Below are 144,179 nucleotides of genomic sequence, written 5' to 3'. Positions count from 1 at the left end.
CTGAACAGCAGTTGTATAGGCAGTCTAAGTTTTGACAATACCTGGGTTTGAGGGAGTTTGATATTTTCTGTCTTCATTGTGTGGGTGGGCCCTGCACAATTGCTTGTGTGTCATTAACATTGCAGAAATGAATAACCATTCAAAAGGCCGTTCCTACGCATGTTGTGTTCTTTGGTCCATGAGGATTAACTCCTTTCTAGGCAAAGCTTCAAAAGGGAAATTATACACTATTAAAATAACTCATTTTAGAGCTTCATATTTTCACTTAATCAAGCTATTATTGTTATTAAAATATTCTGAAGTGAATTCAGATTTCATAAATATGGAATTTTTTCTTTGAGCTCCTTTTGCATGCAGCAAGTTAGAAATGGGCACACAGCCTCTAAGGGGACTTAGTGGTTCCCATAGTATTTGCTCGTAGTTTTTTCAGTGACTCAGCTGGAGACCCCAGTGATCTCTGGCGTCTTCTCCACATTTATTTCTCTGACATCTCATAAAGTCCCAGTTGCAAAAAGTCTCTTGCTAACTATTCTACATACAATTTTCTCAAGATTTTCAGAAAGGTACATTAAAAATCTGAATTAAATTGGCAAAGCAAAATGAAATAGCTTGTGATAAAGCTCCTATTGCATGCTTAAGTTCCCTCTTTCTGTGGCTAAATATTACAACACTCTCTCAAGAGGGATGGATTGCGCCTTTTAGCATCTTGTTTTGTTTTGATTTGTTTTGTTAGTGTTAAACCATCTTTTAGTGTTTAGCTAGTATATCTAGAATTTTTTCATGGAGCTTTATGATAACCCTATGCCCATAAACCCGGAAATCCTGCACTTGAAAAGCTGTGCATACACAGAGACATAGCACCCTTTTAATTTAAGCCAAAATAGAAATAACCATCTCCCTGCTTCCACACTTACACCATCCCTTCTCTTCAGCATTCATTTTGCCCTTGACCCTTGGTTCTATTAAAGCACATTTGTGGTGAATGAGCCTGTAATACCTAATGTATTCAAGGCATTATATATCAGGCGATAAACCACAGGAGGAAGCTGCAATCACTAGGTTTCTCTCCTTGGGATGTTCCAGTTGCCTTCAGCCATCCAACAGCCTTCCACTGCTGCACACCATAGCTAAATATTCTCTCATGTTATTGTTTGGTCTTTGCTTGTCTGCCCCAATTGCCTTTTCTCTGTTTTCCCTTGAGTGCCTCCTAATTTTCTTTGCTTTTTTTTCTTTAAGCAATACTACTTCTAGTCATCATAACAAGTAACAGAATTACAGGATGGGTCAGATTGGAAGGGATCATCCTAAACCCAGTTTCAGTTTCTGCTTACACCCTTTGAACCTGAGATAACTGACTCCTGGTTTATAGGGATGCAATGGAGAATGGAAATGAGCCAGTAGCTGAGAATTCCTCTGGCTGGAGCTGTGACGTGTGACGCCAGTCAGCTATGGGGTTTCTTTTGGCAGAAACTTTTACAACTGCAGAGTTGCTGGATATATCCAATTCACTGAAAGAAATCATTAAAAAAATTACACAACTAGCTCATTGGAATTGCAGTTTAAACAAAATAAAAATGCTGGAATAACTATAAAGTCCTGGTTTTGCTGACTGAATGTAAAATGACATTAGGAGATGGTTGAGGAAGATAAGCACTATGGTCATAAAAAGAACCAATACACTGGGTTGGGCTGGGATGGAGTTAATCTTCCTTGTGGTAGCTTGCATGGTGCTCTCTTTTGGATTTGTGACCAAAACAGTGTTGATGACACCCCCATGTTTTAGCTGTTGCTGAGCAGAGCTTGCACAGTGTTGAGGGTTTCTGTTTTTCATGCTGCCCCACCAGTGGCTGTAGGGCACTGGGAGGAGACACAGCTTGGACACGTGATGTGCTCAACAATAAAACCTGGGAGGAAGAAGGAGCAAGGGAGAACTTTGGGGATAAGGTGTTTGTCTTCCCAAGTCACCATTATGTGTGATGGAGCCCTGCTTTCCCGGGGTGGCTGCACACCTGCCTGTCCACGGGAAGTGGTAAAGGAATTCCTTATTTTTGTCTACTTAACACACACAGCTTTTGTTTTACCTGTTCATTTGTCTTTATCACAAAACACATGTTTTCTCCCTTTTGCCCTTCCCATTCCCCACCCTGTCCCACCTGGCGAGAGGTGAGCAAGGGGCTGTGTGGAGCTGGTATCTTCAAGGATGGAGAGACCACATCCTCCCTGTTCCATCTATAACTTTGTTTGGAAATAGTTCATAAAAAATAAACAATACTAAATATAGCATACTCAAACATACTGTTTCCCCAGAAATTTAGGTAGCATTGCTTTCTATTTTTCTAAACAAAATTCCAATCTTAAACTTTCTTCCAGTAGGTTAAACCTTTGAAACTAATTATAGCTGACCTTGAAAGGGTATATTACATGTAAAATGTTGTTATTCACTTGTTCCAATGAAGCTACTCTAGAATAATTTTTTCTTCATTTTCTCTATTTGCTGTCTTTAGTGACCTTGAAAGTATAATGGTTCAGACTCTGTTTTGTCATACATGGGATTGGTGCCACTAAAAATAGGTGTTTTTTCAGTGATCTTGGCAGGGGCTTTGGTCCAGTTTCCCAGCAGTGCTGCAGAAGTCATGAACCTGCTCCCATCTCTGGTGCATCACAAACTCAGGTATAAATGTTCAATGGAGAGCAAAAATACAACTATTATTACTTTTTAAATTAAAGCAAAAAATGCATTTCCTCTCTTTGACGGAAAAGTGCCTACCAGACTAAAATGTGGTTGAAAAGACTTTGCTTGTAAAACCAGTAATATGATTATGGAATATTTTGCCTATGAGTAATGGGTTGGAACACATACTTATTAGCCAGAAAGTTGATTTTGCTAAATTACACCACTGTAGCACTCCCAACACCCCCTTTATTTTGGGGGTCCTGTTATGCCATCACCAGAGGAAGATGCCTACCCTGCCCCTCCTAAATAATTCCTTGTGCTCTATAAATGAAACAAGCACGGGAAGGCCCCTGGGGATGTAAAATAAATATTTTTAATAGGAAATATAGCTTGCCATATCCCAATACATTTGGATCCAGATTTTCCAAAATTCAGAATTGTTTCAGAGCTGAGTGCTTACCCCACAGCTACTTCTGATTTCAAAATTATTGTCCTCTATGTTTTTTTCTCCCAAGGTTGTCTTAAATACCTTCAGTAATTTTAAACTATGCATTGCCAGCTCTACCAGCAGCTTTGGCTTTACCGATATTCCATTAATAACTTCTACTTAAAGGAATAAAGTAAAAAAGTAATAAATTCAAGCTTTCTTTCTCCCACTGTGCAGTCCACTCCCTTGCACAGAGTTCAGCTCTCAGTCCAGACCACCCACATCCTGAATGAATGCTCTGATCTTGCCCTCCAACCACCTGGAACTGGATAGCTGCCTTTTAAAATAGACTACACCCTCTTTTACTTCCTAATGTCTCAGGTATATTTTTCAGTACTTGAAGCCTTTGCAGACAAGACTAATATCCACTCTGCTGCTATAATTATTACTGCAATGTTTACCATTGGGGGGAAAAGGAAAAATACCGGATAAAAGCTATCAGCACACAAAATTTTCACTAAACTCAAATTACACCTCATTATACATTTCTGCACAACAAGAAAGTCAAGCTTTTGATAGGGAACATGAGGAATTGGGCTTGTGCACCTCTAACTCCTGCTGTTCTAGAGCCTGAAGAAATTTGGGGGTAAATAACCTCTTGGCTCAGAGCACTTGGGTGTTGTACTGGTTGGTGCTTGAGAAGAAACTGGTTCCTTGAATCTGCACAAAACATCTTGATTTTTGGTGATTTAGGCCTCAGAAATCTGTTCTGGAGAACTGACATCTCTCAGGGGCTGTTATCACTTACACCTCTCTTAGATGCTGGACAGGAACCAGCCTTGTCATTCTCAGGGCTTCTACTCAGAGAGGTAATGCTGAAGGGAATATCCAAGTTTGACAAGGCTGGGATGAGAGACATGAGGAGCAGTGCCATGAATGGGAGGATCTGTGAAATGTCTCTCTGTCTCACAGGTCTGTAGTCTAACTTCCCCACTCCTTGGCATACCCACCAGAGAGCAAGAAGCAGGCTAGAATGATACAACTATAATACAACTATCAAAAGATACCTAAAAGGTCCATTCCCATCTGCCTAACATCTTCAGAGATGAGCGCTAGGAAGAGAATGACCATCTGTGCTCTGGGAAACAATGAACTTTAATTTCCCATCTGCTGGGAGTGGGCCTGGCTGCAGACAGCAAAAACGGCCCTGCTCAGACAACCACAAACTCATGAAAAATGGCAATGATCCACGGACATACCATTACAAGTTTCTAACTAAGAGCCTCCATTCCTAGACACTGTGACAGCATCAGTGACCAGGATCATCCACCATTTCTCTGCTTTCAACTTATGTGGCACTCAGAGAAAACAGCAAGTTTTTTTAGAAAATAGTTTCTTCTGGTGATATACAGTGCAGAAGGGAGAGGATTAAGGAAAACAAGAAACTGCTGATAAAGACATCAGATGTGAAATGCTGATCAACAGCTCACTACATAAATAAAAGATCATTTACTGTAAATGATGGACTTTGATCTTGGAGTAAAATTCAACCACCGTGTAACCTCAATCATTGACCCAAAGGATTTGTTTGGCTTTTATTTTTTAAATGTTCTCATCTTGTTTCTGGAAAAAAGATGTGATAACAGATTTGCAATACGCCTGACCTACATTCTTCAAGTTTATAATGGCCTAGCCTAGTCCACATTCACATTCCAGTGTCTCCTCCTGGACAAACCTTCCAGATGTGTTTGATGCACTGATTATACTTCTGCACTGCAAATGCCGAGGTTCCTTAATCACAAGTGTTAGTTTTTATTTAATTTGGGATTTTGCCTTCCAGTAAATTCATCTTTTGACAGTGACAAAGCCAGTTCTACAAGGTGCAAACTGGAAGAAGCCCTTTGATGTTGATTGCCTGCCAGGATGGGAGGAGTCAATCCCCACTGCATTTGCATCAGCAGGAGATACGGGTTCAGAGGATTGCAGACCACCATCAGCCAAAGGAAGGGAGGAGGGAGAAACACAAATAAACCTGGAATTTTCCAGATTATTCCTTCATTGTATCCTGGCTTATCTCTTTTGTCTTTCAGATTAAAAACTCCATAGTTTTATAACATGTACTAATCAGTTGCAAAGGAAAGTTCAGCTCCCCCTACAGTCAAGCATTTAGAAAATATGTTATCTATTCATAAGCCTAATATTTTAAATTTGTTCCTGTCATTATTCATGCAGGAGGCTAAACAGTATTTTAAAATGGGTTAATTAATACACTTTTTGCTAATAAGTCTAAAAACATAACCTGTTTTCCCAGACTAGATAGATGCTTATTGCAACACTGCATTTTAAGCTGCATTCCACTGCTTGCAAGAGACATACTTAGTCCTTTGGAAAAGATCTCTTAAAAAGTGAGAAATTAAAAAATGCTGGCCTCATCCATTTTTACAGCCAGAACACTTCCCTTTGCTTCAAGGTTGCCAAGAGCTTTTATCCACTAAGAATATAGACACTTACCTAGGTTCAGTTTGCTTACATAGATCTGTACATTTCGAGATTCCCCACAATTACCTGACTGCAGAATGACTCTCCTACAAGACCATCCATGTAAATGGAAGCTAACATATTGTCAGGCAAGCTTTATTAGATTAAGTGGCTACTGAAGGGGGAAAAAAAAAATATTTCTAAAATCATAAAAATTAATTTAGGCTACTGGATGTAAATTTGACAGCCCTTACTCCCTTGCTTCTCTTTATGGCATGACCCTTGCTTAGATGTCTACCTGAGATGAGTCTGGAGATAAAATACTGTGATAACATAGTACCTTCCTTTCTAATAACTGCCAACTCCTTGTATTCTCTACATTCACATTCAGATATATTTTCCATAAGTGTTTGTTTTTCCTTTTGTTTCCCTCAATTCCCCTTATGCCCTTTCTGTAGTACTCTGCTATGTTAGCTGCACAAAGATTTCTCATTATAATCATTATCAAATAAGCTGCTTTCACTTCTCCACTGGTTGTCCCCTCCCACGTTGCTATGACAAACTATTTATAGTTAGGGTTAGGGGTTAGCATTAAGGTTAGGATTAGGGTTAGGTTAGGGTAAAGGTTTAGGGTTAGGGTCCTAACCTTTGATTTAGACTCCTTGTTTCAGACGCCTCAATAGTGTTCCCTGCCCTTTTTGGTAATACATGTGTTGTCGTATAGCAGTCACTTGCTCATACTCAGGGATGGCAGTTGGTGTTCTGTTCTTCACTGCACTTCACCTCACCTCACCTCATCCTGGGTACAGGTCACTCTGCTTAACAGAAATTATTTGCACACAGTCTCAAAAATTCATGCAGTTGTTACAATTCCTCTGCTCATATCTCCTCAGGGAGAGCAGCTCCTCTCATCTAGCGGGTTCACCAGACCCCAGACATCTACACAGCTGCACAGGACCAGGAGAGATCAATTTTTTGTTTACTGTTCACAGAAAACTTTCTGGTATGTTCTCTCTGCCTGATGCTTTTCCAGGCTCCCTTCTCAGAAGAGAAGATCCTGTTTGGAGGCTCTTGAGGCTGGGTCCAGCTGTGTTCCTGTTGGGGACTGAGCAGCCACAAGCTGTCTCTGTGATCCAGTGTGCAGTTTCCATCAGGAAATGGCAGGCTCAAACCCCTCACCACTTCCTTCCTCCTTCAAGAAACAGGTGTCTGCTGTCCATATCCAGACTTTTTCTTCTGACCTCCTATACTATGAATGTTTCTGCTGAGGCCATCAAAGTGACATCTCTGCAGTATCTTCAACTCTCCAATAGGATTTTAACAACAGCTGGATTCTCAGAAAAATATATTGTGTTTTGCAGATGGGTGTGATAAAAACAAGCTCTCATCCCTGCCCTGTTGTTCTTGTGGTAGTCCTCTGCAAATCAGCTAATTGAGAAGGAGAAACTCCCACTATTCCATACAACTCTTCTGTTCTACATCTGTACCTCTATACATAGAACATCTATAAATATAAGCTTCCTTCACACAGAAACTTCTTATTGAATACTATGGCATTAATTATTTGCTTGCAGAAGTTCAGAACAGTCCATATTTTGTTGTAGATGCCCCCAAAATTTCTTTCCCCATGTGTTTGGTTCAGCGCTGTCATAGCACAGCCTGGAGCCTGGCTGTCTGCCTTCCCTAGTACAATTTGTCATGCATTTGTCTTGCAGGGGGAAAGTCTCATCACCCAGTGACACATGTAGATTATTCTGTTCTGAGGAATTTGCTTTGGTTTGTTTTGTCTCAGGCGGGAGAAAAAGCAGTTTGTGGATCCCACTGTGTAAGACCCCTTTCCGTCAGTGGTGCATACTCCCACAATGGAGAGAAGGGGCAATTCCTTTAGGTTCTCTTCTGCTGAATGCTGCTTGAGGAAGTGTCATCCCCTCAGTGTGATAGCCAGTTGATTTGACCACTTGGGAAACTTTGACACTACAAACCCACATTTCACTGTTCATTTTCTCTCTGGAAAACTGACTTAAAAATAGTGTGTTGCCAGATACCTGTGCAAAACACAGATGTCATTTTTTAACAGCTTTTTTGCATGTGCATTATGCTGAGGTTTGCTGTTTAAACACAGACCTTATCTGGAGTATTGTATCCTTTGAATCATATATGTTTGAAATGCTGACTATTACTCAGTCATCAAAAGTCTTCCTCTGGCTATTTTCATGGGTTTTAACCCATGGAGTTTTTCATGGGTTTCTAGCAGAAGGTGCTGAGTGACCCCAGTTTAAGGCATGCCAAGAAACATTCTTTTGTCTCTGTGGGCTCTGTGTGTTTCTGCTTTCTTCAGTGCAGAAGCAGAGATGTGAACCTCCCTTGCCATTCCCTTGTGGCTCAGTCTGGGTGTGTTTGCTTTGATGCAATGGCAGAGGTGCTGAATTGCCCATCTCCATCCCATGTAGCGAGGGGCTGAGCCTCTTCCTCTGCCCCCGAACCATCATGGCTGAGAAATGCTCATGTTCTGCAAGGAACAGCCAGTGCAGGAGGTGGCAGAGGAGTAAGAAGAGGGTGGGACTGCGGTGTGGCCCTTCTTGTGGTGGTAGAGCCAGCAGATTCACTCCACAGCTGCCCTTGCATCCCCTCTTCCCAGAACAGAGCAGGTTTCAGAGCACAGCATCATTAACCAGAATAAACAGAGTAATCCACTTAGTTTGGCTTTCATCTGAGCATTTCCAACCTAATTTGGCATGTTGGTTTTCTTTCTGGGGTAATAAAACACAGCAAAAATAACTTTTCTTGGGAATATACCATGCTTTCACACGGCAAACCCTTTAAAAAATAGGATATTATCTTTCCGTATGACACAAACCTCAGATGAAAGAAACAAGTATTTTCCACCTCCTTGTGTGAGCCTGAAAGGAAATATTTAAGTGTCACCTGCCAGTCAACAAAAGGAAGAAATCAGATCTTGATCTGATTAGATCGTGACTGTACATTTATTAGCCCAGTCCTTCTGGGCACAGCTACTAAGTGAGGGGTTAATAAGCAGTTAGGAAAACAAAACTGGTGACAGAAAAGAGGAAGACAAAGGGAAGGCTAAAAAAAAGACTGCAGCAGAAGAAAATTTACTGTACAGAGAATAAAAAGTGAAAGTTGGACCCCAGGACTTCTTCTCATAGTCCTAGGAAAATGAGGAGAGGCAATATGAGCATAGGAGCAGTGAACTGAAAACTGAACAAGGGAAGATAATGATAGTACTGTAGTTATTTTAAGGAATCTTCTGGAGTCTTTGAAACGCTGACAATGACCAAGGATGCATTAAGTGACAGCTACTCTGCACACAGAGTCAGAAATCTTTCTTTTAGGTAACCATCCTGCTCATCCCTTGAAAAATCCCAGAAAGCAGAAAGGCTTTCTAGACAGTTCTTGTATCTCATATATAAGTATTAATCTAAGAGAAAATCTAATATTTTGTAAAAAAAAGTCAAGCTTTACTTTCTGAAGGGTCAGTTAAAGAGGTTGGGGGAGCCAGAGTTCAACCTGAGTACCATACACTTACTCTCCAGCCCCAAAGAGAGGAAAAATATGGGGTTTTGCTCTTTTTTTTGTTTGCCTTTTCTGTAAGAGGTTCAGGTAACACTCCATAATATCCCTTGGTGAAATCTTGTCCCTGCCTTTTCACTAAGGGACAAGACTACACAGCTGATCTTTCTGCACTAGGGAAGGAGGTAATTTTGAGGTTAAGGGAGATAGCTACTGGAAAAGAATCCTATTTAATAAAGAAACTGGCAATTCATTTGGCAGAGCAGACAAGGAAGGCCTGACAAAGGAACAATAATAGCATTAACCTCAGGCTGTGTGTGGTCCACAGATGAAGTGTTTTGAAAGCCATGGTTTGTCTGTCCTCGCTGAGCGGGGAGAGAGAGAAAAACAACAAACTTTGTGCCTTTGCTGCCTGTGAATTTTTTGCCTTGTTACAGGAAAGGCAAAGAAAATGGTGAGGCCAAACTTATTCTCTGCTTGAGATTGAACATCACATTGTTGTGGTCATGGCAAAAACTAAGCGGTGCTTTGGGCTCAATGGACCCCACCCTAAGTTCTAAATTTCACCAAGAATACCCCAAGTTTAAGGAATAGTTTGTTCCTTTAATCATTGTTTTCCAAGTGAAATTTAATTTAAAATATGTATTTATAACTGAGTGAAATCCCAAGCTATGCAAACAAAATGATTATTGTTTGAAATAATTCCCATCTTGTTGGGACGAGGTCCAGAAGTCATATTTTGTCAGAGCCAAGCTGCAACGGAGCAACCAGAATTCTCTTCCAAACCAAGTAATCCACAGCTTCAAGGGCCAAATTCTGCCTTCAGCTCCACCACTGTATGTTTAAAGCTACTCCACTGACTTCACATTTGGCCCTATATGTGGAAAACAAGATTTCACCTCCATGTCATGTTTTGCTGAATTTCTTCTTGGATTTCTCTTTGTTCATTTTGCTCCCAGATTTAAACACAAGGCTTTAATCCAGCCAGTAGATTAACTCAAGCAATAAAGAGACTGTGTACCATGGGCCAAAAAGCCAGTAGAATCTGGAATGTGCTGGTGCCTGGAACTGAGGTCCAAAGATATAAAGCATCTTTTGCTCTGGCTGATGGGAAGCTGCCTCCTATTATTTTTGTATTTTTGAGGGAGGGAGAAAAATCTAGTGCATGCTATTGCATGAAATAAAATATATTTTAATTAATTTCAAGCACCAGGGACTGTCAGATTTAAGGATCTAATTTCATCATGTTTTTCAGTAAATTGTTACCATGATTGATTCTGCTTTAGGTGCCAAAGCCTGGCCTTCATGTGTGTGAAGGCAATGAGGAGGAAGGAGTCTCCATCACCAGCCTTTCCCCTTGCATGGCTCTCACACAGAAGTGAAATGAAATTTCACTCTCTGCCTTCCTCCCTTTCTTCCCTCCCACCCTAATTATGAAAGAGGAGGCAAAGAAATGTGTGGGAAAATAACTTTGCTAACTTAAAATATTTCGAAACCGAAAGGCCAATTGAATAAAAAATTAATAATAATTATAGATCCATATGGGACATAGGAGTCATCTTTCCAAACTTTTCTCCACAACCAAGGAATCTCAGACCTTTTTGGAGAAGAGTGGAAGTTGGGACAATCAAATACCCACATGCTGACATGCCTCTGGAAGAACACAGAAGTACAGGATTAGGCAACAAACACTGTTTTTCAGCTCCACACTCATTACTGGAACTGGACAGACTTGCACATGCAGGGAAAGAAATAGAAAATAATCCTGTCCCAGAAAAGTCATTCCTTTCCTATGCATATCAGTTCAGAAACCTATTACATTATTTACTGTTTCCTTAATGGAAAATAAAACTCAGATATGTTATTACAAATATTTCTTTCAGGCAATCATGTTAGAGGTGCAGAAGAAACTGCAGAGAATGATCAGTGGACGGCACTGATCATTCAAGGTAAATAACCCTTGGGAACTACCTAAGCAAAATACGTTTTCTTATGACACATTGCCTCACAATTCACACCCTAACTCTGGTTTCTATTGAAAGTGCAGATATTTTTGATCAAAGGCAAGGCTGCCTTTCCATATCAGAAATATATTCCTCTCCATTAACTGCATTTCCATCTGCTTTTTGTTCTGGCCCCATTTTTTTCTGTCCTCTAAAGCTTTGGCTTGCTTTCTATAATTTCACAGGGTTGTGTGTGAAGGAGTTGCTATTTATTGTTGGTTTTGTCATTACTATTGTGGTTCGGTACACTTTCACAGGGATTGGGGATGCTGAGCAGAAGGAAGAGGGTGGGAAGCAAATTGCAAAGTAGTTGGTTGCTTTGCAACTCTTTTTACAGCAGAATCTGTCCTGCATCTTCCCACTTCTAGTCAAGAAATAGGAGTCAAAAAGTTTATCATGCCCCAAAGAAAATGTCTTGTGAGAGTTGCGCATGACTGGGCTGGGTTTCATCTAATGTACAAGTCACTGGAGGTTACCTTCCTCCCTTGGCTTCTTGTAGCAAAGCATTCCTCTACAAACAGCTGATGGGAGAAATGGAAAAACTTTGGGAGAAGAAAACTGTAGCTGACACAGTTTTGTGATCACTCTGCAGAATCTCAGGTTGTTTGACAGTAAAAATCTATTATTATTGTTATTATTATAGTATTTTCTGCTGAGATTTTCTTTGCAACAACATTGCTTCATTGCTTATGACTGCAATCACTTGCTCTTGGGCACAGAAGAGTCAAGGGCCCATTTCTCTGTGCTCTCCTACACCCTTTTTTCTTGGGGACACTCAGGAGTACAGAGATGCTCAGGCAGGCCCAGGGCTGCTTGGCATAAATGCAGCCAGGTAGTGATAGGTTGATCTGCTCCTGTTCCCCCGGTTAAAAGGGGACATGAGTTGTTGCGTTTCAGTGAATTTACATGGAGAGAACTTACCTAAAAAGCTCATACAAAGCTTATGCAATCTATGAAGCACAATTTTTAAAGTGAGAAAAGGGTACTGTTACTAGCAGAGAAATGTCAGGTAGGGCTTTAAAATGGTTCACTGCTTCTTCAATTGTGTGTTTTAAATACACATAATTAATGAGATTCCTAGATGTGTTGCTGCTAATGAGGTCTGCAGTACAGATGGTGTGAGATAGTCTCAAATGATCTCCCATCAGGAATACTTGCTAATTACTTTGCATGGTTGTACTAAACAGAAATTTCTGTGTTAAAAGGGCCTGAAAATTACTCTCCCCCTCGCAGTAAATAAACTTCCAAAATTTTCTCCAGGTGGTACGAGGAGAAGAAAGACACTGGGAAGCCCTGAGATCCTAGCTAGTACATTTTAGGAAGAAAGAAGACAGCATTAATTTTTTCAATTCCAGTAGTGATCTAAAATAAAAATTCAGGATAGAAAATTATACTCCAAGCATTCAGCGACAAGATATTCCAGCTAGGTTTTCATTTGGTTCAAGGACCATGCCAGAAATTGTTATAGTGCTTGTCAAAAGAAACAGTCATGATCATTTAGGCAAAATAATTGCCTTTCCTTTCCCAGTGAATAGTCTTCCTTCTGAAGAAAACAGACTTCCTAATGGTGGCAGTTCTCCAAAATGGTATAGAAGTGCTTATTCATTAATGATGTGATTATCATTGGAAAATCCATATTATGTTGGATTTTTGCTATTTATGAGTCAGTTCCAAAAAGCCCAGTGTTGATCTCTTTCACCTAAAAGAACTGATGACTTGAATGAGAAAAAAAAGAGCAAATCCATCTTGCCAGGGAGAAATGCATCCATTTTGTGGATACATCACTTAGTGCTTTATCCCTGTTCAAATCAGGTGCAATCTGGGCCCCAGGATATTCACATTTCTGGTATATTTTACCCACTTCAAAGCTCAAAGAGATTTGCTGCTTCCTGGAGCTGTCTGCTTCTTCGAAAAGATGTTTCTCCTCTGGCATTGTCCCCAGATTTTAGCTTTCACTTGTGAAACCCTCCACTGCCAGGGGTTTGCAGTGTGTGTGAATGCACTGCCGGTGTGCACCCCAAAGCCCATACAACTGCTAGGAATACGGGTATTAATTTTGAAGCCTTCTGTGGGTGAAACTGTGTTTGACACAGTGTTAATTTTCTTCTATGGAGACAATTGTAAAATCACAGAATGGTATGAATTGGAACGGACCTTAAATGTCATCTGGCTCCAATTCCCCCACCACACCTCCCACTAGACCTGGATGCTCAGAGCCCCACTCAATCAGGCCTAGAATACTTCCAAGGACGGGGCATCCACAACTTCCCTGGGTGACCTGTGCCAGTGTCTGATACTAAACCAAAAGCTATTATGGCATTGTAAAGGCTCATGGTACCACTAGGATGACATGGCCTCACTGAGATTCAAAGATCATATGAGGGACCGTCTGCCTTTTCTTCCTGTTCTCTTTGGGTTTGGTCAATCCATCCTGGACAGACATTTCACCTTCCAGTGAAAGCTGTGGCACAAAGCTGCCCTGGAGCTCCTCCAGCTCTGCACAGCCTCTTCAGAAGTCACCTACATATCTTCTTACATCAATTTGCCTCCTAGGCCCTATATGCCACAGTAGACCTCAGGGTACAGGGAATTCAGTGGGACAGAAGGAGGAGTCCTGAAAACCTGGATGCAAAGGCAGCACAGCCTCTATTCCCCCTGTATGAGGAGAAAGGCTATGTGGTTACCACTGCCTTACTCCTGTGTGGAAAGATCTATAAATGATAAAAAGCAATGCACATCACATAAATCTACTACTCTTAGTACTGGCATGCCGCAATAGCCCTTAATTGTTTGAGTATCATTTGGCATCATGCACAGCTACAATTTTAATTATCCCATAGTATATTCCCTACCACCAAGGAAATGTGGATTATGGATACATACCTCCCCTCCCATGAGCTGCACTGCTGCATCAGCACTAGCAGGTCTCCATGTCCATAACAATATGACCACAAAGGTTTTGCAAACCTTCATTAATTGTTTCAGTGTAGGAAAAAAACATAAATAAATAGTATTGACTATTTCAGTCTTCTAAGATCATTATGCCTGCAGATACTGAAAAGGCTTTTAAGCCCAGGAGATTATACAGGGCAAAGTTCCTTCTGTAATGCTCCAGAAGATTACAGGAATACAGTTATAGATATACTCACACATGTATCTTGGTGGTGTTCTACCCAATTGCAATGATTTGTAAATCAAAGTGAAACTCACTCTACTGGATCTCTTAGAAAGTTGCTGATGTTCTACACCGTGTTGTTTTGCCAAAGCTGTGCTGCTGATTCCCATGATATATGGGCTTTCCTGATGTCAGAGGGCTGCCTTGGTTGATGGTGGTTTATGAGTGATGGTGTTAGAGGTTGCACTGTAATTGTATCACATGTATGCAGAGCCCTGCACTCTGCAGGAAGGCATCCAAACTACTTGGTGTTTATCGGTTCCCTCTCTACAGGCAAGCTAGGGGAGCTGCTCTTCTTACCTTACCAAGGCCATGTTTCTGGAGCTGAAGGTCACAAATTCCAAAAAAGCCTGATCACAACTTGGTGCAAGCTTGTGTTTGTGTCTGCAAACAGACCCAGGTACACCATGCAGCAACTGGGAGTCTAAATGGAAGACTGTGATCTGAGGCATTTCAACCACATTCTGTAATATTTTTAATGTGTGATCCATTTATCCCAAGCAATTTCACTTCCCCGTCTCTGGCGCTGTCTAGGCACTTTGACCAGGAAACAGCAAACACAGCATCTTTCTTTCTTGTTTTGCTGTTTTCCCTCAGAGAAACGTAGGAAATGGCAATCATTAAAAGCTGAGTTACAGCTTGTTTAGACCAAAAGACCAAACTTTGCACCACGATATGGTCTCTTATTTAAATCTACACTTTCTTTTCATGCAGCTTTGAGAAAAATGTCACGCACTTTTCTCCCTTGGTTTAGTATAGTGCAAAATAACTTCAGTTCCCACTAGCTTCAACAACTTGCAGGGCATTTCTTCCTATATGCTGAGATTCTGGCTGGGGCTTTGTGGAAACAGCAGTACAGAGATATGGTCATGTAAGACCAGATTCATAGTTGTGCATGAACCTTTTAGTGGTTTAAGTTTACAGTCCCCTTGCATTTGGGCTTTTCGCATACAGTGTGTTAAGTAGAATAAATATGTATATTTGCAAGTGCATCTCTTCTGGTTGCTTATGTGAACGCAGGGCACGGCAGACATTCCCCACCTCAAAAAATTCATGACCTAAGACAAAAAATCCCATGGGCAATATGAGTACTGCTCTCCCCTTCAGCTTACAGCTCTGTTTACTTTCTCCCATCCTTACTTTTAAGTTTTGATTTTTGCCTTGTCTTTCTCTTTGCTTGACTAATAACAGCATTCAGTTGTCCTAAAAAAATACATGTTCCTTACTTGCCTGCAATGTGGTTTGGGAATGCTACATCTAGATTGGTACAGAATAAAATTAAAGCAAAATCACTGCTGACCCTTAATATCAGTAGACTCTTAAATCATTTTCTTTCATGCTTTCATGCTCTGTTTTTATTAGATATTTAAGGCATTGTGTTCTTATTAAGATTACAGGATGTTGCAACTAATGAAAATAAGCCATTGGAACAACTTTGACATTACTAGTCAGAAACAGCTCACATTTCATAAACCTGTGTTATGGGAACCTCTAATTACACATTCGTAAAAAAATATGAACTTTATACAGTTTGTATGATCTTCAATTTTCAGCCAGAAAATCTTAGCATAGAATCTGGATCATTTTCAAAGGGAAGCATGTGCTGTATTGGACCAGAGTATGAAAGAGTTTAATTGTTTACCCAGAACAGAACAACTTCTTGCAAACAAAACCATTATTGAACAAAATGTGGGGGTGCAAATTTCGGTATTTTGCAGTAAAGAGCCTGATTCCTCCATGGAGATGGAGATGTATAATCATGGGCAGACATAAAAGTAATCAAGGTCCTAAGATGCAGGTGAGGTTATAATAATTTTCACCTTATCACATGAAGTGATTTCAAGTTACTGTTAACCTTTGCTTACATCGTAAATAGCTCTTTATCAAGGTTGCATATGCGCGTAACAAATTAGACTTTAGCTTATTGTCACCATTACTCTAGCTGCCTTTGCTCAGTTAGGTATGTTGGGTGCTTCTCAAATGGGATTAATTAATTAGTTAATTTTGAGATCTCCTTTTTTCCCACTGTAAATGCACCAACAGCTGGGCCAGGAAGAGAGAAATGGTACCACTGCATGTGACAAGGCACCTCCCTCCCACAGCACACAGGCGAGGGATGCTGCAGGAGCTAGGAAAGGCACACCAAAGCTGCTCCTTTCCTAGAAGAGCCTTGGTGGAACTAAAGTTGTGTGCTCACTGCCAACAATGAAGAAAATAAAAAGGATTTTTTGTCTCTTGAAGTCTGTTTCTGTCCAAAGGTTTGAAAGCTGAAGTGGAGGTATTTTGTGTTACCTGCTCTCTCTCACTCCCCAAACTGTTTCCCAGATGCCTGAAATTTCCAGCTGAGTCTTCCTCCTTCTGGACATGCAGTCTACTTCTCCTGCTAAACTAGAGGATGCTGCTCCTGAGGATGAAAACTAAGTCATTCTTGTCCTTATCTGTGGGAAGGCAAAACTTGAGTTATGTCACTGAAAAGCCTTGTGCTGCTGCCTCTATGTAGAAAATTCACATATTAGAAATATTAAGAAAGAAATTAAGAAATTAACACATTAGAAATATTAAGAAGCAATAAAGTATAAATGAGTTTCCCCATTCTCTGAGGAGGTGAGTTTACCACAGCTCACCTTCCATTTGCAGCCTTCTCTCTGTTTTCCATGAGGATTTTGTTTGCATCACTGATTTCTAAAGGAAACACTGGCAACACATCCAGCTTCTAGAGGAACAGGAATACCCAGAGGAAACTTTCAAGAAATCTAAAAACACCAGGAAGAAGGAGCATTAAAAAAATTTACAATAACATTTATAGAGAATTCTAGTAGGTGCTACCCTTGAAATAACACCGTTAATCACTACTTAGCAAAATTGTTATTTGAATTGTTTTTTTCACATACTAACTTTAAATGTTTTGTTTTCTCCTCAGGAAAAATAAAAAACAACCCACCAGAGGAACATTTTGTGAAGTATTCAGTGCATGTGATGAAAAATCTTAATGATACCTGAGTCCTATACCCATGGCCCTAGGATGAACGTGAGAACTGAGTGCCTTTTTCCTATAGCACTTGTGTAATAGATGCTGCATGGCAGGAATGCCTGTGCCTGTCTGCCTGCAAAAACTACTGTTCTGGAACTGATTCCAGCTCACAGCAAGTGGAGCAACTGATTCAAGCTACAGCTATGCTTTAAGAGTCCGTAAGAATAAATGTTTCATCCCTAAAATACCAAATCCTTTGCTAAAATCTTACATTTCAAAAACCACAAAGAGCTGTCTGTCTGTGAAAGTCCACAGCAAACATGGATAGCTTACAGATAGGCACAAGATTTATATTCTAGACAAAATGGTGACACTAAATCCTTTAAAACATGATGTAATTATTTCTAGTAGAGGTAGGTGAATCAATAAGTAGAAAACATTTGGGGGTCAAATGTAGCTCTTACACTTGGTCAAAAGTTTCCTGTGAACAGTTAAATTCATTTTTTTGCTAATTGTGGCAATTTTGCTATGAATTGTTCATGTTGACTGTTCATCTATCAATACGCAAATTGTGTGGCCGATCAAGTAAGAAGTATTTTTATTTCTTACCACCTTGGATGACCTTGTGGACAAGGTGATGGCCTGATCAGTGAACTGGGATATTGTTAGTCTTCAGAAGACACTGGTAAGTGGAGGGATAGAAATGGGAGGTGATTTTTAAGAAACCTAAATTTTTGCTTTTAAATACAAGTAGAACATTCTACTTATTCACCTGTAATTTAGAGGCATTTCTCCCCATCCCTTATTTTAAAATTAAAATATTTGCTTGTGCCTGGAAAGAAGCAAGGGGAGTGTGTGGCACTCTGTTTCATGACTGAGGAGCTGCAGAAGGGACAAAGCCTCCTAACACCTCAGCTTCAGTCAGAATTGTCAAAGAGGCATTATTTTGTGGCAAGAAGAAAGAAGAGTTATTATCATAGTGACTTTTACTGAACTCTTCAGGCTTCATCTGAATTTTGCAGTGTTGGAAAGAATGAGTTCATACCTGTCTCAAATTTTTCTTCCCACTGTTCCTCGGATTCCTCTCATCACATATTACTGACAACTCTGACTGTCATCCAGAAGTACTGGAAATAATGCAAGAGAAAATGAACCACATCCCTAAATTTTGAACCTGACCATTGATGTCACTTGTAAAGTTCCTTGTAATTGTCCCTTCCTCCCCCTTTTTGCCCTGAGGCATCCTGAGGAAGCTGCTGTGACTCCACTGTCCTCCTGCCATCCCATTTTCCTTACTTGTGTTTGTGTTGTCCCAGACACTGTGTGACCCCGAGGCCAGGAGTTTCTTCTTCCCTGAGAGTGGTACCACACAGCTCCAGTCTGATTTTTCCTTTGTGGTTTGAGGAGTACAGAAATGTTTGGAAGATGTAATTAAAACTCACTTAGCTGAGACAGTCTGCTTTGCTCCACTATGGTGCCTTCCTGATGAGACAATAATTCCTGCCAGAAAAGCTCAGATTTAGCCTGAAAGATTCAGGTCTACAAAAAAGGATTTTTCTGATGGGACCAGAGTCCAGTGTGAAAACTCTTAAAAGAAAACAAAATTAAATAATCAACATTTTGCAAAGAAAAAAAAAATCTGTTTCTCCCTATTTGGAAAGGCAGAAAAGAAGTACACCTTCCTGTTTTGTATTTTGGGTATTTAAAATTCTATAGTGATATTACATATCAGAGAATGATGAAATAATAATAATGGTAGAAACACATTTAAATCTCATTAGCTTCAGGCTCTGGAAATCTCAGGCCAAAGCACTAAAGATTTTATAAACACCAACACAAAAACTACATCTCACCTCTGTGCTCTGCCCTGGCTGTCCTGTCTTCAGGCAAAGTGTTTGGCTCTGCTTCTCAGGTCTTTTAATCCAATCTGTAAATTTATTACACCTCCCATCCCTGCTATTGATGAAAATTCTCAAAAGCACTGAGCTGAGATAGATAGATAGATAGATAGACAGATAGATAAATAGACAGACAGATAAATCCACATTCAGGACTGAGAATATGGCTGCTTTTCTCACTCACATGCTATGATTCGCATCTTCCCTAACTTTACATGTCACAAGCATGACTGCCTTCCTCTGAGCGAGGTGTCTAGACTGTTTTATTGATAATGGAGACAAACAAGAGCTTCAAGAACACAATTCACCTGATCGGTTTAGCCATCTGCCTTTGGAAGAGATGAGATGTGTCCCAGTTGCCAGTTCCCTGTATCTCTCACTGACTACAAAGGAGGTGTAGGTGAGTGGTGCATATGCAAACCCCACACTGTAGGTGATACAGGGAGAGGAATCCTAGCCTAGCTGAGTGGCACTGCTAGTTGGAATACTGTAGTAGGGATCCCTGTGGCTGAAGCTGCAGGCAAGTGTCAGCACTACCCCTGAAACTGCCCTCACTCCAGCAGGAAGTGTTATTGCCTTGCCTTTCTTATTCTTTCAGTAAGATAAAAGATAAGGAAATTTGTCTTTCTGAAAAGCAGCAGCAGCACAGAATGAGGGCGAAGCATTTCTGGACGCATCCTCAAATCGGCAGGGAAGGTAATTTGTAGTGGTGCTAATTTCTCTGCAAAACACCAGATGCCAAAATGTGAGTTTTGGCCCTAATATGTCACTCCGTATCCTGAAAGCATGTTAGAAAGGCACCTCCTTGCCACTGTCTCCATCTTGTGATGGTAGGTCCTTCGCTTTTTTGCAATGTTCAGAGCTATTTGTGTGTTCATTAGATGGGCCTCTCAGCAAAATAATTTTTTTTTTACTGCCTAATTCCCTTGGATTGGAATATCTGTTCCCATTGGGTATCAAAGTATTCCAATACATCTGACTGATTTTTGGTTTAAAATATTTTAGTAGTTGAAATTGGGAGCGCTGTGCATTGTTCTTGGATGAATCTGTTCGGGCAAGAGAGGAGCTTCAGCTAAATACTTCTTGTACCTGGCATTCAGACAATATTCCTTCTTTCTTCAGATACTTCTAGGTAATCTTTTGATTCCCCTACTTTGCTTCCAAAAAGCCAGTTGTAATGAACTGTTTAAGCATGGAGGTTCAGACAAAGAAAGGTAAGAAAAAGCATATCTAGTTGACATAACTTACTATTACACTTGCATTGTAAGCAGAGTTATTGACATTTTTGTATAAAAAGGCTCTCTAACCAAAATATTCTCTGATATGAGCCTACTTTTTTAAGCAGTAACAGAAACCACCAGCCTGCAGTGTTACCATATTTGCTGTCTCTTAGACTTAACTTGTTCCCCAGGATTCTACATTGCTACAAATTTTTCTTTTTGGAGGTGTTCCAAACCTTGTGCTTTTGGAGGACAAGCCATGTTCAACTAAAGAGCCTGGCTGATGCTTCCTTTGACTATGCACAGCTTTAGAGTATGGGTCTCATTTGACCATGCATTACTTTTTTTTCCTGGAAACATGATCATCTCTATGGTAATTTTTATTTCTGTTACAAGACCAAAACTAAGGTGGCTGAACGATTAAATGCTTAATCATTGTGCTGAACTTGTAAAATGCTTCCTATGATAGAAGAAGTCCACACATTTTCAGTACATATGTGCAAAGGTATTGTCCTTATGGAGGGAAAAGCTTACGATTAATTTTTTAACAGCATAGACCTGACAAAGTTTCTGCGTGGCTGGCCAACCAGCCAGCCTGCTCCTTCTTCCTTGACTAGCCTAGGAAAAAAAGGGAAATTCCCTTGCATGAAGTAAGGTAGTCAACTGATCCCCTGGTGAAAAAAAAACAGAGGACAAATATTTGCCAGTGAATTTCCACTCCAGAATCGGGAATGAGAGTTTTCCACAGAATATACGAAGGAAATCTCGATGTGCTACACCTATGCAGAACTGAAAACTGGTCCTTTTTTTGTAGGAGTTCTGCAGTATACTCTTGCCTTTATTTGCCTACATCAATAATAAAAGTAATCACAGAGAACAGATGAGGTAGCTTAACAACCAGTAAACAGCTCTAAAGTGTGTGGACATACAGTCGTCTCCTTTAATTATGTGTGTTTTGTATTACTTTCCTCAATCTCTTTGCCAAATAGTCTAAATAAATACAGCCTGAAAGAAACAGTAGATAATGTCATCCACAAACTGACCAAAATAACTATGTAGATTAAATTTAGCTGGGAATAATTTTGAAATCAAAATGGAAGTATTTGAGATGAAAAGAAATATATAAATGCAGATTTTTGCAAACGTAAAAGAATCTCTCTTTTTTCACTGATTCATTGTTACATAAACACCTAAAGATACTTTGGGATACAGACTGACATGCAAAATTTTTTGTTACATTAATTTTTTTTTTTAATTAGAGCATTTGGTTCTTTTTTTGTCAAAGTACAAATTTTGTTTTCAAATGTAAGCAAGGGGCATAGAGGAGTTTAGGGATCATTATCAGGAGCCACAGCTGTCTGTGACTGCAAGGTGAAACTACAGAAGAATGCCTAGGTTTTCATACTAGAAGTGTGACACAAAGCTGGGAGCTGTAGTGAGCACTATCTTATTATGCAAGTCCAGAATTCCCAAGCTATTTCCATGAGAAATTAGTGTCATTTATATTTTTGAAAACAAACCCATGTGTATTTAATCTCCTATCAGCTCCTGTTCCCTTTGTCAAGGCGACTTGGCAAGCAAACCAGAGGCAAATGGATTTCCACATGACCTACTTTATCTGGCAAGATATATAAATAGTCTACTCCAAAATTTTGGAGAACCCATTTAAACACTTTGGAATGCACTTGTGGAAGAACACAAGGTCAGTGGAGGAATCAAGACATCTTGCACGTGCTTCCTCAGCTGGGAGGCAGGAGCAGCACGGTGCCCATGTGTGTAGTTGCCACATTCCATGTGACCATGTGTGTTGGGTTGACCCTGAGTTGATGGACAGTCTTTAAGACCAATTACGCTTCTCACAATTTACATATTTAAACCGCACAGAAAGGCGGGACTTCCCCTTTTGGTCGGAGCTCGCCTGCTGGAAGGTGGGGGGGGGCTCCGAGCCTCCCGGCCCCGCTGGGCCGGGCCGGGGCCACTGCCCCTTTCCCCCTTTCTCAGCACCACGGCACGGACCCTGGGTCGCTGGGGGGGACTGTCCCAGAGCCGCAGGCAGCTCAAACCAGCCATGGACTGCTCACAGCTAAACCCATCCAGCGCAGCTTCTGGGGACAGGCGGGTCCCTCTCCTCTCCATGCAGAGCCGGCGGAGTCAGCGGGAGCCGGCAGAGCCTCCTGTCTGCAGCCAGCACACTTCGTGCTGAACTGAAGAGGACACCGTGCAGCCAGCAGCACAGAGGGAGGGAGGCTTTCCCCACCGTCAAGCCCGAACAAGAACACCCTTCAACATGGCGGCTTCAGAGTCAGAGAAAGAAAAGTGAGTCACGTGGGACGGAGCTGGAAATGGCGACGGGAGAGAAGAGGGCGGTGCCGCAATTCTGGCGCGCAGCTTAAAAGAAACCTTCTTGCATGCCGTGGTAAGAAACCGTAATACCACAAACTGTTTGTCTCTTTAATCCAATGAAAGAACATGGGGGGATGGAGTATCCTCGTGTGCCTGTGAAGATTGTGAAGAGTGCCTATGCCAGGCTATATAGAAGTAGTGAGAGGCTGTTAGAGACTTGTGGCGAAGAAAAGCCTCTGTGTGCAGGCCAAAATAACTTATCCTTAAAAAGACGAATAACCCCATGTGATGGCCCATGTTTTGTAGTATGAAAGAACTGTGAAATTCTTCATGGGAGAGATGTTCTACACACAGCAGACTGTTTGTTTCCGGGCGGGTGTGCTGTTGGTGGCAGTTTGGGAACCACGTGCAACTGAAGGAAAACCTTTTCTTCCTTAAGCATAAGAGAAAGACTTTTCAAGAACTGCAACACTGACTAACATCCCATGTTCTGTTATCCCTTGTGTGAGCTGGATAAAAGGAGAGAAGTGCTGGAAAGGGGGGGGGGGGGGGGGGGTGGGGATTTACTTTAATTTTGTTTTGTTGTTTTCTCTTTACTTTTAATTCTGTTAGTAATAAAGCTCTTTCATTGTACTGCAACTGTTTAAGGTTTGTGCCTGCTTTGCTTTTCTCCTAATTCTTATCTCACAGAAGGAAAATAAGTAAATAATGGATATTTTGAATCAAAACCACTACATTTAATTGGTGTTTCCGCCCGGTTTCGAACTCAACCCGCTACACCATGGCATCACCTCGCCGGTCGAAGTGCACTTTATTCAGCATTGTGTATACTGCAAGTTGGTCACGGTATCCAGTCACAGCACAGGGACTGTTTTGGATGGAAAGGGCTATGTGGGATCCAGGAATGGCAACATTCCCAACAGTGCGGTAGCAGGATTCAGCACTGTAGGCAGAGAGGATGAATCCCTTCTGAGCTCCCTTCTCGAGCTGTTCTGCTGGCCACATCTTCTTCTTCAACACCAACAGCTGTCAGCTGCAACGTCCTTGTTAAAAACAGACAAAATAACCTTTCCTCCAAGAAAAAAGATCCTTTTTCCTTCTCTCTTCTTCCTCAAAGCCCTTTTACACAAATACCAAAGACCTCTGTAGTGCAAATGATTGAGCTCAAAACACCTTTATCTTCCAGGCTGCCCAAGGAACAGCACAGAAATAACCTGAAGGAACAAAGCAAGGGGAGAGGGTGGTCACGTTCTGACACAAGGTTATAGTCGTTCAAGCCCTGAAGGGTGTTTGGTTCTTCCAAGTACCAGCCATATTGCAGGAGAATTTCAATTTTGGGCATGCTTAATGTTGTTTAAACTTTCAGGACAAAAGTATAGCTTAAATAGTTATTCTTGACAGAGGTCTTTGTGACTTTTATCCTTAATTTCAGGAAATTATGCCCTAGCCTAGGCTGGCTAAGTGTAAAAATTTTTCCACGTGAAGGAACTGACTAGTGTAATTATTTCACTACTCTCTTCATATACAGTTTTACAGTTGTAAATATGCAGGTGTTAAGAGTCAGCCCTAAATATTGTGCTCTTTATGCATTTCATTAGCCTTCAGTTTACCCTAATAGAGTATCTAAACTATGAACTGCGGAGCACTGCTGGATATGCACAGAAATCCACAGGATTAATATTCTTGGATTTGGTAGCTGTTCGCTAACTTGGAAAGAAAGGTACAGCTCTGTGCAGCCCTCTCCTGAGATGGTAAGTGAAGGCACCAGTAGAACCTTGGATGGGTAACTCAAATGGCTGAGAGCAGAAAAGGAAATCCACTGCCATGGCTAGGAGAGGAGCAGTCCATGAGACAACATCTTAACATTTGGAAATTTTGCTTTGCTGTGTTATGTTTTCTTCAATTCCACAATGCAATAAAAACATTTTATGTCCAGTCTTGGGGCTTGTGACTAGGCTCAACAACTAAGTATGGTCTAACAGGCAAGTTTTATTGTTTATTATTCATCACTATGACATTAACTCATTTTCCCTACTGTATGTTTTATCATTACATGGCAGGGATGAAACCCCCACACAAAATTGACAAACAAATATGTGAAAACTCATCCTGGAGTCCAGGCTGATACTGATTTCAGCGTGTTTTAGAACACAAATGTAATGTTTTGAAATTTGACCTCAGGGACAATCTTGTGTCTCTGGACCAGATAACTTGTTTGGTTGCTGCCACCATGGAGACTGCTTAAGCCAAAACAGGCTTTCTTTGATTGGCCCTCAAGGCACGGGTTAATTAATGGGATTCAAATGAACCATTGGATTACGTCACAAGCCCTAGTGCCAATGGCATTTTTAGTTAGTTCGCACTGATTCTACATGTTCTAAATACTAAATCATCTCCAGTGTTCTAAAGGAAACTGGAAAATTTTGTGGTCTTATCTGGCACTTGGATAATCTCAAATGTTAAGATTCTTAAATAATGGCATTAGTGGTTTAAACAAAAGAGTTGTACTGAAACCCAGCTTGAAATCTAAACCTAAGAGTACAATTTGAGTTCATGTTTACCAACCAAATCACTTTTTGCTCTCTCCACCAGCTCCACTGAGGCAGCTGAAATGATGGTGTGCAGAAATTCACGTGAGGATGGTTTGGATGTTTGGATTTGCATGCTTTGAATATTGCTAAAGACCGACATTCACCACTTTTCTTATTTCATATGGTTTTGGCAAAATATCTTCTTTGATGATCTTTCTTTTAATGCTTAATAATGCTTCACCTGCCATAATTACTGTGAAAAGATTTATGTTTAAATTGATGCATAGATTTTAACACCTCTGGGCTTCCTCCTTTATTTTTTCCGGTTATTTCTTCAAATGCCCCTATATGCTACAACCACAGCTTTGTAACTTTTTAATGCACTTACACCTGGACGAATGGCAGCATCGTCAGGCTCTCTTCAGCCAAGGCACACTAGGGGGACTATTTCTCTTCAGTGGAAGAGCACTGGGGCTAAACAACACAGCAGCGGTCCCATTCCAGAAGCCTGCAGTTTATTAATCTAAAAAAAAATTCTTTAAAAAAATTATTATGATTATGTTTGTTAAAAGGGTACTATTATTATTATTTATTTAATAGTGTATTGTTTGTTGATTATATTAATTTATTTGTTACTATTACTTATTTAGAGATCTTTTCTGACGGAGTGGAAGAGACAGACAGCACCCACAGTGGAGATGGTGAACGACTTGGATCTTTCCACTAATTTTTTTTTACTTTTTTTCCCCCTTTTTTTGCTAAGACAGTTTCAGACTTGCTAAGAGGAGTTTACTTTGGCCGCGCTGTTTTTAATGCAGTTTTAATAGGGATCTTTAGGTTGGCGTTTGTTTGTTTGCTTGCTTGCTTGCTTGGGCTTTTGTTTATTTGCTCTCCCCGTCGGGACCGAGCCCGTCCCTCGCCCCCGTCCTCTCCGCTCCCGGCCGCGCCGCCGCAGTCCCCGCCGGCCGCCGACTACAGCTCCCAGGATCCCTCTGGAAGCGCCGGCCGTCGCTCCCTACCCGCCTCCCTGCCTCCAAGCCCTTGTTGTTTGAAAAGGCTCCGGCGGAATTTCGGGGGGAGCCGCGGCGCTCGGGGCGGCGCTCGGCGGGGGCAGGCGGGGTCGGCCGGGGCGGCACCGCCGCTCGGCGCCGGGGGGAAGGGGGCTCGGGGGGGACACGGCGCCGTGAATTCCAGGGCAAACCCCTCCCTCGCTGGCCGGCAGGGAGCGGATCCAGCCCCCGGCCACGGCCCCAGCCCCGGGGCCAGACCCCCGCCCCGCCACTCTCCGCGAAGGGGAAGGCGAGGAAGGGAAGGCAGGAGTGCTGCCGATCCCCTCCTCCCAGCGCAGGGAAAGGAGGAAGAAGGGGAAGGAGCGACCCGGGGAGCCGCGGCGGCCGGCGCTGAGCTCGGCGGGCGGGTGGGAGGGAGCGAAGCCCCCCGCGGCCCTGCCCGGCGGGAGGGTCCCGGAGGTGCGGGGGCGGCGCCACCGGCGCGGGGCGGTGGCTGGATCCTGGATCCTGCCCCGGGACGCCGAAGTTGCGGTGGGGCGGTGGCTGCCCCTGTCGTCTCTCCCGATGTCCGTGTGACTTGGGGAGGAGGAGGCGGCAGGGGGGACCCTCCCGGCTCAGCCCCGCTCGCCGCTCCGCTCCGGCGGGCTGTTGTGCGAGAGAGACAGACAGACAGACAGACACACACACCCCGCTCCGCGTCCCGCCCCTCGCCTCGCAGCCCCGGGAGGCTGGGCCGGGCGCGGTGCTGCCGCCGCCGATCGCGGCTCCCTCGGCCGGGCCGGCCCGGGCGCCGCTGCCGTAGCCGCTGCCTGAGGAAAAGAAGGAGCAGAAGGCGGAGGGGGCGCCCCGGTGGACAGCGGCGCAGCCATGAGCGGCGGGGAGGTGGTCTGCTCGGGCTGGCTCCGAAAGTCCCCGCCGGAGAAGAAGTTGAAACGCTACGTGAGTGCCCTCTCCCACTCGCGAGCCGCTCTCCCCCTTACTCCCTTCCTTCCTCCCCGCTTCTCTCCCGCGGGAGCTCTGCGCTCGCCTCCCGCTCCCGCCGGCCCGGCCCGGCCTCCCCGCGCAGTCCCTCCCGGCCGGGCCCGGACGAGCCGCCCTCCCGGCCGCCTCCCCGTTCCAGCCGGGACTTCTGCACGGCACGTCCCGTGCCGCATCCCCAGCCTTTATTTTGCCTTTTCTTTTATTCGTACTTCCTTTATTTTCTCTTTTTCTTTTTAATTTTTTTTTCTCCTTAAAAAAGGGGTGCCGAGCGGTCAGATGTTTCAGCCTAGCTTTTATCGCCTTTCCAAGGGAGTCGGGTGAGGGAGGGGGCGGAGTTTTCCCCTCTTCCCTCTGAGTCCGGGCTCGGTATATATGTATTTTTAAACGTAAACACTTGCCGTCCTGGCGCTGGTGCCCGATCCCTGGGAGGGCGAGGGGTGCCCCGGTTCCGCGCCGCTCCCGGGGGGATCGCACCTGGGGTTGGTGGCCCGGAGACCGCGGGAGCCGGGGATGCCCCGGGAGCGCTCCCGCTGGGGCGGGGGGAGCTCTGCCCTTGCTCTCCGCACCGGGAAAAAGGAGGAGGGAGTTGTGAGAGAAGTGCCTGTGTCTTTCCCGAAGTTGTTCCCTCTGTTACTCGGCAGTGGCTGCGCTCGCAGGGGCTGCGGCGGAGCGGACACCGCGCTGCTGGCAGGAAAATGGAGCGTGTTTGCTGAGCGGGCAGATTCCGTGACAGGGCACAGCGGAGCTGCGGGGCCGCCGGGGAGGCTGTCAGGTCACGTAGGAGGGATGGGTGATGCCAGGAGTCATCGCTGCTGGCTGAGCCCTTTCCCATTGGCACCCGGCTTGTTTCGCGGCATCTGTGTAATTGGGACAAAATGTTGCGCTTTTTTTTTTTTTTTTTTGTCCTTTCTTTCTTCTTCTTCTTCTTTTTTTTTTTCCCCCCAGTGTTTTTGATTTGGTGGGGTTCTTTGGGTTTGTTTTTTTAAGAAGCTAAGCCTTCAGATTTATTTGAGAATCTGTGAATACAGATCCTAACGTGATCATGTTATTTTTGTCTATTAGCGATTAGCAGCCACTTCTCAAAGAACTGTTCTGGGTGGTTTTTTAAATGCCAGGAAATTTGTGAAATGAGACTCTATTTAAATAAAAAACCCAGTATTGGGGGTAGTCCATTCTCTGGTTCCCAGTGGCAAAAATCCTGTTTGTGCAAAGGACACAGGATCAGACGTGCGAAGGACACAGGATCAGACTTGCAAAGAGAACATCCTGATGGGCCATAGCAGGGTTCTGCTTCCCTGCTGAATTGGACATGGACTGTATTTTTGGCTGATTCTCCATGTCTATGTGTATATTCACAGGATGCCTCTTTACCAATGTGTAGAAATTAAGAGCACTATTGATGTTTTTTAAAACTTGAATAAATTTTTCTGCTCAAACTCTAAATCCCATGAAGGTTGGTGTCTGTAAGCAGACAGAGTTTGCCCTCCTAAATTGATCTCAAAATTCAGTCTCTAAATATGCCAGCTTTTTTTCCTTGTAACTGCCCCTTCAGTGTATTTATAACTCCACTTCCATACTGGAATTACACCAGAACCTTTGAGGGGAAAACCATGACTACAGCACTGGCCAAGTGGTTCTCTGTCCTAAAGAGGTAATTCCTTAATTTTCACTTGCTTTTTGAGTAGGCAGAGTATCAGGGTGATAATACAGCTAACATAAGGTAAGACAAGCTTATGTTAGCATGATTTGGTTTAACATCTCCATGCATTGTAGGCCGTAAGGTCGTGAGTTTAAATCTTGCATGTAATTTTTGACTCTTTTTTTGCATGTGTAAAAGACAGGTACAGCTTAGAGAAGGACTTAAAGTAAAATTCCGCCTGGTTGTCTGTAGTGCTTGATCAGTTGTAGGCTGAAGGCTGACGCTCCCTTCAAAGACCTAAAAGTGACCTTGACATTACAGTTGCGGTCTTCAAGCAAACAAAAAGTTGACGTACTTAAGACGATGAACTTTAGCTGAGTGCACTGGCTGGAGAGTTGGCTGGTGCTCCCTGTAATTCTATGCTTAAGCGAAGGCACAGCAGAGAGCTGCCTTTTCCAAAGCCATATTTTATGGTGGTGGTATTTCAAGGGGCTGCACCAGATGAAAAGATGGGAAAGTGATTTCAATAGGAAACTGCTTTTCTGCAATGCATACTTTTCACATGTATATATGGAAAATTGTAACTTCGCACTCTATTAGGTCTTGCATGCAAGTGTTGGGGCAAACCCAGGTTACCACCTGGGAATGGAGATTAAAAGTCTGAAATTGCAGTCAAATATGGTTTCAGTTCCTAGGAAGGGTGAAAAGGAGCACTTTGAAGCTAGTAGATAGACATTTGTTTCACAGGGACTTCAATTTTTAGTTTGAAACAGTTGGACATGGTATTGCAGCTAGCTTATACTCATTTTGAGGCTAAAAAAAGTAAAAACCCTCCAACCAACCCTGTCCTGCAGGTGGAATAATCAGATTTCCTTGTGTATGCCTTAATGCCATGAATGCCTGTTTCCCCTCTTAGGAGTTCTGTTCCCAAGCCCTGTTCATGTGTTTTTGGTTAATATTCTGACAGCCATTGGCACCTGCTGTCAGTTCCCTGGAGCTGGTGTTCAGAACAGTTTGTTTGAGGGAATAGACTGGTCATTTCCAGCAGCAGATGTCTGAGGAAAGCACAGGTAACTTTTGGTGCTGGTTGGGGGTCCAAGTTGTGGATTTAGCAGAGGAGAAGGAAAAGGGAGCTGGGGCTAAATCCTGCACAGCTCTCCACAGCCTATGCTGTGGTTTCACGAGTACATGAAAGAACTTGTTTGTGCAGAGAGATAGAGGACTGCTGAATTTCACAGCTTCTGCTATCTTCTTGTGTGTTTTTCTTTTTTCCCTTGTTCTGTTGCCTTCAACTTTGCAAACATTTACGTGCTCACTTTAACTTGCTGTCATTTTTCTGTCCCCTTATTTTTAAAAATGTAATTGGAAAGCCCCTTTCTCTGCATCTGTCCTTTAAAACATGATAGTAAACCTTGGCTTCGTGGTTTTCTGCTGTGTTGCAGCTCTGCTGTGCACGTGCCAGTTAAAATAGCTGATGTTTTGTGGTGGCAGCACAGAGGGTTTTTTACTGCTGTTTTGCTATGAAACCACCAGATATTTAATCACAGCTGTCCTTGGTAAAGCAAGAAAGAAAAGATTGAGGGAATGGGAATAAGTCTTAAATTCTTTCCTAGAATGACTACACTTTTGTCTGGGGTAGGCTAGGGCTCAATAGGGCAACTGGATGCACTTTAAATCACAATCTTAGCGTTGATGGTTGGTATATGGAACCAGTTTGTAGAAAGTCTACTGATGTAGTATAATAATTCCCAGTATTCTGAGGGAATCTCATCAATGCATATAAATATCTCAAAGGTTGGTGCCAAGAGGATGGTGCCAGACTCTTTTCAGTGGTGCTCAGTGACAGGATGAGGAGCAATGGCCATAAGCTAAAACCGCAAGAAGTTTCACCTCAACATGAGGAAGAACTTCACACTGAGGGTGGCAGAGCCCTGGAACAGCTGCCCAGGGAGGTCATGGAGTCTCCCTCTCTGGAGACATTCCAACCCCACCTGGACATGTTCCTGTGTGACCTGCTCCAGGTGACCCTGCCTTGGCAGGGGGCTGGACTGGATGATCTCCAGAGGTCTCTTCCAACCCTAACTGTTCTGTGATTCTAATATGTCCTACTTATAGGGGAATACATTTTATAGGATAAAAGGTAAAACTCCATCAAAAATACCTTGTGTAGACGTAACACTTTTTGGGATAAATTGGTTCAGATTTTTCTGTATCTAATAGACTTCCCTGTTCTTCTTAGAGTTCGTAAGATGATTTTTTGAAAGTAAATTAGGAAACCTTAATTTTGATGCAAGTATGACTAAAAATCCTGTGGTTATTTGACTATTCCTATTCATAGTGCATTTTGTTATTTAAAAGCAAGGAGTTTAAAAATGAGAAATGGACTTGATCTCCCTAGGATGTAAGGGGCACTGATAGGATTCAGACAAGGCTACACATATCATTCTCTTACTTTCTAATCTTTTCAGTTGTAGAGAGTGACTAAAAAGGTGCCAGATTATTAAGCTAGTTATTGATGTTGAAACTAAAGGCTCAGATAGCATAGGTAAGAAGTGGAATATTTTGCTGTGGTTTTGTTTGGCAGTTGCCCTTTGGCACTAGTCACATAGGTGCATCTTCTGTCTTGAGTAATATTTAAATGTGCTAAGATATGTAACGGTGTTAAGAAATGTTATATTCAGCAGAATAGTTGTAATTTGGTAAAAGCTGCAGTGCCTGACCAAGGCCCTTTTTCTGGAAGACACCTGTTTGCATTAAAGCTTTTTTTGTGACCTTTCATCAGCATAGTGAGGAAATTTAAGGAGCTGGTTGGTTTACAGGAAAAAAAAAACCAAAAACCAAGATGATCTTGTCTGACATCATTCAGTGCTGTCCCCATGGAGCTGGGTCAAGTTAAGTTAACTAAAGACAGATGAATATAATCAAGTAACATTATGTGACATCTTTTGTATTCTGAACTTGATTGTGCTTGTGCTACTCAAGAAGTTGCTGAAGACCTCACAGGAGTTAGTGTTCAGGCAGAAAACTTTCCTTCTGGAAGGAGTTCTGACCTTCCCGTTCTGCTGTGCGCTGGTCAGAAAACAACAGTCTGACTTTTGATCCTTTCAAAGATGGGTTAGTAAACCCTAAACCATGAAGTTGAAAGCATGACTAAACACAGTGTTTTTGTTGATTACAGAAGGAAGTTGCGTTGTTTTGTGTGCCAGCTGAAGATGCTGATATGATCTTGGGTATGACTGTAGGGCTGTAGCTACGTCCTGAGCTTGCTGTTGGTGTGTAAGGCTCACTTGAAGAGCATGGAACTCATCATACAAGTGTTTGTCATCTTTGACAGGATGTCAGCAGCTGGTGTTGACTTTGCTGCCAAAGCTGCAGCACTCTTAGTGTTTGACCTGCGGTGCATGCTCTGAATTAACTACCAGAGGATGGTTGCAGAGGGTAAGAGCAGGCACCAGCATATAAAACAGATTAAGAAGTCTAATATATGCATAGTAAGATTATCTTCCACCAGTTATTTTAGTTTTTATGTAGTTTACCATACTATTAATTTAAACATTTCTGAGCTTGGGTGGCCAGATGGTACCTGAACCACTTGAATGCTTTTTTTCCTCGGTGTAAATAGGAAAATTGGAGACCTGATTAACAGAAATTGTCCTGTTCCTCTTGAAACGCAGGTGAACTACTGGACATATGAAATAAGACAGATATTCTAAATATGTTAAATGGTGTGAAAAATATTTCCTAACAGCTGTTAAATAATAATTTGAGAACACAGTAGCTGAGAAATGAAGGAACAATCACATTCTGACTTTTTGTGGATAGTTCTCAATTGGATGTATAGCAGCTTATAGATACCCTTTCACTCTGCTTCTGTGTTTTGATAAGTCTGTTAATGAAATTGAGTGCAGCTAATCACAGGGGATTACAGTTCAATGAGAACTAACCAGGGAGCAGGGAGAGGAAGTAGGAATAGAAATCAGTGTCTCCCACTTTCTTAGTGCTGTATAGTGGCCACTCCTCCATGTGTGCAGAGTCTTGCAGCATTGAATATGAAGTATAAGTAACATATGTACTAAAGAAGAGAAAATAATGAATTACCATGAATTTTATTTCCAGTTATACTCAGATGAGCTTGTTTTGCATGCCTTTTAGTCAGTCAGTCATCAGCCCAAAGCAGCTGTGTGAAATGTCAGTTGGATAAATTGAGAAAAGAATGTTTTATTGGACAGTTTAGCTTTAAAATTATGTTTTATTGGACGTTTAGCTTGACTGCCAAAATGAGCATCAATTCTGGAAACCTTTGGTAGAGCGGGTAACTCTTTCAGCTGAGAGGTAATTATTGGTATTCAACAGTCCCTTATTTGGAGAGAGAAGAAAGTGACAAACAGAACTCTTTCTAGTGTCCTTTTCTCTCCCTCTTTAAGTCTTAAAATCTTGGAATGATGGTTTGGTCACTTCTGAGGCATGTCTTATTTTTGTCTTTTTTGACCTAACTTTTGGATCACATTAATCAAATCAAATGCAGTCTTCTACAGACATTTAGAAAACATTTACTCCCCATTAAATTTGATATGGCTTTGATAGAAGTCTTTGCAAAAAAGTGAAAGGAACATCAGTGATTCAAAATTTAATTATTTTAAGGAAGAGGATAAACTTGTGGATTATAGATTACTCTGGGTTGAGTGTCTTATACTTCTTTAGTCCTGCTCTCACTTTTTTCTAGTCTAAAAGTAGATGCCACTGACCTATATTGGGTGAAATACTTTCCTAAATCAAGAAGGGGATTGCAACTGATGAGGTGCAAATTTTGTTTTGATGTAGAGCTAAGATTCACCTCCTTATTTTTTTCATCCCCACTTTTGCAGTGTTGCAGTGACAGACTTCTTGAGACCTTTTCAAAATTATCTTAATGTTTTCTGTGCTTCAGTGAGTAATCATTTTATTGGCAATAGAAGCAAGTTCAACTGTTGCAATTTCATTGCAGTATTTCATTAGGAGGGACAAACCTTATGTCTTGCAAATTACTTGAGCAAGGCAGGCAGAAAGATCACACAGAAAGGGATAATCTTGTCAAGGTGGGTAAGTGTTGTGTGCAGGTGAATATTGTAGTACAGTGTAATTTGCTGCTGTTTTAGAGATTCTAATGTGAATTCATCTCCTTATATGTGCAAACAACTAATTCCAAAGGAGTACTATGTTTTTCTATGTTTTTTCTTTCCCTTTTCCTTTTTTTTTTTTTTTTTTTTTTTTGGAAGGGTGAGGAGGATTCTGCCATCTCCCAGCTGCAATAAAGTATTGTTTATTTTCAATTCCCCCTTTATCATTTCTGATTAGGTTTCTACATTGGTTCTTTTATGAATTCTCTGCTTGTTTGCTTTAGGAAAAGTGTTCATAGTTGCACAAATATTGTTTAGCTTTGTAAGTATTGTTCAGTGCAATATGCTAGTTGTATTTTTTGAGCTTTTTTAAAAAAAAAAGAAAAGTACCCTGGCTTCCAATAAAAGGGTTACGTAGCATGTTTTTGTACTTGTGTTTGCTTTCCAGCTGTTGACAAAGGTTTTGTTTCTCAGATGAACCTTTTTGAAGCTCTGCGAAACGTGCCACAGTGCTTTTAGTTGTGAAAAGTACTCTTATGTTACGTAGTATCTGACTGTCTCCCTAAGCAGTATCCAGCGTGAAATATTTACACGGTAACTTTCTGTGAGAGGAAAGAGACTGTCTTAACTGTTGAACTCTCTAACCATCTTTTTCTTGGTGTGTTTTTGTTTTTTAACTGAGGAGAAGGAATGTATCTAATTGCTTTTTATGCCCCAAAATTACAACTTTATGATTAAACTCCCTGAGGTTATGGTGACGCATGTTTCTTCCCTTTTTTTTCCCTGGTAAATGGCAGTTATTTGGGGTAAATGGCAGCATGAGTGTTGTCTCTCTTGGAACTGGTGGCACAGCAACATGTAATTAAAAAGGTCAGGCAGTTATGTCCCTGTGGCTTGCGTATTACTATATATAATATCTGTGCATAATACAAATAATTCTGTTTAAAAACATACCTGGAGAAAGAGGTGATACTGCAGCTAGGAAACTGTGCGAAGATCCAGCTTCTCACTTCAGGACAGACGAGTTTAGGCTCCACATCAAGAAGTGAAATAAAGGAAAAGCTTTTGCTTCTTTTTATTTTGTACAGCAATTTCTTGGCAGAGTGTTTTAGGAATAACTACGCTTTTTCAGGAGCTGTGCTTGTTCTTTTGTCTGAGGATTTCTAGGAAAGCTTTTCCCTCTCTTGTGTTTTTAAAAATGAGGTAATTTTTGTCTTCTGCCACAGGCTGGCTAGCTCAGATGAAAAACCTTGCTGTGGGGTGCTGTGCAGGCCTGTGGCTGTACCTGGTGGCTGGGGGTGGTGGCCAGGCATTGGGATAACCTTGCCTAGCAGGAGAAAAGCAACCTTGTCCCTTTGCCTGTTCCCCACACAAGAGTTTTCCAGCCAGCTCGCTGGTGACATGTGGGTTGTTCTGCTGCTTTAGAAGTGAAAACAACACCAGATAAGCGCTTCATGGCAGTGGAGATAGTGGCTGTCACAAAGTAAATCTGCTTCCCCACCCACTTCCCAGCACAGCCAGCCTTGGGGCAGGGTGATGGCAGATGTGCTCCCTCCTTCCTCCCGGGTAAGCCTGTCTCCACCCCAGGAGGAATGCCATGGGTTTCAGTGGAGCAGGCCAGCAGGCTCTTCTCTCTGGGGCTACAGCCACCGCCAGGCTCTTCAGTATTTCTGCCTCAAAGGAAAAGGGGGAAAAAGAAAAACAACACAAAATTAGACTTTGGTTTATTTTGCTATGTTGTCTGGGGCTTGGGATTTAAAAAGCAAAATAAATCCTCTGTAGGTGTTTATTGCTGACAGTAGGAGTTCCAGGATTAGATTTGGGGTACAGAATAAGGATACAGGAAGCTCTTCAAAGACAGTTAATACCCCTGTCTTCAAACAGACCTTTGATGCAATCAACACATACTAATTACAGTCCATTTGGGAGGGTTATTAAAAGGGTAAATACACAAATGATATCAGATGAAAAATGGATTTTGAGTTTCAAAATGGAATGATACCCATTTATAAAAAAAAAGGCAATTCTGAAAATTATGTGTCAGTTTGTCATTTTGCCTTTGTATGAAGAATAACTGCACTGAGTCACGTAATGTGTTAGACAAATGTTCCCAATCACACTTAATGCATGTTTCTGTTACAGTTTTCTGACGTTTGTGTTTCCATGTAGATTCTTAAGCAGGATCAGATGTAGTGGAGAAGCTGCACCTGGTTTTGGGATAGTGCAGGGAGAATTGCTGTTTTATAAGGAATCCATTTTGAAACCAGTCGTAAGTCCCTATACAGAACCTAACAAACATTTATGATTTTTAAAAATGTGCATGCATATCCTTAAAAATAGGGTAAAATACTGACAGCAAGTGTGTCCCTTTCAGCAAAGACTGAAAAGTAAGGAGCTTATTAGGAGAGAGATGGTGAGTATAATTTATTTGATCCTCCTAATGGTTATTATAAGGATTGGTATGTTTGTTTCATCAATAAACAACCAAGAAAGAGGATGTCAGAGTAATGTATGATCTTGATGTGCATTGACAATTTGTCTTTGCATTGCTTAATTAAACAAAAAGAGAGGGCAGGGGGAATGAGGAGAGTGATTGGAGTGTAGTTTGAAACAGAAGAGACTGGTGTTTTCCAGGACAAATGAGCCATGTGGTATCCACACTGGGAATGCAGAAGATTCCAGGGAGGCTTGGAGAGAATCCCCCAGCTGTAAACATGAATGCTTGGAGGTCTGGGGTGTGATAAGAGGAGACTTCTAAAATGTCATGTTGTAACTGGTTCCTTTGGTTCACTTGTGCCATCCAGTCTTTTCCTAGTTCTGCTGATGTGCAGGAAGTGTCAGAGGTAGGCTATGAGTGTGATGCCATCTGGCAATTCTGCTTTCCTAGAAAGTAGTGATCTGTATGAACTTAATTTGAGATTTAAGCCGCAAACTGACAAAAACTTATCCCTTTTGAATCTATTACTTGTTACATAATTCTATTACTTCTTTTGGTGCTCTCCATGACAGACATGTTTTTTCTTTCAATTACATGTTACACTGGGTGATGTTCTCATGGTGGCATTAGATAAACTTGTTGTTTACAAAATCCTTCCCCGTTGCTAAGGGAGATAACTTCAGTAAGTTCAAGAGTAGGGATGTCAATAAGTGTATCTTCCTGAATCTTGCATGTCCTTGCATTTCCATTCACTGTTTGTATGCAATTGTTGCTGAAATTATTTGCATCATGCTGTGTGACTAAGTTTTGCAGTCTAATGGCTTGTTACTCAGTGTGAAATAATGCCCTTGAAGCTCAAAGCTGAGGTCATGTCATGCTCTTAGTTATGTCTGTGTGCACAAATGAAGTTAAATTGCATAAGCTTCTCAGGACTATGAGAAATAACTAAAATGACTCTTCACTACCAAAGATCTGTCAGCAGAGAGGACACACTTGTATTCACTCAGGAGTCAGCCATTACTGAAACAAAACCTGTCTTTTCTGGAGTTTTGGAGCAGGGAAGGGAGAAATGGGGCAGGGGGAAGATCTAAACTGAAGAGTATCATACAAGTGATTCATTAGTGTAAATTGGGAAACTTAACCCTGGTTTCATCCCAAGGTAATTTTGTCCCAGGACAAGTAACTACAGAGTTTTCTGCTATGGTATGTACTTCAGTGCTAAGTTAATTCACAGTCCTTTGAATTTTTCCTTGATCTGATGGCTCTGTTTGTCTATGAATCTCTGCAGCTCCAGGAAAAAAAAAGCACAGGAGTTTATTGTCTGATCTATAAAGAGAGTGACAGGAAGATCTTTACTGATAATATAAGGGAGGCACCACTATCGTTACATAAATTTGAGAGTGTTCTTTGGTGGAGTTTTCTTACAGTACAGCCATAACTCACTGTGATTCAAATCTGCTTGTTTGCTGTTTTAGCCTTGGCATGGGCGTGTTAATAATGCAGATTGTTACTGCTGTTTAAGAAACTTTAAAATTCTGCTGGGATCTAACAAACTGTGGATAGGAGGTGCAGAGTTGTAAGCAGCACTGCTGAGATTGCTTCCAACCACTGCTGGGAAGGCAGTGCTATTCCCATTGGGGTGCTTCTCTTGCCTTCTGCTTACGGGAAGAGGTTTTCCTATCAGTCTCTGCAACCAGCATCGGACAGAGCTTGTTCCCACCTCCCTTAGCTGGCTGGAAAATGAGCTCTTTGATCCTTTGCTTTGGGTAGTTGTTGTTTAAAGGGAGGGCAGGTGGAATGCTCTTCTCTGAAATCTCAGTCTGCTTACGTAAAATAGGGAATATGGAAGACTGTGGTCTGTCCTTTCCAACTGGGAGACTGAGCTGGACAGATGTTTCTTACTCAGTGCTGAGGAGGAAAGTCCCTGGCTAGGGGCTCTAGAATGAGGGTTAAAAGGTGAAGGAATCCCTTGGGGGCCTCCTGCTGCAATGATGGCTTCAGCCCTGCAGAAGTGAGAGCAAAGACGCAAAACTTGTGTCTCTTCATCCTTTCCTCCTCCTCCTCCTTCCTCTCATTGCAACTACTTTGTGTTTATTTTCCTACTTTTAAATTGCATAATTTAGTTCTTCCTGTCACTTCCTAATGTCTGAATCATAGGTAGCTCTTCCTACCTGCAGTAAACAAACATTTTACTCCTGGCACCTTTCCAAACATTGAGATTGTGTTTATGAAGGTGGAGGGGGTCCCTCTGGCAGTGTGTTTGGGAAGCTAATTCACTTGGGTACAGGTTGGATAAGCTGCTTACTGCATGCTTCTGTGGCCAGCTGACTTCCTTGTCTTTCCAATCTTCCAAACTGATGGAGCTGCTAGGCTGATCAGGCTGAGCAGGTGAATGGTAGCAGATAATAAAAGCAGCATATAAACAGTGGGCTGTGAGCTTCTGCAGTTAATAACAGTAGCAGGCAGATTGCCTCAAGTCTTGCTGCTGTTGGTCGTGCCCCTTGGCTCTCTCACACCTGGCATGTAGGTGCAGTGCTGAGGTACATGGTGTGTGTCACCTAACCAGTCACTTGGGAGAAATGCTGCCTGGTCTATCACTCGGGCTTTCCTCATTTTTTGGATTCTTTCACTGCAAGGCAAGAAGATAACACAGGATACTTTAGAGCACATGCCAGCCTCCATCAGCCTGCTGTACATCTTAGACCGCATTTGTAAAAGCTGCAAAATAAGAGTGTGTCATCCTCATTTTTCATGTTATTACTTCTCTTTCTTAGCTTTGAAAATATTTTATTTTATTTTATTTTATTTTATTTTATTTTATTTTATTTTATTTTTCAACCAACTGTGACTCCAGAATGATGGAGAGAAGACACAGCTGACACCCATGGAGGCTCCCCACCTCTCCTGTTGCATTTGCACTCTCTTTACTGATTTCTGTCCTTTATGAAGAAAATTCATCTTGAATCATCATAGACCAGCCTCACAATGTGCTGAACAATACAGCTCCTGCGCTGTTTGTGGAACTGTTAAATGGACTTCACTTGGTAAATGGAGACAGCAGAGGAAAGATCCAGTCCTTGTTTTGGCAACTTTGCATTTGTACCTTCCTACCCATCTGTGCCTCCTCATTTCCCTCTCTGGTTCTTCCTACTAAGATGGCAAGAAGGTGAGAATAAGTCAAATATGTTTAGGACAGATTAGATGAGGTAAGAACACCCTGAATATTATGCTGACTTAATTGTGCTTTCTTGTAAAAGAGAGAGACAGAGAACACCTTTTTCTTAAGTTACAACTTACCCTGACTTTTCTGACAGTGTTGTGCATAGCATGGGAAGCATATTCTCCATGCAGAAGATCTAAAAAACCTACCGAAACCATTTTGCAGGTTGTGCCAATAAGACAAAGCCATAGAATATTACTCTAGCCTAGTTAAGTACCAGTTTCAGAAGAGACAATTGAAGCAAAACAGCCCTGCTATTACATGTCATAGGAATGCCTCATGTTCCAGTTTGCTCTGGCGGAGGCTGCATATGCACAGGGAGATGGGGCTTCCCCTTGTGCCATTTTTTCTCATCCAGTCAGTAAATGAATGGATGAAGTTCCTCAGAAAGATAAATTTGAGATATTTTGGACCTGAGAGCTCATCTTAGTCGTGGTTGAGTTGGATATCCTTTCTGCCATCATTGCCTACTTGCACTGGTTGCCTATGTGTGATGAAAGAATTCCCTTTTTTTCTCACAATAGTGGGAGGAGTTACTTTTTCCTATGGTTGGGGTTGAAATGAGTTTTCTGTATGTGGAGTATGAAAATAATTTTCTTGGGGGTGCAATTTGGATAATGTACTGTTGTACATTCTAGGGAATTGGTAAGAAAATAGTGTGATAGAAGACAGCATCCTGTTAATAATATATTCCAGTCTAAAATCATGGCAACCTCTTTCATAATAATACTGTGCCATGTGGAAACAATTACATGAAAATATTTTTATCTTTTTGCTACATGTGTTTTGGAATTCTTGAAACTTAATAGTACGTATTCAAATAAATGCCATGTTGAGTAATGTAGAAAATACTTATGTGTCCTTTCTACACCGTGTGGTGAAAGTTTTGCTGAATCAGAAGCCAAAAAGTAAGGGCTGTGTCCTGTAATTATGGTATTACAGGACCTGTCTACTATTGTCTTTTAAGCTTGTAATATAAAGTGTTTTGATTAGAATGAAGATAACACTGACCAAAGTATAATAAAACCCAATTTTGCAGTCATTTGCATTACTTTGTCTTATAATGTTCCACAGTACTATTTTATCAGTTCTAGTCAATAAACATCACAGTGGTGTGTAAATCTTTCAATTTGAATTTGAGGTTATTGAATTATACTCTTGCATTGAATTTCAGTGATTGCGTTATTGCCATTCATCTGAGGCAATGACAATCTTGCTTTCTCAAAGGATGTTGGGCTTTTTATTTCTTTAAGACGACATAAGTAGTATTAAGGTGAAATCTGATGGAGTGTTGTACGATTTTTAGTAAATTGTTAAGCAGCGCTTCTGAATTGCTTGTGAAATTTCAGTAAGTCTCATTGTAAAGTGCAAATATTTCTCTAGGCAATTGAACTATGCAGCCTTAAGTTGCTATTAAAAGCCTTTATAGTATTATGAAAAAAAACATGCGAAGCTTTATACCAAAGCATGTCACTCTGTGGACAGGTGTAAGCCAAGAAAATGATTGAGACTACAATAGAAGCATGCTTTCCCATGAAATAAAATCCAGGGATGTAGCCACTGTAATTGTGCAATAAATTATCATAAATGTGATGTCATAGTCTCTGCAACTTTCTGAAGGGGTAGTCTGATTTTGAAATCAACCGAGTAGTGAATAACAAGCCTCTGAATTGGCTGAGACAACAGCAGACAAGTCTGCATCATTTGGGGAAAGCAGTCATCTCCTTAGTGAATTAAACTATTTCAAAATAGAACTTGTTGACTCAATGTGTTAATCTTGGCTTTTCATGAAGAACTGCAGCATCCAACACTGATTAATTTTTTTTTTTAAGAGATCCCTAAACTGCAGGCTACATAGTTAAAAAGAGACTGATTGGAAAAGAGTTCATTGAGGCTATTAAATGTAACTCTTCTGAACTGCATTTTTTCTCTGGTAGTATTCAACATTCAGCTGTAGAAAAAGGTCCCCAGATGCAGAAGTGATTGCAGGACTGGGCTTTTGATTTACAAGGATAATTTCACACAGGTGAAATTGCCCAAGGGTGTGTTGTGAAGATTAGACAAAACCAAGCAAATCTTTAAGATTTTAATGGCATAATTCAGAAAGTTTGTTTGGGATAATTATTGTATGTGATAGCAAGGACATATTGCTTGGGGGTCCCTGAACCTCCTTTTCTCCAGGCTACAGAGCTCCAGCTCTTTCAGCTGCCACTCACAGGACTTGTGCTCCCTCAGACCCTTCCCAGCTCCATTGCCCTTCTCTGGACACGCTCCAGCACCTCAATGTCTTTCTTGTCGTGAGGGGCCCAGAACTGGACACAGCACTCGAGGTGTGGCCTCACCAGTGCTGAGTACAGAGGGACAATCACGGCCCTGGTCCTGCTGGCCACGCTATTGCTGATCCAGGCCAGGATGCCATTGGCCTTCTTGGCCACCTGGGCACAGCTGGCTCATGTTCAGCTGCTGTTGACCAGCACCCCCAGGTCCTTTTCCACTGGGCAGTTTTCCAGCCACTCTGCCCCAGCCTGTGTTTCTGCCTGGGGTTTTTGCAGCCCAAGAGCAGGACCTGGCACTTGGCCTTGTTGAACCTCACACGATTGGCCTCGGCCCATTGATCCAGCCTGTCCAGATCCCTTTGCAGAGCCTTCCTATCCTCCAGCAGATCAACATTTCCACTCAGTTTGGTGTCACCTGTGAACTTACTGAGGTTGCACTTGATACCCTCATCCAGATAATTGATAAGGATACTAATCAGGACTGGCCTTAATATCTCTAAATTCTGCAACTATTTTTCTTCATAGATTCATAAAATCCAGTCTCCTGGAAGGTTGTATTTAAAGCCATTTGTAACTGCACTGTACCTCTAGAGACTTATTATTTTTCCTGCCTGCTCTAGTAGATCTATCTCTGTTTTTAAACTCTGAACTAAGTTTGGAATTAAGTGATAAAACTATTTTCTGAACTGTTAGAACTAGAGGGTATTTTTTTCTTTCTGTTCTCAATCAAGACTGATTTCTTCTGTTACAAAGGATTTGTGAGGTTATTCTATTCACTTGTGTATTTTTGTGAAATGCTCTTATGTCTATACTGAGGGAAGGAACTACATACATATTTTTCAGGAGACTTCATGGTGGAAAACATCTCTTTCTCTGTTTGGAAAGCATGTAGCAGGCTTTACGTGTAATTGCTTTTTTTTTAGTCTAATCTGGGCAGATTAAGAGATTCCTTTGTAGTTTGCTCATATGGAGATCCATGAAGGCCAAAATGGCTTGAATTTGTGCATAGGAACAATTGTCAGAATACAGACTGGTGAGCACGGGAAATTATCTCTGCTCTTTTGGGAGTGCTGCCAAGATAAGCTGCTGTCCTCTGTATCAGCTGTAAAGTTTCTTTGTGGTCATCCTTCAGTAAAGCCCCAAATAGGCATGCGTGGTTCGAATTCCACTGAGATATAAAAGCAAACACAAATATGAAAGCTGACCCCTGAAGGAATGCAATTTTAACTGTAAAGCCAAGATTTCTTTCATTTGATGATCTCACTACCCTAATAATAAAATAATTAGGTTTTTTTAATTTTATTTTTAATATAAGAAAACCTGAAGGCAATGGAATTCGCAACATGTGTTCCTTCATCTGAATGGGGTAGAAAGCTTTGGTGTCTTCGGGTGCTTTCTACAGCATCAGTCTTGTCTTCCCTGGACTGTGTCTCTATCAGGTACTTTTCTCCCAAACTGTGTCAGGCAAGTGTGAAGTGTTTTGGAGCTGGAAGATACATTTACAGTGGTGATATGGCCACTGGGCCTACTGATTTCTATTTTCACAAGTCTGTCAAAAATTCTCTAAGAATGATGTATGACAAAGCAGAATTAATTACTCTGCACAGGAGGTAATCCCTGTATTGTATGTGCCATCCCTTCCAACTCAGAATATTCTGTGATTTGATGATAATGTAATCCAAGCCTGTTGCTGTCCAAGAGGAAATAGTTGCATGAGCCTCCTCACCAGGATGTGACACAGATCAAGACACCAAGGGCTGCTGCTGGTTGAGCTAAAACTGACCGGGCTGCATGTTTTGAGTTTTGCTATGACCCTGATTGGGGGAAAAAGATAGAGCTGTCTGCATATCGATAGAAAAGCAAGTTGGAAGTGGTCCAGACAAGTTTGTGCACTCTCCAATTGTTCTGCTGCATCAATCTGTGCAAAGTATTCCTGGAAGGGGAGTCCGGGAGGGGGGTGGAGAAGGTGATGACTTGTTATTTTCTGATCTTGCTAACCGGCAGTGTTCTTAATGGGAATAACTGGAAATGAAGAGGCTACTCAGGTGTAATGAGGTTTAACTAATGTAACCAATGTTTCAACTTGTTCTACTGCATGTTTGCTCTAAGGCTTGTTTACGTATTGTATAAGCCAAACTCGCCTGTCTTGTTGGGTGAGTGTGGTTAAAGTCTGCAGAGCTACGTGAATGTACTGTGATATCTTACATAGCATTAGCAAAATATGGCCCTGTGCTATGACACACTAATGGCACCTGAAATCTCTGTGCTTTTCAGACACACCTCAGAATGATGATATCAATTTTTTGCAGATTGTGGGAAATTAGGCACACTCAAAGAATATCATGATACCAGTCTTTTGTATTTAAAAAATCAACCAAGGGACCTGAGTTCCTGACGGAGGCAAATGGGAGTTGCAGATTTTCTTATTGATGGTCTTCTGGGTTGTTCTGAAATGTAGTGAAAATGTTTGTGTTGATGGACAGTTTGTATCAAGTGAGGTGACTTATTTTTCTTTTTTTTAAACCCCTTTCCCAAGATCACTGCCTTCTTGGTCTTCTGGTGACCTTTTGGAGTTCATCACAGGAGTGTTTTTGGTATTTCATCTACTATAGCTACTATGAACAGCTTCTTTCACTGAAAAGATCTAGTGTAAAAAGAATGTAATAGTCATTCAGCATAACACTTCCATTGCTAAGGATAACTTTCTTTTCCTCTTAGACTAAGCTTCATGAGTTAATACTAAGCAAAATCTAGTAAAGAATTTTTCAAGTGAGCCAGTTAATCAGAGCTACTGTAAGTTGGTCGCTGTTGTGCTGAACAGAGAAACATGAAATTAGTCTGGTTTTGAACCAAGTTCTGCAGCTAATATATTTTTTGCCAGTTTTGTTCATGAGAACTGCTTCAGCTATCGAATCAGGTCTGTTGTAAAAGTTTGGGGGTTTGATGCTTAGAATTGCTTTTTGTTGTCCCTTTTGAACATTAGTATCTAATATTTACTTATCTCTAAGAATCTGAAGTTTCTCAAAAGACTTGAAGTTTCCCTCTGGAGTTATATCAGAATTGCTATCTAGATGAATTGAAGTAATTATAATCCATTGATTTAATGACCTTTGTAGAAAAATGTTTTGATAAAATAGAAATATTTGTTATTTCTGTCATAGTAAAAAATGAAACATTTTAATTTTAACATGAAAGCAATAATAAAATTTAATCAGAATACTAAAAATACAACTCCACTGACATTTTCAGATTATTTTTTTCTTTTGCTCTCCCCACTCTCTCAAAAGGTTGGAAGGAAGTGTAGCTTCATAATCTTTGAGTTTCCTGACTTTTCCTATTTTGATAGCCTTCCTGATGTGCTTATCGTAGTTTGCTTGGGATGGATTATTCAGAGTTTTTTAGGGTAACTTAAAGTGGAGATAGTGAGCATATATTTATGTATAGCTTACCACATGTCTTGTGTCTCAACATTTCTGAGCAGTTATCTGACCTCTATAATCTGTGTTACAGGAAGAAGATTCGTGCAAAATGCTGGTTTTATAGCAGTAGAGGCCATGACCCACAGTGATTTTTATCTGGAAATAATAGCTAGAAGGGAAAATGTTCCCTTGTTTGAAACTTCTCAGTAGTTTGGGTTTTTGGTGGTTTGGGCTTTTTTTTTCATTATTTGAATTTTCAGTCCAATTATTTTGTGTGCCATATAAGAAACTGCTGTCTTCATACTATAGTGACGTTAGCCCAGTGTGTGGGTACCACAGGGATGAAAATCTGACTTTCCCTGGGATCCAGAGGTACTGGTGGAGCCAGTGAGGGGCATGGAGCACTGTGAAGGTGCTGGACTTCACAGTTCTTTATTGCACTGTCTGACATTCCTGTGTGTCAAGAAACCTACAGGCAGAAGATCAGCCTTGAAGTAAAGGAAATTGTGACTGGTAAATTTTAAACTTACTCTGGAGCAGAATAGGTTTATCTAGCAAACTGGAGATAGTAGAGGAATTGCTTGCTGCTCTTACTGCCTTAAACCTCTCAGAGTTTGCAGAGAAGAACTGAGTAATGTGGTCTGCATGCACTGTGGGTGATTGGATGGCCTTGTATATTTACATTTGACTTATTGTAATATAGTAATTCTTCGTCTTCTAAAATTAGCAAAGCACAGCACAATTATAATACTTTCATGCTTCGGGATAAGCTTTGCATTTCATTAGTTCATTGGTTCTTATTTATGCTATGTCAGTTCAGGAAAAAAAAATGTTAAACTGGAATAACTTGTTTTGAAAGTTCAGTACAAGTGTGTGCTTTCTTTATCTCTAGTTTTGAATCTCCCACCTCTTCCCTTAATGTGAGAGTCTGCCTGGCTGTCCTCTCTGTTGAGTTGTAGACATCACCACAGAGCAGCATCAAAGCAGTTTATTTGCTTTCAAATACATGCATATATTTGATGAGAAGTTTTTTAGTTGACACCCCACTAAATCCTCCTGGTTTTTTTTCTTCCCTCCCCACGCAAATATTTTTAGGACAAGATTTACTGGTAAAAATAGTAACTCATTAGAGGCACCTTGCTTTAGCTGAGTTACGCTTCTCATTAGAAACTGGTGTTTGTGCCTGTCCGTGTGGTGGCCTTTGTCACCTCAAGGGCACCATGCTCTGAGTGGCCACTTCTTTCTCCTAAGTCATGGCCTTCAGCAACAGTGGTTTGTAACTGTTTGGGGAGGAAGTTTGGTCAGTAATGTGAGGGCAGCTTTTCTTCTCCCCCCTCACCTTACCCCCTGTTGGGTGTAGGGCTGGAGGCTGCTCCCTGCACCTCCCTCTCCTGCTCTGGGGCTCTTAGTCCGTGCACAGCTTTCCAAGGAGACCACCAAGTATGTCTGACTGTCCCCAGGGAATCCCCAGAAGTTCCTGCCCCTCTGCCTTGGGCTGGCACTGCTGCTTTGCTTGTGCACCTTGCGGGGTCTCTCCCACCTGGGCTGGATGCTGGTGGGAACGGAGATGCCTGTGTTCCTACGGGAAGCCAGGCTCTTGTGTTTATCTTCCTCAAGCGCTGCTTTAAAGTTATCTGGCAAGGAGTGCATGCTCTTTAAAGATCATAGTCTTGCAGTATTTTTATGGATACTTTGAAAGGCAAAAGAGCACTCTTGGGTTAGCAGGCAGATGAATGGATGTGGCCCTGGGGCCTCCCGCGCTGCTGGAGCGCTGCGCTAACGAACCCTTCAGACAAAACCAGAAGGATGAGCCAGTCAGCAGTCACATTTCTCTTCCTCCTATGGCTTGGTGCAGAGGCTGGAGTGAAAGATGAAACACTCGCCCTTAGACCACTCTTCAGAGTGCAGCCACCTACTTCATCTCGGGGTTTTTCCTCACAGTTGATGTTAATGGAAATGGCCTTTTTTGCCGCACATTTTTCTTGCTCAGAGGCTTCTCTGTGACTTTGTAGTGAAGTCATAAAAGCTCAAATCTTTGCTATCGCAGCCCTTGCCATAGCAACATGCGTCATAGCCGAATAATTATTTATTTAATGGGTTTAATTATGAAAACTGGGAAAGGCACTTACGAAAACTGGATCAGGTAGGGAGAAAAAAAACCACTAGTTTTAAAGTAAAACCAAAAACCAGCAACACTTTCATGATAGCCTGAGACAGGAATAAGTTAAGTACTGCAACCTTGGTTTTAACTACTTTACTTTCTTCTCTGTCTGCCTTTTCCTCCTTTTAAAATCGCTTTTTCTTGTCCACTGTGCAAAAACTGTGCAGCTGCTTCAGTGATTCCCTCCCTCCACCCCATTTTCAAACCTATAAATACATTTCCTTTGTCATGTTGTTCCCTAAAATCTTTGCTTCCAGATAGCTTTGCTATTTAAAATCTTTCATCTTTGAATTTCATACTATCATGTAAAAAATAATTAGAAAGCCTGAAATCAAATGCTCTTTTTCGGTCTTTAAATTTTAGATTGTCTACATCTTTCTCTCCATATGTTCAGAAATCAGTGTTTCTATTGACAAGCCTTCTCAGAAAGAACCCTCTACAGGAATAAAATTTAAAGTATTTAAGAACATACAGACACTAGCGCATTCTTAGAGTAGAGAAACTATGTATTTTTTATAACAATCACTTCTATGCTCTGGAGGATTTCCTCATTTATTATTATCAGTGTATACACCAAAAGTTACACGATCTGCAGCAACTGGTGGACTGATCGCTGATTAGCAGTGGTTCTTTTTCCTTCGTTCATGAGGAAAGAACGAAATGAGACAAATAACTTTATTGATTCCCTTTGAGACTTACTGACGTGTTTTGAATCTTTCAATTTGAATTGATAGAGAACTTGGTAGCCATAGCAGAAAAATAACTGGACTCTTGGCAGAGATGTGCTTTCCTGGTCTCTGCTCTCAGGCTGCACTGGAGTCCTGAATTAGAGTGAGAGAAAGTGGAGTGGGAATATCAGAGCAGGTTTTGCAGTTCAGGATTTTATAGATGGTTCTTGCCACAGATACACTGAAGGCGGGTTGCGAAATATGATTGGTGACAGAGCAATGAATTGTTAATCCAGGATGAGGCTAGAATTTCAGATTTGTGAACTTTTGGCATGGAGAGAAGGGTGGGGTTTTGGAAGGAAATTAATTTGCTGGATCATGATATAAAATGCAAAGACTTTTGACTGAATAGCTCAAAAAGTAACTTGGAGCAACTTTTCTGTAGAAGTTATTACTGGAGTCAGAAGCCATTATTAGTAAATATTCCTGCTCAGTCCTGATGCACGGAAGCAGAATTTCCCTTTTTTTGTTGTTGTGTGTGTTTGTTCTTCTGGGGTTTTTCTTGGGTTTTTTTAGTGCTGAAAAGTGAAACTTTACATGTTGGCATGCTGACTGAAGTGCTTTTTCAGTAGTATCTTTCTTGCTCTGTAGGAAAAGGAGACATCCACTCCTCTGCTACCTGCAGAGAGCTTTGTGGGACATAATCTTTCTTTTCTTCCTTGGAAAATTACTTATTTGAATTTTATTCCACAGATGTGACACAAGACTGTGTACAAGACTCACAGACTGATAATAGTATGTTGGGAGAAAAGTCTCGCATTAATGGTTACACTCTTTTATCTTCTTGGCTGCCCACGAAAGTCTGCCTTTTGGAATTGCAATGAGGGAGTGCCTTAGACTTGGGAGCTACTTTGTGGCATTGCTCTTCACAAGAGGAATCAGCAAAACCTTTTGGCATTAAAAACAGAAAAGATGAAAGGAAAAAAGGCAGTTCTAAAAGCAGACTGTGGGGTGTTGAGTTCTTGCTGGTCCAAATGCTGTGTGAGTGACATGTATTTTTTTAACCTGTGGATGCAAACCACCTGAGGGCAAATGAATGCATGTGCCCCCTGGGCTACCACAGCAGAGCCTCAGAAGTATGGTTCTGTAGCTTTGCGAAGTTCACGGATAGACTTGGTGGTGGTCCAACAAAGCATACTTTTATACTGCTATTTAATCTTTACTCTGCATTGAATCCAAGCATAAGTTTAATATTCACAATATTGCTTTGTAAGTTTCTCTAGGCCTTCAAAGAAAAAGCCATAGCATGTTAAAAGTACTAATGCAAAGGTATCCAGAAATGTGCACAAACTCATAATGTATCTCTCTTTACAGCTGTTTTGACTTAAACTGTCTCTTTTAGTCAAGCTTCCAAAATTTAGAGGAAACTTGCATTGGAAAGTTTTCAATTAAAAATAGAAGGAGAGCTCCCATTTAAAATCACAACACTATACTGTCAATTTGGATAACCAAGAGCTATCTGAGGTCATCCGCAGCATGTTGTGATCCTTGTCTTGGTTTTGAAAGACAGGTGTCTGCTAAGGAAGGCAGGAGCCTCCCTTGGATAGAAAATGTAACCCCCTTCCCTCCAAATTATTAAAATTTTGAAATTAAGGGATTTTCAGGCAAAGATATGAGAATAACAGTTCTTTACTAATATATACAACAGGGCAATAATACAGAAATACTGGCTTAACCTGACAGAGTCAGAGTACAACCTGACACCCTGTTGGTCAGGGTGGTGGTAGCAGTCAGATTAAATGGTGGCTGCAGTCCTCTTGAAGTGATAGACGTGGTTCTGTTGAAGCGGTGATCTTGTAGAAGGGTCTGGTCTTCCTCTGAGGGTCCAGTGGTGGTTACGTAGCTCTTGTCCTCTGGGAATCCAGTAGATAAGAGCTGCCTGTGGTGTTCCAAACCTTAGATTATATCCAAGTAGGAATGTTTGGTTCCTCCCCCTGGGCGGAGCATCTCACAATGGGATGATGTAATTTTATGGGTCAGGCAGTGAGGCTTGATAGCTCAGTAACAGAAAATATCTCTCCTGAGGGAGTTATCAGAGATATGTCATGGAAAAAACAAAGAGCACTGCCCCACCCGGTTTTAACAGACAGTGATAGAATACATGCTTTTGGTTACATCTTACATTGTAACCTAAGACAATACTGTTGGCTGAGGAACTTGGGGTATCTTGTTGGTGTCTGACTTGGTGTGTCCAGCAGATGCTTCTCTATTAGAGTGAATTTACCAGGGATCAAAAGTTTGTTGTTTGGGTGTAGTGCAGCCTTTGCATTTGGAAAGGCAGGTGAAGTTCTGACAGTGTCCTTTCCTCCTAAGCTACTCCCCCCTTTTCTGCATCAAAGTGGGTCTTCTACATGTGGGTCAGCACCCAGAGTTTGTAGTTGCTGGGCAGGAATGTGTGTGTATATTGTTTCTTTCTGCAGCAGAAACGTAGCACATCCACAGTGAAGCTCTGCAGTCTCCTTGAATGACTGTCCTGATTTAACCCCAGCTGGCAACTGTGTAACAGTTACTTGGGAAGACCGAACATCCCTCCTTCCGTCTTCTTCCCTCCCCTTTCTATGCTGAGCATGGTGTTACATGGCCTGAAACATCCCTTTGGCCAGTCAGGGTCAGCTGTCCTGGCTGTGTCCCCTCCTATCTCCTTGTGCATCCCCACCCCCCCTCACGAGTGGGATGAGAGGCAGAAAAGGCCTTGGCTCTGTGTAAGCCCTGCTCAGCGGTGACAAAAAGCATCCTCATTATCAAAGCTGCTTCCAGCACAAATCCAAATTATAACCCCATACCAGCTACTATGAAAAAAATGAACTCTAGCCCAGCCAAAAGCAGCACATTGACACTTTAAGGAAAATGGTGTAGAAGAAGATGTGCAGGTGGACTTCTTTCTCTGCTGTTGCTTATCTTTGCTGGATTCCTCTTCTATTGATGTGATGAATGCTCCTACTTCATACAGAAACTTTCGTTCTTATCTTGGGCTCTGAGTATAGCAATCTGGAGTAGCTGGCCTGCAGCAGGCAGACTGTGCTTCAGAGGAGAGGTGCTTTACTGGGAGCTTTAGAAGTGAGCCTACACCTGCTGAGAAGGGAGTGGTGGGAATAACTTGCACCTAAGAATACAAACAAGAAAAGCCAAAAGGAATAGGAGAACTTCGTAATGTTACAGTCTCTTCCATTTTCTTAAAGTAAGGTCATTAAATTTACCCTTTGTTTCCTTAAAGCTTTCTCTGGGTGTGGGAAGCCTTAGCCTTATAATCCAGAAACTGTTGATAAAATCCTGTTTCTTCCACTGCAGTTTTTTTATCTTTTTTTCTTGCCAGTATCTTGACAGCGAAACTGTATTTCTTCAGAGGAAGATCAGATGTTCTTTTAACATTGCACCAAAACTGTACCACTTAACCATGTTTTGATGCATAATGTAATCAGCTTGATTGCTTTTTAATATGTCATTCAGACCTACAGTTGCTGTCAGCTGGGCTGAATCTGTTCTCTTGGGGAATTTCAGTATTGCTTTTTGGTGGATCACAGCACCTGGTGGTAACAGGGTTTTTTTCCTTAGGTCTGAATCTGTGTCCCAGGGAAAATGGTGACTTTACAGGGGAAAGCTTGCTACAGCGGGGATACTGTAACACGCCTATATCAAACCAGGAGTCCCGTGGAAAGGAAATATATATGTGGACAGATTCTTGGTAGATGTTTCAGAGATGTTTATTTCTCCAGCCGCATGGCCGGGGCTCTGCCGAGGAACTGCTACAGTCACGGGACCCAAGGGTCCTTCTGCCCGCGCAGGGAACACAAACCAACCAATGGGAACGAGGCTGAGCAGGGGCAGGGAAACCCCGTGTCTGTGCCCTCAGGGCCCCTCTCCCAGGGCTCCATGGCAGGGGGGAGGGACCCCAACAAAAGCTGAAGCAAGGTGTGAAGAATGTGCTGGGTTCTTGGTCTTCCTTCTGGGGAGGAGAAGGGCTGAACAGAGCTCAGCCTTTCTGCACGAGTACCAGGTGGCACAGCTGCACTGGTGTATGACAGGCATAAGTGATGCTGGGTACATACCTTGCAGGTTTTCTCAGGAGGAGAATCTGAGGAAGATGAAGTGGCAGCCTGGAAACTGTGCTTCTGAGAAGTCTTCTTCTTGGATATTAGTTGTGCATGGCTTATTATTGTTTGATCACTGCAAAACTAGTACTAAATTGTAACAGCTTTAAATGTGTTCTGTTTACTTTGCAAATCACAGTGCCAGGTTCCATTAAGAGACAGGGTTTTTCTTTAGAGTGTTTTGAAAGGCTTTATTGACAGTATGAGGTGTGAAAATAAGACATACATGTGGCTGTACTTTTTTTATTCTTCCCCATCTGAGTGTTGTAGCATCTTTAATATGAATGTGATCTCACTAAAATACCAGATGGTTGAATGTGGAACCTTTTCATGTTGTGCATTCTTCATTAATTATGAACTAGACAGGCTTGACTAATTAAGATTTTCAGTTTTCTTATTGGGGGTGTGCTGGTCCTAGAAAATACAGGTGCTTCCATTTCTCCTTCATTTAAAGGAAATATAAAAAACAACCTAAGCAAATCAAACCCATGTGGGCTCATTAGAAATCTGCAAGTGACATAGGTAAGAAATTACGTTTGGCATTTTCATGTGTTTGCTTGCTTAAGCATACTATTATAGCTCTAAGTATTCAGAGACCTTTCTCTTAACAGCAGTGTGCCTAATTTTCTGTGGCAAGATGCTTGGCTGCAGCTTGAATGAGTTAAAAATGGCAAGTAGCTGTTTTATATATAGTGGGCACAAAAAAAAAAATGGAACATAATGAAGTACTTGTGAAGTGTCCTTAAGGAAGAAAAAGGTCTCTGTGTGGGAGTGTGAGGAAGGATTAAAAGAGACAGTTGTTAATCCCTCTCCCCTCTTTTTAAAGAAAGAAGGATAACACTGGAGAAAAACTATCGCTAATTAGAAAGACTTAGAGATAAGAGCATATTGGTTAAAACCAGGCTAATAACTCACCCTTTCAGGCTGATTTTGCACTGCAAATGACTTTATTTTGCATAAAATACAGATACTGGTTTCTTATTTTCATGTCTGCTTCTTTAGCCTTTCCTCCTTCTTTCCTTTCTCTGTAGAAAACTTTTTGGCGAGGCTATTGATGCAAATTTGACCTTTAAGTTTTTGACTGAACAGCTCGTGTATCAGGAAATAGCTTAGAATGTGCAAGATAATTTATTGCAGGAATTTGGTGCATTTTATCACTCTTTGAAACTTCCAAGGCCTTTTGAAACTCCATCTCTTTAATCTTACCCTTTACCAAGGGGAGGTTCTGCTTGTCAAGTGTCCGCGCAGGGTGCTCAATGGTGAGGCTGAGGAGGTGGTTGCCTTGTAAGTGCCTTGCTGCGTGAACAGTGACAGCTATCCAGCAGGGAGGGGGATGTCTCTCTGTCTTTTTCTGTTTTGCACCAAGCTGTGTTCCGTGTTAGGTGGCACAGCAGGTGCCAGCATGAGTAGCGCTCCAGTGCTGGTGCTGTGTGAGCAAGCAGCTCTCTTGCCCATCTCTCTGCCCACTGGCTGCCAAAGGGAGCTTGCTGAGCAGAGAGTGCAACCCCCTGCATTTCCTCTGGCTGTCCCTTGCCTATTCCTTCTGTGGCCATATAAATATGGAGCAGTTGAAGTCACTCAGTTGGCTATGGGCCAGCCTGTGCTGGATGTGCAGCTGGATGTGAAGACCACTCTAACACACAGGCAGGGATGTGAGCCATGGAGAGGGGCAGCACCAAGGGCAAAGGTATGTCTGGTCTTTCTGTACTGCTCTCTTCAGCATATCCAAATCGTGCACTTGACATTTCCTGGATTCTCCTTACTAGACTCCCTTTCTCTCCCACTGGGATAATTCTACTTTCTCTCTGGTTAGGCAGAGCAGTGCTGATTTGTAAGCTAATGGTCTGCCTCCATTAAGTCATTAAGCAACCGTGCTTCATCTTGTTCAACAGGCTTGGCTTTTAAGGTCAGTAGATCTCTGTGTAACAAAAGGGCAGGTGTACATCTATAAGCATATAATAAAAATCAGACTTTTTAAAATTGTAGCAGGAGTTCTTTGCACGTGATTACTACTGGTACAATAAATAGAAGTAGCAACTCAGATTATTATCATCATTATTATCTTGAAAGTTTCTGTTTCCCTTTTCTTTTTTGGAAAAAATCAAGCATTTTGCCTAAAATAATACAGAGGTTACTAAATTAGGGTGAAAAAAAATATGTGAAATCTGAAGTCATCTTGACTGGGATTTCATGTCCTAAATTGATAAACCCATTTCACAGGCATAGAACTGGTATTTCTCTTTGCTTGTACTCTCAGTGACTCTTTACTTGGATATAAAGAAACTGTGTGGTAGAACACTAACTGGATTTACTACAGTAGGTAATATGCTTTTTCTTGAAACAATGTTGATCAACTGTAATAAACATTGAAATACAGTCTTTGCTATTGCAGTAGCTTTTTCAAACTGCTGTGCTACTGAAATGATCTGTGTTTATGTTCAAAACTGTGATTTCTAGTGTACCAAGGCTGTTGCAAAACATTTCATTTCTTCTTAGTGCATTAGGTCTGGCAAGTGCCTCACTCCATGCTTTTAAGAAAAACTGTGAAAGACAAAGAGAAATGAGGAAGGAAAGTGTGTTTTGCAGACATCCTGCACACTTTGTCTCCCTCCATGTGAAGAACAGACTTTTTCCCTGCCTCGTGCAGCACCTGTGTTAAAGAAACTTTGGTGAGATAATGTATTGTCCAGAGATAAATGGTGTTCACTCCTCAAGTGAGAAAATATAGAACTAACCTTGGCTGCTGTCATGTTCTGGGTAGTGGTGTTCTCATACTGAAAATAAACTTAACTCTTCCACTATTTCTGCTTTTAGGAGTTGTTGTACTGACTTTGCTTTAAAGGAGAAACTTAGCTCTGACTATGCTTTCAAGCTCACCCAACAGTAGTAAACACTCATGTGAAGGTTTTTGTTCTGTGTTTTTTTTTGGTTTTCTGTTTGTTTTGTTTTTTAACTGTAGACTTTGGGATAGGTGCTTGTAAGACTGGGATGTGAGATATTTCTTGATTTGTATAAATTCTTGTGTCTTATACATGCAGTTTTAACTGTAACTGGCTTTTGTCTTGTAAGGCTTGATCGAACACTTTCCTCTGGCTGCATTTAACTACCCACTTAAAAGCATTGGAGAATAATTTGCAAAGTGTGTTCTGAGTGGCAAATCTATAACAGCCCATATGAAATACAACTAGGATTTCTTATTTAGGTGTCCGGATCTGATGGTAATACAGAATGAGAATATTTGTAGAGAGAAGTGAAATAGTTCCCAGTCACTTATTTCAGTACGACTTAGTCTTTCTGTGTGCTTAGTAAAAAAAAAAAATACAGAATATTAAATGTCCCAGAGACAACTGGGGAGATGGCAAGGTTTTCTACCTTTCCTGTCTGTCAAACTAGATGGCATAAAAGTGACTTTGAGCTGTCTTGTGGTTTTAAATTTTTTCCTCTGTGTGTGCTTCTCCTGGTGTATGTATTTTTTGGTAATAGTTCTTAGGAGTACCAGGAGTATCACTTGTGCTTTATTACAAGTAGTTTGTGTACTCATGGCATAAATACCAACCTCTTTGCTTCACCTCAATATGAACAAAAATGTTTTGTTTATGCTCTGCTCTTATCCATAACTATTGAATTAATTATTTGTAGGTCTCAGATTAAAATTTCCTGTTAAAATACTTGCATAATTCCTGTTGAAGTATTTCTTAGCCTTTCATAATCTAAGACAAAAGAAACATGATGTCTGACAGGAGTTGCTGCTTTCTCTTCAGGAGCCAGTGCTTTCTCTTCCTATTGTCTCCTTTCAGTTGTTTACTCTACAAACTTGGTTTTATTTCACATTGACAGGATTACAACAACAACATGGCTTATGTCTTTCCTAACACATCCCTAGTAAATAAGATAAACGTGTATTTCCTAGTGATTGATGTGAGTCAATTGGCTAAATACCATGACAGCTGAGAGGTGTCAAATGCAAGAGTTGTTAGTTTGGACTCCGTGCAATGCCTTTTGTTGTCACTGTTGATATTTTGCACATGTAAACCCAAAGTCAGTGTGGCAACTGGAGTTTTGCCTGGTGTTTTGTTTTTTTTTTCTTTTCTTCTTTTTGACTTCTGAAAAGCTGAGACTTGGTTTGCTCTTGGAACTACTGCTGTTTGTGCTGGGCTGCTGGATGTCTAAACATGGACTGAAGTTGTGAAAACAGTAGCCTATAACCAAAATTTTGGAATTTGCACCTGTGGGCAAGGTCTCTTCGAGATTCTTGTGCTACTTTTGGACCTGCAGGTGATAGCAAGAATAGTCTTGCATTCACATAGTATTTCAGAAAAATTCCTTGCATGTGACATGAAAGAGAAGGAACAGTTGCATAAAACAGATGCTTGAATGCTTTTGCATGTGTGTTGCCCAGTGAAGGACCCTCTACAGTTTACCCAATGTATGAAATTTGTTCAAATTAATAAAGCTTCTTTTTTGATAATCCATTTGTGAAGCTGCTGGTTTTGCTGCATAGAAGCGGAGAGGAGAAAGAGGCAAAAGAGCTTTTTTTTTCTTCTTGCTTACACAGTTAATCCAACCCATTTTTATCATAATAAGAAATGTTTTCTATGCTTACTAAAAGGGATCCTTAGCTTTGTATGTGGCTTAATTTTTAACTCCTTGAACTATTCTTGGTTTTATCAAGATGAAGATTATAACTGGAAAAAAGGAATACAATGCTCTACTGTCCCATGTACATGTTGTTGTAAGCCTCAGCAGCCTTGAATCATTCAGTGTAACTCTGATTGGTTTGCTCAGTTCTTCACCATTTTTAGAGGATTCCCCCCTCCCCAAGACTATTTCCTTCATTTAAATTCTTTGTCTGATATCATTTAGACTGAGGAAAACAGTCATTCTTATTAACATGAAACTGAGGTCATTTTGATGTCATTCTTCAGAAAGAATTTAAATTTCTTTGCAACAGGACACTACTGTGAAAACTGACTCTTTAAAATGAACTACTTTTTTTGCATTGTAATTTCAGCTGGGCCTTTAATTGAAGGCAATTCAGTTAAGTCTCTACATCAGCTTTAGTCTGTGAAACATATTATAATTTTTGTCTGAATAGTTGGTAGTGTGATTAATATTTCTGTGACTTAGTATTCTGATAGTAATGGCAGTAATGGGGAGATAATGAATTGAGGAAGTCGCCAAAAGTAGCAGTCAGTTTCTTCTGTAAGTGACAGTCACAGTGCTAAAGTACACCAAGAGCAGTCACAGTCCAAAAGAAACGCATCAGTAACAGTTTAAAATCATAGCACCACGTCTTGATGGCATCTTTTGTTTTCTTAATGGAAGAAGTGTCATCAACGTGTTGTTAGGCCAGTCCTAGTCACCCATTCTTACAAATGGTAGCAGAAGACTTCTAAGATTCCTTTGTTGGCTCTGAGATGTAGGACACAGCTAATTAGCAAGCTCCTTCATTTGAAGCGTCTTCATAAGAGATAATGCTTAATCATGGTTAATGACAGTATTTATTATAATAGTGGATAGTCTGGAGCTGCGTCAAATAGTGATTTGTTAGTCAATGCTGCTGAATAATTAGGTTGTTCCAGTAATCACCCTGTCCATTTTATTTTCTTGCAAGAACATCTTGTATTGAAATATTCTGACTGGCTTGCCATATTTGAACTGATATATCTTGATTATTTCTTGGACACATAGGTTTCCAAGATGATACCAACTGTCACCCTCTCCTAACTCCTCCTCAAAATGATTCAACTGTTTATTATTTTCTGCCCTACACCAGGAAGCAGGACAGTTCTTAGAGATCAGTTTTTCTATCCTGCAGGATGTGTAAAGTTGAGGCAACATTTTCTTCTTTGTTTTCCGTCACAGACGATGTAGGTTATCTCCAGGCAAGACTAACCTTAGGCTTGTGAGACTCTGTAGTGGCAAAACTTTACTGTGCAGAATTTAGCCATCTATTTTTGCTACACACGCCCAGTCATTACTAGTGTTTTTTTTAGTTTACACAATTATCTTCTGTAGATAAAATGAGTTACTTTTTATAATTTAATTAGCATTTACACAATATGGCGTAGCTTAGATGACCCTTAATCACTTGTGATTCAACTTGTTGGATGAGCAAATTTGCCAGTACTTATTTTATGGAAAACACAGAAATGAAACTTTAAACTGTATGTTAGCACAACTGCATCCCTCAGACAACTGTGTCATATTGAGCAATGCCGGGAGGACAGTTGATTGCAGGAAGTCTAAAAATACTTTGTATAAGTTCATTGCCTCAGACACACTTGAAGTGACTGGAAACTCAAATGTATGCTTGTTAATATCCTACAGCTTGCCGTTCCAGGGTTTGGAACAGAGAGCCTCTATAGAAAAAGTAATGAAACTTTGAATTTGCATTTAGAATAATGTGCTTAGGCAGTCAACTGTCTCATCCTGTGCAGAGTTGCTGTAGTTTCTCTTTCCCCCTGTAAACATCTGGGATTGTGATAATTCTCTGGATCACCTTGGAAAAACAACAGGATGTTACACTTGCAGGAAATCAATTGTTGTTCTCCCTGTCCTCTCAAGATACATGTCTGCAAGTGTGTGTGCACCCGTGCACAGCTGTGGGGAGATTCTTGGAGGATGAGCAAGAGTTGTTTTCTTTATGATCTTAAGAGGCACCTCTGATCAAGTACAAATAAATACAACCAGCTTTCCATTTTAAGTTGGAATCTGGAAGCCAAAGTATCAAAGATGCAGCCACGTGCAGTGTGTACAGACATCCTTCCTGCAAATGGCCTCGGAAAAACTGTGGCCCTAGAAGGAGGTTCAGTGGATGGCAAGGTGTGTGCCACCCCACAAATCCCTCCAGAGCAGGACAGGGCACAGAGCTGGCCCTGTGTGGGCAGGGCTTTGCACAAGTACACACTGTGTATTACTGCTAGCTAATGCTGCTTTAACTCATCAGGTCTTGGAGCTGATTAATCAGTTTTCCCTCTTCTTGCAGGTCTCTTTCTTCCATGGTATTTTGCACCTGGAACAGCTTACCCTATACATATGTCTTGTCTCTGATTTCATGTGTGTACTTCAGTGCTTCCCCCTCTTCCATAAAACTTGCTGTACTTTGTGAAATATTTCAAGTGTGCTTTTAGTAAGTAAAATTAATGAGACTGTTCTGTTTTTCTTTTTGACTGTAAATTTATACCATGAAATCTCATGTAGTTTCAATTCATATGTTAACAAATGACTACTTGGTAGTCTTGGAACAATGGTTGAAATCACTGTCTTACCAAATGTTGGTAATTTATAATTGTAAAATCATGTTTTTTCTGGTGTATGCATACCATATCTCTGTATGTAATAATGTAGAACAGAAATTAGGGGCAGGAGGCAGATTCCAAAAAAAGATGTTATCCTTTATTTTCAGCCCTGAATCTGCACTACAGAGATTAGAAGATATCTCAGGCTGGTTATTAGCAACATCTTGGGTCTAGAGCTCACTCTGCTAGAGCTCTGCTGCCTCTGAAGACTTGTCTAGGCCAGCTTTTTATTTTGACTATTAGTAAGACAACGCCCTGGAGCTCCTTACTCTTCAGCTGGTCTGTCCCCTGGTAATGGTTGTTCCCTGCCCGCCTGTCTGAGAGGACTGACGGGGGCTAAGCTCAGTAGAAGCAGTCAAGTTTCCTCGCTCGGAGCAGTTGGGATGCAGTGTGTTTATCAGCCTGTATATAAATGTGTGTGTGTGTCTCATGCTGTTCAGGGAGCGTGTTCAGAGTGCTGGGCAGGAGCTGCGAGGGCAGGCTGAGATATGCCTTTCTACAGACGTGGTCTTGGCAGTGCCGGGGAGCGAATATGTTGAGGTTTGTGGTTCTGAACTGCATCCATTACAAATCCTGTAGGTGAGGTTTGAAAGCATGCTGGCCTGAGGAGCACCTGCACTTTCCCAGGACAGACTCTTTTAAATATGCAAAATTACAAAAACACCCAGACAACCCCAATCCCATACATAATGTGGTCAAATGTCCACCTCCAGAAGCATTTTCTCATCTTTAAAGTTTTCTGTGGGTGTAAGTTCCAGTGCAGCTTCACACTCTGCTTCATCATAATGGAGTCAGAAAGAAATTACTGTCAGGTGGGAAGATATTTCTTAAAGCCTTCTTTCAACATTTGCACCCATTGCAATGCCCTGGTTAGAAGTGTGGAGCAATCTGTAGGTTCTGACCAACGAGAAATGTGCCAGAAATAGCATGTTTTTATGACCCAAAAGGAGTTACCAGGCATCAAGCATGATTATAGCCTTGCATACCAAGCTTGAGATAATAATTTCCTGATATGTGGCAGTACTTGGAAAATTTTTTAAAATTATTTTTATAATTGCAGTTCACAAATCCCTATTTCCTACTTGTCCTGCACTGAAAATCAGTTTCTTCCTGTCTTTCACACTTTTCCATTCACTGGTTGCTTCATGTTCATGCAATTTTAAGATGCCTATCTTGCACTAGGAGAAGTGTTTTAGGACCTTGGAGATCAACAACAATAAGCAAATCCAGGAGTTGCATGAATCTATCACTTGGTTTCTATCAAAAGGAAGGCAATTTCTTAATTTAGTCTACTCTGAATGATTGGTCACCTGCATGCATGAATTCTTACCTACTGCTCTCTCCTATCCCTCCTCCCCATTCCACATCCTCCAGAAAAACGAGCAGAAAGGTGAATAGTGACTTGATATGCTTGATTTTTTTTTTTTTCAGGGCAACTTTTTTTCCCCCTTTTTTGTCCTCTGAGCACTCTTGGTGATTCACTGGTCTTTCATGATAATGAGCAATTTCCTGGGTATCTCTGTGATGCTGGGTCTAGTCAGCAGTACAATGTGCTTATTTCTGGCCATGATGTGCCTTTCTGCTGTGAATAACGAAAATGATTGTGGGAGGAAAATGGTCCCACTGCTAAATGAGTGACAGAAAGTGTTGCAGTGGGGTCTCCTGCAACATGCATTAGACAGCAAGGCCCGTGGAAAGAAATAGGGACTGATTCTTGATAGAAGTTTCAGAGATCTTTATTCTCCAGCCGCATGGCCAGGGGACTGCTGAAGAACCGCGCAATAATGGGACAACCAGGGTCCTTCCTGGGCAGGGGAACACAAAATAACCAGTGGGGAACAGGATTAGGGTACATGTGACCAGGGAGCAGGGAGACCCCATGCCTAGGCCATGCCTCTACCCCAGGGTCCCCTTTCCCAGGACCCTGTGGCAGGGGAGAGGAACCCCAACAAGAAAGCCAGTAAAGTCTGTGCTCTGCTATTAGAAATGAGTTCTCTCATCCTAATGCAGCTTCCCTGGGCTTTATGTGACTCTCCTACCTGAGCTTAGAGTTATTTTAATCCAAATGACTATTTTATAGAATATCACACAGAGGCATTAAGCAAACTTGGGATGCATGGTAAAACAAACTTCATATAAAGTTGATCTCTTGTTGTTTATTTTCCACACTGAGAGTGCAACTCACACTTTTTTTGACTTTTCATTCAATTAGCATTTTGGATCCTATGAAAACTAACATTGTAACAGCAGGAATCTTGTTACAGATAGACCATCCAATGAATTTCAAAGTTTTAGGTTGCCTAACATCTCCCATTATAGTATTGTCTTAGCTAAATCATGTTTTAACTGGTTGTGCTAATGACTTTTGGTCCTGGATCTCTGTCGTAAGCTGTGTGTGAGAAAAGGAGTAAGAATTAGATAATTACTGGTTTGTTTAAGCAAGATGTCCTTCTTTGTCCTCTATCCCTGTTAAATTGTTTCAGTAGGAAGGCTGAGAGACCCTGGAAAGCCTTTCAATGTTTTTCAACAGGAGCTTTTTGTGGGGGGTGGGAAGGAAAATCTTGGTCTCAGACTTTTGGAATATTGTTCGCATTTGAAAACAATAGAAAGTTCCTGGATGGGGCAGATTTAAATATTTAAGTCTATTAACAGCTCAGCAGTGTAAAGACAGGCACTTTTGCACTGTGAGTGTTCCATGCTCACTGAGACTAGCAGTTGCCCTTTCTAGGTAGATTTCAGTGTTATACTAGTGGCAGAATAATAATGCTGCTTTTAATACCAATATTTGATACTTTAGATGAAGTAAAACAGTATTAGAGATTTATATTTTTCTTGCACACTTCTCTTTGTAGCCAAGGCACGTGCATTTTCCCTCCCCCCCCTCTGTCTGGTCTCCTTTGTATCAGCTCAGTTATTTTGTTGTAACAGTGGAAGAAGCATTGATAATTTGTATCTATGGTTTTGATTTTGTGTGGTTTTTAAACTATATTAACAATTTTATATTCTGTTCTGAAGGGCTGGTATATATTTGGGTAGCAAGGGTAAATTATTTGTAAGTCTTTACTTAGTTATTTGAACTAGAGCTGTTTGCCTTCACTTTGGGATGTGCAAAAATGATATCCTATTAAAAAATAGAACTGCTTGAATTGAGTATGCTTGTGGAAAAGTAGGGCAGAAAATGTAGATATTTTCAAAGATATGTGTTTTGTCTCGAATGTCAAATTCCGCAAAGTTACTTTTTGGTATCTTAATCTCTAAAAAAAAAGACTGCTCAGCAAAACAAGAGTCCCAAGTCTGATCCTGGCTTCTGTTGGGCCAACTGAGTCAGTGGCCTACGAGGCAGTTAATTTGGGATAACAAGGTCCGAAGCCTTATTGCCCTGACATTGCCATGCTGGTCTTTCCCATTTTTCATTTCCATTTTAAGTAAGTATTCTGGCAGTGGACTGCTTTCAGAGGAGTTTGGGATGCTTGGCCCAGCAAAATGGGCTGATAATCAGGGTTGTAAGTGTGTAAAGCTGCTTCGTATTAGTTGTGTGTGTATTTTTCCTTTTTTTTTTGTCTTTTTGATATTTTTTTTTTAATTTGACATCCTTACGTCTTACAGGTTGTATCAAGTTTTAAGTGGTTCTATATTTTTCAAGCTCAATGTGATGAGATCATAGTTTTATGGGACTCGTCTGGTCTCCTTTATCTAATTTCCCTTCCCTTTCCATCACGTTATTGAAAGCACCTAATGGTAAAAGGAGACACTGGAGAAGGTGTTAGGGTGACCTGTTCTATACTCCCCAGTCAAGTCTAGATTCATGTAGCTATTAAAAAAAAGTGGTATTGTTAACTATGTGTTAATTTCCTTCATTGAATGAAGATGTGTTGAAATTCAGGTGGCACTATTTCCAGGTGCTTTGGGAAAAGTGTAACAGGTAAAGCCAGTATGATAAGGTAGTGCTAATTAACGGGGATGTCTTAGATTTTTGCCCATGACTTCTTTGGGCAAGCTGCTTAATCTTTCTTGTATAAAACCTGATGCTGGAGGGGCTTATTCTCTTTGTCTTTTGAGCTGTGTAGTGTCCCTGGTTATTTTAACTATTTATATACAACAGCTGTATCCCTGTCTTACCTTGGAAAACATCAAAACTCAGGGTTATTTTTCTACTTGCAACCAAAGCACGAAATACAGACTACACTTAGCAGTAATATTTAGGTTTTCTCATTACCCTCATCTGTCAAATAGAACAAGTTTTATTTGTACATGCCTTATGTTACTTTGAGGTTGGATGCTTCTGGCATTGGTGAATGAAGAGCATTAATTACTGTAGCATTTTTATGTTGGTAACAGTAAAACGGGCAGGGGCCTGTGCTTTGAGAGCTCCACTTGATGGTACCTGGGGAAGATGCTTGTGTTTCAGAAAAGGCAGCTACTGATGTTCTGTGAAGCTTTAAGATTTTTCCAACTTGATATTTATTAACTGTAAACATGTAAATTGTTACATGTAAACTTCATGTTCTCCATGAGAGTGCTGTCGTATAGAATACATAGCACATGTATGTAAAATTTAATAGTGGAACATGGCTCATAACTTGCTGGATAGAAGTGACATTTATTTTAGGCTTGGAGCTAGCAGTGTTTTTTCTCCACAATCCCTTTTAACCTGTGGGGTAGAAACTGTGCCGGCTTTTGGTTTCTGTACGTGGCAGTGTGTCTCCGTAGGAGTGATAGCAGAGTAAGCTGATTAGCATGATTGATACTGCGTGTCAGGGGACTGGCATAATGGGCTACCGTTGAGACTGCATTGTGAAACCACACACGGATGAGGTAATCTCATTAGATGATTAAACTTCATGGAGTCTACCAGATTGCGGAGCTTTCAGTTGTATTGCTGTTGGGAGCTGATGCTTAATAAGTATAGTGCTCTCCTTGGAGTGAGACAGAAATGGATATCTTGCCGGGTTTTTCTCCTGGATAATCGTTGCAGCAGCTGGAGGCTGATGAAGGATGTTCCATCTTTCTGTGTTTAAAAGTAAGGTTCTGTATGATTTTAAGTTTTCTCTTAAAATCACTGTCAGCCTTGTGTTAGTTTTATCATGCTTTGCTGTTCTTTGTGAAATTCTGTACTGTTAATGTTGGAAGGATATGCTTTGTGTAACTTCCTATGGAACATTGCAATGTATATATTGCTGTTCTGGTTTTATAGGGTGTCTGTGTTTTTCCTGCAGGTTGGCTTTGCCATTGTGATAAGGTGTAGTGTGAGTGTCACTCCTTATCCTCTTGCCTGTCCTGTGTACAAGCAGTGTGGCAGGCAGCACATGTTCATACCAGAGCTGGTGGTGCACAGAAACCCTACCTGACTTCTTCACATGCTACTTGTTTTAAGGAGCTCATTGAAAACACTGAATTTCAAATTAAAAGTATTATGCTTGACTAGTCCTATATTTGAGCTTTGCTTTTGCTAGCAAGCTACAAAATTTCTAATCTGGATCTACAGTGTTACAATATTTATAATGCAAGGGTTGCTAGACCAGAAGTTTGAAAGGTCAGGACTGCTATTCTGACTGGTAGTGACCGCTCTTGCTGTATAGTCAGATTTTTCTGTATTAAAAAACAGTCCAATTAATCTGTTGGGAGTTTGGGAACAAACAGAAGAAAGATTTGTAATTTCCATTGAGTCCTGAGCAGTTCTTCTACTACTTCTGCCTAGAGAAAGTACTGCATGACACTAATAAGCACATCCAGTGAGACAAAAGCACAGAGAGTCTATTTTTTGGCAAGGGAACCCCAGCAATGTGTTATCTTCTGAATTCTGTTGTCAAGTGTGGTTTATTTATTTGGCAGTTCTGCAGGAAAGTGACCTTTGTCTAGGAGCTTTTTTGGATCTGGTGTCAAAAAAAAAAAAAATAAAAAAAGCCAGTGCAAAACCAAAAATCTACGACAACAGCCTGTTCCAGTGTGTGAAGAAGTGGGGCAATATACACCTGTGAAGAGAATGTTCTTTCATGTGTATTTGACAATAAACAAAATCACAAACTTGTACTGTTTACAGACACCAGTATTGTGTGGATTGTGAACTGCAGAGCAAATGCACATCAAGTTTTCAGGTTTCATTTTCTGGCTTACTAAAAATGGCATAGCTTGATGATGGGAGACATGATCTTGTGATTGGTTTTAAAATCCAGGGTTATACTGGCTATCAGTGATAGGCAAATTAGAGGCAGGCCAATAATTTATATGCAAAATCAAGTAAAGTTTCCTCAAATGTGTTGGTTTAGCACAGCCTGGTTTTTGTCAAACCATGACAAATACCAAATACTTTAGAAAATAAATGAATTGACAAGTGTTTTAATTTTTTGCATTTAAAAAAAACTTCTGAATTGTTCACAAAGTGTTATTTTTCTGTAGTTATCTTTCTGTATTGTAGACTGAAGTGAATTGATTTTTACAATATCTGGTGTGTGTACTTACGAAAATATTTTCCATTTCAACTTTAGCTTGCTCTCAAGTATGAATTATTGCAAGAGCTCCTTTTTGGAGACCTTGGTCAAGTCCTGATGCTTCTTGAAATGTTTGGGGCTACTCTGTTAATGGCACTACTTTGCAGTTGCTTTTTACTTTAAGGGCGAAGTCAGGCCTTGTTATGCAGCCGTATTTTGCCAGTGAAGGACCTGTTCCTCTGAACAGAATATAAAATTATGGAGTGTTTCCATGAAACAAGGCAAGTGCTTTGAGTATGAGAATAGGAACTTCCTTTGTTAGTATGAGTGCAACCCAGCTTACTCTTTCCAGAGTGTCTCCCGTGAATGAAGGAGAGCAAATCAGGAATGAGAAACCTCACAAGACCCTTTCCAAAGGGCATGAGTTACTGGCTTTACTTCTTCATGCAGCTTTCTTCTTTCTGCATGTTGGGTGTGCTTAGAACATGAACTCCAGGGTTGATACCTCATCCCTGTTGGCTGTTGGAACAGGTAAGTGACTTCAGGATCACCAAGACAGAAGGTAAGCTAGGGAGATTAATCTGTGACTGTATTGGTTAGTCTGCCTTTCTTATTTAAAAGTTACAACTCTTTTTCTGCTTATATAGGCTGGGTGTAATGGCTGAAAAATCCATAATCTCTCTTGGTTCAGATATACTTGTTTCAACTCTGTATCTGTAAACTGAGTCCCCTGGAAAACAGCTGTAAATGACCTGTCTCCAAACTTCTCTCCTGACTGGAATGAGGAAAAAAAGTATTTTTAATGTCATTTTTTTAGGTAAATATTGGGTAGAGTGGAGAATTGGAGTCAAGTGCCTGAGCTGTTGCAGAAGAGAGGGGGGTAAGACTGAGCCCTCCTCCTTAGAAAATGCATTGGAAGATCTGGGTTACCCAGAATGTGTTTTTTGTCCTTATTCTTTGTTCTTAAAGAAAACAAATAGTTTTTTTTCTACTGGCTAAAATTTTTGCTGATGGTAATTTGTGCTTTGCCCACCAATTTTCCTTTCACTGTAAGAAATCTGTATCTGCTGTTTCTTTGTTTCTTTTGCCTCGGGTTAAGCCAGGTGATTGAAAATACTTGATTGTCTGTCTGTATCAAATGTTCAGGAGTTATTTTGCTAAGCATGAACCAACTCTTGAGCTTTTTTTTTTCCAAGAAACTTGCCACATTTCTTAAAATAGTGTGTTCACAACATATTTTGCTCCACTGTTTTGTGCTGTTTTCTTCCTTCCCACCTCCCATAACAGCCTGGTGGGTGAACCCGAGCAGCAGCTCGTGCTCTACCTCTTTGCTGTTTCTTTTGTAATGTGTTTGCTGAGCTGGCTGGCCTGCCTCCAAAGGTGCATAAGTATGTTTATACATGCAGCTTAACAATAGTATCATAACACCAATTTGTTTTACCTGGTCTGGAAATAACAATCTAAATATTGTGAATCAAAGAGAAAGCAGTCATTTGTATATGCCTCTACCCTGCCAGCTCATTTCTGTTGTGTGTGATAAAATCACTGAAACTTTTCTTACATTCTGTGGGAATTTTTACAATTCTGTCAGTATGATGTCATATCTCTTTTAAATGCTAAGAGAAGTTCACCTATAGCTTCTCCCCCAAGCTGCATCCCATGCTGTCAGGCAGAAGGTGTTTAATTTGTACGTCTATTTCAGGCACAAGGTATTGCAGAAAATCATCTATCCCTGCCACTGTGGGGAGGAATTCATAGTATGGCAAACCATTAAACTGTGAACCATTAAACTATGCTTTTATTATAGTGTTTGAGCAGAGTTGTAAGAGGTAGAAAGCATACAGTAAATACTGGTTATGCTTATTTATTAGTCATGAAATGACTAACAAATTGATTGATCAGCATATTTTGGTTAAGGTGCCAAGACATTAATATAAGTGCTTTTTATTATTACTTGGATTCAGAGACTTTGATCACCAAAATAATTTTTCTCTGGATTGAAACAATTTGGATTGTGTCCATCAGTAGCTGATGTGAGCAGTTCTAGCAGTATTTATGTTTTAAAGTTTGTTTTTGAATCTAAACACTCTGGCTATATCATGCCATCATCCCATCCTCAGAATCTTCTGATCTTCACTGGCCCGTGGTGTAATTTTGCTTTAGTAAAATCTGAGTTGACTTGCCCAATCTGCTGGAATATGTCTTACTTTCTATAAAAAATTTTTAAATGGGAGTGTAAGAATGGACGTTCTGGCCACTCTGGCACATCAGCCTGTTACCAAAAGTGAGAATGCCTTTGTTTCCATGTCACTCAGCCTTTGGCCTCTCTGCCTGTCGAACATAACAAGTGCTCTCAAGTCATGTATTAGCTCCAGTGAAGTGGCACCTGCCTGGCTGGGGGCTGGAGCTGAGGGCAGCAATACAAATAAAGTGCCATTAGTAGTGTCTTGCCTGTGCAGTCAGTGACAGTGAAGATACAGTCACTCTGCTTCACTGATTTCCAAAAATCTGGTTTGACATTGTTATTACTAGTCTTAGTTCTTCTCTCATGATTCAAGTTGTGAATAAGCAGCTTCAGCTCTGCAGGTTTCTGGGAGGAAGAGGCTTGCAGCAGAGGCAAAACAACCTGTTCAAATTTAAATCATCAAAGTGTGCCTTACTGGATTCACATAAATAAAGTTGTGATATATAAGTTTAAGAAGTGGAAAATTTTGTACAAGGTACTGTACAAAATTAAATCTTGTTTCGGATTTCATGCCTCTTGCTGTTGTCTCAAAGCTCTTTCCATTTTAAGGACTAAAAAACATCATTGTTAGAAATAGAATATACTTTTTCAATGTCATGATACAGATATTGAAAAATAACCAGTGCCATAGCAAATCATTATTACTTATTACATTACATCATTATGAGTTATTATTACTCATAAGTGGCTCCAGAATGAGAAGGGTTAAATTCGGAGTTGAGATAAGGTACCTGCTGAATTGTTTTGTCCATTTGAGGTTATCGACTATTAAAAATATTTTGAAACTTCTGCATCTGTACCTTATAATTCTGTTAGATGACAAACAAAATGTAGAAAAACATGTTTTTCCCTTTCCACAGTCACACTGTTCCTGAAGTGCTGGCAGTGGTAAGAGCTTCCAGTCAGTAAACAAAGTAGATGCCGTTTAGGTGTATAAGAAAGACAACAAATAAAGTAACAAGGAGTCCTGCTTTAGAGTTTCTTTCCTGCCCGTAAGTTAAAAATTAAACATTTTTATAGTGAAATGAAACCCGTTATGAAACTCTCACGAAAAAAGATGAAAAAAGCAGAAGAATAATGCAGTGCTTGCTTTTCATGTCAAAGAGCAAAACATAAAAATGCGAAGTACTTTGCAAACCAGATAAGGTAAAGGGGCTGTAACACTTGAATATGCTCAAAACTACAAAAGAAATAATAAAAATCAGATGGGGTTTAAATTCTCAGAGCTGTGTTGGTAGTTTAATGGTAGATATTTTTCTTTAAAGTATTTTTAATGTTTTTCTCTATTCCGTGATGTGATCTGATACAAATGAAGAAATGAACAATCTCACTGTACTGAGCAAACAGCAGGCTAATTGTTCACTTTTTATCGAGTTCACAGAGGAGGAGGGGAATAGTTTGTGGTGAGATCAGAAATTTTTGTTTTCCATGAGTCTCTTAGTTAGTCATCACAAGGATGCTGTTATTAATAAGAACAAGAACAACAACCTCCACAAGGATGAATGCTTAAAATAAGAAATCCTTCTTAGCAGTAAAATGTGGAGATGAATGGTGATATTTAAAATGTCTTCAGTTTGTGGGCATTTCCTAGATTACAAGGATGATCTTACAGGGTCTTTTGCCTCATCTTGTTCTTTATCCAGAGAAATGCCTGATATAAGATGTATTTTTAGTGAATTTAATGTTGAAATGATGCCAGTTAAATTATTTATCCTTAGATTATACCAAAGATGTTTGTATTCATCATCTGTCCAGATGTACAAAGCGTGACTTTTTTTACACTTAGATGAAGTCTTAGATGTGGGATGCTTTTAACTGAGCTAAATGTGTAACACTGCCCATTTGGTAAACTAAATGCCCTTTGTCTGGTAGGTGGTGAAACGTAGGGAGCTGTTCAGCTGGAGCTGCAGCACAGCTGTGGTATCTGGCCTTGGAAATGAGGGCTAGGAAACAAGTTCCTCCTTTGATAATACAGCTACATAAAGATAATTTTATTTTTCTCTGTTGACTTACTTTTTGTCAAATGATACTTTCAGCAAAAGAGTATTAGTCAAAATGACAAGAGCTGTTGAAGAAAGATTTCTCCCAGCAGTTGTTGAAGGAAATGCTTAGTTTTTAGAGAAAATGACATAAAGCTTCCTATTTTTTAATTTACTTAAATTTAGCATCCAAACTGAATTGAAGGTGAGTCTGGGAAGAATCATAATTATATCTGTCACCTTCTAGTTCTTTTGTTTTTGCTTTTCTCCTCTCAAACATCCTAACTCCCTATTTTTAATTTTCATTTTATTTTTAATGAAGGTTTCATGGACCCTGGGGGTTGGCCATTAATTTTAGGCCATTGTGTGAATGCTAACTACTTAAAAATAGTCATGGAGCCAACCTTGCTTCCTCTCAGGGTTTATCAGTTGGAAGCATCTTCTTTTTATCCCATGTGTAAGCAAAGACCTCTCTGGATTGATGATTTGATCTGTATAATGGAAAATCTAGGCAGGATATCCTTTCTCTGTTATTCCTTGGTGTGATGGCATCAGGTTGTGTCTTAAAATGGGGGAAGGGAAGAGGAGGGTCCTATTAGCAGACAGAGTGGTTTCAAGGGACTCTTAAACTGCAGGCTGGCTGAGGACCTCATATTTCCTTTCCTTGTTGAACTATTTGTGCTTCAAGCTACTCTTGTAACATGTCAGTGGTGGCTTGTGCTACTGTGCCCAGAAGCTTGCTCATGCCCTGCTTGGATGTTTTGTATTTGGAAGTTGTTGGATACTGAGGGGTATGAGGGGCTTCTCTGTAGTTATTTTGGGCTCTAGCAGACCTTAATGAAATACTGCATTGACAAGGTAGATCCAGTCTTATCCTGCAGAGGTGCAGTGCCTGAGCTTCCCCTGCCAAGAAAAGAATGTTTCTGTTGTAATTCCGTTATTAAAACGTGTATGAAATGGAGCAGTGCCTAATGTGCAATAGAGGTGCAGTGAATGCTTGATAAAGTGTGTACGTGGGGTAGCAAATGTACTCAGAATTATGTTGGAACATTAATAATGCTGGGAAATTATTATGACCTTGCATTTCAGCATGCTTGTGACAATTCCATGTAATACTTGCAGCTTGAAATTTTGCTTGGTGTTTGCAAGGCAGAGGACATTACCAACCTCTCTGATTGTGGGAGAACCTTGGGTTTGGTCGTCTTGTGCTCAGGACCAGGAGTCTGTGTAAAAATGATACTGACTCTTTATCCCACCCCCTGCCCCTTCCTTTATACAGAAAACACAGTATAGCTCTCGTACAAGAGGTGGGTCTCTCTCTGAGTTGGTGCTTCTGTTCTTCTGACTGTGACCTCTCCATGTTATGGTGTAACCGCAGAGGAGGAACCTGGGACGTGACTGTGACTTTGCAATATAATAATCAGCAGGTACTTGGGGTGCAAGGCAAAAAACATTAAAACTAATAAAAAGAAACGCTGTAATTGCCTGTTTGGACTTTGGAATCTGTAGCCCTCCGGTGTTTGTGCCAAGCTGCTGGTACAATCTAAAGCACATGAATTTTTTACTGTTAATGAGGAGATATATGGGATCATTGCTTGGGCTTTTATGTGTGGAGTAAAGATCTTTCCTTCCACACCACAAAGTGCATCTCAGCTACTCAGAGTTAGCAAAAGTCCTTTTTGTATTAGCAAACTGACCTGTGCCTTTCCATCACCATGGTTTAACTGCAGTGTTAAAATGGACGATTGCATTTCTTACATGAATGTCTTCTTATTCTATGGGACATATACCTATTTCTGATCTAAAAGCTCCAATAAATAAAAGTATTTTTAAATAAAGACATAATGTTCTAAGAAATTTCTACTGCTCTTGCTTACACTGCTGGAAAACTAAGTTAGTTGTATATAACAGCCTAATGACTAGGACTTAAAATCTCAGTGCATGTAAGAATTTGTACCTCTGTGCTCTTAGTAGTGCCCAATAAAAGTTTCACAGTTTTTAGCTCCATTCAACCTAGGATTTTGAACTAACATTTTAAGTCTATGTAGATAACATGTTTTAAGCGACTGTTGAAAAACCAAAGCAAGGGAAATTTTTCAAATCTTAAGCCCACCCCTCATGTATTAAATCATTTGAAATCTTACAATTGCTGTTATTTTCAGTCCATTGTGTCTGCTTCCTGTTGGTCAAAGGTTACTAGGATAGGGTGGTGTAGAGTGAGGTGGGAAGCCGGCAGGAAGAAGAAAGCTTTGCTTATTTTGGGGTAGACACAACTACAGAAATGGCTACATTGCTTAAATTTTCTGAAGACTTGAAGAGGTAAACTAGTCAAAGAATGTGTTCTTGATGTTGCTTACTTTTCTGCTTTGTAACTTAGGTATGTGGAGAATGAATTGGCGTGAGTAAACAGGGGCTTCCTTAAAGAATGTTATCTTTGTGCTAGAATTTTTTTTTGTTCAAAAAGAGCTTTCATTTTGATTTACAACTTGACTCAGTAAATTCTGTTCCTGAAGCAAGAACCTAAACCTCTCTACCCATTTGTTCACTTGTATCACTAGCTCAAAAAGAAAAAAAAAGAAAGAAAAAAGGAAAAAAAAACAAAAGAAAGGTTATGTGCCATGAAGTGCAGGCAGAAGCTCTGTGATGTCTGTGATGTATTGCTTCAGTACTTTGTGGGCATGTGCTAGGTATATTAATACAGCCCTCTAAAAGATGCAGTTTATCTTAGTATTTGTGCTGTTATTGAAGAGCTGTCTGTAATTCCTTGGCTGTTCACACGGCTGTGAATTGGTTGTGGTGGTTACGTTTTACAAAGCTGTTCATCCCAATAATATACGGCACAAGGGTACTGTTACAGTCCAGTAAGGAATAGAAAACTTTTTTATGTGAGCTGATGAGAGCTGGAGGAGTGTTTTGTAAGCTAATCCAAGTAATTATATTGAAGCATCTTAATTTTCAAGTATCCTGGTATGTAGTTGAAATTGCTATTGATATGTGATATTGCTGGTTTCTGAATTTCTTATTCATTTTGTTACTGCCAGTGAGTTATTTGAATCTAAAAGTATTGTTTGCATTGTTGGAAAAACAATGTTTTTGCTACAATAGAAACTCAGGGTTAATGAGCATACTGAAAGGAATTGATGTATCATAGTGTCTTGCAAAGAATTTGGACTTTGTGCTTGTTTATTTTGAAATTAATTTTTCTCTGGAGTTCTTCAGGTCAGTTCTGCTCAGAAAAAACTGCTGGAGCCTAATTGGTAAATATTTTCAGCCCTGTAAAGTGAAAATGTATTTATCAGACACAATGTTGATTTTTATTTTATCTTAGCTTTTACTTTTCTTAGCAACTCTCCCTGCCATCTCTGCACTTGCACATTTCAGATATGGTGATTTGTAATGGGAAAGTTAATAGTTTTAGTGTTAAAATGCAGATTGCCATTCCTAATTCTTCCCCTTTTTTATATGAAGAGGAAGAATTCCATGTTCCTTATATGTGAATAAGGAATTCCTTGCAATGCCTCACAGTATATAAAAATGACTGTGCTGATTATCCCTGTAAAGCTTTGGCAGGACAATAGGTTTCCTTTAGCTTTCCCTTTACTGTGCCTGAGGAAAATGGCTTGAGTAAGTATCAGTCCTTTCATTGCTGGAGCAGTGGCTGACTCATTTGCAAGAGAGGCTCCTGCTTTGGTCTGCATATACTTGATTTGCAAAGATGTCAGCAACTGTACATCCTTGCTCTCATGAGGAATGGATAAGGATGGAGTGTCAACATGTCCTAAGTTTAATTTGTAGGGATTATTTAAAACATAGTCAGAATTTCCATTGGAGACTGAATTTCCATTGGAGACTGTGTGTTAATGGATGGGTAGGAGCTTCTTTAATACAACTGGTAGGTTAAACCAGGTTAGTCACTTGGGAGGCAAATTGTAGAAATTATCTTTGTGGTATCTTTGTACCATCATCCTTAATTCATTGCTAAATCCCTTGTAATTCATCATTCCCTATTGAAGCTGGAGAAACTGATGCTTCTGTAGCTCAAATCCCCTTTCTTTTATAGGGAGTACAAAGCACCGGACTTAAGCCTATGAATATTTTGTTGAAGAGATTATGTGCTTGGCCTCCTGTCATCTGTAGAAATCTCTTATATTGTTTGCAAAATGAGCATGCTTGAGTGATCCAAACATGAAGCAGTGAAGCAAGCATGTGTTGTATCGTCATACTGCAGTGTCCTTTAGAGGATCCAAACTCCTGTTAGGAATTGCAGGTTTTTACAAGATTCTAGTGTCTTGTCTTGCTTTTCCTTGTGTATAAGTCTTTCACAGATGATGAAGATAGATATCTACATGGGTGAATAAGAAGGGAAAAAAACAAAACCCAGTTTGTACAAAATATTACAAGAAGCACTGGGCTTGTGATCTGGAAAAATGGCAATTTTTTCCCCAACTTGTTACAAACTGCTTCAAAATTACTGTACTCCTTGGAAATGAGGAATGAAGAGATTAAAATATATGGTGAAATAGTTAATCCCCAGCCTATGTGGGCAAGCTGCTGTTGGTATCAGTGGAGTGTCGGCTTGACTTTTCAGCTTTGAATTTTTCACATATTTAAAATACTAAATTTTTTATTTTTCTGGGTGTTGCTTTCATGCAACCTACACCCATGAGCTCAGTGGAATTCAAGTCAAACTGCATGGCTGGTGTCTTCTCTGCCTTGTCTTGTTAAGGGGGTCCTGTCAGCATGGTAGTAATCCTTGTGATAAGAAATGTACAGAGACTTCTAAAAACAGGGCAGAGCCTACTCTGAATGGTTTGCTTTCTTAGATTAAGACTTGTGCGGAGAAGTGACTTCTAATTAAAAGCTGATGAAAAGTCTGAAGCAACTTAAAAAAAAAAAAAAACAACAAACAAACCTTTGTCTGGTGAATACGCAAAAACATTATTTCTTAAATAAATCCATGTGATGCAAAGCCAGGTTGTAATTTGGTTGGGTGATCACAAGCACTGTCAAAGAGGCTGATTTTTAGGAGGAATCTGAAGGAAGGAGATGTCTTGCCCTTGCTTATTGGTTCAGGAAGCCTTCAGAAGAAAGATGAGAGATGTAGGGGAGAAGGAAAAATGAGCCGAACCTGGTATGAAAAGTGCAATAAAGCAAGTCAGTAAATGGAGAACTTTAAATAGAAGATGATGTAATCAGAATGAGAGAAGGGAGATTCTCCTGGCAGCATTATTTCAAATAGGATGAATATGGGAAAGGCTTGAGAGGGGGATGATCAGAGCATGCTCATGATTAGAGAGGAAATGACCAAATTTTAGTAAAAGGGAAACATTATTCTGGAAAACAAGGCAGCAAACCAAAGACCATGTAGATGTGTGAGTAAGGGACCTGCAAGCAGCTATACTTCTTGTGCCGAGGCAAACCTCATGCCATGTCATTGTTGTGTCTTCATTGCTGACAAAGGAGTGAGAAGGAGCAATGAGAGGAGATGGCAAAGCTCATATCAGTGATGGGGAACATGTTCCTGGCAAGTTCCTAGGAGTTATGTCTTGACCATACAGGATGGGTGGTGAAGGAGAACAACCAAAAGTGAAAAGGTGGGTTTGCAAGAGGTCAGAACCAATGGAACTTTTCTAGGCATTTTAATTGGATTAGAGGATGTAGGAATATAGAGAGATGATCTGGTCACTGGTCCTGGTTTGGAGACAGTGAAATGAGGGCTCAGGTCCTGTTGCTGCTGCAGGGCTTCTGCTTTATTGCTCTGTATAGGTCTGAATAAGTTGTCCTTTGGTGAAGAGATGGTGATAATTCCCTGGTGCGCAGGAGTAAGTTTGTGATTGCCATTAGAAAATTTCTGGCATATTGCAGAAAAGTATTTACTGAAACCAATTGTAATAAGGATCGGTTTAATGTGAATTAGATGATACAGACCTGGCTGCACAACTGCACATTGGGAGTAGGGATAAGGATGTGGAAAAAAAAGATGCAAAAGGCAAGAAAAAATTAAGAATTCCCATGCAAAATGGAGAGATATTGGATAACTGGAAGATATTCAGTTAGTTTCAGATTCACAAAATAAAGCAGCAGTTTGTGCTACATTGTCTGCATTTTATTTTGCACCTTTTTTGGAGCTTTAATTAATGCAGGGAGACTACTTCACATGCTGAAACATCAGTTATGAAACAGAGCTCACAGTAAATGTGTGTGGAAGTATTGTTCTGCTGTATTTTCAGTGTTTTGTTTATTTAACAAGCTAAAGTTAGAATCGACAGCACAAGACTAGAAAATGGTGACAATAGTTTGAAAACAGGAAATTTTGGCCTTGTGTGTATTCGGAACAGATGATCAGGATGATGGCCAGGAGAGTGGAAACTTCCACTGAGACTGTTTTTTCCTTATTTTGCTCAGTGAGAAAGGATGGTGCTTCCTGGAAAACAAGTCTTAAGTATTTAAAGAAAGTCATAACACATTCAGTATTTTCCTCATATCACATTTGTTTGTTTTCCAGCAATGTGCTTGCATTTCTTAGTATCAAGCACTACTAAAAGTAGAATGTTTGGACTATTGTCAAATCATGGAATTGCAGTTTCTGCTGTATAGAATTAAGACACTAAACATCCTTTGGGTTTTTTTGTGCTCAGTTTAGTTGTTCTGTCTTACGTTTCAAAAAATAAAGGGCATAATTTTTAGGGAAGAGGACAAGAGGATGTCTACTGGCAGTTGGTGTCATGACAAGGGTTTCAGAAATAACTAGTAATTACATATTCTTCAGTTCCTGGTGCTCATGATATGGCCTGTAAAAAAGAAACCAATTGAAAAAACCCATAAAACCAACCAACCAAAAAGGTTTTAAAAGATTTACAGAAAATGCTTTCTTTAAAACACCCCAAAATAAGAAATCTGTATAGAAATACATAGGGAAATTACAAGCGTTAATTTCTTAGCAAAAACATTTGAAATTTTGCAATTTCACCATGTTGGAGTTAGTCCTGCAAGCCAGAAGAGCAGCAAGTGGAAAAAGTAAAGTCCTGCACTTGAAGTATCGTTACCTAATGTGACCTCTTTTTGATACTTCCCGGCAGTCCTCCCAAGTACGTGCCTTGTGGGATGAAGCTTCTCCGTGATAGTTGTTGCTGGTCTATGCTGACCACAAACAGGGTTTAAAAAGAACCACAGTGTGAAGGAACACTTTTAGTTTTGTTTCATTTGAGCTTCTACTGGGATGCAGAGCACGGGTCTAACACACGAGTCAGTGAATCTGTGCCAGAGGTGTGTTTGTCTTCTGCGATGACTGGAACACCTGGACACTGGAAATGTGGAGGCAAAAAGGAGCAGAAATACTCCACTTCTGTTTGGGGTCCTTCTTCTGGTTGTTTGTCAAAGACGTGTACCAATTCCACTGTTTAAAATTTGCACTGAAAAATAAGTAGAAAGAGAGGAATAGATGAAATAGATGGGAGCAAAAAGCATAAAGAAAATTAAATCTTGATCCCAGCAGACAATTGAAAAATGCTCAATAGTAGCTACAGGACTTAAATGTCCGCAAGAGCATAATGAAGTCACCTCAGGCTGTGTCTTTTGCTGTTCCTACTTCTCTCTGGTTCATGTTCTGCCTTCTGTTTACTTCATAAGTTATTTTGGAGCAATGAAATGTCTTGTTGCGCATTTATGAAACACCAGGTATTTTTTTGGCATCTTCCTTGTGCCCCTGGGTAAGTCACTTCTTTCTGCCAGGTCTTAGTTGACGTCTCTGAGAAAAGAGGATGCCAAGGATGCCAAATAGTGCCCTTTTAAAGTACTCTGTGAGTACAGAGATGCAAACCTAAGCACAAATGTCTGCTCACTTGAGAGATGAGAAGGAAGGCCTGAGATTTGTAATTTTATTCTTGGGTTTATTAGCAGTGTTACTGGAGTGGGGTATAAGTGATATCCTCTTCAGCTTAGCCAGTGTGGAGCAGTTTTGAAAGATTTTTTTTACTTAATGCTACCCAGAAGAAAAATGGTGGCAAATGTGCTAGAAGAGGAAAATCAGCTTTAAGCAACCTTAGAATGGTGAGTAATAACAGTAGGAAGCTACAGAAGGATAACCGATCAGTATATCAGTAAGCAGTTACTCGGCCATGCGAGAGCAAAATCTGTAAAAAATGGACCAGAAAAAGCTGTCTTTGATTTAACATCTCTAAGCTTTTATTTAAACGTGTCATGTAATCATTTGGGCCTCTTGAGCAACAGCTTAAGGGGATCTAAATGGAAGGTTAAATCCTTTTAAAAATACAAATTATCTGCTCTTTCCTGCCCCTTCCTCCTTCCTTTCCCTTTCCATTTACACATACATCCCCTATTTCCTACATCTTTGAACTACAGCCAACAGCTGAATGAGGTACATCTCGAGTGAATATGAGGAGAGGGGAGGGGAAAATAATCGCTAAATGTAAAGATTAAGGGAAGTATAGCTGCAACTTCTTCAACAGATATGCCTCTTGTAAATAGAATATATTGTAAATTCTGTGTACTGCATACAACTTTAGCTAGAGTAGTTAAAAAAACCACAACTAAGCCCTAACACTGCTGCATGATGCTTTCTGTCAATTTCTTAGCTCATTCATTCACATTGAAACCAGTAGTTTGCATATACCTTAGGGAAATAAAACCCTAATCGTAGGAATACCTTGGTTTTACTTCGTAAACTAAAATGCTGTGTGAAAAATACAGAATTCCACTGTTCCTTTGATCATTTGATGCTCTGTGGGTGAGCAGCTTGTCACATTTCAGCCTCCCTCAAAAGCAAGCAAACAAGCTCGTTTCTATAGTTATGATGGTCTCATGATACGATGGTCTCATGACAGAAGCAGGACAATGTTTGGCAGGCATGGTGGTGTCCTGTGTTAGGCCAGCTGATCTGCTGTGCAGCCCAGAGGAGAAAACAAGCTGAGAGGCACACAAGGCCTTTCTTAGACTCAGAGAAAAGCAGCAAACCTTGTTAAACTGTATTTTGTAATAATTTACAAAGCCTACACAGGCTTCTGGTGAACTTGATTGCCATGATGTTTGCCTTACAGCACTTACAAAAGGAGCCATTTTTCTTCTGAATTAGGTATTTGCTCTGCAAGCAGTGTTTAGTGACTAAGTGCTAGTATAATTATAAAATGTATTTTTAAACCCTCTTTATATTAATAACACATTTTATACATTTGAGTAAATCTTTCTTTTAAAAAAAATTTGCTCAATTTTCTTCCCAAAATTAAAAAACTGTACAAAATGTTTAAATTGTATACTGGCTGTTTTTTTGACTTCTCAAACTTAAAGTAGTTGACTTCTAGCACAGAAAACCAGTGTTGGATAATGTATGGCTTATAATACCATCAGTTATGTGACAGATAAATAATTGGTATCTTTAATTGTCCTGTGTCATAAATTGGTTGCATCTTTTTGGGCGATTATGAGAAATAGTTTGTAGCATGCTCTTCTGTAAGAGGAAACACAAAATTTTCAAACAAAAATGACCAAATGGGTTAAAAAAAAAAAAGATTATAAAACTTGCGTAAGTACGTATTTGCACATGTGCACTCTCTCTTTTAGAGATTTCCCTTTGGAAAGCTGTTGCTGAAGAAGCTCTTCCTTGCACATATAACACAAATAACACACTATTCTATACTTCAGTGGGGCAGTGCACAGCTTTCATTGCAGCGACAAATACTCAAAATGTTAAAAATAGATCAAGCTTTAAGAATCCCAGATATTTTCAAATAACAAAGAGTGATTTATGTGAGCTCATTTTGCACTTTGACAAAGTATAGAGGACTTTTGTACTATGATTAGCAAGGGTGCTGATGTCAGTTCGCTTGTCTAGCTTTAAGCTTTATTCTGCTGCTAAATTGTGCTTTGTACTGTAATCCAGAGAACCTTTGTATCTGCCTTATTAGTGTGTAGTTTATGGAATTGCTTTTGGTTTTGAATATAATCTGTGCCAGTTTCAGAGAGTGTGACTCACTATAGGACTGAAATAAATGTCCGCATATACACTATGTGAAAACTCTTCAAAAATAGTAGCAGGTGCTAGCAGGCTAAATTCAATGTTTTAAATACTTTATAGTTGCTGGTTTGTAGCCTGAAGGGCTGCAAAGAAATTCTTTTTAGCTGGTTGGTTTTTCTCAGTTTTAGAGTCCTATTTACTCATTAATACTCAACAGAAATTGTCAGGATTGCTAAGAACCTTTCACTCCCTGACACAGTACAAGAAATAAACTTTTAGAAGAGGCACGCCTGGTTGATACAGAGTTGATGGAGTTTTTTTGCATGGGGTTTTGTTGTTGCACAAATTGTGAGACAAAACGCATCATGCTTCTCAACTGCTCTTGCTCCTCTCATATCTCGAATCTCTTTCCTCCTGATTTCTGCTTTGAAAATTTCATCTGAGTGACTGAAGGCTGAGGTTAAAGCTTGTTTCTGAAGCAGTTTGTAGCAGTTTTCTGTGATCGGCCTTGCCCAGAGAGAGAGCCTCCGCTACTGAAGTTTCCTGTTATCCCAACATCTAAGTTGTCACTTGATTTGGAAACGGGAAACAAAACAAACTCTGCCAATGTTTTTGGGTCACTGTTAAATGGTGCTTATCCAGCTGTGCTACTAGAATATACTCACTTCTGAAATCTAAATTGAAGGGGTTTAATCTCTTATATCTTCTACATTTTAACTGTTCATCCAGTTAAACTTACTGCTACCATGGAAATAGTTGCTTGAGACTTTGACTTGATTCACACAGTTCAGCATTTAAGGACAGATGCTGTTATTCAGAACTAAAATAAATACAGTTGTTTTGTAAAGTATAGACATTATTTAAAAAAAACCCAACTTTTAGAGCTTTGGTAGTTGGAGAATGGAACACAAGCCTTAATTAAGCTGTCTGTCATTTTTCCCTTTCTCCTGTTCTCTGTATTATCTTTTCATAATAGCTTTCTAAGCTTGATACCCTGAAAAGGCATGCCTACTTCACAATGAGGGTTTTGTGAGTCTCTGGGGCAAAGCTGACGGCACTCGTTCAGAGCTCGGAGATGGCAGTGGAGTTCTTGCTCTTTCTCCCTTATGTCCTCCTTCCACAAGTTTGTTTGAAGGTAGCAGCCACAAAAAATTAAATGGATGCACTCTTGTGCCTCACAAAAATGGCTCTGAATCTTTCCCTAATACATAGTAAGAAACTCTTGTTTTCAAAGCTGCTGTCCCAGTGTTTAAAGGACATCACACATCTTGACCCCTTCTGGGACCATCCTTGCTGATTCCATTTCTTTCCTTCGTTAGGACACAGCCATGGCTGGTCAAAAGGAAAATGCACTCGCCTGTCTTATTCATGCATTTCTTCTGCTGGTTTTTTTTAATCTTCCAAAGGACTAGCTGACCATCTTGTTTGGCTTTCCTAAAGAAATTTCAGGTGGAGTGCCTTGGGGCGTGGTGTGGTTCTGTGGGGTAATGCACAGTGGCTTGGCTACTGCACTGATTTACCTTGGTCTCCAACTTTGCTGAAAAGTATAAGAGCAAATGGATGACACAGTGATGGCTCCCCACTGTGTCTGGGCTCTGCTTTCAGACTTCTCAGTGTGAAAGCAGTGCAGCTCTCGTAGTGGGCCATGACAGTACGTCTGTTTTCTTCCACTGTGCCCATTATCCTGGCACTATATAAAGAAGCTGCTAGCACAGTATTGCTGAGGAACAAAAGTGCAGCCAAGTGGGGCAGTAAAGATGCAGTTGGAAGCAGCAGGACAGCTGTATGCTGAGCTTGGTAGCATGGTTTGAGTTAAGGTCTTTGATGAGAATTATGGCAGGTGATGGAGGCCCACAGGATGAAAGGCAGCTGAGGATTAGTTAGAGAATGAGACATTTTGCTTTTGCTTTTCTCTCAGACCAGGGTCTTTCTGCAGCATCAGGAGGGCTGGTATAATAAGCACAGTGTCAGACTATCAAATTCATTTCTTCTGTATCTTCCCCAAAGACCAGGTCTACATGGTAAAACTATAACATTTGGTCATTCTCTCCACCCCCATCTCTCTAACAGTTTCAAAAAATAATAATGTTGCTCTTTTGCTGTAAGAAGTACTACTGTAGGAATATGATGAGGTTCTGAGTGCAGACGTGCCCTGGCACTGAGGAGAGTGTACAATGTGAGCATTGTCTGTTCTTTAAATGCAGGTCGCTATCGTTGAGTATCAGTGAAAAATTCAGTTAAAATGCATCAGCCTGAAACAACAGATATTGGAAACAAAACACCATGGAGCACTTAAAGATGTATTCTATTTTGTTTTTCCCATGCCTCTGAGAGCTTTCTTCAGAAGCCCTTTGTGTGCGCTTTTTTCCCCCCCTCTCCTGGTCCCCACCCCACTTTTTCTTTAGTGTATTCATGCTTTCTCATTTTGTAAACAGTGATTTAATTTATATATCCACTTGTTATAAACAAAGCCAAGATATAAAATTTAAAATACAAATTCACTAATCCTCAAGTCCACTGCTGTAACAATACCTAAATAACGTCAAATGTGGGTATCTGATGTGTAACCTCTTAGAATAAAAATTGAACTACTTATTAGTACAGGGTTCAACCCAGGTTGAAACCATACACAACAGGTCTTAAAGTCTGATTTCTTCCTTCTAATTTTTCTCCCTTTTTTCTCTCCCCAATTTCCAGGCATGGAAGAGAAGATGGTTTGTGCTTCGGAGTGGCCGCTTAACAGGGGATCCAGATGTATTGGAATACTACAAAAATGACCATGCCAAGAAGCCTATCCGTATTATTGACTTAAATTTGTGTCAACAAGTGGATGCTGGATTAACATTCAACAAAAAGGAGTTTGAAAACAGCTATATTTTTGATATCAACACTATAGACCGAGTTTTCTATTTGGTAGCAGACAGCGAGGAGGAGATGAATAAGTGGGTTCGATGTATCTGTGATATCTGTGGGTTCAACCCTACAGATGAGGGTAAGTTCTGTTGCTTTTTCTAAGAAAGTGCAGTGCCTACATGTGAAGAACGTTTCAAAGACCAGATGACTATCTTTAGCTGGCATATGTTTTAAAACTTGTGTGTATTGGCATTAAAACTTCCTTGTTACCCTGAATAAAAGCAAGCAGAACAGAGGGAGATATTCAGAATTTGTTACAAATTAAGTGTGCCGTAGAACTTGGATGACGCTTTTCTGTTCTGTGTCATGTTAGGTCTTGGGAGTATAGGAAAAATCTCTAAGTAAAATCATGCACAGCAGTAGATCTTCATAATCATCAAAGGAATTCCATTTGGTATAAAAACATATGGTTATGCAAGCAGGAATGAGTGCAAAATGTCAGGTTTCTAATATTACCATTTCTCCGTCTGCTTTGAAACTTGGGGGAAATAATCCACCCCCCCATCATCTGAAATAAACAAAAAATAACTTGCACTATCCAGCTCTAATCCTACCAAAATAGATATTGTGTGAAGGCAGCTTGTATGAAACATGACGGTGTGTTTAATTCCTTGCAAATACCTTGTGGCCATTGTTTGTCCTGAATCCATTCTTATTCATTTACTTATTATTCCTGCATTCCTTGTGGAGATTAGTGGGTTACATGACTTGCTGTAGTTCTGTGCACAGTTCCAAGAAAAGATTTAATAGAAGTGGTAATAGGGTTATAAGGCATGCCTGACTGAAGGGGCTAGAATTAAATCCCTGCTTTTTGTAGGATTGTGGGTTGAGGGAGGTGAGGCAAAAAAGGCGGCTTGCATCACTTTGCTCCAGCCAAATCTTCAAAAGTGACTGGAAAATACTGTTGTGTGTTCTGAAGAAGGGGCCCTTTTCTTTCTCCTTATTGCAGTTTTGAACTACAACTTTGTCATGAAAACCTCATCTATGAATTGCCACTCTAATAGCAAATTTGGGGAAGGGTGCTTGTTTTGACAGTTCCAGCGTGTTTTCGTGGCATCCTGAGCACATCCCGGAGCACCTGCAGCACGTCTCAGAGAGCGACTGCCGTATGATTTCAGTGCTCAGCCTGCCAGGTGTCCCTGTGTTCCAGAGAGGGGTGGGCAGGGGGGTAATACACCAGTGCAGCTGTGGGCAGAAGTCCTTGGTTCCAGGGATAACCTAGGAATCTGGTATCTAAGGAGGAAACATGTTCACCTGGCAGCTCTTCGTCAGAGCACAAAGGAGCATGTGTCCATTGCGTGGAACAGAGAGGTGGGGTCACCTCAAAACCATCAGACCTTTCCTCTGAGAGCTGGTGTAATGTTAGCCCTTAGTTTTCTGTCATTGAACTGAGGATGAAACATGCTATGGATGTGGAGAGATGTAACTGTGCCCTCACAAACTGATTTTTGCTTCAGTGAATTGTATCGATAACTTCTCCCCATTGTACTCTCATTGCATGTTTCATCTTTGGCGTTTTAGCTTTGGCTGAACTGTTCCAACACCTTCACACAACTGAGAGTTGACAGTACTGTCTGTTTTGTGGGTTTAGCGATGCCTTGCAGTGCACTGAGGAAGAATTAAAAAAAGGAAAATGGGAAAATCAGTTGCTGAGTCTTTATTGCCAAGTTCTTATTTTTCCAAGATGAATCTTCCTGCCAATGGAAGAGCAAGTCATAAATGTACTTTATAAAATCTGTGTTCTCCTGCAGTTTATTTTGGGAAGTTAAAGAACAGGTGAAGTTCAGACAGTAAAAAAGTATTATTTTAGTCTGGAACTAAACAAAAAGAGTATGGGACATAACCAATCTTCCTTTTAGCCTGTGGAAGAAGAAGATATAGTTTTCTTTGAAGCTGGACAAAATGTCTCTTGCCAGACTGATTAAGGGTTGTGTTGTGAGAGTCCTGTCATTGGCATCCTTAGCTCAATCAAGAACCAGGGACACCACTGCACTATTGCTTCTGCTGGGGTTCATTTTGAAGCCCAGGCCCATTTCCTCCTTGGGTTTTTAAAGTAAAAAATGTTACAAGATGGTGGTAGCTACTGCTATTAGAAAACAAATGTGGAGTTTCTGTTTTGGTGTTGGGATAAATGAGGAAGAAAGAGTCGTAACTGTAGAGAGACCAGAAAAATAAAGATCAGAGTAGCTCTAAGCTGCTCCTTTCATGCATAGCGAAGATTCAGAGATTCCTGTGCTGTAAAGTTTGGGGGTTTTTTTATTTCATTGGAAATTATTTTGAGTACTCATTTTTACCTAATGCTTTATTTTGACCTTCCAACTAGAAATTGATCTATACATGTGAAATCTGTTCATTGTGGAGATCTGCAATGTTACATTTGTATTTGGGTAGAGTAGATAAATTTATGTTCTTCAGTCATAATTACAAGCATTGAGTCTTCACGTTTCTGGTTGCGTCATAGTGTAGGGTAATTTGTAATGATTGCATTACAATTACAATATATGCAATATTTGGCTTTTTATAGGGACTTTCTTTTATGAAAGGGTTCACAGTGATTTAGTTATTTTAAACATAAGACAGAAACAGGAAGAAATTTTTATTTTAAATTAGGTCAATGAATCTTTTAGAAATAAATTTCTGGGTACTTTTTATGTTTTCTTAACTAATGCTTCTTGTTTTCAAATGGAAGCTGTAAAACATTTCTTTGTGTAGCATCTGTTTAAAACACATATGCAAAGTTGAGGGGAGCTATACATGAGCATTGAGTTTGGGTTTGCCATAGAGTTTCATACTGCACTTATATCATTCATATTTTCTCTGTAAGATCATGATATAATAGATCATCTAGAGGTTAAAATGGAACTATAAGGCAAAAATGTGTCACCAGTGTTTTGTGTGCTTTGAACTCTAGTGAGAGACAATCTGGGATGGAGAGACTGAATGGACCTGGGTAATGACTATTCTGTGCCTGCTGCTGTGGAGACGTCCTCTGAAATACTGTGGCCTGAACTTTCAGAAGGATGAGGATAAATGTTTAAAGAAAGGTAGAAATAGAGGAAGTGGCTTTCTAAAAGTGATTGATGAGAAGAAAAGTTGAAGGATTTTTTTTTCTCCTGAGAAGAAAATACTGAGGGAAGAACTGACTTTCAAAAAAAGCAGTGATAAGCAGGACATGATTAGTTGTTATCTGAAGAGAGAAGTAACTTGTTTTTCTCTCAGTGAGTGATGTAATGATAAAGAAAATCTTTCTAAGGATATCTAGGCTGTGAAAGCCCTTCCCCAGAATTTAGTGGATGAATATTTTATATGTGATCCAACTCCATGTTTCTGTAATTTAGTGAATTGTGTGCTTGGCAGAGCAGGGGAAAGAGGAAATGATCTTACTATATGCAAGCATGTTACTTGCATGAATTCATTTGAATAAATATAGAAATAGCAAAATAAACCAGAAGAAATAACAAGGTAGAGCAGAAGAGGGAAAAAGGGAAGAACAAGACGTTGAAATCTACAATTACATTTACACAAATAATTAAATGTGGTGAAAAAAGTTTCTGTCATCCTAAGGACCATACTTTGAAGGAGCTGCAGCTTGCTTCACACGCGATGCTTTCAAAGTTTCTGTTCAGGCTGCTGCTATCTGGTGTATGCCCTCATACCTTTCTGCCTTCGAAACAATACGAGTATTTTTGGGTAACCATGCTTTTTTAAAATGATGTTCTGATAATCTGTGCACTGCAGGTTGATCACAGCTTGGATGCAATACCAGAGACTGACAGGATGAACATAACTTCACCTTCCCATCCTGATTCCTTGTCTTTGATAAATAAATAGAGGTTGTTGTAGGTGTTTAGGGTGCCCTTCCTGCATGAAGGGTCTGCCTGTAAGAAATAAAAAATGTTCTTCTTTGACAGCTTTAACAAGTGGCTGACAGGGGCTGGCACACTTGGCAAATCAAAATTGCCATCCCAATAGCATATGTTGAATATTCGAGACCTTGGTCATTAAAAGGCTCAAAAGTGAGGAGAAATAGCTGACCTTTTAGATGAAGGAAGGGAGGCTCTGGAGTACTATAAAGAGAAGTGCAATGACTGAGTAATAAGCTTAAAAAATATTTGCAACAAGTTTGCACTATGGAGATGATGTACTTAATGAAGAGTTGAGGTGTTTTTGTATCTCTCTGATGTGATTAACTAGAAAGAATTGTTGGCTCAAAGGTGACATGCCAGAAGTATGGGTGACTGATGACCTGGAGTGCAGTAAAAAAGAACACAAAAGAACTGAGTTAAGCATATAAGAGAAATGCTCCAGAGATGGGTTGTGGGTCTGTTGTCACAGAAGTGAGGCAGTAGGTTTAGAAGGAACAGGGGCATAAAGGCATCTCTTTTGTGAGGGCTTTTTTGATTGCTTACTTTGAGTAAGTGACATTTGGGGGATAATGGCTACTGAGACATACAAATATGATTTTCTTTAAGGGTGAAATTACTGAGAGGAAGGTGATGATAGACTGTGAAGAATGAATACATGTTAGAGATTTCTGGCAAAATTTAATAGGAGTAATCAAGGGTTTGATAGAGCTGGTAGCTGGTGGCTTGAGCTGAGTAAAAGGAGGCAAAGCTGAGATGATCATTGCCTGTTATCCAAAGGAGAAAGAGAAGACAGCAGACAGGACTAGGATGTCTTCTGCTTCAGATGATGTGCTAAAAGTACAGGTGGTTAAGTGAGATGATGATGATGAATAGAGCACAAAATCTGCAAGAGTAGGTCTTCCCTTGTGAGATGTGAGGAAAAAATACATATAATTTAAAAATAATTTACTATCGGGGTATGATCAGAATCTTAATCTTGAGCGTTTGAGGTCATTATCTTAAGCTGACAGCTGCATGTTACAGAAGTTCACATGGAAGGTGATTCTGCTCTTCCTTGAAAAATAGACTGAATCTATTATGCCTAGGTAATTAATTTTCTCTGGTTCCTGCTGGACACCTCTTGTACTATTAACATTACTTGAGTCACTGGGAGAAGGGTTGGAAAGGTGTTTTGCAGGTTACTGTCGCTCAAGCCGTGAGGTGCTGGGAGGCAGCACATGGATTGATGGAAGCCTCTGGAACACAGAGATTCCTACAGCCCAGGCACCAAGCTGGAGCCCCAGCTGGGAAAAGTCACCATGTGGTCAGAGCACCAGGCTCTGCCTAGGAAAGCTCTGGGCCTTTTCAGTGAAGAAAAAGAATTCCCAAGCTTTTTAATGTGGTGGGCTGCACTGTTTCTCTTCACGAGCACTTACAGAAGTTAGTCTATAACAGGACTCCTTGATTATTTTTCCTGTGTCACCCAGCCTGTGTACCATCTGAAGATGGGGAGAACAGGCTACAGATGTTTCTCTTATTTCTCCTTTTAAATGAATAGTCTTCAAAAGAAAATTACAGGTGGAGAAGGGGAGTCAATTCTGAGTGCAAACGCTTTTGGTATTTTCGAATTTTAAATGGGTAACCAAAAGTGCAGCTTAAAATTACATATGAACTGCAGATAGTAAGTACTAAATTTCAGATGTTAACTCTGAAAGCTGGAAACACTTCAGTGTGTGATGGAACCTGGAACAGTTGGTTGTGTTTCTGGTTCAGATGGAGGAGGCAGGGTTGCCCTGGGCATAATGTACAGTGCTGAGTTCCTCATTCCTTAAATAGGGTATTATGTTCATCTTCAGAAAGAGAGAGATACTGTGAGATTATATTTAAGAAAACAAACCTATGAAATGCACAGGAACTTTTTATTAGAGCATTATAAAGGACTTTCTCTGGGTGTAGCAGAAAGGTTCAGTATTGAGCTTTACTGCATAGATTTCATATTGATGCCAAGCTGATCACTTAATGCCAAAACCCAAACCCAGGCTCGTGTGTCTGTGCCCCTTCTGGGCTGGATCTGGCTCTCATCTGTTGAGGTAATGTGTGAAAAGAGAAAGCACCCACCAGCATACACGTCCTTGTGCTCTGTGCATGCACATGTGGCCCTTTGATTCCAGGATCTCTCAAACAAAGAAGTTCTTTTAAGGTTTCAGCTGAAGTTATGAAGTTTGGTTTTTTTAAATTATGGCTCTTACTATTGTATCTGTAAATTTTTGCACGAAGTTATTGCTCTGGTATTTTGTTGGTTACTGGTTATAACACCTGCATTATAGTAAGTGGATTGAATGAAACATCTCAGAAGAATAGAAGAATCATGCCATTGCACATCTGTTGCTGATTCACTGTTGCAATGGGAAAATCCCATTTCTGTTCTCATATTTCTACCTACAATGTGCAAAGAATGCATTTTCTTACTTTGATTGCAATTTTGACATTTAAAGAAATGCTTGCTGTAATGAGGCCTCTGTGTTTGTTCACTATGAGAACATTGCCAGTTTTTGCATAATTAGATATTAAGTGACTGTATATCATAGTGTAGAAAACAATTTAATTTTTGCTTTCATTAAAAAAAATACCAAAAAAATCCAAACCAAAATACAAACCCAATCCTAAATGGAAACTCCCACACTCAGATCTTTTTCTGGGTTGCATGCAAAGCACAGATATATAGGAACTGGTGGAATAAAGAAACTTTATATAGCTAAGAAGGAAGAAAGAGAAGCCTTTTATTATTCTTCTTCAGAAAATGCTCCTTTTATCTCATTAGTTTTATATGATACGAAAATAGTTATGAGGAAAAAAGTATAAATTCTAGTGAAGATGAAGCCTATAACTGCTCTTAAGAAGCCAACTGAGAAAAGATAAAACTCTTGCCCTGTTTTGAGAAAGCTGCTTGTTCTAGCTGTACTGAATGCAGGAATTATAAAAACAAAATAGGATTCTTGTTAGACTCATTTGCATGTTAAATATTCTGGCTGTTTTTCCAGCTCCCAGTTATTTCAAAGCAGTCCGAGTGTCTGAGTTCTGGGAACAAACCAAATTACTTACAACGCTCTTTGGTGTGCAGATGACCCCTTCCCTAAAAATCTGCTAGTCCAAAGTGGAGCAAGTTGACGATTGTACTCTTTGAAATCATAATAGGCTGCTAGGAGAGAAACTTTCCTTCATATCAGCTTCAGAGTACGTGGCTGAAGAGAATATTTGAGAGGGTGCAGATAGCCAAACAGCCTTCATTTGCTCGGTGATGAAAGCTTTAACATTACTGCTTCCCTTGTAGGCAAATTTGAAATGGCATCAATGCATATAGATAATCTGAAGTGCTTTAGACCAAGTTCAGTTTCTCTTTAAATCAGGCATTAGCCCACACTATTTAACACATAGAAAATGCCTCTATGAGGATGTTTCACATCAGAAAGTTGGTATTTTAATAGTTAATGGTCTATACACTGAAAAAACCCCAATACTCAACCAAACCACACAAACCCCAGACTCAAACAAACCCCACACAGATCTGTAGGAGGATCAGGGATTTTATCAAGCATAATCTGTGTCAAAATAAATGAGGCAACTCATCAGAAGGAAAGTGTCCCTAATGATCCATTAACATTAATGGGCTCCAAATCCTTGCTCAGAGAACAGATCATAAACCTTCCAGACAGCTGGACAGCATCACCTTTAATATTCAGTAACAATTGAAAGGGAAAGGTTAGGATAGGAACAGAATGAATCATTGTTATGTCTTTGTAAATCAGAAAGTGTGCCCCAGACTTTTTTTTTTGTGCTTTGTATGCAGTAGTTAGTTTCCCTTCTCAGGAAAAAAAAAAAGTAGCAGAGCTAGGAAAGGTGAGGGTAAAGGGAAACCTGAGGTGCAATGAAATGGCTTCTGCACCAGGAAAAATTTAAGTAGCACCAACTCAGCAAAAACTACCACAAAGTTGTGTGAAGTTGGGAATGGGAATTATGAGTAGGAGGCAATTGTTCACTGTTTCTCTGAAGATGGGAGCTGAAATATATCAAGTGAAGCTATGAGGCAGCAGGTCTAAAAGGAAGTGGGCTTTCATGTTGTGTGAAATAAGGTGTGAACCTCACTGCCACAGGATGGTAGTAAAGGTAAAAATTATAAAGACACTCAAAGAAATAGGAGAAATTCAGAGAACAGTGTGTCAGAGGCTGGTCAGCAGAGGCTGTGGAAGCAGCCTCTGCCTTGGGGTGCCCCAGAAGCTGGAGCAGTACATCAGACTTGGTGGATACATTGGTCCTCTTTCAAAGTTCTTGATTTGATTTTTCCCTGGAAAGTTACCCTTGAGTCTTGCTGCTCTTCCTGGGAATGCTAGTGCATGGTCTGTTTAATTGCATCAGGTCACGTAGGCATCTTACTGTGTACCTGTTGGGCTCTCCTGACTGCATGAGGGCTGACTGACACACCCATCTTCCCTGGAAGCCCCAGGGATATCCTGTTTGATTTCTTTTTTCCCCTCATGTGAACTTGGCACCGAGCAGTTCCAATGACATGAAGGTTGGTGTAGCCAGGGACCAGGAATGGGGTGGGGACTGTGCCACAGGGAAGCTCTTGAGGATCTCATCTCTAAGTGTGGTCAAAGAATGACGTATTTGGCAGGAAACCTTTCTTCCACACTCTTACTGGTGCATAAATTTACTTGTGTTCCTCAGTTAGGCAGGGGACAGGGCAGAGAGCTGCTTGTCTTTTCTCCCACTACCACTTTTCCAGGAACAAGAAGTACATTCCTGGTAGATCTACTCAGGCGCTTCCGTTTTCCTGCTGTCGAACCCCAGCAACAGGGAAATCAAGAAACATTAGTAGGTGCCTCAAAAAGGCTCCTTCAAGCTCTTGAATTTCCTAAATGATAGAAAGCTGTTCATGTTTTGTATTTCAGCCTGTAGAAAATAAACTGCTTTTTTAGTAGCTTTTGCATCCAAATACTGTTGTATTTGAAAGGGAGAAAGAAGTGACTCTAGAGTATACATAAATAGGAAGAGCATAGGAATTATAAAGACAAGGGTATTTAAGTAAACATTGACTATTTTAAGTAACACTTCTCAGGGAACAATTAATGTAATGAATTTTATATTTTTTCCTCCATTTTTCTAAACCATAGGACATGGTCAGGAATTTTCAGGAATATATGTTTCAAGAAATGTAATGTGTAAAGATTTTATGAAGTATAAACATCTCTATACTATTATTTATCTGACCTGGGTGCATCCATTTATTTTTATGTGTGTGATCCCTGGATACAGTCTGGTTTTTCCTTTCTTCTGCTAACTAGTTTGATGAATAGGTCAGCCACAACCCTTCATAATAACTTTTTTTAGGCTATCCTACCTTTTCAGGTAGGTTGATTTGAGGAATTTTCATACACCTAGACTCTTCCACCCACATGGGTGTGGTGGGATTTAATTTCTGAGCCTGTTTAGGTACCATGGGAGTTCAAAGCAACTGCTGCTATTTCTATTTCCACGTCTAAATCACTTGAACCTGGCGTACACAGAACTGGAAGCAGGAGGGCTGTGTTCTGGGCTGCTCATCTGGTTTTTCCCAGGGTAGTGCTGGGAAGCAGAAGCTGAATGAAGCTACTTTGTAGTGCATAGCTGGCCTGTAAGCCTGGCAGGAGCAGGAGCATTGGATAATAATATGTTCATTTAAACAATGCTAATAATCAGCGTCCATTCTTGGGATGAGCAAATTGGAACGTACAATGAGTTGCAAGTACAAGGGAGCCTTGATAATTGGGAAATGGTTTGCTTAATTATGTTGTTCTTCGTTAATGTGTCATTAAAACAATGAAAAAGTCAAATGATTATTTAATGTTGTGTGGTGTCGATATTTTCTAGTCTCCCAGATAATTTAATAGTCTGGATACATGTATTTGGAAGGAAAAAAGTTACTTTAGAATATACATGGATCGGAAGTAGATAAGAATTAGAAAGATAAGGTTATTTTAAAAAAACCTCACAGTACACCTCTTCTCCCCCCAGCCCAAAAGAAAGCCAAACTAAGCCAAAACAAAACAAGAAGAGAAAACCAAAACCAAACCCAGCCACAACTGCTTCAATTATTGCACAACAATAAATACTTAGGGTTGTAATCAGGGGGCTTAGTGGAACTTGTTACCTGTTGTACCTTTGCAATATTTTTGTAGTTGTAAGGGATCTTTCATTGCAAAAGCCGCACTTTTCCTGTTGATTTTCAGATATTGAGAGTGGCCAGGTCTTGCCTGGTGACTAATCTCAAACGCTGAAGTGACCTTGGTCAAAAAGGAAAGAATACTTGTAACTGCTGACTCAGGTTGCCATATTCAAGTAATAACTTATGGGCCTTTGTCTGCTCTTGATTAAGACAACAGATTTGTGGTTTTAGCTGTATTACTGCAGCTGTCAGCATCTTTGTTCTTTCTGTGGCCAGAAAGCGGGTTAAATAAGTCATTAAATAAGGCAGAACCGCCATTTCCAAGGCTTACTTAAGAAATTGATTGCAGTTTGAAAATACAAAGATTAAAATATGAATATAAATACCCTGAAACAAATGTTAGCATCCAGATGTTCTCACGTCCATCAATTTCACAAATTTGAACTAAAACCCATCCTCTCTTAATAATTCTCTTAATGTTGAAAAACTACTTCTTCATAGTGTAAAGAATTCTTTGCTTATGTGTTTGCAGATGCTGTGAAGCCACCAGTTAGTTCTTTACAACCATCTGCTGAGTTACCCTTGCCCATCAACACTTCACCGCCTTCCATGCAAGCAGAATCTTCCCTTCCTTCTCCGTATCGGCTTATTAACGTCCCCCCTCTGGAGTCTTCCTCTGGTCAAGAAGATCCTCAAGACTACTTACTGCTAATAAACTGTCAAAGTAAAAAACCTGAACCTATGAGGTAGGTGACTTTTGTTTCTTAATAACACTTGTTTGTATTACAGGTCAAGAATGTTTGTGCTAAAAGCATTCTTTTATTGCCGAGCCACTGAGCATTTGGATGCACATGATCTACTTGGGGAAGCTGCCTGTAACTTTTCCTTCTTTTCTTTCCATGCATTAAACCTTTTCCTGCAATAGTAAGTTTTTGATCAGTGCTAGATCCATATTGCATTCTCCAAAAGTGTGGACTGCAATTGCCACCAGAAGTATCACAGTAATGCAGCAATCCAAGCATTTCATTGTAGCTTGGAGTGGTGCATGGCACAGAGCAGAGAAGTACCCTTTCTTTAGCCACAATCTGGTGTGCTTAGTCTAGTCTAGGACTAGAAAAAGCTGGATGAATTTAGCCTTTCTCCCTCCTGGCATTTGGTGCCCCAGTTTTGCCGGTTAAGGCTTTCATGGAAGGGGTTTTAAAAACATGCTGATTTTATTATCACCTGCAAGGTTACCACATCACTGAGTACCGTGATCTTCAAGAGGTATTTGTTTACTATTACTAGCATGGGTCAGACTCTTAAACAAGAAAAAAGCCAATTATTTTATGATAACTAAGAATGCAGAGGCTGAAACCACTCAGCTTCCATATCCATTTCAGCTTTTTCCAAATAACAGATATATAAAAGGAAGCTCAAATAAGCTTTATTTTTTACTGAATAAAGAGTACCTACACAGTCAGTTCTTTAAAGAAGTGTGCAATAGGAAATTTGAAGGAAAAATTTAGAACTTCTACCGAATTGAATCTCTATTTATTTCTCCAACTGCTACTTCTAACTTAAATAAATGTACAGCACCTCCTGCATAGGAGGATATGATATTCATAGAAGCTGCCTGGGAAATATCACTGTGGTTTGCCAGAATGGGTCATGGTGGCCATTCCTAGAACAGGCTACCTAGGGACATACTGGAATCTGTCCTCTTTAAAAAAAATGGTTTAAAAGAACCACAAATTAACTTGACTGGACAAGCTCCTGAGGAGCCTTACCTGATTTTGAAGGGTTTGCTTAGAGGTATTGGAAAAGCTCAGCAGATAGTGTCCAGAGGTCCTTTCCAGCCTTGAGGATTCTGTAGGAGAACCTTATAAATCCCTCTGGCAAGCTTCTTTTCTGCAGTAATTTCAAATAAAATCTGCTGGGGTACTTCCAGAAAAATAAACAAAACATACTCTTTTTGTGATTACAGACAAGTACGTGGAAGGCTGAGGAAAGCTTCCTTTGAGAGTGTTTTCATGAGCATTTCTCATGCTTCCTTAGGTCATGCCTTTTAGTGGCAGTGCCTTCTGCATCAACACCTTGATGCTCTGCCAGTTTTCCTGTGCCATGTGTTCTGCGCTCCCTTGGCATTTTTATCTTGCTCTGTTTTGCCTGAGGAGTTTCCGGCTCCATTTACTGATGATTGTGTGGTAGAAAAGTATCCACCCTTTACAGTCTTCCTTCTAAAACAAGGGAATGCGCCTACAGTTCCCCCAGAGTATGGAATGTGCAGGTTACAGGCAGCCTGGTGTGCCCCAGGACCTCCTGCAGGAGAAGGGGAAACCCAGTGTTAAAGGTTTCAGTGTTTAGTGATGTTGAGAGGCTGATAGGGCCCAGGAGGTATGTCAGTGTTCCTGCCAAAAGCTTTTAAGTTTGGTTTCACTTCCAGAGCAGCTTGGCAGAGGAATTGACTTGGATTTCAGTGCCCTGCCCCATCAGAAATGTGTCTGAGTGCCCGTTTCCTTCTGAGAGGGACAGGCTCAGCAGAGTTTTACCACCACAGCATGAAAGTGTTTTTAGGAATTATGAAGGTTGGGGTGTGTAATTGACTTTCTGACCTGACTTCCACAGTTATGTGATGTGTGGGTTAAGTAGCAACTGAGGAGACCATAGAAGGGGGCACAAAATATGGCAAAGTACAGAGTCCCTGATTAGCCTGCAAAATTTCTCAAGGAAGTCACTGGTGACACAAGGAAGAAGGTACAGGGCAAGGCAAAAAGTCCAATGGAGATACAATGCCTAGAGAACTGAAAGAACTGAACAAAATCTTTGGGAGTTTAGAGATTGTTTAAATAAATGATGGTTTTGTAGGAATATTTGAAGACATTGGCATTGCGATCACTTGGATATTATATGGGCTTAGTTTATTTTATGTAACTAAATAGCTGTGTCCTTTCATTAAAAAGGCTGTAGTAATGAACATTCAGAATAACAGTCTTACTGGACTTTCAGTTCCACCTAAAAGGACTGCCTATGTTTTATGTCTGATAAAGTGGGTAAGCTGCTGGATTTGGACCACAGCATAGAGCATATAGACATTTTCCTATAGAATGAGAGCTTCGTGTATCTGTGTAGCACATTACTAAGATGATTTGTAAGAGTGGACTCTACCCCAGTCCACATCCTTACAGGCAAAGAAAGAAAACCAAATGGCTGCATCATTTTCCTATTAATTTCCAGGCTTGTAACAATTTATCTGTGTATTTCATACAGACTTGGTGTAAAGTGCAAGGCTTAATAGCTGTATTTAAACAGGCAGCTACTGTTACTTAAATGGTGATTTCTATGATGTTTTCCCTTTAGACTTAAAAGTGTCCAATATGCAGAGGGAACATTTTCTATTCTGATTCTGCATGTTACTTTACAGGTAATCTGGGAACCATTGATTTTTATTTCAAGGCTTTGAGGTTCTTTTCTCGGTGAGAGGAGTAACTGTGAAACATAGAAGTATCTGAGTTGCCTCTTTGGGATTTCTGAGGACTGTAGTGTTTCAGACAGCATTCATTACAGTGTCACAGAGTGCACCACATGCTGTTGTGAGAATGCCTTGGATGCAGCAATTGCAGCTGTAACAATCATGCAGTATTTCATCTAAAATAGTTTTATGCTCTAATCGCTGCTGACTTGAGAAAGAACATTGTTTCACTGTAGCATTTAGTGAGATTTTTAAGGTTTGTATTTGAATCCTAGATAAGAAAATGCAGCCAAACACTACTTCCAAATCCCTTATTGTTCTGGCTCATTCGAGAGGTGTATTGAAATACTAAATGCTGTCTTCCTCATCTTTCCTATGTGTATGAACCAGCCAAGGGTCACCCTTTCTCTCAGAAGAAGGGCAGGAATACCTGCTATTAGAAGACTTTGAAAGTAAAAAGATTCCACTGCAGTGAGTGAACAGTAGCCATTCTTGGAACACGTGTGAGAAATTAATCAGAGAGCCATTAACTTGCCTGAAATTATTGTTTGTTTGAGACTCGTCTTGCATGGTGTTCTGCGAGTTTTAACAGAAAAACTATGTAACTTTGGCTTCCATTTTCTGAAAAGAGAGAGCTGGTTGTTATTTATTTTTATGTCTATCCTGTTTTTTCTATGCTTTCTTCTCTGTTGGTGTCCCAGATTGCTGGCACACAAAAGCAGTTTTGCTGCCATTTTGTTCATAATATTCTGTTTAATCAGTTATATTGATTCCTGCAGATGGGAAAAGAATCAGCTGAAAAGGATGAGTGGTCAAGTCAGCCCGAACACGTTATTTGCAAAAATGAGATGATTACCCCTCAGACTAAAACACTTTATAAACCTTTTTCCTGGGTCTCTGTTAACAAGTGGTTTTTAGTATGTGGAGGCTGGCTTTTTGCTGGGCTCCCCTTGCCTCACTGCCCCACCTCCTCTCTGTGCACCTTAATGCGCAGTCCTTGTGGATCAACAGGCTGGACAGTTTTCTTTTTTTGGTATGTGGAAAGAGATGTCCAGTCCTAGCACTGAGTAAGGGATAGTTTGGCCACTTACCATAATTTGCTCTTATGTGATGCCCATGTGTGATAACACTGAATTCATGTCATAGTCATCCTCTGCTTATAAAGTGAGGAGTTATCATTGTGTTACATCCAGCTTTGCCATTATTTTAAACTGAGGTGTAAAAATGCTTTAATACTTATCGTAATAACCAATGGTTAATGGAATGTTTAAGCCAATTGATTTTTTTATTGAGCTGTACTAAAGGGAAAAATTAAAATTCCTGAAGTACAGAAGTCATTGAAAAAACCCCCAAACCGGGAGTAGTCTGTTCCTGTCAACTATGCACTGTGTGTTTTCAGAATTATACATGGTGTTCTTATCGTGATTAGTGGTTAATGCTGACTTTTGAAAATAGTTAAAATTCAGAGGCTGAATTTCCTGTCTTCATATGCATGTATAACTTAACACAATGGTATGGTATTGAGGTAATGAAAATAGGAAATATCATGGTATGTTTGATCAAAAAGTGTATGGACTTCCTTAACTACACCACTAACATCTCCAGTGTTAGTATTTTGCCACTGTCTTGACTTTCATTTAAGCAAGGAGCCAGACTGATAACAGAATTTGTCTGCCTAGAGCACGGTAAATGGGGGGGTTTACAAAGGAAATAAAATTATTATAAGATGGTTACTTTCCATGTAAGTTTACTGGTAGTGGTTAGTACCAGTACTAATGAGTGCTGTTCTCATAAAAGAATTTCCTGAGAAATCAAAAGTAAATTTCTCTGCAACTTTATCTAACAACACTGCCTTCATTTGCATTCAAGACAAAAGCTCTCTGTTGCACATGCAACCTATGGATTTTTTCTCCTCAAAGAACATACTATTTGCCTCCTATTTATGATCTTATCTCTTATTTCTCTTTTCCTTATGTATTTCAAATGAGTCCTATATGGTCAGTATAACTTCAGGCATGCATTTAGGGGGGTTACAAGCAGTCATATTTTTTCCTCTTAACATTTTGTTCATAAGGATTAGAACTAGCAAGTACTGCAAATCCAAGTATTGAACATCTTATTTTTACCTTTAACAAAGCCAATAAAGTGCTGCTAGTTTGCAGCATGGGTTAAAAAAATAAGAATTAAAAAAACCTCCAGCCCCCAAACAAACTCAGCTTCAAACTGGCATCATGAAAATCACTTGCTTTATGAAACATCAACCTGTTGTGGAGCTGTTGGTAAAGCTCCACAACTGTGCTATGTATTTCACATGCATGGATTTGTATGGATATAGCTACTTAGGGTCCTTAGGTACTACTGTTTGTTTAATAATTAAGTTCCTGCACCTCATTTAAAAAAAATAAAAATAAAAAATTGGAAGACACTGGTTGACTTTTTAGTTGGTTACATGATAAACGTTGTGTTTATGATTTGCAATGTTTATTTTTCTCTATGTGTTCATCAACATTCTAATCTCGCAATCTCACATGTAGATCTCATGGTGACTCTGCAAAATCCAGCTCTTCAGAAACAGACTGCAATGATAACCTGCCCTCCCACAAAAACCCTGCTCCATCAGGGAGCAAGCACGTTGTGAACGGCTTCTTCCCGCAGCAGGGCGTCTACGACTCCCCGCCTTCCCGCCCCGTGCTGACGCTGGCAGACTCCAGCCTTTACAACCTGCCTAGGAGTTACTCCCAGGATGTTTTGCCCAAGGCAGCATCTCCATCTGGGACTGATGCAGAAGGAGAGCAGCATGTTTTCAATACCCCGTCAGCAACGTCATTAGACGCACAGATGAGGCACATCTCCATTAGCTATGACATTCCCCCCACACCTGGAGGTACTTATCAGATCCCGCGAACTTTCCCAGAGGGAACATTGTCTCAGACTTCAAAACTGGAGACTATTCCAGACATCCCTCCACCTCGGCCACCCAAACCTCACCAGGCGGCAGATCGCTCTCCTGTGGAAACCTGTAGCATCAGTCGCACTGCTTCCGACACTGACAGCAGCTACTGCATCCCCGTCGCAGGAGCGCCACCCTCGCGCAGTAACACCATTTCAACGGGAGATTTGAATGTCTTCCGGAAAGGTCAGTATTCTATTATTCCATGTGTGGTCCTGCAGAATTTTTGTGTTAAATTATGTGATACGACGGATACGAATGGGCTGAATGATGTGAGGGGCATTTCTAGCCTGTAGGAACAAGTGTGTAGCCCCTCACAAAGTGATCTGTGTTCACAGTGTTTAAAATACGTAAGAAAGAGGAAAGGATATTTTTAAAGGAAACCATCAGAACAGCAAGGCACAGAACATCGGTAAGGGATGCACATTGCACTGTGGCATTCAGCCTTGGCTAAAAATATTTGAAGTTCTAGACATATTTATTTGGTAATGAGCTCATATAACTGAATTCAATACTACCATTATCAGTCTTTCAGAAAGACCAAAGTGAGGTTAGTGAAGGGTGGTCCAGTCTGCAGGAGCTGAAAGTGTTTCATGAAGCTCAGTGGGATATGGTGTATACCCAGAGCTTTGAAATCAACCCTGATTTGATGATCATTGCCACCAGGCTTTCTTTCTGTCCTTGTGATAGATTTGCTTACTGCAGTTTTTAAGTAAAATTAAGGTTGTTCCTTGTGGCCACCTAAACGTTGGTATTCCAGATATGCTGCGTTGTGTATTGTCTTGTTAACCACTCTTGGGCTAAGGGTTTCATTTTCTTTCAGATTTCTGAAGCAGGTGGGTATTACAGTGTTGTTTTTAAAGTGAAATTTTATGCTGGTTAAAGTTGATACTAATGTTAGAGGTGATTTTAAAGGAGAATTGTTTGAAATGAGGGATGAATTCAAGGATTTTAGAGGAGGCAGTATACAGAATAGGTGTGATCATAGAGATGCTCAGATAGTATTGTTCTATTTGTCATTCATTTTGTAGACTGAGTGTAAAATATTGGTGGTTGTTAGTGTTTTAAAATTACAAAGTAACACTATGAAAGATCCTTATTTTGCTTATTTTTTTGCTTATTTATTTTGCTTATTTTCTCAAAGCTGAGATTATCTGCCTCAGGAAAGTAGTCTTTCTGAAAACACTGTTTAAATTTGGTACTTAAGGATAGAGTTGTTTATCTTTCCTCTGTGGTGAAAATCCCAAAAAAACTTCAGAGGTATTTTTCAGGGCAAGGTGGGGATAAACCCCAGAGTTTGCCCAGTTTCTATGCTGGCATCATGAAGAGGGGCGTCCCTGCCACAGGGTAAGGCAGCCTGCTGCCTGCACGGATGAGCAGCACCTGGGAGCCAGGAGTCTCACAAAGACCCCTGTCCAACAAAGAACCAGCCATGGAGCTGAGGACCTGCTTAATGGGGACTGCCAAGATCCAGGACTCCAAAAAGGGAGAGATCTTCGGTTCTGCAGCAGTTCACTCCAACTGAAAGCCCCTGGAGACCACACTGGGGAGCTGAGAAGGGATTCACTTGTTCCTGCAACAGATGGGATCCTGTTGAATCAGCACTTTCCAAGCAAAGGGCATCAGTCAGAAAACCTTTCTCCAGACCTTAAACTGCATCTGCTGTTTGTTTATTTTAGAATAGGTTTTTCATGAGGGCCCAGATTCTCACTCTTACACTAAGTTAGTACACCTGCTCAATTAAAAGATAGACTCTGCTGCTTCTTTAAAAGCAAAAATTCATTTCTCTTTACTTGCCATGGAAAAACACCACTGTAAGAGCTTCAAGTTGTGACTGATGAGCACTAAGGTTGTTTGTGAACACAGTCCTCTCAAATATAGATAGGGCCACAGTTTCAGGAGGTGTGTTTGTGTGCTCTCAGAAGCAGACAGTAAATAACAACAGTCTCTGGATACCTGTGCCAAGTGACAGGAACAGGGGTGATAAATAGCCACTTTCTCTTCTTGTTTCTTTAGAAATTAGTTCTCAAGACTGTTATGATATTCCACGAACGTTTCCGAATGACAGATCTAATTCATTGGAGGGCTTCCATAACCACTTTGTAAGTATGACTTGATCTGATGAGAGGCAGCAGTGACAGTGCTTGAATGCTCTTTGTTCCTAAGTAACAAAGCAAGCTGTGCAGTGTTTGTGATTTTTCAGTTTCAATAGAATATATTAATCTGAGTAGATTAGGTTAAAAGACTCATATGATTCACAGCTGATTGCATAACTTATTTTGTTAAAGGAAATATATGTTAATTCTAGAAAAACAGAAGCATGTTGACAGTGGGAAGTGTTTCAAGTGAAGAACTAGATGAAAATTATGTCCCAATGAATCCCAACTCTCCTCCACGACAGCATTCCAGCAGCTTCACTGAACCCATCCAGGAAACAAACTATGTACCAATGATACCAGGCACGTTTGATTTTCCATTATTTGGAAAGCAAGTCCCTCCTCCTGCTCACATGGGTTTCAGGTCCAGCCCAAAAACCCCTCCCAGACGGTCGGTACCTGCTGCAGAATGTGAGCCACCGCCCGTGGATCGGAACCTCAAACCAGACAGAAAAGGTGAGGAAAATGTCCAAGAGAAGCTAATTTTTATCATCTAAGAAAATAACATAGCTCTCTCAACTTCTGATTTGTGGCAAATGATCATGTTTTTAGAAATTATTTGGCAAATGATTTTTATCCCATGAGATAACCAAATCACAGGGGAGCCCTAGGAGTATTTTTAACATTATTAAAACATCACAATAACAATGCCAAATAAAGGCATAAGGTTAGATTTTATTGCTGTAGTTACTAATGAAAAAATGTCACTGAATTCCTAAGATTCAGAAGTGTCTCCTTATATATAGAAGACACTCGTGATGCAGAGAGAGAATACAAAGCATTGGGTAGAACACAAATTTATGGCCATAACAATGCTTGGTACAGGATCAGTACACACACTCATTTTAGAGGGCCCCTTCAAATCTATTCTAAAAAAGTAATCTCTTGGATCTGGTGCATAATGTGTTTATTTTACCTTAAAATAAGGGTTATTTGGGTCACCAGACTTCTTAAGGAACCAAGACAATTGGGTTGCAATGTGTCTATGAGAGATACTTGTATAGAGAATCTCTAATAAATAGATTGGATTTTCCAGTTTCTCTAAAATGTTTTATCAGCCATCTTACTAGAAATACAGGGAAATGCTTAAAGAACTTGTTTCCCTACTAAGTTATTGAGACAAGATAACTTACTTTCTTGTAGAAGAGGGAACTAAAGAACATTAGGTCAAATGTCTGCCCTATTTTGCATTTGAGTAAGTCCTATGTTTAATCTTATGTACTTGAAAAAATTAGTATTTACATTGAGAATGACTGACTTCATTGTGGGAAAGTGTGATGGCAAATATCCAGATGGTCCAAAATATTTGCTAACTAAACCTTTAAATTAGTATTTTTACCACTAAGTGAAAACAGCCTGTAATTAAGGAAAATAGAGTATCACTGTGATAGACGAGCGGTGTGAAATGGAAAGTACCAAGTCTCATTCTGCCTGTCCATCTTCAAAAAGTGAGGCATGGCCTTTTTTAAGACTTTTGGCTCTCTGCTTGTGTTTAATTGTTTCTGTGTTACCAGACAGCAGTTTTGCTTAGTTCTTAAGAAATACTGGACAGGAACAGATTGATGGAAGTTGATACTGGAAAACATTCTCAGAATAAACTGAACTGAACTGATTTAAAATATTTTCCCAGACTGGCTAGTTTGTGTATTTTACTGATAAAATGTTTGACCTTCAAAAGTAATAAATGTATGTGTTGAAAAGCATCTCACTTTTGCTGTTGGCAGCGCAAAGCCACCGCACAGATGTCTGCTGGGGCAGCATCGTTGCTCTTGCATCTTTCTTTTTGGAACTGAATTAGTGTTTCACATTCAGAAAGTGGCATGTAAGGCTCCTGCTTTGCTCCCGTCCTCAAATGCTTTACAGCTAGAAAGACGTATCTAATACCAGGGGAAGGACTTTTAGATGTGCTAACATACCTTCTAATGAGTGTAGAGTTACTGGGTGAAATCTTTGCCTGTAGACTTTTGGAAGATGTTATCACTGTAAAATAATAGAATTGTTTAATATAATTTACAAGAGAAAGTGATTTTAAAGTAAAACTGTCCCTAAAAGTAAATATTGTATAGTAGATGCTTAGGGGCTGAAAAAAAAAGTTTTGTGAATATCTTGAGCTGCCAAGAATGGTAATGATTCTGATTTATCACTGAGGGTTTGGTCTTAGTAACACACACACACCCCCCCGCCTCACTCTAATTTTATCAAATGCACCACTGCGAGTTTTCCATTGTTGTGAAGAGCAGATCTGATGACACATCAGGATGGTGATATATTCCCATTTCAGTAGTTGAGATCTCCACACAACTCCTTCCAAATATACCTTTGGGAAAATAAAACTGCAGGTTCCTTTGGATTCAATTAGATAAAGCCTTTGTTTAAGTGGACCTTTACTTAACTAAAATAAGTGTGTGCTTTATATTCTTCTGCATTGCTTTTTCAGCTTTCAAGTTCTTGTAGCAGCTTCTATTACCAGTTTGTTTCTGCTTATGTAAATGTACTGCAATGCTCTTCTGCTACAAATTAGTGCACAGAAAGCGTCAGAAAGGCCTGTGTGTTCAATAAACCTTTGGCAGACACAGAAGGGGAGGAAATGGAACATAAAATATTTACCTTCTGGCTATTGCTCCTTTAAATGTTGAGGGGGTTTAATATGCCATTGGTTCAAGAACTTCTGTTGAAGACTACCAGTGCTTCTCCCGAAGATTTCTCTAAAGTACTGCAGAGATCAGATGTGTTGGGAGTAAGGTGTTATGAGGGCACATCTCATGTTCTACCAGAAGAAGCTCCTCTATCTTTTTTTTATTGGTTACAGATTGCTGAAAAAACAGTGTTTGCACTGCCTCCAAGCTTTTTGGAAGCTATTAGAAATACCACCACCACCTTTCACATGAGCATTAGCTTTAGCTCAGTCATGTTCTTGTGGGCCAGGGAGGTTTGTTCCATCCAGTGCTAAAAATGCATTTGATAAAGAAATAATGCAGTGAAGCCAGCACATAAAGAAAGGATACACTGCTTTTTGTTGTCAAATGTATGTGTTTAGCACCTCCTCTGTTTTCCTTTTGTTTAAGGGCTTGCTGCTTACAGGCAGTATAGTTCGACAAGGGTAGAAAATGGAAGGCTCAGTGATGGCAGCATCTCTCTTCTCCCTTTACTGTTCAGTTTTGCCAACCTGAGATGAAACTGAGACTCACTCCCTTCTGGTTGTGCTGTCTTTGAAGAACAACGTGTCAGGCAGCAAGGACCTGGCAGTCTGTCCATCAGCAGTAGTGACTGTACCATGTAAGCTCTTCACAGTTCTGATATAAGCAACTGACACTCAGGATAGTTTATCAAATCATAAATACTCTCCAAATTGTTCAGAATAGTTACAACTATGCAGAAGTATAGAGAAGTCGTGATTCTGACATAGGTAAACTAAATGTAGCTTATAGGTCTAAAATTCCCTGAAGTATGTGGACATTCTTCTGAGGACTTGTGCAGCCCAGCTGTGAGAGCCTTAGGCTCTTTGATGTCCCCAGTCTGTTTCTTTTTCCACTGGTCTCTAGGAGAGCTTGGTTTCAGAAAATGGGTTAAAAAGTAATAATGAGTAAAAATATCTACAGCCTTGAGATTACAATACAGATTTGTGTAGTTTCATTTCTCTAGCTCACAGCTGCTTCTGTAAATATGGGGAGCTTCCAGTACTTTCTGGAAGTCTTGAAAGTAATTTCAAAACATAGTGTTGGCCTCCTGCCCCAATAACTTGAATCAAAGCACTTTCTTTTTTCTTTAGAGAAGCATACCAAAAGGTAAGTGATGTATTGCTTGGGACAAAACAGAGAGTGTTTGGCAGATGCTTTTCTGCATTCACCTGTAATTGAATGACAAAAATAATCTCTTTTTTAGTTTGGTTTTTTTCAGGGTGCTGTTTCTTTAGTTACATAGGACCATTGGCTATATTAATTTTTGTATTTCTGCTTTTTGGCTGCTTTAGCTTGCCACAGTTGCATGGATGCTAAATTGGAAGTGTGTTTGCTTGTAAAAGGCTTCAAGCAGAAAAAAATATTGCATCCACCCATGCAGCTGGGTCTTACTCCCTGAATTGTTCAAAGACAGTGACTGGTTCTGACACAGAACAAAAGTGACTTTTGTTGTGATGGTGACACACCTTCCTCAAAATACTGTTTGTCCAAGAAGGAGCAGTACAATTAAAGGTGCCCAAATGCAGCGAGGTGAAGGAAGACTCCCTAGACAGACAAGGCAGCAAAGAACAACCAGGTTCTCTTTTCAAGGGAAAAGTTCGTGGTCAAAAATAAAATTAAAAAGGTGTGAATTGTTTTTTACCGGCCAGGAGGAAGCATTTCAATGATGCAGCATTTGAGAGATGGGTGTGTCTGTGAACCTCTGGGCGTGACAGTGACCCCCTCCTGCCCCAGGATTTGTTTCCATGGCTAGGGCAGAGGGGTATCTCATCTTAAAACAAGACTTTAAGACCAAACAACTACAAAACCAGTTTGTTGGGGTTTTTTAAATAACTGTTTAGGAGCCATCCAGAACAAGTCCTTATAGCTATATAACACCATCCCATCTGTAAGGTTGAAATCTCTTAAGAAACATGTGCTTGTCATCTTGACTGATAAAATACAGTTTTTCAATATCTGAACCAAAGTGTAAAGTCAACAATGGAATTGGTGATGGGGGAGTTTACTTCCTCAGAATCTCAGTTTGATGCCCAACTTACATTTAATCAGTAACTTCTTTCTTCCGTGTCATAGCACGTTTCTACCAAAGTGGGTTTTTTAAGGTTCTGAAAAGAAATACATGAACAGTGGGCATATGGCTGAATTAACAATTCATGGCCATGATGGAATAAAAATCAAAAGTTAAATCTCATTCATTTGAATATAATATATGAATGGAATGAATGAATGAATGAATAAATATAAATGTCATTTTTGTAAATTTTTTGATCAATAATACTTAAAAGCACTTTTTGGGAGAGTTCTGTTTAGCACAGGTCCTAGTTCAAGGTCATGGGGAGCTGAGATAGAACGATGCCCTCAGGATCACTCAGCAGGTTGCTGACAGAGGCGGTACAGAATTTAGGGTTCCCAGCTGACAGCATGGTACTGTACTTTGCTCCGTTTGTCTTGAATAGCAACTCTATTTGTCCAAATATTGTTAGGGTTTAATTGCATTCAAGATTATTTTGAACAATATTTTCAGTCCTAGTTTTGGGTGGGGCAGCACAGATTATTTTGCTGATAGAAAAAATAACCAATAGTTAGTGTAGTGCATTTGAACTTTTTTTTTTTTTTAAGGCTTATGTTTCAACAAAAGTATATCAGCATCTAATCTGAGAGGCTTCCTAAAACTTAAGTCCACATGATTGCCTTTAAAAGAGACTGCTGCTGCTTGGCCCTTGGTAATTTTCAGCCCAGCATGTGGTAAACTTGGATTTAGAGGCAGTGAGTGATGCACACATTTCTTTTCATGCCAAGAAAATACCCAGTTGCAGCTTGAAAACAAGAAAACAAACAAACTAAAGAAACCAAGGGAGAGGAAGAAAATTCTCATGGAGTTGGAAATCGTGATTGTTTTTAAAAATGTTAAAAATCTTATCTGGTTGTTTCTCTCATAGTTTTTTTCTCATTTAATATGTTAAAAGACATAATTTGTGTGGTTAAACCACAAATACGTGGACTGCTTCTAAAAATGTGGCTGTATCTTTGCCACCACTCCTCATGAGCATCTCCCAAATGGATTAACTTCACAGAGAATTCCAGTTTTCTTTATAAAAGAGCCCAGGCCCACTTTGAAAAGGTAATTGTGTACAGAGCCTTCCCATGGCAGGAAGCACCTGCCACATTCTGGTCCCCATAGGACCCACTGTGATGCTTCTGGATGACTGGAATAATCTCCCATTGTTGCAGTGTAGCATGCATGCTCTACAAATCCCAGGCAAAGTAGGTAGTTGTTAAGGAAATTAAGAACCCTCATTAATCATGAAGGTAGTTATAAATAGCCTGATGAACAGTTTCCTTGTTAGGCACTCAAACATGTAAATATTTAAGTTGGACACTGTGAATATATTGCATGTCCTGATACAGCAGGAGCAGCACGCCATCCTTAAATAAAACTTCAGAGAAACACTTAGAGCATTTGTGACAGCGGGAGCTGACAGTTCTTTTAAAACAATAATAATTAGGAACTGGCAACACTGCAATGTTCTACACTATCATCATTGTCTTGCATATTCTTTAATAAAGGTTCACTTATGTCCTGAGGCTTTAGGACAAGTAGGCATTGAAAATATGAGAATGGTGATTTCAATCTGCAGCAAGAACTGAACTAAAGATCTGTTGAAAAAGAAATTGTAATTTTTGCGATGACTTTTCTGAATAGAAGTATTGTTCATTTTGCTTTTAAGAAATCCATGCATTTAATCTTCTATTCTGTCTTGGAAGCTACACCCCTTGTTCGTTCCATTTACGAATTTTAAAAAATTAAGCTTTTGGGGACTGTTTAGGTGCTTCCTCAGAGTTCCTAAAGCAAGTTGAGTACAAAATTATTGATTTTTTTTTTCTTCTTTGTCCTCCACAAGCTCCCATTTAGCTGAAAATTACGCTTCCTCCATGCCTGTACTAAATTACTTGTACAAGTCTAGTTTTTACTTAATGGCTTTAAATGAAGTTTACGTAACTCCTTGCTGTGATGCACCAGTCCTTAACTTGCAGCTGTGATTTGTCTTCCAAAACTTTGAAACAACAAATAATTTCAATAAAGATTTCATTTGGATGGCTGTATCACAGCTGCAGAGGAAGCTGCGCTTTGCTGGACACAGTGATTGTAACAAAATTAAACATACCAGTTTTCTGAAGACAAACTGCAATACTTCTATACTAGTACTAGGGATGATTAGGGTTAGGGATTAGGGCTAGGGATTTTTTTTTTTAAGTAACTTTAAACTCCAAAGATATGAGGTAGAGCAGGAACAAGAGAACATGGGTAATAATGCTCTATTTTTATTTCTCTTCATAAAATTTTTCTTTTCTTTGCTGTGTCATCAGTTTTTTCAAGAAGACATAGTTTTTGATGCCCGTATTATCATGCTTATCCATTGGTTTTTAACAGGCTTAATGTTAAGTTTTACTTTTCTGGTGAATAATTTAAATTCAGGTTTTTTTTCTGTGTTTTGTTTTTGAAGTCTGTTGGACTTCACGAATCTTAGTGCAGCATTAAACTGCTAATCAATAAACACTCCAGAACACTGTACTTTGGTTTTAAAACAGTCTTTGTTATTGAATGCTTTCAGTTCATCATGCTTTGGGGGCTTTTAAAATACAGACATCTAGAGTTACTCACAAATTAGAGCAGTCAAATAGTATTTTGATGATTAATAGCTTTGGTATTCTCTGAGTAGTTTTATGGCATTTGCCAAATATTTTAGGAATACCAGTGAACTTTAGCTGTCAGATCCAGTTGGGCTTCTTCATAATCAGGTATTTTTTCCAAATTCATTCTTAATTTCTGGAACATTCAAAGTACCAGTTCTCTGTAAAAAGTTATTTTGAGGCGATAAAGATGTCTAAGAAGACTGGAGAGCCTCTCTTTATGTGACTGCTTTTTATATTTCATAACATTGAAGAATAAGTTGATTTCAGTTTGTTTTTATTGTTCTGAAGAGACTATAGTTATCAGCATCCATGTCTTATCACCAACCAGAACAAAGCACATTATTGATATTCCTATTTGTTGGTGGATATTAGTATGGAAATCCAATTGAATGTTGTATAACTAAATACATGTTTCTAATTAGAAGTACCTTGGCAGGAAACAGTCTTACAAAAACAGAGATGAAAAAGCAAATTCAGGATATTTGTAGAGCTCTGTGTTGAAGACCATGTACTCGGGAATCAGGGTTCACTAGGGTGAGGAAGAGAAGGAAAGCAGGAGTTTATTCTGCAGAATTGAAAAGCAAATAGTAAACCCTGTGGGAGTAAACCAGTGAGTTTCAGCCTTGTTTTTCAAGGAAAAATCTACAGTGATTCTGAGTATGGGAATTCTTGGACCTCAGTGCAAAATTCAGTTCCATCTAATTACGAAGAAAAGGGAGCAATATGTGTATTTTGTTAATGGAAACAAGAAACTGCTGTTAGTTATTTCTCACCGAAAGCACTTTTGTGTGGATGCAGGGCATTTATGTGGCTTGTTTTTCCTTTTGCTCTCCTCCTCCTATCCCAAGCACAGCACTGCTTTAGCATTCCTACATCTGATCTCCTTGTCTCATGAGGATTAGTCCTGTTGGCCAGGAAGCAGCATTAGCAGATCATGCATTTCTCAAATTTTATGTCACGTTAGTATATTTACCTTAAAACTGTAAGCCCTAAATAGCTGGTATTTAAACAAAAGAGTTGGCCTCTTTTGTGAGTATGTTTGCAATTTCCTGACGTGGAATCCTGTGCCAGCAAGCCATGGAGCAAGCATCCAGTCAGGAAAGAAGTGTCCTTAACAGAAATCATGTTTAGTTCTGGTGTTTCAAAGCAGTAGCCTGAGAACAAATGAATCTCTTCAGCATTATGTCCTCAAAACCAAAAACATTAGGACCCACCTACACTGATGCAGGAATTTACTGCAGTGGGACAACTTTTCTCCCCCCCAATATTATATTCCAAGTGTTTTATGGAAAACAACAAGAGCCGATGCAGAAACCAAAAAGGTTTTGCAGTTTAAAGTGTTGTTTGAAACAAACTCCAACACATGAAATGGACCCTTCTCCCAGTGACTTCACAGACAAAGGCGGCATTGACGTGCCCCAAATGTCAGGAGCAGAATTCGTGCATCTGAGTGCACTCCAGTGCCACAGCCATGATCGCCTGCAGTGCCTGGCAGTTTGTACAAACAGCCATTTGTTAGAAAAATAGACTTCATTAGTGATTTTTCAGCTCAGAGTGCCCTTGTACAATCTGATAGAATGTGCAGAAGCTGAGCTTCTCTCTCATGGCTGTAGCATTTTGCATTTCACAGGTGGTGACTTGACTGAACAGTGAAAACATCTAATTTTCACTTCTTGTTTGGTTGGTTTCACTTGACATAATTTATTTCGGTTTTTTTTCCTGTGTAGGTTTGCATCCAGTGGTGCCACAACATTTATTTCCTTTTCAGTTAGAAAAAAAATAAAATTGCATAAATGACACCTTTTTTTTTTCCTTTACCCAGATTTATCCTTCCCAGAATAGGTGTGTAAGTTAAAAGTATTATATTTTGTGAGATGAGGTAAATCTGGGCCTGTGGGAACCACAGGAAATGTGTTCCTCAGTATTGCTGACATTGGAATGCTGTATGGAGCCAGCTCTCCATAGAGCCCTACTGTCACTACACCGATTTGAAGAACAGCCCCGTGACACGTTACCTTTAGTGAGTATTTGTGGATAGAACAGATGTGGGAGGCCAGTGTGCTGTACAGGTGGGAAGCACTTTCCCCTCCGTATTTTATTTAGTTTGTTGCTTTTCAGAGACACAGGGGTGTGCCCTTGGGGAAAATTGTCTTTTGAAGTCAGCAAGGGATATTATTAAGGACTTTCAGTGCCCTGGCTCATGTCACTTTATCTTCTTAAATGGGAAAAAACAGGGTGAAAGAATTCTGCCCTTACACAAATACGTAACCTCAGATTTGTGATTTTGATCCCCCCCTCCTCTTTTCCTTTGCCTGGTGCCAGGTCTTTCCTGTTGCACAGTGTAAGCTCCTCAACAGAGATTAGGCCTTTTGGTTTTTTGTTTTGTAGGGAGAAAAAAGAAAACACCCTGCACAAATATTTTAATTCTCTGTGACGCATTAAACTCGAGATATTACATTATCCAGGCTGGTTGGTAACAGCAAGCTGTTTTGCCACCGAATTTATTGAGGTTGAACAGTCTTCCAGCAGCAAGAGATGAAAGCTCAGTGAGTTTTGTATGTTCTTGTCTGATGCAGAAGTTTTAAAGGGACTTGTATTTATTTTTATAGCTCTTCTGAAAATCTCAAAGTAGCTGGTAAGTGCTAAATTAAGTGTGAAGCAGTCAGTTACATAATATCCACGTTTTACAAATGGGGCTAATCCCAGTTCAGGAAGGTTGGCTGCACTAGACCATGTAACATCATTAACAGAAGGAGAAATAATGAGTCACAGCCCTGAGTTCCTTGAGTTTATCTCTGTATTATGGGTTTCAGGCACTTCAGTCTGTTTGGTTATAAGAGCAGAGGTTATTAATAAATAAATAATTTCATTAACTGTTACCTCTGCTAGTTTTCTCACTGTGCTTACTATCTGTGCTTTTACATCAGTGCATATTAATTTGAGTTGTATTGGGCCAGATTTCTTTTAAATCAGATTATAAAACTGTGAAATACAAAATTACTATGATCAGGTAATGATATTCAAATCAAATTGTCCTTAATAAAAAGTGTTTGAATTTGAACTTCTACATTTGTTCAATCCATTTTAAGATCCTGGTCTTTTTAAATAGGCAGGCTTTTATCAGAGAGTTATAGGCAAGGGACTTAAGAATATTGGATCAGCTCAGAACTGAGTACACCAACATGCTGGCTCGTGCTTTTGACTTGGCTCCAGTGAGAAATACTTCGTGTTCCACTTCACAATCTGTGTCTTTGGTCAGCATTGCCCAACTGCTCACTCTTCATCAGCACATTGAGCCATTTAAAGGAGCATCTGATTTTGAAATTGGAAAAGAACTGTCTATGTAAAAATAATTTCATGTCCTTTTCTTTTTAAGGCAGTTGCTATGCAGCACTACTAATGAATAAATAAATTTTATCTTACCTGCATGGTCTCTCAGAAGCACTATGTAGAATTTAAGATACGGAACAAAACCTCTGTATTTACCTTTCTTGTTGTTACTTGATTATTCCCAATACTTCAGTGATAACAGTAATAGAGCATTTCATATGCAAAGCCCTTGGGGTAGAGATTTGCAAACTTCTGGTGTTTGTTGCCAAGTTTATTTTTTACAAAGTATTCTCACCCATTGCTGGGAGTACCAGCCCACACCTGAGTCTGTACCAGTCCTTTTCCATTTTGTGCTGTAGGGCAACTTTCTAACATAATCAGACTTAAACTATTCATTTGGTTTATTCGTATAGCTTCTTGGTGTACCACTTGAAGGCACTTGCCTTTTTTAATGCTAACACTTCGTCAGGTAGACTTTAATGAAAGCTTAGGGCTATTAGACATTATTGATCACGTTTATTTGAAATAGATGGTGTGACCTTGCAGTGTTTGGTCAAGCTGGCTAAAGAACATCCTTGTTGAGAGGGGATTTGCATTGCTGTCTGTAGGGGGGTGATTGGTATTTTTATGCCAGGGTCATTTCTGGTGGAGGTTGGGTTGTGCCTTGGTAGGGGGGGCAGGCTGGAAACTCAGGAAGAAAATCCCACTGTATCTGCAGGATCAGAGTGGTGGGGTTTGGTACAGACAGATGGAGACCTCTGGGGAACAAGTTTAACAAATGCACTGTGGAAAAAGATTCTTGGGGCGTCTCAAGTGGGAGATGCACAGTGGATAGAAGACCTACCAAGAGTACAATGGGAGTAGAGACTCCCAAGAGTCATTATTTCCAAAGTAATTTTGTGCTAAGGAGGATTTAATTTCTCTGAGGGTACTTCAGCTTGTATCTGAAACATGACTGTTCTCCTTTCATGCTAGGTATTCCTCAAATATGCATTTTTAATTTTTTTAAATGAAACCAGTTAGTAGTAACAATCAGTTACAATATTTGTTGATGCACTTTTTAGCCTTTTTGTACACCTTTTACACTTGCCTCCAATATATTTATTACTTGCATGCAGTGTTTTCTTTGTTTCTGGTTTGGTGCTTAAGCCCTTAGTGTGAGCCCCAGCTAGACTGTAAAATTTCCTTCAGCAGCTTGCTTTATGCTTGTGGCATTAACCTTTCTGCAGGGGTTGTGATGTTTATTTACAAAATTCCAGTTTTCCACTTATAAATAGAATATTATTAAGAGAGTCTTCTTTTTGCCAATTAGGTCAAAGTCCTAAAATTTTAAGACCTAAACCACATGGTTTAGAGCGAACTGATTCACAAACCATAGGTGACTTTACTACAAGAAGAAAGGGTATGTACTTTAGCACTGTATGTATATGGAGCTTTATAAAAATAAGTGATGCAAAAGTTAAGAGAACTGTTATTTTAGAGTAACTTTAATTCTGGCATATTCTTTTCTGTTATAGTCTAAGGTCATGGATGCATTTTCCATGCCAAGCAACCAGTTTCCTATATAAGGAATTAAAAACTTTCTGGCTTGAACAGTGCATGGAAACTTTTCTTTGATATTAACATGGGTGTTCTGATCTCTTAAGTTGTAGCTGTTCGTATTTTGGATTGACTTTTGTCTGTTGATTTAGAAGCAAGTATATAATAACTTGTAAATTGTACATAATAACTCTTAAGTTACTTGAAATAACTTTTGTTAGGCAATAACCTGAAATCAGAGTTCACTTAGGTCTCCTGAAATGAAGCAAAATATTGATCCTCTGATCATATACTAGTACAGACATCTATTTATGTATGTTAACAAGGATTGCAATTAATTCGATGGGCTTTATTGAAGGTGCTGATTTGGTGCCTTATATAGTTACAAGAAGTAGAGAAGATTATGAACAATGTTAAAAATCTCTCAGAAATATCACTGATCCTTACCTTTGGTTTTAAAGCCCACTGCAACTGGATGAAATATTTCTGCTGATTTTGGTGGGCTTTGGACAAAGTCCTGGCTCTGTCTCTGCTGCAGCAGTACCTTGCCCACTGTTTATCCCTGCCAGGTAGTCTCAGACCTTTACAGAGGACTTGAGCCAAGCTGACCAATTTTTGTGTCAGTCATGCTTTGTCATCTTGCCTATGTCACATTCAGTTCTGTCACTACATGCCTGACTCTTGATCTTAGTGAACCTGCCAAGAGGCAGAAAACTCATGGTGGCAAGGGGCAGGAGAGAAAGGGCTGTTTTTATGATGACATTACATTTTGTTTTCTAAAAACGGTTTTAGGGAGGATAAAGTTGACAGAAGTTTGACTCCGTGATATTTTTTTCCACAAGTCTTTCTATACTTTTTTTTTTTTTTCCTAATGTTTAATAGGGGTGAGACATATAAGCTGGAGGGAGGAATAATGTGTTTCTTGCTAATAGTCTATTTGTGGTTCTGTTCTGAAAATGGAATTTAAAAATGGCCCTTTTTTTGAGAGCAGTGTTAGCTGTCATGAGTGGCACATTGCTCTGCTCGGCTGTGGATGAGCACTGAAGTGAGCCAGGCTCTTCCTGCTGTTGGCTTATTTCTCACTTTTGCAGACAGGCTTAGCTGCAGGTTCTGCCCACACTTGGAGCTGTGAAACCTCACCAGTGAGGGCACATGTACACAGCAAGGACAGAGTTAGCATTATAACAACTGGCGCTGAGCCAAGAAAAGTCCTCAGAGCTGGCTCTGCTGAAACAGCCCATCAGCTCTGCCCTGGCCTTGCCACTCAACAAGTCATCCCAGCAGAACGAGGACAGAACACGACGCTGCCACTTTCAGAATCTCTTTTCAAAACAGAATTACTACGTACCAGTATATGCAGCAAATTCAGAAATTGCAGTGGGTTTTTTTAATATTATATCTTAATTTTTTTAATTGATGTGTCTTTTCATTACCTTGAAAGATTAAAAGCATAAGTTAATATATCATGTCTTTCTGAAAATGGAACAGTGTCTCCTTTTCCTTACTCCTTTTCCTTACTAATATTTACTATTTGAAAGATAGAGGTTTTTCTGTACTTAGGCTGTGAAAAGCTATTAAATTTAAGTTTGTTTAGGAATGTTCTGTGCTTTAAGATTGTCTGTTTCTTACATAGCAAAACCAGCTCCACTAGAAATAAAACCTCTGCCTGAATGGGAAGAATTACAAGCCCCAGTGAGATCTCCTATCACCAGAAGCTTTGCACGAGAGTAAGTTTCTTGGCTTTTCCTCATTCAGATTAATCATTTTTGTTGACTAGAGTGTTACTAAATGTGTGTACAGCTGTATCATATTTTTAGCTTGAAGTTTCCTTTGGAAATGTGTGCATATGTGTGTGCGTGTGTGTATCTGTATATGGAAATAAAGTGTGTCCGTGTGAATTTTTATTTTGTGATGTTAAATATAAGGGACTGTTTATAACCAAAAAATGTGACACTTTAGTAAACTTGAATGAGAATTTGAGCTCTAATATGCTTATTTTTGTTGTTTACCAGGAGGTTTAAGATATTCGAGATGTATTGTTTGTAAAATAATTCCTGGTAATTAGCTCCTCCAGGTTTCCCATGTCTCCCAGACCGGATTCAGTTCATAGCACAACTTCCAGCAGTGACTCGCACGACAGTGAAGAGAATTATGTATCCATGAACCCAAATCAGTCCACTGAAGACCCAGTATGTAAAATCTACGTCTTAACTATTCTCTTCCTGTGCAGTCCTTACTTTAAAATCATGCAAACACAGATCCTTCACTCAACATCACTCCCTTTATACTTCTAGATCAACAGAATGGTAAAAAAATCTCCATGGCAAAGCTGTAATTTTGATAGGATTTCACTGAAGAGCATAAAGAGAATGGTTGATATACATATCTATTGTATAAAACAGTTCAGGACATGACTTTTTTTCCACCTCTTTCCTAGAATTTGTCCCTTCTTTGTAATTCCTTGTCCTTGGGCCGTGCACCAGTTCAGTATTATGACATAAAGGGAAATAAACTGTCCTAGGACCTCTGAGACATGCTTAAAAAGGCTGTATTAAAAGGACATCTTCCAAGAAATGTAGAAGGAACAGGGGGAAAAAAGGATTGATACTTGTTGTATACATTCTACAAAAACTGAACCATGTGTATTTTATTAGGCTTCTTTCAAAGAAGAGGATAGAAGGAGTCTTTGTGTATTGACTGTCTGTATTTTTTCCCCTTTGGGGAAGAATTTTCTCAGATAATGGAGCTTCAGATACTCAGCATGGAGTGCAGCTAGTTAAGAAAAGTTAATGATGCACACTGTGGTTTTTCTCTGGTGAGGGGAAGGAGAGAGAGAAAAAGAAGACCCCATAGCAGTAGTTTTAAGGAAGACAACAGCAGTAGACCTAGGCCAAAACTAAAATGTGGTTTAGAATATGCATAAAACACTGGAGGAAAACCTGTGTCTTGAGCTCAGCTTTTTGTCCAGTATAGAATCATAGAATGGTTTGGATTGGAAGGGACCTTAAAAATCATCTTGTTCCAGCCTCCCATGCCATGGGCAGGGTCACCTTCTACTAGACTGGGTTGTTCAAAGCCCCATCCAGCCTGTTCAGTGCATTCACATGTTTGGGTTCTTTGTAGGGAATACAGCAGCATTTTTCATCTTTAAATCGTTTATGTGAGACCTTCTTTGGGGAGGGCCTGTCTAGCACCTTTTTTGTTCTGTTTGTGTGTCTGCCTTCTTATATGGCATGTGCTGGCCCATCTCACTGCCCCTGAGCTCCCCTCTCACAATGCTGTTCGCTTCCCTGTCCCCTGCTGCTCTGGATCCCCTCCCAGTCTTCTTCAGTGTCCCTGCCCCCCAGCTCACCACTGCTGCCTCTAGATGCCGCATCCCAGGTCCCTCTTGTGCCGTTCCCTGCGGGAGCTCTGGTGGGGTGCAGGCTCCGGAGCCTGCAGAGCGCCCCGAGCTGTGCCTTGTGCCGTCCCTGACAGTGCAGTTGTGCTTCCCAGGGGAAAGGCACCAGGCATGGGGGAGCTGCTGATGCTAAATCTTATCTTGCAAGGGCCATTGGTAAGTAATGGGTGGTGTCCTGTTCCACAGGTGCAAGAAACATCCCATTTTACACCAGGGATTAGCCCCACCCGTGCCCACGGTTCTCCCTGCACAGTTCAACCCACAGGTTTCTGTTGATTCTTACGGCTGTTCCAGGGGCTTAACTTCCATGCCAAGGTGGTACAATTAATACCCCAGCTCATAAATATCTTCTGTTTGCTTACACTGCTCCTTCTTTAAGGTCGTTCTACAGATTTCCTTTTGGTTTCATTTGCTTTTATTTAAAGTTTCTGTTTCCTAATGCATATGTTCTGCCTGCCTAGTTTGTTTGAAATAACAGATTATTTTTTGTTTAAAGAGTAACAGCGTTTTAAATTTATGTTGGAAACATTGATATGGAATCTGATTTTTGTGTGTTTAATATGCAGAAATTTGTTCAGTGAATTTGAGCAACAAAAATGAACTTCATATCAGTTGTTTGTGTTTGTCCTTGTTACCACTTCATATTAAATGAGTTGGACAATACACATATAATGGATAACTTCAATTTAAAAAGCCCAGCTCACTGAGCTTTAACCCATTAAATATTTTATTTCCTAAAGAACCAGAACATTTCCAGATATCTCACAGCCTTTGTTTTAAAATCTGACAATTAAATAGACTTTCTGAGAACTTGTATTTGTTCAAACTCTAATCTTAGCAAGGAGTCCGTATTTCTTCATCTTTTTCTGTCATCAGCTATGAAGCATCTTGTTTGGACGTGTCATACTTCTGTTTTATTTAATAAAATCAGCAATATTGTGCTTTTTCTTTCAAGTTGCTCTCAGCCTTACCCTTCTGTCTTTCCTTCTGCCTTCCTCTTCATTTTTTGCTGACTGCTGCCCTCTGTCTTCCTGTTTTTTCTTTATCTTTTAGAGAAGAGTCCTTCTATTGTACTGTTCCTATAACACCTGTTAAGAGGGAGGGATCAGGCTGGGAGAGGACAGAGGAGGTGAGGTTGTAAAAGTCTGGGCTAATTGAAATTTAGGTACATACAATGCAACTTCAGTTCCGGCAGCACCACACATATTTTCCAAAGTTTAAATATTTTGGTCTTGTCAATTGAACAATACTCTGATTTTCAGCTTAACCATAATGACTTTTGAATGAAATGTGAAAGTTTCATTTGAAGCTTTGCCGCTACTGTAAAGCTGAAATTATTTTAGGTATTTAACAACAATTTAACAAAATAAAAATGTTTGTGCTTAAGTAATGCTACATTTGAGATATGACAACTACATTTAGAAAGAACGAAACATGCTCTGTTCTTATTTCTTGATATGAAGGGGACATTAAGTGGAAGGCACAGATGGGTTTGGTGGCAACCTTAAATCTGGGGGGTGGTCTTTGGGTTTTTTCTTCCCACTGGCTTTTGACTCTGTCCCGGTTTTGACATAGAATGTATCCCCTTGCCATACAGGGTCAATGAAATTTGCATGATTTAAGTGATTGCAAGAGTCTCAGTCATTTCCTTAACGTTTTACATTTTGGCAGTTTATAGTAAGGATATTTGATAATGAGGACCACTAGTTGCACATTTGTAGCTGAGGTTGTTTATATTATGATTGCAGAATTTGTTTGGAAGCAACAGCCTTGATGGAGGAAGCAGTCCTATGGTAAAACCTAAAGGAGATAAACAAGTGGAATATTTAGATCTGGACCTAGATTCGGGAAAGTCTACCCCACCTCGTAAGGTAAGCAGATGTTCAGCTCTTGCAGTGCTGCCATCAGGAGGTCAAAATTGCCTTCAGCAAGATCATCTTAATGGTCATTTCTCAAATGGGTGTTGGACCTTTCAGAGAAACCTGTGCTTGTTCTGTACCTGTTTGGGACACCTACTTGCTCTTTTGTTGTTAGTTTATTTGAACTTGTTTCTCACTGTTCCCAGAAAAAGAGCAGTGGCTCGGGCAGCAGCGTGGCAGATGAGAGGGTTGATTACGTTGTGGTGGACCAGCAGAAAACGCTGGCCCTGAAGAGCACGCGGGAGGCGTGGACTGATGGCAGACAGTCTACGGAGTCCGAGACGTCCACGAAAAGTGTGAAGTGAAAACACTGCCTTGTCTTCAAAAAACGGAAAGAAGCAAATTTTGAAGAATCACAGAACCAAATGGCAGTGTTGTTCGGCTGTACAGTACCTGATTTCCCAGGGTGGGAATCAGTTCTTCACCGAATAGGATGGAAGCCAAAGGACACTTTGAATATATCAAAGGAACTTTAAGATCATGAATTGGCTCTGTGGTGTCTGGAAAAATCACCGCCTGTAAATAACATGTAAAATAATATCACTTAGCTTTCAGAAAACCTTTTGTTCTGTAGTTAACACATTTGTAGTATTACTATGTTTATGCACTTTTTCAGTTACAATGTTGGTTCAGGTATTCCCAGTTAATGTACCTTAATGCCTAATTCATCTGGAGAATTCTTTTTTCCTTACACTACTATTCCTTACAATGTTAGGTTAATTAAGCTACATGTAGATATGGAAATTAATATTTGAACTTAATTTTACCAACTCAAAATTGATTTTGCAGAAATACTTTCACAATTGAATAATCTACTTGAAATGCCAAGAGACGACCGTTAGTTACATACTTGTTGATATTTAATACACACAAGATTATTTGGAAGTCTACAGGTTACCTTCCTAACAAAAAATTGCTGTGAGTTAATAATAATGAACTGTACTGGGTTTAGACCTAAAATCCTGGCTTATATGTTAGTTGTTAGTGATGGAACTTCTATTGTATTTTATTAATGACAGTGTTCTGTGTTCAATGGGTGAAGATTCTGCAGGGTGGGATCTTACACTTTCAAAGACTGAATAATTAAATGTCAAGTAAGCCTGCAAACCACTGATGGCATGCAGTAATATTGTGATCTCACACTTATTAACAAAAAATAACCTTTATATTATTTACAGAAGGTAGAGTATATAAATCAGGTACGTACCAAGCACTGTTGTGCTAATACACTGATCAGGTTTAGACAATGAGCTTTACTTTTGTACTGTTTAGAAGTTCTAATGTCAGTTTTCAGTTCAACATTAATGGGACAGTTTGACATTCACTTTTTGTAGTACTAGCAAAATACTGTGATTTTGAATTAGACATTAATTCAAATGAAAATACTATGTTTTGACACCATAGTGCCCTTCTTATGAGCTCTATTTTACTTTAATCTCCTGCTTGGCCTTATATTTAAATCCCTATGCAATTGATATTTTATATCTCTGTTTTTAAAAATTAGATAATATACCTAAGTGATCCCCTTGTAAACCACTTGTTGCTCTTTCCTGGTACAGGATTTTAAGCTCTGTATACTGTGATCCTTTATTTTACTATGCCAGTTCCAAGTAATAATCTGCCTTGGTTTAGAAACATTTTTTGTTATTTGGAAGAAGATAGAGTTCTTTAAATACATGAATGAGCTAGGTCAAGATAGAAAACTTACTAACACTTTTATTTTATACGAACGCCCTCAAGTAAGTGGTTGGTTTCATTTTCCTGCCCCATTGTCTTATTTTGTCTAGATCATTTAAAAGTTGAGCATAAAGCTATATTGTTTTCTGGCATGTTGGCCTTCGTACTGTGCCTAATCTACCATCGGTTGTTTCTCTCCCCTCACAGCCACAATCTACAGTATGTAAATTATCTTATTCTTAACAAAGGTTCTTTTTAAATTAGTAATATTTTGATGCTTTGAATGTTCATTTTAAAAAAGAAACTAAACACAATGCATTTTGAGGTGAATTTTAAATAAATCAAGTTGTTCGGTTTTGATGTGTAAACTCTGTCCTGTCAAGCAGCAAACGGATGCCAGTGTGTCTGGGAAGGCGCCTGGATACCAACCACACTTTGTCAGAATTGTGGATTACCTCCTAGTACCTCTCTCAAAAAGCAAATGTATGGCTAGAATAATTTTCAACATGAATCTCTCATTTAAAACCCTGCACCAAAAAGCCAAATAATGTGAATTCCCAGTCTTCTGGGAGCCAGGAGCAGTGATGTGCCTGAAAGAATCAGTCTCCTAGGCTGGCCTCTCTTGCTGAGCTAGTGATAGAAGGTGAGTTTGCTCTAAGTTTGCTGATATCAGTCCTTGGTTTACAGATTACACTTACTCTTTCTTCATTTAAAATTTGGCAGGATTCACAACATTAATTGTTATTATGATTGAGAGTCCACTCTTAATTTCTAGGCTTCTTCCCTTTCTTTTGTTAAGGAAAACAAGAGTTTCCACACTGTACAGACAGTGAAACATTTTCTAAGCAGCAGTCTACAATTCCTCTTTAATTAGATTTCTAAGCAGTTTTCTCCCCCATACTCCAGTAATACATTTTCTGTACTTACATGCTGTCCACTTTACGTTCAGAATCAGAGGCATGATATTAACTTTTGATGATACATCTCATTTTCACCAGTGAAGCTACAGGGGCTTCACTGTGCAGATCTGTCTGAGCTCTTGGATGGTCCGAGGATGTGAATATAAAATTGAAAATGTGACTACTGAAGTTGGAGGTGGTAGAAAGCAAGCAAAATTGATATTAGCCCTGTGTCACTTCCAGTTACTAGCTTTGCGATAGTACTCTACTTGGAGGGAAGCTGGTGGAAATTCTAATAGATACTGGTGCAGAAATCGTTTGTCAGTGTTGCTTGTCAAGGGTTCTTTTTTCAAATAGGTGAGTTTTTTCTGGTTTCACTCGAACTATATGTATGGTAACTATATGTTACCAGTCGCAGAGACAGTTTTCATTGCTGTATGTGTCATTATAAATTGCAAATATATATGTGCAATATGTCTTACAAATACACAACATCTTGCTCTTAAAAATCAAAAGAAAACTTGGTGCCTTGTGCACTAAGATTGACTTGAGAAGTGATTTGGTATCACTCCATGGTGTGATCTGAACATTTCATTATCTGGTAAGTTCCAATGGCCACACTTTTACACACTGTGACACAATCACTATTACGTCATGAAGTGCAGGTGCAAACACGGCTGCTCTGTTCCACTAAAACTTTGTAATGAGACATTGAAAAAGGTGAAAATGTGATCATTAGTCTTTTTTCTTTACTGAGATTGTATTTATGCAAAAAAATAATAACAATCCATTCATGTATGACAGTTGTGACTTAGTGCCACACTTAGCGAGTACAGACAAATTACATTATGGCTGTTTTGATTAAGTAATTGAGAATTCATCGCTCCTTGTAGCTAATTAGGGAGTGATGGGCACCTCTGTAGCTTTCACAGTGCACCAAGAGCCAAGCAAGATTTTTTATCACAGTGAAATTTAAGTTTAGCTATTACTGCAGCAGTAAATTTTTATGTGTGTGTGTGTGTATATATATATATATATATATACACATGTATATGTAGTAGTCTTGCAAAAGTACTTTGGAAACTTAGCAGCCCTGGACCAAACTTCCATTCCCTCCTTAGCTTTAGAGGTTTGTGTCATGAAAAGTGAATGGATGTTTATTTGCCCAAGGAGAAGGTTTTGCCATACAATATCAGCATGCAATTTGGACAGCAATAGTGTCACTTCATCTGTTGAAATATTTCACACCTGTAGTTCTTAAGAAGCTCAGCACTGTCCATAGGTGAACTTAAATTTGGAGATTATCCTTCATATTTCCTACATCTGCTCTTGGTCTCTGCGTATTGCACCAAACTGCTTCTCAAAGGTTCATTTCTTGTTGTTTTATTACTTGGGGTACTAATATGGCCTGGGACCACAAAAAAAAGGTACTTGTCTAGCAAGTAGTGTAATAAGCGTTCCACAAAAACATTGTGTTGATTGGGTGTAGATGAACCAAATCCCAAGCAATGAGATTTCTGGCTTTTTGCCTTAACTGAACAAATATTTTGAGTTCAGCTCTCAACCTGACAAGGTGGAGAGTGGGATAAAAAGAAAATGTGTTGAGAGGGTTATGAACAGCATCTTTGACATTTTAAGTTTTCCAGTATATGTTTATGGTTCAGCAGCCCTGATGTTAATTTTCAGTACCAAAAGTGGGAGGAGAGCAGGTATTGGATGCATGACCAGTTGAAAGGTTTTTGACTTCTCGTCGTTAGGTAAACAGAGCTAGACTGTTCTGATGCCAGTGGTGTTCTTTCTAGATGGTCTTTAAAAGAAAATTTCCATGTTTTATTTGAAAGGGATGATCTGTGTTTGCTTCTGCTTTTTTTTTAAGAAGCAGGTTAGCTGAAGTGTACAGTTGTGTAATCTGCTGTGCACACACACAAAATATTTAACTTTAATATGCTAAAACGGAATAGAAAAAAACCTGTACAGTTGAGAACATAAAACACCAAGTTGGTAAAATGGGGACTCTCAAAGTTTTCCTGCAGTTATAAAGCCACCACTTGTAGTAATCATCATGATTCGCTCTTGAAAATTCTCCCAGGATCTCTCATCATTGCCAAGCCTTTTCCTGGTAAGTTGTATCTGCAGTAAAATAAAAAGAAAATATGCATCGCATTTACTTTCAGAAAGACCAATCCTAGTAAGATTTTAATAAATGCTGTTTGAGGTCCTGGGTTTAATGTGTGTATGTGGGGCTTGCACAAGGTAGCGTGATTGTTTTAATCAGAAGGCCAGAAGAGGAGGAAAATAGAAATATGCCTTATTTTCCCTGAATTCCTACCAGACTTCAAAACATGTAAATTTTCATATTTTTATGCACTTATCAGGGAACATACTTTAGAGGGAAGAATCACTACTTGCTTCTGGCACTTGTGCTGGTTTTTTGCACACCTGTAAACTATGCAGACTAGCTGAAATGTTTAGGGGTTTTTTCTTTCCGTTATGTGTTAGGGGTGAAGGATGCAGGCCTGGGAGTTTTGGAGATGCCTCAGACTGGCCTGCTGGTGTACCTCAATTGGAGTCTGGAGTTAATTGCATCAAAGTAGTGATTCAACCCTTTGCTGAGGTAATCTTCATAGTAATACCTATAAATCATGGTGTGCATATTTAATTATTTTTTTAAATTAATCATATTTGAAACACAAATGTTGGAAACAAATGGTGTTTAGAGTTAAGCTCCCTAATCTCCAGTTAGGCATAGAGCAGCATTTGAAATGGCATTATGTGTAACAGGGTTCAAATTCCCCAGGTACGCAAGTCCATTTAGGATCTTCTGAGCAGCAGAATTTAATATTCAAGGCACCACTGTCCTCTTTAAGTAAGTGAAAGTTTCAAGAACTTTTTCAAAATCTAATTTCTACTCAATTATGTAAATAGAAGTTTAGGAACCAAATTCTAAGAAATACTTCTTATGTCTTAGCTATATTTTTTCCTTCATAAATTAAAGAAGTGATGATCCTCAAGAGATTTTTACCTTTAGCTCTACTCACTGACAGCCCAATATGAGGAAGCACAAAACAGACTCAGCCCTTGAAGTTTTTAAAAAGAAGAAAAAAGTAAAGGAGCCACCCAGGACCAGGATTTAGCCTCTGATCTCCTCATACACCATGGGGTGCAGCTGCCCACAATTCCAGTGCTCAGCTTAGAAGTTGGGACACAAATCCTGTGACCAGTACCAGGGAAGCACCAACAAGCTCTAAGTGGTTTACTTAAAAACAATATCAAGAGTTGAAGTAAAAGTTTCGTTTTGGAGAGGGTTGGTGGGTTTGTTTCCTCTGTGTAAAAGAGATAGGACAAAATTTAGGATTGTGATGCAAGTATACCCAGTACTACCCTTTATGAGCTGTGCTGCATCTCACTGTGAATTCTATTGTTCACTCCCAGTTTTTTGTAATGGTATCTGTGGTCTGTATTTTGTTTAGAGCATTTGGTGTACCAGAAGGGCCGTCTTTAAAGTGTGGGATCAAGGATCAGAAATGTTGGTTCCACCAACGTTTTAAGTTTAGGGATAAATTTCCAATGGATAGTTCCAGGATCTTAAGATTTTCCTTTAGTAGGTGCATTGTGTATAAGGATGGAAACGTGAAATTAAGCAAGCAGTTATTGTTCTGTAAATGGGATGTTATTCTGCTTTAAAAAAACCCAAAACAAAACCAAAAAAATTAAAATTATTTAAAATTATCTGCTCTGCACACACAGTGTCAGACTTTTCTCTTAGTGGTTTTTATCTCCCCTCATCATAATGATTTGAATAAATGCTGTTACATTTTCTCCAGGACACTTAGTTCTTTGGTGAAGTCTTATTTTGATTTCCTGTGTCTTTCTGACATGATTTTTCCCCCAACTATTCTCTTTAATTAAAGGAGGGTTGAAAAAAAAATAGCTGCTCTGGTTTTTGTGAGTGAGCAGGAGGGTTTTTTTTAATGTAGCAAGTCTCTGTTATTCAGAATAATCACAACTGCAGAAAGGAATTTAGATGATGTATACAAAGCAGTAACTCCAAAGCAGTGACTATAGGTGAATACAAAAGGCATATTCATGTCTAAAACCAAGGGCTTAGGAAATACATGTGGCACAAAACAACCACAGTCTGCAGCACATGAGAGCCCATCATTTTTGCAACAAAAACTGTTTGGAAGCCCCTGTATGTCGTATCTGTTTTGATACTATAGTTACAGGAAAGTAGATATTTGTCAATGCTAAGTGTCAAAGTGTTTTTCAAAGTCTTTCATGAGTATCTAAACACTAGGGGGAAAATTGGCCCAGATCACAACTGAGGAGAAACAACGCAGCATAGGAGGCAAGAAAACCATAAAAATCAGATTAAGGTGCTATGGCAGAGGCATCGATGTATGAAATTTGGGTGTAGAGGCAGATAGATAGATATGTGGAATCCAACTAGAAACATTATTTTAAAGGATAAAACTGCCCATGTAGTGAAAAGCAGAAAAGTAAAAAAGTTAAAGTGCTACGTCTTGCTTAAAAAAACTCTTTTTCAGATTTATCCCTATCTTTCACGGGAAGTTTATATACAACTTCTTAAAATCCCTTTTTGCTCTAAGAATATCAGCAGCAGGAGGAATTCTTGATGATCTCAAAGGTCTTTTCCAACCTAGTTAATTCTGTGACTCTCTAAGTCAGGTGGCTTAACTGCTGTGCCAATAGATGGAGGAAGTGAGTTTTCCAAAAGAGCCTTCTCTTGCCCTGTCTCCCTCTGGTTGCAGTGCTGTAAGGTGAAGAGTGAACTTCATTAAATGAAACAGGGCCAGGGCAGAACCTGGTTCCTGAGAGGGAGGAGAATCTGGAATTTTGAAAAGGGAAGGATCTGTGTGTGTGTAATAAAGTGTTTGTGTGTTATTTTTTATATAAAAATGTATTTTACATATTGAAAAAATACATACTTTTGCCTTTTGGTTGAGCCTTTTCAGTCATAGCAGCAAAGAAATAAAATCTAAAAGCATTTTATTCATTCTGGGATTTTTCTGTGAGAGTGCTGATTGTTACAGAATCTCCGTTCTTCGAGGACGTCTGTAATGAGTATCAGCAGCTCACTCCACATGGGGTCTTTTTTTTTTTTTTTTTTTTTTGCATGGGTAAATTTTATTGATGAAAGGGCTTGTTTTAAAATGGACACAAGCAGAGTCTGATATGCTATGTGCATGCCATGTTGCTGTTACCAAATATTCACTGGGTTGTGGTTGGGCACAATTTGAAAGACTGTTGGTCTTTGAAAGACTGTAGTCTACTTTTTGAAGGTAGACATGCAGCAGGCTTACAAATGTTCATTACAGTTTGTTTAAGCACAGCAGATGTATTTTCTATGAAAGGTTAATTTTACCAGGATGGTTACACTGTAATTTGAACATCATCTCAATATCAACTTCACAGTACTCAAAAATGTAAAGAGCACATGGATGAAATTTATACACCTACATGTGGTAAACTCTAGAACGTTCCCATTGCATTAAGGAATCTACTGAAATTAATGTGTGGTATCATTTGAGTGTGTTGGTTTTTTTTGTGGGGGATGAGTTTTGTTAATAATGAAAATCAATGCATTGCGATTTATGATGAAGATGATGACAGTGACCTTTGCTGATGGGGCAGAGGGTTTTGGGGTTTTTTGTTTTTTTTTTAACAGATGTAGCATGATTTTGATGGTTTCTTTGACTGTCGATCCTCCGTGTGTGTGTACACACCACCTCTTGCCTGCAGCACTGTTAATCTGAGGCTTGAAGAAAAGTGACAGTGACGGAAGTGATGGCTTTGAAGTAAGTCTAATTGTGTTTACTCTTGATGGAATAGTCCAGCTCAACATCAGCCTTGTGAGGAACTAGAAAAACTGGCAGTATTTCATCTCACAGGGGTAGTATCTTGCTTTGGCATTGCAAACTAAAAAAAAAAAGGCAAAAGCCGCCTAGGATCTGAACATAAACCAAGCTCTCACCCCCTCTTACCTTCTTGAACCCAAATGACTGTCATATGTCTGATGAGTAACCACAAACAATTCTATTTCATTCCTTTTGTTTCCCAAATTTTGGGAAGGATTACAGTGTTGATACATGTGCAGCAATGCTTATTAGCATAATTGCTGTACAGCTAATAGTAACATTTAGAGTTGCTATTACTTGTGGTGTTTCAATTTCTTGTTTAACCATCTAAAGAATACTAATTAAAGTTATGGTTGCACGACTAAGCAACAAAATTGAAAGACGTGTCGCATGAGAGATTTGACAAAAATCTGTAATTAAACTGTTATTTACTAACTTCATAAGCATGTTAATAATTAGTTGTCTCTACCAGTTTGTACTGGCTGAGGGGGGTTTTCTAGCTGTATTGTGTGTTTGACCATATGTTGATGTTCAGTGCTTCAGTAACCTTTGTCATGAACTTCTTTATGCCACTGGTTGCTTTCAATTTAAGGTCTTCATATTTGGGCTCTGTATGGACTGTCATAATGATTTTGTGTGTTCATGAACATTTTCATGTTAACTCAGAAAGTCCTCTTTCCTGCTTTGGTTGGGATTTTTTTCGGGGCGGGTGGTTTGGTTTGGTTTGGTTGTTGTTGTTGGGTGGGGTTTTGTTTTGATTTTCTGGGGGGGGGGGGGGGGGGTTTGCATAGTCTTCTGCTCTGCTTTCAGGATTTCAAAAAATTCAAAAAGAAATCCAGAGCCTTTTGTCTTTTAACTTTTGGCAAGATTTATTTTTTCAATTATTTTGCCTGTTGAAGAAGAGATGAATGTTCACCTTTTCTGATACCAAGCAGGCAAATATCTCAACACCCCCACCCCCTGGCATGGTGCTGCTTTATTTTGCTGGATGGCCAAGGATCAGTGAGATTTGGACAGAGGTTGTGCTTTTCTCCCTGCTCCATCAAACCAGCTCCTACCTGTCAATTTTAGTCTGATTATAAGAGATGGTGTCAAAGGTGCTGAAATATCCTCACCATTCTTCTCAAATACCTGACTTCTTCCCAAGGGCCTTCTACCCCATTTTCCTTTACCACTGATTCTCCATGTGTGGTTTTGTTTGTGTGCTTTGCAGGAGAGGCAAAAGAATGAAAAATGGGAAAGGGGGGAGTGTAGCTCCCTTCCCACCCTGATCTACACTCCTCACCACACGGAGAGCACTGCATTATCTGGAGCAGCTCTGGGAGAGGGGGCAGGAGCTGAGGCACATCAGGTGTACACAAGACTATGATGGAAGAGTATAGGTGGCTAAATTGACACAGTTAAGTATAATTTGCTGCTGCATGTATTTAAAAGTTCAAGCTGTGTCCCTGAATGGAGAGAAAAGGGTTTAGCAAAGCTCAGGGACTGGGTTTTCATCTGTGATAAAAGATGACAACAAGGAGTGGGAAAATGTGTCAGTAAATTTGTGATGAGCTGAGAAATCCTATTCTAGGAAAATTGAGATTTTCTGGGAATTTATTCTTCTGAGTAGTTCCAGCAGAAACAAAGTGACACAGTCTTTTGGAAATGTCAAAGCTAGTAATTTTAACTTCAAAAAAAATATTAAAGGATGTCTGTAATAAAAGACAATGGAATGAATGTTGTAATAATCATCATGGAGATGGTCTCTTTTGCTGCTACCTTCCAGGTTACAGTGGTTTCTCAGGATGTGGAAGATGCAGCTTCACAAACAGTGGAGTGCACTCAGTGGCTACATCTACACTGACAGCACTTGTGAATATTGCTGGAATACCTACAGGTGTGACAAATCTGCAGGAGAAGATGTATAGAGCAATTTGGATGATGTGGAGAACCTGACTGTCCACACTGTGAACCAGTCAGGAGACTTTTGATTCTGATTAGCTCAGGTCTGGCCCTTTGGACAGCCTCTGTTAGCACCTGGAGTGCAATAGTAGTGCTCTTAAGCAGACTTTCCTGCTCAGTTTCTTCCCATTCTGTGCACTCTCGGGTTCTGGGATGCATGCTCTGGTAGGTGGCACCTGGCAGGTTATCAGTGAGGAGGTGCACTGTAAGCAAAGGCAGTGCAGGTGTCGATCTGCTCAATCACATCCCAAAGCAGGGGGCTGCCGCCCATGATGCTTCGAGCTGGGAGCAGACACTGTGTTGTATTCAGGTGGTTACAAAACTGTACTTCTGTACCTACAAACTTGGTCTGGCTCCATCAACCTGAGCAAGGGGACTTGAGAGGGTGGCTCTGTGACACCCTTTTCGTGACTGCTCAAGCCCCTCTACCCAGAACTCATGGAGAGGTGAGGAACCCATGCAGCAACCTGAAACTGCCTCATCAGTAACTTGCTGTACAGCACATTGCTGACACCTGCTTTAATCACGCACCACTGCTGCTTCCACCTGGAGGTGCCGGAGCCATGAGGTGGCACAGCAGGGCTGCTGCTGGGCTTCACCCAGAGCATGGCTTCGCCTCCTCGGCTGATTCCTGAGCCCTTCCTGGAGGGGATTGAAGATGGTGAAGGTCCCTGAGGGGAAGCTGTATGAGGAGCAGCTGAGGTGACTTGTTCTGTTCAGCCTGGAGGAGACTGAGGGGAGACCTCATCGCAGTTACAGCTTGCTCGTGAGGGGAAGAGGAGGGCCAGGCACTGATCTCTTCTCTGTGGTGAAAGTGACAGGACCCCGAGGCAATGGCCTGAAGTTGTACTGGGGAGGTTTAGGCTGGATGTCAGGAAAAAGTTCTTCCCCTCAGAGGGAGGCTGGGCACTGGAACAGGCTACTCAGGGGAGTGGTCACAGCAGCAGCCTGACAGAGCTCAAGAAGTGTTTGGACGATGCTCTCAGGCACAGGGTGTGACTCTTCAGGATGTCCTGTGCAAGGCCAGGAGTTGAACTCGATGACCTTCCAACTCAGGATACGCTATGATCTTACGCAGGGTATGAAACCTGATGCCTGCCCAGGCTTGACCTGATCTCTCCTGTACGGCCCTGAGTCACGGGGATGTGAGGACCCCGCAGTTACAGAGACGACTTCCGCCCCCTGCCCGGCCTCAGCAGCCGCCGCGGGCTCGGTGGGGTCCCGGCAGATCCCAGACGGCTGCTTCCCGGGCGCTCCGCGTGCGGACCGGGCGGGCCCCACAGCGCCCCCAGCGGCGGCGGCGCACGCTGCTCGCTCCCCGCCGTCCCCGCCGCGCGAGGGGGAAAGTCTCGCGAGCGCGGGCTCGCGGCGCGACTTGCGCGCTGGTTGGCGGCTCCCGCCGGGACGGGCCGGGCCGGGCCTCGTTCCCTCCGCCGGCCGCGCTCCGGGAACCGGGATTCGCAGGCCGCCGCCGCCTCTTCCTCCTCCTCCGCCGGGATTCCGGCTGCCGCCCGCCCCTGCCCGCAGCCCGCCGGCCGCCAGCCCGAGCCTCGGCGGAGCGCCGTTTCCTCGCGGCGGGGATCATGTCCGCCGGGCAGCCGCCGCCGCAGCCGGACGAGCCGCCCGCGCCGCCGCTGCCACCGGGCGCCACCACCGGCGAGGCCGTGGGGACGGGGCCGCCCTGCGCCGCCGGCCTGGCCGGGGGCGACATCAAGATGGAGGTGAGTCGGCTTGGGCCGGCGGGGCCCCCCACTCCCCGGCGGCAGGTGGGACACCCCGGGCCGCGTGGGGCCGCGGGAGACAATGGAGGAGCGGCCGCGGGGCCGCACCTGGCAAAGCCGGGCCGCGCTCCGGCTCCGCCGCCGTCTCTTCTGCCCTCCCTCCCGCCGGGAGCGCGGCCCGGTGGGGTGGGGGTGTCTGGGGGGGGGGGCCCCATCCCTCCGCGCCCCCTCCTCGCCGCGCAGGGGGCCCGGGAGTCGTGCTCTTCCTGCCGCCGGGACACGGGGAAGGAGGCGCTGTGGCCGGGTCACGGCGCGTATTTGTTTTCCAAACGGGGCGGCGGAGCCCCCCGCGCACCCGCAGGCTTTCCCTCCGCTCCTGGCTCCCCGAGACCCTGCCCAGCCTTTGCGCTTCCTGCTCCAGCGGCGAGCCAGCCCGGCGTCTAAAAAGCACGAGCGATGCTCTTCTGCTGAAGTGCTTCAAAACTTTTCTCTTTTTTTTTTTTTTTTTTTTTTTTTTTTTTTTTTTTTTTCTTTTTGTTGTTGTTGTTGTTGGGGGGCGAAAGACGGTGTGAGGGTTGGTGGAGGGGTTGTTTTGGCAACAGGTGCGTATATTCCAGAAATTTCAAGGGGTTGGAAGTGATTGCCTGGAGATGCTAATTCTATCGCAGCATTGTTTCTTTAATGATAGCAGGAAACTGGTCGGTCCTGCTTTCAGCGCTGGGTGTTTTGTACTCTGGGTCACGCTGGGCTGTCCAACCTACTTGATCTAAATAAATTTGCAATTGCCATGTTTTTCGGATGAGCAAGTAGCCAAAGCACTGTGGGAAATAATTCTTGCTCGAACCTGCAGAAATAGGGCAATTCCGGGCTGGAGTTTAGCGTGTGGAGGCTGAGAAACCCGTGCTCTCGAGGCGCCTGCGTGCGAGGGCTCTCTGTGCTGCCAAGTTCTTTTTTTACCTTGAGAAGGGATTTCCTGGCATACAGTGAAGTTGAAGTTGGAATGCCTTCTTGATAGTCGTGAGCATCGGAAAGACTGCTTTCCCTGGTCTCCAGCTAAACTGCAGGGCTTTGTCATCTGCGCAGCAGATGATGAGCTTTGATGGCTGTGCTGCTCCACTTTCCAGGTTTGGCGGTGCAGGAGAAAGGGGAAGTTCAAACAGAAGTTCCAACGGTCCTCTGCTTGTGCTCGATGGGTGTTGGCTCAGTCCAGTGAGGGATGAGTAAGAGGATTTGGTTATGACTTCAGAAGAGCTTTAGCCATAACTTCTTATGCTCAGTTCTTTATATTTTGACTGAATGAAACATTTGTGTTAGGATTTTTCTGTTTATACATGTCTCACCTGCCAGAGGTTTGTGAGGAAATACCCACCGACAAACATCTCGTTTCTTGCCAGCCTTTGTTTCATTTGATTCTTACTTTTGCTGTTTCGTTGTTCTGTATTGGCCAGTAAAGATTGAATTTAGCTCCATTCCTACTTGGCTCAGTTAAACAGATGGTTAATAAACACTTGAAAGCATTTCATTTGTTTCATTTTCTCATCCTTTAAGAGTTATTTTGTAATGTTACCTTAGCATTGTTTATCAGGGAAGGATCATCTCACTGCTTTTAGTTTTAGCAACAGAAGATAAAAATACATATGGGAGATTATGTGGAAAGAGTTAACCTAATGACAGAAGAGACAAGGATAAAAAAGCCCTGATCTGAAAGAGTAATTGAAGGCAGTATGTTAAGGATTTGGCAGGAAGAGAATGAGGGAGGACTGCCCTCTCCCAGCCAGCTGGTTTTTCTGTTGTTAGTAGTACCATGGGCAATAAACATTATTTGATTTAGTAAACTACATAGGGGAAAAATACTGTTTCCTAAGTTCTTCCTCAGCTTTCAGGACAAAACTGCAGTCCTTGCTTAGATTTGTTCCTTTGATGCAGAATGATGAGGGACCAGGGCAATCTGGCAAAAACCTTGAATTTACCCTCGCCTCAGGCCTGGAGCTGGTGCTCTCATAGTCTGCCCAGAGCCAGCTTCAGGAGGGGTTGGCTCAGCACCCTGGAGGTGGCATGCTGAGCTCCTGGACCACAGCTGTCTCCCTCATTCACGTTGATGTGCTGCTTTAATGATGGAGCTAAATCGGATTACAGAGACTCAGCTCTCCCTCACCCTGTGGCAGGGATCTTTGATCCATCTCCAGGTAATTGTATAGGAAATAATAGAGAGCTGACTACTATCTGTCCACATCAGGTGCCACAGCCAGCTTTTGCTGCTTTGATACAATGTGAAACAAGCTTATTCTCCTTCACATGGGTATCTTCTCTTTTTCAGAAATACTTCTTTTTAATTTTTTTCACCTCAGGAGTCTTTTGATGATGCATCTCTGGCGAAACAAAAAGAAATCCAGGAAACAGATCCTACGTATGAAGAGAAAATGGTATGTAATATTTAGGACTATGTACAGCTATTCAGTACTTATGCACTTATTTAAAATAGATTTGAGTTTCCGTTTGCTTGTTTGAAATATCTTAACTGGATTTCTAAAGCTTTGTCTAGGTATTAAAAAATATTTAAGTAGCTTGAAACAAAAAAAAAATCCAGAAAAACGCTCCTTGGACCCTTCTCCTTTCCAGCATTTTAAAGTTACCTGTAGAGCAGTCCATCCTGTAGGCAAGAGGGATTATAAAGAGTTGAGCATTCAGCTTCTCAGTCAGAAATGGAAAGGTTGTCTAGGAATGTCTTTGTGAAGCTTTAATTAGAGACCTCAGGTTTTTGAAGATGGGAGTGATTCTGTGCTTCACGGGTTAGAAAGGAGAAAATTTGCTATTTTCCTTTTTTTTTTTTTAATAATATAGGGTCTTTTTAGTTTTTACAATGTAAGAGATGGAGTCGCCCATTCCTCACTATCTCATCACAATTTCTCTCTCTCTTCCTCCCTGTTTGCCTTTCTTCCTGTTTGTAATTCCAGTGTCTGTGACTCCATGTGGAATTTCTTCATAGGAAAGTGAAACTGATTCTTATAATTTGCTGCTTCCTGTGTTTCTTGCCACTGAAAATAACCCAGTCATCTTCTGCATGTTTCTTTGTGCTGCTTTCTGGAACACTGAAGGAAGTGAACTTGGAATTGTCTCCTTTAGTCTCTAGACAGACACAATAACAAGGGCAATTGTGTTTTAGAGATGCGCTGAAAAAGGAAATGGGAAAAGTGTCTCTGTTGGTATAGGGATAGCTCAGGGTTGCAGAGTACAGCCTGTTCTTTTCTGTGTCCTGTCTAAAAGGCACAGATAATGTTTGTTAGTCCCTTAAAGGAACATCCTTAAGTGCAGTTAAAGCAAGTGTGGAGATGTGTGTGCAGAGCCAAAACTTGCAGAAGATTCCTCACTAAAATTTTAGAACAAGGAACCTTCTGCAATGCAGTTTGCATTTCTTCTCTTTTGTACAGCCAGTAAAAAAAGAACTTAAAAATAAGGGTGTGCAATATGGATAGTAGTGAGATCTTACCTAGTTTAAACCTCAGAAACTCTTGCAAAGTAAGCAAACAAAACCTATGAAGAATAGACAGGAAAACTTACTTTTAGTGGATGTGGATTGTAGCTGTGTCGTTCAAGCTTAAAACACACTTAGAGTGAGTCTGAGTCCTCTGTGGTACATCAAGGTCTCTTTCGTTGTCTCTTTATTCTCTAACACTTTGTCTTCCTGTCTCTTCCATAGTGCAGGATCTATTTGCTCTAAGGAGGAAAACACTCACAGAGCTGCAATTGCTCTTGCAGAACCCTGGAACATATGTTCCTTTTTACTAAGAAAGCTGACTTCCTGTAGCTGTGCTGCAAGTTGCTAAATACCAGGTTGTGCTGTGATAGCTGGCAGAATGTCAGAGTGGTTACTGTTAGCCTTGGAGCTGTTTTTGGCTTGTTTGTCTGTTCAAAGTTTTGGTGTGGCCTTGGCAAGGTGTGTTGATTCCAAATGGAACCTGTCTCTAAGAAGCTGAACCTTTCAATACTAATACTGTCTGCTGTAATCTTTCTTGTGCAGCAGAAGCAGCAACTCCTATCAAAGGGGGTAGCCTGATGAGTTAGGCTGGGCATATCTAAGGTCTATGCTACTGAAATAGATGTTCTGGCTTGTGGCTATGAGCTGCACTGCCCTCTGATGCCAGCTCTGTTGCTTATCTGACAGCCCAGGGAGGTTCTGTATCTCACTGAGCAGGCAGGTCACCGGTGCAGTAGGGAGCAGTCGTTGCCAGTTTGGTGAGAGATGAATGAGTACAATGAAGAATCTCTTGTGTGATAGGTGGGGGAAATTTTTGGGAGCGGGACTATCACTTTTGATTGGAGAAAGTTGTTAAGGGGACTCTTATTTAGTGAGACCTGTGCAATCTTTGTGCCAAAGTCAGATTTCAGTCTTGGCACAGATCTGTCTTGCAGCTTTGATCTTGCTGCATAGCAAAGGTGAGCCTTGGCCCCAAAAAAGTATTGAGTCTGTCAGCAGCAGGTATATTGATGTTACTCATCTCTTCTTTGGTGTTGTAGTGATGTGTATAAAGTAATGTGAATCTATATTTTAAAAGTATTTGTTTGCTTTTTCTTTTGAATGAATACATACTGGAATGTCTCACACTTGTTCCACTTAATTTTCCCTTGTCACCAGCAAACAGACAGAGCAAACAGATTTGAGTATCTGTTGAAGCAGACTGAGCTCTTTGCTCATTTCATTCAGCCTGCTGCTCAGAAAACTCCAACTTCACCTTTAAAAATGAAACCTGGACGTCCACGAATAAAGAAGGACGAGAAACAGAATTTACTGTCAGCTGGCGAGTGAGTGATGACACATAGGCCAACTTGTACTATAATTAAGATTTTATTGTACTTTAAAAGTGGAAGTTAAACTTGCTAAGTTTTTTGTCCTTTGTCAGTGTGTATGCTTTTTTTTCAACTGCCTACCTGTAAGTTGAGGGTTGCTTAAGAATTCAAGGAGTTACAAGAGATTTGTGTTGATGCTAAAGCTTTCCAGCATGAAAAAAAGCAGGGGCAGAAAAGTAAAGCAGCCGTCTAAATTTTAAGAGCTTGTGAAGAACGTCAGTATGCAACACCTTGCAGCAGCTTGAAAATTGTAAGTCTAGAAATTTGGATTGCCTTCATTGCAGCTTGTAGGGCTCCAGTGTTTGGCAGCTGCAACAGAACTTAAATGCAGTGTTGTTCCCTGTCTTACAGTTAAAGGCCAGTACTGGTGCACACATTGATCCCTTTCCAGTCACTTTGGGCTGATATTTGAGCCTGCTGAACATGAATTCTAATGAAGAATCTTGCTAGAAATTTCTTTGGGTGTTTGCATTCTGTATTGCAATATATCCATTAATGTACATTAGATTTATTTCGCAGCAAGCTGATGTCTTTTCAGTTTATCCAGACACTACTTTCTTGGACTTTTCCAGCTATCGGCACCGTAGAACAGAGCAGGAAGAGGATGAGGAGCTGTTAACAGAAAGCTCCAAGACAACGAATGTCTGCACTCGATTTGAAGAATCTCCATCATGTGTGTTTCCTTTTTTTTTTTTTTCTTGCGCCTCTTCTTTTTCTTCAAAATGTTTAGAATGAACTTGATTTTCATGTTCCACAAGGATGATGGAATAATTTGGCGGGACAGGAGGGGTCGGGGGGAAATATCCAGCATCAATCTAATGGTACAAAATGTATTATTGAGGAACTGCTTATTTTCAGTTAGGCTAGCAGGATGGTCCAGTGCGTCTTGTCCCTTAGAAATCCAGTTGCTATATTTCAGTTAATAGAAAAGAGTTATTAAGTCTGTCATCTTATAATTTTTACATATCTCACCTATGTTCTGGTATAATTAACATCACCTAACAGCTTCCAGTTCATTTAATGGAATTCAGTATTCTGCTTTAATGCTTGACTGTGTTCTGATTTGGACAGTGGTGATAGAGTTAGAATTTCCATGTGCTTTGGGTTCTTGCAGAAAACAAAGCTGTTGCAGCAGCTTGCAGAAACAAAATTAGCATGTTGCTGTCTCCACTCTGCATTGTATTGAATTTATTACATGAATTTATTACTTGATGTTGTTCTGTAGCTTTGGTAATCACTGTCAATTAGCAGACAAGAGGTGGTGAAACTCTTTCCTCAGTTTTTGTATATCTTTTAGTCTATTCTTTGACGTCTTTTAGATGTGAAATGGGGAAAGCTGCGTGATTACCAGATCCGAGGACTGAACTGGCTCATTTCTCTGTATGAAAATGGCATCAATGGCATCCTGGCAGATGAAATGGTATGCACAGAGCCCATGTTTAGGATCACTTAAGAACACATGCAGTACAATGCCATTTTAGTCTAGCTGTGTGTATATATATATGGGAGTTTTAATAACACAAAATGCAATACATAATTTGCTAAATCTTATTTTTCTTATGTGTTTAAAGTCACTAATTTTAAAAATGTCAAAGGTATCTCACTTTTAATAAATTCTGCAGGCAGATTTCAAAAATAGACATATGGAAAGGGAATCTGTCAACCTTTAGGAACATGAAGCTGGTGGAGGGGAGTTGTTCCACAAAATGACACGTCCTCTTTTCTTTCTCTCTAAACTGCAGGTGTTGTGTTATGGTATTCTCAAGCTGCCCTTGTGAGTAGAGTGTCATATATGAAAAGAGCAGCAAATGTGGAAACACTTCCTGTTGCTAGGGCCACATGTAGATGGCAGGATATGAGTATCCTATATGGAGTAATCTCCACAGAACAGCTACACCAGTGGGAATTTTCTGGGAAAAACAGTGCAAAGATAGATGTAGCTAGGGAGCTGTGTTAAAATTTCTCATACACCATGACCACGGGCATTTCAGTTGGCACTGGCCATAGTAGCTTTTGCTTCTGTTTTTAATCTTTTCCCTCAAAAGACAAGGGATGAATGCAGAAGAAATTGTAGTAGTTTCATAGGCAGATGTTTTTGTCCCCTTAATAAGTTTAGATGTATCTCTTTTTCATACAGAGTAGAAAAGAAGAAACAAAAATCTAAAATCAAATTAATTTCAGCGTATTGCATTTCCCATATCTTGTAATTTCTGTATTATAAAACTTAAAGATAAGTTAGAGACAAAGGAGTTTAAATTACTGTTTAGTAACATGCTTCACTTTTAAATACATCAAGGATTTTCTTAAACATGCATGCTTACGAATAGAGGATTTTTTTTTTGGCTAAGTAGAGCAGGCTTGTTTTAATGAAAACACTTGGGAAGCTTTGAGTCCTTGGATTTGTGGTATTCCAAAATCCATCTTGTGTTGAAGAGATCAAATATTATTAAATATTTTTGGTTTATTTTTAGGTATTTATTGTTTTGAAGTTATTAATGCTTTTCACACAGCTTATAAGCACTTTTCCACATCTTGTATCAGGTGGATTTTGGTGGTCTTTGAAGACAAAGACTCAAATTTTAGAACAAAATATGACTTCTGCTGATGGTGTTTAGGGTTTTTAATTCCTGTGAATTTGAATAATATTTTTAGTTACTTAAATTATAGGAATTATCTGATTTTTCAGGTTTTCCTCAGTTTTGTTTTAGTTAAAATTATATGTTGAAGACACCATGTTTTACCAGAAGCTCAGTATTTGTTTTATTCTTTGACATATGCAGTTTTTTACACTTGTTTGGTTCTCTCCTCACAGGAACTGATGTCATTGCTGGCCTGTGGAAGCCTCCTTTTAAAAATGAATTAAGAACTTATTTACTATTATAAAGCACTAATAATATATAATATTATGGTGATGGCATCATTAATATTAATGCATAATTAATTGAATAAATTAAAAATTCATTATTCACTTTATTTCAAGTTTAAGAGAACACCTAAATCCAATTTGTAAAATTTGACCTCTAAATAACCTGCGTACACCATGGTCTACAAAACAAAGTTTTAGGAAATAATGCTTCCTTGTACTTTTAACAAGGTGTCTTACTTGAAAGGTAAGGCAAAATTCTAACTTTATAGTCCAAGGTTTGAAAATGTTACTCTTGCTACTTTGTTTTAATGAAATGCGGGAAGCCATCCAAGCCTTTCCTAACCAAGCCTTTGATAACCCCTTTTTGTATCTCCCTCATTTGTTCAGGCTGCTGTGCCTTCCATGCTGTACTCGAAGCTCACTCTTGGGTTTTCTTAAAGGTGTTTTCTGAGAGGTTTTCTTTTTTCTAACACATTAATGTGTCTTACAGGGTCTTGGGAAGACACTGCAAACAATTTCTCTTCTTGGCTACATGAAACACTACAGAAACATTCCTGGACCTCACATGGTGTTAGTTCCTAAGTCCACTCTGCAGAACTGGATGAATGAGTTCAAGAGATGGGTACCAACACTTCGAGCAGTTTGTTTGATCGGTGACAAAGACCAGAGAGTAAGTTTGGATGTGGTGGTTTTTCCTGTGTATTCCTGTGTAAATCCAGCATGTGATCTTGCTGTTCTTTCCCATTCTTTCCCTGGGGAGGATATTACTTGGATTTGTAGTGGAAATCCAGCATGTGATCTTGCTGTTCTTTCCCATTCTTTCCCTGGGAAGGATATTACTTGGATTTGTAGTGGTTTAAGATCTACAATGCTGCCTAGTTGGGATATAACCAGCTTAGAATTCATGTGTGTGTTGCCCAGCTATTGCTTCATCACTTTATGTTCATAATTTCTTGTTCAAAGATTTGCTTCTCCTTTTATGAAGGCAGGACACTGTGTAGACCAACAAAACCTCATGAGACTTAAAATAGGAAACTGTAACAGTGCTACTGTGTTCTTTTTGCTTTAATTTGACAAAGCCTCAGTAACTAGCTGTCACTTTGTTATCTAGGCTGCCTTTGTGAGAGATGTGTTGTTGCCTGGAGAATGGGATGTCTGTGTAACATCATATGAAATGCTTATCAAAGAGAAGTCAGTATTCAAAAAGTTCAACTGGAGATACCTTGTTATAGATGAAGCCCACAGGATTAAAAATGAAAAATCAAAGGTAATTTATTTTACACTGAAAAAGAGATTTGTGTGGGTTATTAGGTGGTGGTGTGGGGACTAGTAATGTTTTTATATTTGCTCATGTCTCAATGTCCTTCAGTTATCAGAAATTGTGAGGGAATTCAAGACTACCAACCGGCTGCTATTAACTGGAACTCCACTTCAGAACAACTTACATGAACTCTGGGCCCTTCTAAACTTCCTTTTGCCAGATGTCTTTAACTCAGCTGAAGTAAGTCTTCATTTCTGCTAATCAAATTAATTTTGCTGGTTTTCCAGATTTGAAAATAGACCTGGATATATATAGTTAGGGATGTCAGTTACTGATAAATGATAGATTGACAGTTAGAAGTGTTTGTGTTACAGAGCTTTTCATAAAAATAGTCCAAATAGGGTCATTTGTTCTTTTACTTACTGGCTATATAAGAGTTGTGTTTGTTCACCATTGTGATGCCATTGCACCTTGAAAGGAAGGCTCTGACAAACTGATGATTTTGTTGATACAGGATTTTGATTCATGGTTTGATACAAACAACTGTCTAGGGGATCAAAAACTGGTGGAGCGCCTTCATATGGTGAGTCCTTCTGCCTTTTGTACAAGTGTTACTTTTACCTAAGTTAAATCCTAAACAATTCTTCTAATGCTTATGATAGACTGTTAGGATAAAAGAGATTATTCCAGAAATTTTCAGTCAAGTAAAATTAAGTCAAAGGACACAGAACCATATGAAAGATGATTTTGACCTAATCTTTGAGTCTTCCAGAGAAAGCACATGTATATCCCATGTACAGCAAGTAATCTCTCCATATAGGTTGCTTTCTCAGATTGTCTAATAGTAGATCTGGCATCTGTGATAGAGAATATCTGCTCTGTGTTTTGTCTATTGACCTGCTGAGTGTTTCAGTTTCCAAAATGCATTTCATGACGAACCTCTTCCAGGTGCTACGACCATTCCTTCTCCGTCGCATCAAGGCTGATGTGGAGAAAAGCTTGCCTCCAAAGAAGGAAGTTAAAATTTATGTGGGCCTCAGCAAAATGCAGCGAGAATGGTAATTAATGCACATGCTTGACTGGGCTGTGGTTAAGGCTCGGAAGGAATGTGCTGTCTGTGACTTGAAGGTTGTGTGGAACTTGGTTTAATTCTCTCTGATGTACTCCCAGTTTATGCCTATTTCTTTGTGACACTGCTGTGATGACAGAACCATGCATGTCAAGAAGATTTACCTGATGAAATGAGGGGAGGGTGAGATTTTGACAACATTTGTTGCTTAAAAACAGACCAACTTCATTTTAGTGACCAGAAGGTTTTTTCCTTTCTTTGCTGTAGGTATACCCGAATCTTGATGAAGGACATAGATATCCTGAACTCGGCTGGGAAGCTGGACAAGATGAGACTGTTGAACATCCTGATGCAGCTGCGGAAATGCTGCAATCACCCTTACCTCTTTGATGGAGCAGAACCTGGCCCACCTTACACAACAGACATGCATTTGGTCACCAACAGTGGCAAAATGGTAGTTCTGGACAAATTGCTACCTAAATTGAAAGAACAAGGTACATGTCTTGTTTTGAGAGCTTTTTGGTTCGGTGATGTTTCTGTGTATCCTGAGCAAAAACCAGCAGACTTTAGCCAGGATTATAGTTGGTTTCTAGTATGATACGTGCTTGAATCGGTAGTCCATTATGGCTTTTTGTGCTGAAGTGTTTCATTTTATTCCTTTTTTTTATCCCAGCTGAGACCACAGAAATATCATTTGATTGGGGCTTTAGGTTTTCTTTCCTAGTCTTATTAGCTATTTGAAATATAATCATGTAGTATTTTAGCCACACCTTTGATTTGCCATGAAGGACCATCTCAGATTCAGAGTCCTCATGCAGGGTTAAAGTCAAATCCTTTGTGAAATGTCGGCGTTTCTTGCTGGATGTGATTTTGAGCAGCGCCTGAGGAGGACATGGAGGAACTCTTGAGTTGTTTTAAAGTTATTTGATAGTAGGGACAAAGCTTTGAAATGGATTACTATAAAACTCACTTGCCACAGAGTCTTTGACTCTGGAATAAATTTTTAACTCATTATTTTTTGAAGTTACTGAAGTAGCTTTGCTAAAGGAGTTGGAGGTAAGTTTGTGAGTGGGGACACTTTGCAGCAAAACAAAACCACATCCAAACCTCGGCCTTCAGTAACATAAAAGTAACGTGTACTTTGTATCTAGGTATCATCCAAGCAGCTGTGGCCATATAACTCAAGATTAAAAACCAAACAATTCAGTGGCTACTGTGCTTTTTTTGATCTTGGTTTCTTTCTGCTATCAGGCTTATTGATGAAGTGTTGTGATTAATACTGGCCTGGTCTCAAATCAAATTATCATCTTAAGCAAAAGAGTTCAGTATTAGCCCTTGAGTCTAAAGGACAAAAGGATGTAGAAACTTTGTTATATCCTGTGTTTTACTTAAATTTCTCCAGTAGACTGGAAATGGTTGTGTATGTATGCATAAATTACTGAACATTTACTTTTCTCTTTTTTTTTTTAAGTTGTTCTTGGCGGGTAAGTAAACTGACAAGTCTTTAAGAAGAATTCACTTTGTTTCTAGAGATCTTAAATCCAAACCAAACAAATACGTCAAAATTTTATTCTTTATATTCAATGATGTTTTTGTATTTGTATTACCATCTTACTCTGTTGTGTCTGGGAACATTTTGTTCAGGAGTACAACACAAAACAAAAGGGAAAAGGCAGCCATTAACTAGACAGTGACATATCAGAGTAAGACAAACATGGCTTGGACATGCTGTGACAGCAGCAGCTGCAGCCCTGCATGGTAGTTTGGGGTCTGAAATTCAAACTACTTTTCTTCTTAGTACATGGAACTGCCCTCCTTCCTTTTCTGGTAGTGCAGACTTGCAGTTTGTTAAATCTTAAGTTTTGGTGAAAGCATAAGAAACCTTTTTACCCAAACAGGCTCAAGGGTTCTAATCTTCAGTCAGATGACAAGAGTCCTAGATATCTTGGAAGATTACTGTATGTGGAGGAATTATGAATATTGCAGACTGGATGGACAAACTCCTCACAATGAACGACAGGTATTCACAATTTTAAGGGTTGTATTTAAAAATACTACTTGTAAAACATTTAGTTCAACTGATACATTCTTCTCATTTATTTAGGCTTCCATTAATGCATTCAACGATCCTGACAGCTCAAAATTTGTGTTCATGTTGAGTACACGGGCAGGAGGTCTTGGAATCAATCTGGCTACTGCTGATGTTGTAATTCTCTATGATTCAGACTGGAATCCACAAGTAGACCTCCAGGCTATGGTAAAATTCCAGATGGAAACTTCATTTTTCTTTTCTTTCTCAGAGAACGTTGCTAGAAATGCGTACTTCCAAAATAAATTGGTATTTTCCCATTTTAGCACCAGGAGTAGGATTTGTAAGACCAATTTTCAGTTCAAGTGCAGCTTCTACTGTGTTTCCATTAGGCCTTACTCATATTTGGGTTATAAAATGTTTTATGCAGTGGGAAATGCTGGGTGTATGCTACACCTCTTAGTGTTATTTAATGAAAATAGCCTACTTGTTTAAGTGAAAATGAAATAAATCTAGGTTGTTAGTCCCAAAACTATAAAGCTTTAAAGCTTTACAATTGCAGGGAGTGGAGCTGAACGTGTTTACACTGTTTTTCCTGAGATCTTGAAAATGAAATACAGAAAAGTTGAATTAAACTTTTCAAAAACTGCTTCTATGGTGATGGTAACTGAAGGATCTCCTT

At 40.2% G+C, this 144,179-nt stretch overlaps 2 protein-coding genes across 11 annotated transcripts in view; both read left to right on the top strand.

Moving 5' to 3' along the window:
• Positions 1–26,707: 26,707 nt before the first annotated feature.
• GAB1 (GRB2 associated binding protein 1) lies at positions 26,708–125,609 on the top strand. Of its 10 annotated transcripts, none has more exons than XM_032108559.1 (11): positions 26,708–27,200; positions 82,927–83,221; positions 93,722–93,935; positions 99,175–99,776; positions 101,607–101,692; positions 101,899–102,202; positions 113,762–113,851; positions 115,622–115,715; positions 116,054–116,177; positions 119,137–119,259; positions 119,454–125,609. In XM_032108559.1, exons 1-11 carry the CDS (start codon positions 27,129–27,131, stop codon positions 119,610–119,612), a joined length of 2,163 nt encoding a protein of 720 aa, XP_031964450.1. In that variant the 5' UTR covers positions 26,708–27,128; the 3' UTR covers positions 119,613–125,609. The 10 variants fall into 10 exon arrangements, with proteins under 10 accessions (XP_031964450.1, XP_031964451.1, XP_031964447.1 ...); XM_032108556.1 differs by lacking the exon at positions 26,708–27,200 and adding an exon at positions 53,880–53,993 and having other exon boundaries at positions 101,992–102,202; XM_032108554.1 differs by lacking the exons at positions 26,708–27,200; positions 116,054–116,177 and adding exons at positions 53,880–53,993; positions 118,442–118,517.
• A 5,499-nt stretch (positions 125,610–131,108) lies between these two features.
• SMARCA5 (SWI/SNF related, matrix associated, actin dependent regulator of chromatin, subfamily a, member 5) overlaps positions 131,109–144,179 on the top strand; it is a 22,170-nt gene continuing 9,099 nt past the window's right edge. The window contains exons 1-13 of the mRNA XM_032109147.1: positions 131,109–131,427; positions 133,776–133,850; positions 136,061–136,227; positions 136,845–136,945; positions 137,592–137,692; positions 139,629–139,808; positions 140,250–140,405; positions 140,508–140,639; positions 140,914–140,982; positions 141,348–141,457; positions 141,736–141,962; positions 143,367–143,488; positions 143,573–143,725. Coding sequence (XP_031965038.1) covers positions 131,290–131,427; positions 133,776–133,850; positions 136,061–136,227; positions 136,845–136,945; positions 137,592–137,692; positions 139,629–139,808; positions 140,250–140,405; positions 140,508–140,639; positions 140,914–140,982; positions 141,348–141,457; positions 141,736–141,962; positions 143,367–143,488; positions 143,573–143,725 — 1,731 coding nt within the window. The 5' untranslated portion in view covers positions 131,109–131,289. The remainder of the gene's footprint in view (positions 131,428–133,775; positions 133,851–136,060; positions 136,228–136,844; positions 136,946–137,591; positions 137,693–139,628; positions 139,809–140,249; positions 140,406–140,507; positions 140,640–140,913; positions 140,983–141,347; positions 141,458–141,735; positions 141,963–143,366; positions 143,489–143,572; positions 143,726–144,179) is intronic.

Source organism: Corvus moneduloides, chromosome 5, assembly GCF_009650955.1.
Source record: "Corvus moneduloides isolate bCorMon1 chromosome 5, bCorMon1.pri, whole genome shotgun sequence".
NCBI classification, from domain to species: Eukaryota; Metazoa; Chordata; class Aves; order Passeriformes; family Corvidae; genus Corvus; species Corvus moneduloides.
This window is presented reverse-complemented; position numbering and strand designations above follow the sequence as displayed.

Excerpts from the sequence above, each read along its gene's own strand:
- GAB1 (XM_032108553.1), top strand. The coding sequence starts at position 53,895 with ATGGGCCAGCCTGTGCTGGATGTGCAGCTGGATGTGAAGACCACTCTA. Across the intron at positions 53,994-82,926 it reads GGGCAGCACCAAGGGCAAAG|GCATGGAAGAGAAGATGGTT; the intron begins GTATGTCTGGTC and ends CCCAATTTCCAG. Across the intron at positions 83,222-93,721 it reads GTTCAACCCTACAGATGAGG|ATGCTGTGAAGCCACCAGTT; the intron begins GTAAGTTCTGTT and ends ATGTGTTTGCAG.